We start from the raw sequence: 123,044 nt of genomic DNA on the forward strand, positions 1-123,044 counted from the left end.
GTCCCTCTGGAAGTACAAATAGGACATCTGACGTGCGGAAGGGAGCCGTCCGAGAGACGTACCGTCGAAGGGCCCTCACCACATCAAGAGTGTGCAGAGCCTTTTCAATGCGATGGACTGGTACCGGACAGAACGAAGGCAGAATAATCTCCTCTTTGAGGTGGAAAGAAGAAACGACCTTGGGCAGAAAAGCAGGAGAAGTCCTCAAGACTGCCTTGTCAGAGTGAAAAATTAGAAACGGAGGTCGGCAGGAGAGTCCCGCTAGCTCCGAAACACGTCTGATGGATGTAATAGCCCCTAGGAAAACTACCTTCCAGGAGAGGAAGGTCAGGGAAACGTCCTGTAGCGGTTCGAAGGGGGTCTCCTGAAGAGCTCCGAGGACTAAATTAAGATCCCATTTTGTAGGGAGGCGCCACATGGGAAACTCCCTGAAAAAAAGTCTTCACCAGCAATCTATTGGCAATCTTTCATTGGAACAGGACTGACAATGCCAAAACCTGACCCTTGAGAGAGCTAAGTGCAAGACCCGACTCTAGTCCAGATTGGAGAAAGTCCAATATGGCAGGAATGGAAAATACCAGAGGAGATTGCCCTTGTGAGTCGCACCATGTGAAGAAGATTCGCCAGGTACGGTGGTAACTGCGCATGGACACAGGTTTCCTAGCCTTGATCATGGTGGAAGACACCTTGGGAGTGAAACCCGCTTGGCCTAGAATCCAGGATTCAACGGCCAGGCCGTCAAAGACAGGGCCCCTGAGTTATGGTGGTAAATCGGGCCCTGTGAGAGAAGATCTACGTGATCTGGAAGACGCCAGGGGACGTCGGCGACCAGCTGAACCAGTTCCACGTACCATGCTCGGCGCGGCCAGTCCGGCGCCACAAGAATCACTGGTACCTCCTCTGCCCTGATCTTCTTGATGACCCTCGGTAGCAGGGGAAGAGCAGGACGGTATTGACGCCACGGCAGAACCAGGGCGTCTACTCCGATTGCCCGTGGGTCGAGGGACCGTGCGATGAACTGTGGAACTTTGTTGTTCAACCTGGAGGCCATGAGGTCCACATCCGGGGTCCCCCAGCGATGACAAATCTGCTGGAAAACCTCCGGGTGAAGGGACCACTCGCCCGAGGCGAGGCCCTGGCGGCTGAGGAAGTCCGCAGCCCAATTCTCCACACCTGGTATGTGAATCGCCGAGATGGGCGAATGGTTGGACTCGGCCCAACGAAGGATGTGAGACACCTCGAGCATAGCCGTCTTGCGGTGGGTTCCCCCTTGACGGTTGATGTACGCCACAGCTGTGGCGTTGTCGGACTGGATTCTGAAGGGGTGACCCGCCAGAAGATGGTGAAACCTGAACAACGCTAGCCTGATAGCTCGTATTTCCAGGAGATTGATGGAAAGGCGAGACTCTCGAGAGGACCACCGCCCTTGTGCTGTGTGATGGTTGAAAACCGCCCCCCAGCCCATGAGGCTGGCATCGGTGGTCACCACCGACCACCACACTAGGAGAAAAGATTTTCCCTGGTTTAGGGAGGACTTCAGCGTCCACCACCTGAGGGTCCTTCTGACCTGTTGGGACAGAGTGAAACGGCGGTCGAGGGAGGACGGGTTCCCGTTCCACGCCAACAGCAGCGCATGTTGTAGTGGACGGAGGTGAAATTGCGCGAATGGAACCGCTTCCATGGCTGCTACCATCTGCCTGAGAATGCGCATGCTGAAACGAATGGAGTGGGAGACTGGACGGGAAAGACTCTGAGCTCCCTGCTCAAAGGCCAAGGCCTTGTCTTGAGGGAGAATGACCAGACCACGAGAAGTGTCCAGTGTCATTCCAAGAAAGGAGATCCGTTGAGCCGGACTCGGAGAGGATTTTTCGAAGTTTATCTTCCAACCCAAGCGAGAAAGAGTATCCACCATGAGAACGACGGACTCTTCGCAGGCTGGGTAACATGGACCTTTTATCAGTAGGTAGTCCAGGTACGGGAGTACCACCACTCCCCTGGAATGAAGAATGGCCATGGCGGCCGCCATGACCTTCGTGAAACGGTGGCGAGGCCGAAAGGTAAGGCCACAAACTGGAAGTGTTCCCCACAAAATGCGAAGCGAAGGAACTGCTGATGAGGAGGAAAGATTGGGATGTGGAGGTAAGCATCCTTGATGTCTATCGATGTCAGGAACTCTCCTTTTTCCATGGATGCGACGACAGAGCGGAGGGATTCCATTCTGAAGTGCCGAATTTTGACAAATTTGTTCAGAAGTTTTAGGTCTAGAATCGGGCGCAGCGATCTGTCCTTCTTTGGGACCACAAATAGGTTCGAGTAGAACCCTGTGAACCTTTGGTCTTCGGGGACAGGAATGATGACTCCGTCCCTTTGTAGTGCCCGTATGGCCTGGAGAAAAGCTGTTGTCTTCAATTTGGGAGGACAAGACTGGAAGAAGCGTGGGGGGGGAATTCTATTTTGTATCCGGTAAACACCAGTTCCCTGACCCACTCGTCGGAGACGACCGAGAGCCAGGCTTGACGGAATGAAAGTAGACGACCTCCTGTTGCAAGGAGTCATTGAGTGGAGGATCTAAGGGATCTGGATCCCTTAGACCCAGTTACGGTTAGGTCTGTAAGAGACCTGGGGGCCTCGGTCACCGCGCGAACCTCGTCCTGATACGGAGAAGGATGTAGATGGCCAGTTGGTATTGTTACGAAAAGGCCGGAATAGAGATTGTTGTTGATACCGAAACGGCCGGGTAGGCTTTTGTTGGAGGAGAAATTAATTTTTTCCCCCGATGGCATCCGAGATTATTTGGTCTAATTTTTCTCCAAATAAACAACCAGCCTAGTAGGGCAGAGATGTCAAAGAGCGCTTGGAAGCAGAATCTGCTCGCCAATCTGAGCCACAGGGCTCTTCTAATGGAGATTGCATTTGCGGCTGCCTGTGCAGCGCAATTGGCTGCGTCTATTGAGGCGTTGACTACGAAGTCCCCAGCCTGGGCTATCTGGTTAGCCAGGTTGATCGCCTCTGGAGGAAGGTTGCTGTCTTGGATGGTCGTGGTAAGCACCTCAGCCCATGCGACCATAGCCTTAGCCACCCAAGAGGGAGCGAAAGATGGGGAGAGGCTCCTGTGGCCTCGAAGACGGAGCGAGCCAGGTAATCAATCTGACGGTCAGAGGGGTTCTTAACTGAGGAACCATCTGACAGGGATAGGATAGTTTTGGAAGCGAGATGTGATACAGCAGGGTCCACTGAGGGGGACTGCAGCCAGTCCTTGATTAGTTCCTGAGTAAAAGGGTATTTGGCCTCGATGGGCTTTTGACCCATGAAACGTTTGTCAAGACGGTCCCTGTGTTTTTGTACAATCTCCTTAAACTCAGGATGAGTGACAAAAACCTTTTGGACACGTTTAGTCTTTTTAAACAACACCACGTGTTCAGGCGTATATACAGATTCCTCGTCCACCTTCAGGGTTTTGTTGACCGCTTCAATGAGAGAATCGAGTGTCTCTGGGAAGTGGAGGAATCCTGAACGTAGGAATCGGACTCATATTCAGAGTCGTTTAGGTTCTCTGGAGAAGGGGACCGGGAAGCTGAACTCGCAGACGCTGAAAAACCAACTAGTCTGTGGTCAGGGGATGGAACATGGGTACGTTTTCTGGAGCCCCAAGTAGTTAGTGACAGAGTACACCCCCTTCTGGTGGACGGATCTGTACCGTCGCCCTAGTCCTCCGTGGTCTGACTTGAAGGGGGGCCCCGGAGGGAGTCAATTGCCCTGACTAGGGAAGCCACAGATCGTGACAGAGAAGCTGCCCACTCAGGGGGGCTAGGCTCTACAGGGTCGGCGGCATCAGAAGGCGGCTGCACAGAGGCCGGGACACAAACCGCACATAACGGGGTACTGTGAGCTCGGGGCAGGGCCGTATTGCAAGTGGCACATGAAGTGAAAAACACTGTGCTTCTTGTTACCCTATTTAGTCTCCTTGGATTTAGGCATAGTGTCTTTAGAGACAGAGCAGGGCAGTATGTGCAAAGAAAGGGTTAAGCTTTCTTGAAGCAGCGTACCCACGGTCCTGTGCCTGTGTCCCCAGGGAGGAATGTAGCCGTGGCGGTTCCGGTCAGCGTGAGCCACCTTGCAGGAAGATGTGGCAATATCGCCCCCGAGATCTGCAGGGCGCCTCTCGTCCCAAACAAGAAGCGCCAATATAAGGGGCGGGGTTACGGCCGTGGGCAGATCTGCTCACTGCGGCCTACTCCGGCTTAAAAGCTGGGGACTAAATTTCTGGGCCTGCTCGGCGATGCGCGGCGGCGGACGCGACTGAGTGCCGCTGACCCCCGACGCCTCTCCCCAGGGACCCGGACCGCACCTCTGCCACAAGGATAGGAGCACAGGGTATATACTCACAGCCTCCGGTTGTGCAGGTCCTCCTGTCCCTGTGAGAGTGCACGCTCAATCCATGCACCCATGGGGGATGGAGAGGCCTCTGATGTTCTTTTTCCTTTCAAGGGGGGGGGGGCTTTCTGTGCAACGTCATTAGGTGTGGGCCTTGTCTGACGGGCCCTGGAGAGGTACATTAGAGCCAGGCTCTATGTGCTCGCCGTCTTGCGGGGGGGGGGGGGGAGGAGGGTAAGATCGGGACCAAGGTGCCCCGGTAAAATTTGGCGTGCTCTAGACGTCGCAGGAGAGGGACGAGGAGGTATACTTGCCGTGCTCGCCTGTTGTTGGTTCGGGGGACAGCGGACCCTATAAAAAAAAGGAATCCGTCGACCCCTTCACTCCGTTGGATAAAAAATAAAGACTTATAGAAAATTAAAATAAGAAAGTTGGGGTCTGAAACCAGACCCAAGTGCCTCCTACAGACACTAAGCAAGAACTGGTTGAATTGCAGCCAGTGAAGGGGTGTATACTGCAGAGGAGTTCATCTTTCTCTTAACTTAGTGTCCTCCTAGTGGCAGCAGCATAACACCCATGGTCCTGTGTCCCCCAATGAGGCGTAGGAGAAAAAACACACTTGCAGTTTGAAAACAATGCTGTGCTGGAATAAAAAAACAGATAAGGCCAAGTTCTGGCCCTTGTGGAAGCTAAGCGCCGAACCCGAATCAAGGCCAGTCTGGAGAAATTCCAAAATGGAGGGAAAGGGGAGACACGAGGACAACATCCGTGGACCCTGCAACAAAGGTTTCAGGTGCGGTGATAGATGCGAGCTGACGCAGGCTTCCGAGCGCTAATCATGGTGGGAATCACCTGTTGAGAGAACCTAGCTTGAGCTAGAACCGAGGCTTCAATGGCCAAGCCGTTAAACACAGGGCTCCCAAGTTCTGATGGCAAATCGGACTTTGGTAGAGGGGATCTCAATGATCCGGCAGTTGCTAGGAGACGACGACAATAATCTGCCCTAACTCTGCATACCACACCAGGCATGACTGTCCAGGGCGACTAGGACTATTGGAACCCCCTCTGCCTTGAGCTTCCTGATGACCGTCGGGAGTGAAGGAAAAAAAAAAAAAAAAAAACGGGGGAACCACGTACGGAAAACAAATCTGATGCCACGGAGTAACCAGTGCGTCCACCCAAGTCTTTGGATTGCAAGGTCAAACAATGAAATTAGATGCCTTGGCATTCACTCTTGAAGCCAACAGATCCACATCCGGAGTCCTCCGGAAATTACTGTTCCTCCCTGCCCATCGGGAAATGTGGGCTACCTCACAAATGGCCGCCCTGCTGCGGTTACCCCTTTAATGATTGCTATATACCACAGCCGTGGCGATATGCGATTGAATTCGGATGGCTGACCAGCCAGGGGATAAGGAACTGCTGCAGGGCCAGCTGGATCGCTCGAATTTCCAGGACATTGATTGGGAGGCTCGACTCCCGAGTAGATCTGCGTCCCTGAGCGGTGTGACGACGAAAGACCGCTCTCCAGCTAAAGAGACTTGCGTCGGTAGATGCCACTGGCCATTGAGCTGGGAGAAAGGATATTCCCTGCATGGAACCGCCGCGGATGACTGGGTTTCAGCGCCGAGGAAGATGTGCGCACTCTACTGTTCTGCTGCAGGTCAGGTATTGCAGTGTGGACGGTGCAGGGGAAAAAAAAACCTCCATCCACCATCCCTGTTAGGCTACGTTAACATTTGCATTGTTGGGGGCAGCGTTGTCGACGCAACGCACAACGCAGAGTTTTGTGACGCATGCGTTCTAATTTTACCTTAAATTTGACACGGAAAAACTGCATCATGTAGCGTCGCCTGAGCCCTGACTGTTGCGCCCAAATGACGCATGCGTCACAAAACACTAGACAACGCATACCGGCGCATGTCCATGCGCCCATGTTAGATAGGGGCGCATGACGCATGCGTCGGCGACGCTGCGCCCAACAATGCAAATGTGAACGTTACCTTAGGGAGGTGGAGAGGAACCGTCTGCCTCCTTCCATCATCCGTTTTCACAATGGTGATGCAGTATGAGCTGCTCTGTACATCCACGGAATACAAGCCCCCGGGTGCACAGGGCCAGATGTCCGGCTATATGCCAGGCTGCAGAAGAGGATACATGGAGACGATACTCTATGTCCTTGTCTGTTGATGGTGTGGAGAGATCGGTGCCCTTAAAAAGGGACCAGTCGCCCCTAAAATCAGCTCAGGCATGGAATCCCACGTTGCAGGAGAGGATACGGAGAGGCGACACTTCACGTGCTCGCCTGTTGATGGTTCGGGGAGATCGGAGCCTTAAAAGGTTCCGTCGCCCCTTCTTGCGAAGAAAAAGGGCAAAAATTGAAACATAAAATAAAAAGTATGGTCTGAATAGCAGAGCTGTCCGTGTGCCTCCTACAGACACTAAGCATGAACTGGATCTCTGGGAGCCAGCAGGAGGGTGTAAACTGCAGGGGAGGAGAGAACTTTGTAATACTTAGTGGCAGCAGCATACACCACGGTCTGTGTCCCCCATTGAGGCAAAGGAGAAAAAAAAATCCCGCATTTTGATTTTTTTTTTGCCTTTCCTCATTACGCAGTTTACCCATCAGATTAATTTACTTTATATTTTAAATAGATGAATTTTTTTTATAACCACAGCGATATCTTGTGTATTTTTTTTTTTTTTTTCAATAGGGCAAAAGGGTTTTGGGGGTAGGGATGATTTGAACTAGGTTTTTTTCATTTTTTTTTTAATTTAGACTTGAAGCCGCAATCATCTGTGATCTTCATAGCAGCGAGTCATGATGATCTATGAATGTTAACCACAAGCCGGTGTTCACCGAAGACTCACTGACAGTCACGGGGGTCTTCTGCTGATCCCCACCACCCCAGCTATCATGACAAGCCATTGGCACCCCATGATCACTTGACAGGATGTGGAAGGGCAGATTTAGTAATGCGCTTCTGGCCACCGTGTGTGAAATCCAGCTGTTGATCACAAGTTAAGAGGTGCGGGCAGAGCACCTCTCCACCCACAGCTGTTTAAATCAGCCAAGTGCAGGGAAACATGCGGGCTCAGCACCAGAGCCTGCAAAAAGGACAAACTTTGATGTAAATATGTCAAAAAGGTTGTCCACTAGTAGGACAACACCTTCTAACTAAATGTTTGGCCCTAATAAAATAAAACCTATATTCACCTTCCGTGCCGGCTCCGCTCCCAGTGTGACGGAGCTGTGATGCGGTGTTGTGACGCAATGCCTGGTTCGCAGGCAGCGCAGGAGACACCGTCTCCACCTTCAGACAATCTGAACATTAAGTGCAAGTACTGGCTGCAGCCGATATAGGGCTTCTTCATGTTCATTTCGACAGGATGCGGAGTCAGTGACGCCAGTGCAAATTGGGCGCCGGGCATCACAAGACCACGGCACAGGCCCAACACTGCGAGTGCAGGCACCACAGGAACAGGGACGGCACAGGGGTTTAATATAGGTTTATTTCTTTTATCTCGGCTGTACATTTAGTTTAAGAAGGGGTGGTACTAGTAGTGGACAACCCCTCTAAAGCCACCGCTCTCTATACACCGGGAGGGGACTGAACCCACGCTGCCATTACCGGAACCTGAATGCTACCAAGAGGAATAAAGTTAATTTCCTCCAGTGCCGGGCAGGATCAGAACACTTAACCTTCAGTTACGGGGGTTAAGGGTTTGTTTTTTTTCCAGGCAACAGGTTCTCTTTAACAACACTTTCAGATTACAAGAAAGCCGCGTGTCCACAACGACTCCCATCATTACAGCTCCGGAGGAATCACCTGCTGCTGGTCCCATGTCATCCACCTCCATAAGACAGAGCTGCAAATCACTGACAACCTATCGACACAAAGGGCCCTAAAGCTGGAGACCAAGCAGTTGTCCGAACGTGGCGGTCAGGGAGGACTGGCACGTTCTGACTTCCAGGGTAACTACTTTTACCAGGCGACGCAGCTGACATCTTGTTATTCTCAGTCTATTCCTGGACAAACCCTTTAAAATTTTTGCAGCCGGAGGCTTTCACTATCCCCAAAATTTTAACATCGTGTACAAGGTTTTTATTTTTGATTTGATCCAATACAGTACCTCCTTTTGTCTCTCCTGTGTTGGAAGGAGAGCAGGTTGTTACTCTGTACAAACCAAATATCTGATTATGTTTTTCTCAAAGAACTCTCCTCTCCCGACATACAGAACTCAAAGAATCTCTCTTAATAGTGTTTTGTGTTTTATTATACGACAACGCGTTCTGTATTAAAAAGGATGGAGGTAGGGTGTCTGTCCTGGATGACACCCCTCCGGGCCCCCTTGGGCAGCGCGAGGGGATTAGAGCAAATAAAATTAAAAGACAAAAGAAAAAAAAACAAAGTATTTCCTTCTGAAACCAGGATACAATTTGTCCTGTGCACAGGGTGAGTTTCTGGCCTTTGGGGTATTTGGTACAACCCTGAACACCCCACCTGGATGGACGGGGTGGACCCCATTTTATCAAGCAGCAGCACCATAAGATCTGCCCTCGGGCTAGTGCGGTCACAGTGACGCCTTGCGGGATCAGGATTCCTGTGGCCTTCCCCTTTGTTAATTGTTCCTGGGGTGGGGGTTCAGCTCTGCTGAGTCGTCTCCCTGGATGTCGATTTGGTGAACAGGTCCGGTTGCTGTTCCCCGGGTCGTCTGCTCTTAGGTGGGAATGTATGGGGTGGGCGGACGCTTTGTCCTCCTGACCAGAGGAGGGGGGATTGTTATTGCTGAGCCATCTGCTGTAAGAGAGATTTGAGAAATATTAAAAAATTCCACCAAATATTTAAAGAGTACTACCCAAAATTACTAAAGAAAAAAAGTGCAGATTTACTCACACGTACCTGCTGGGGTTGAGGTTCGCCGCTCCTGCTCGCCAGTCGACTCAAAATGTTGCGCTCTGACATTTGTAACCGGACGGCCACAGGAGGGATTCGGGCAATGGTGGCTGGAAGTCGGGTGACGTCGGCTTTCATATCGCTCAATAATTCTTCCAACTGTTTAAGTACTGAGGCGGATAGAAGAGAATATACAGGAGGTGTCAGGAGAAGAATGGATGAAGCGCTCGTCATGGGGCATTGCACTGCGTGTGCAGACGGCTCCTACCTTTGTGTAACACAGCGTTGGCCGGCTTGTTCCCTGCCATAGACTCTTTAGATAAGTGCTGGTGACTTTCGGCCAAACACTCCACCTCTGCAAATCGAGTATTCAGAGCCATAGACGGGTGCGAGGGGTCTTCAGACATGTTCAGGTAAGCGGCTCGTCTCAGTTGCTCTTCTATGACAAGCGCCTGCTCTAGAAGCTGTATGGAAAAATGGAAGATAATCAATAATGCGCACGATTATATTCTACAAGACCGCACCACCCCATCCATGAGCCGGGTCTGGTATCGTACTGCACTATGTCAGACATCAGTTACCCAGTATGCTGTCCCCATATAGAAAGGCTCAAAATAATAATAAATAATAATAATAATTTTATTTATATAGCGCCAACATATTCCGCAGCGCTTTACAACTTATAGAGGGGACTTATACAGACAATAGACATTACAGCATAACAGAAATCACAGTTCAAAACAGATACCAGGAGGAATGAGGGCCCTGCTCGCAAGCTTACAATCTATGAGGAAAAGGGGAGACACGAGAGGTGGATGGTAACAATTGCTTTAGTTATTTGGACCAGCCATAGTGTAAGGCTCGGGTGTTCATGTAAAGCTGCATGAACCAGTTAACTGCCTAAGTATGTAACAGTACAGACACAGAGGCTATTAACTGCATAAAGTGTATGAGAACATGATGGAGGAACGTGATTATGTTGTTGTTTTTTTATTAATAGGCCACACAGGGATAATTAGGTTAATGCGTTGAGGCGGTAGGCCAATCTGAACAAATGAGTTTTTAGGGCACGCTTAAAACTGTGGGGATTGGGGATTAATTGTATTAACCTAGGTAGTGCATTCCAAAGAATCGGCGCCGCACGTGTAAAGTCTTGGAGACGGGAGTGGGAGGTTCTGATTATTGAGGATGCTAACCTGAGGTCATTAGCAGAGCGGAGGGCACGGGTAGGTTGGTAGACTGAGACCAGAGAGGAGATGTAGGGTGGTGCTGAGCCATGGAGTGCTTTGTGGATGAGGGTAGTAGTTTTGTACTGGATTCTGGATTGGATGGGTAGCCAGTGTAATGACTGGCACAAGGTAGAGGCATCGGTGTAACGGTTGGCGAGGAATATGATCCTGGCAGCAGCATTCAGGACAGATTGGAGCGGGGAGAGTCTGGTAAAAGGTAGGCCAATTAGTAGAGAGTTACAATAGTCCAGACGAGAATGAATAAGTGAGACAGTAAGAGTTTTTGCAGAGTCGAAAGTAAGAAAAGGGCGAATTCTGGAAATGTTTTTGAGATGCAGATAAGAAGAGCGAGCCAGTGATCGGATGTGGGGGGGTGAATGAAAGCTCGGAATCAAGGATGACTCCAAGGCAGCGGGCATGTTGCTTTGGAGTAATGGTGGAACCGCACACAGAGATGGCAATGTCGGGCAAAGGTAGGTTTGTAGAGGGAGAGAACACGAGGAGTTCAGTTTTTGACAGGTTCAGTTTCAGATAGAGGGAGGACATGATGTTAGAGACAGCGGTAAGACAATCACTGGTGTTTTCTAAAAAGGTCGGCGTGATAACAGGAGAAGAGGTATATAATTGGGTGTCGTCAGCATAGAGATGGTACTGGAAACCAAATCTACTGATTGTTTGTCCAATAGGGGCAGTATACAAAGAGAAGAGGAGGGGGCCTAGGACTGATCCTTGAGGAACCCCAACAGTAAGGGGAAGGTGAGAGGAGGAGGAACCAGCAAAACAAACAGTGAAGGATCGGCCAGAGAGATAGGAGGAGAACCAAGAGAGAACGGTGTCCTTGAGGCCGATGGAGCGGAGCATAGTGAGGAGGAGCTGATGATCCACAGTGTCGAATGCTGCGGAGAGATCCAAGAGAATTAGCATGGAATAGTGACCATTAGATTTAGCTGTTAGTAGGTCATTAGAGACTTTAGTGAGGGCAGTTTCAGTAGAGTGTAAAGAGCGGAAACCAGATTGAAGAGGGTCGAGAAGAGAATTATCTGAGAGATAGCGGGTAAGACGGGAGTGGACCAGGCGTTCCAAGAGTTTAGAGATGAAGGGAAGATTAGAGACAGGTCTATAATTAGCGGCACAATTTTGATCGAGGGAGGGCTTTTTAAGTAGTGGATGTATGATGGCATGCTTAAATGAGGAGGGAAAAATACCGGAAGTGAGGGAAAGGTTGAATATTTTTGTTAGGTGAGAGGTGACAGCCGGGGAAAGGGACTGGAGGAGATGCGACGGAATGGGGTCGCTGGTGCAAGTGGTCGGGCGAGAAGATGCAAGGAGCCTGCTTACTTCTTCTTCTGTAACTGGTTCAAAGTCAGAGAGTGAACTAGATGCAGTGGGGGAGGGAGGACAGTGCATGGTATGAAGAGATTGGGAGATGATTCACTGTCGAATGTGGTCAATTTTTTCTTTGAAGTAATTGGCCAGATCGTCAGCGCGGAGATCTGTGGTTGGGGCCTGCTCTCTTGGGTTGAGTAGGGACCGGAAAGTGTCAAAGAGACGTTTAGGGTTATTGGACAGCGAGGTGATGAGGGTGTTGAAATAGGTTTGTTTGGAGAGGTGAAGGGCAGAGTTGTATGTTTTTAACATGAACTTATAATGGATGAAATCTTCGGGCAGATTAGATTTTCTCCACAGACGTTCGGCGCACCTGGAGCACCGCTGCAGGAAACGTGTTTGCAGCGTGTGCCACGGTTGTCGCCGTCTGTGCCGAGTTGTTCTATGTATAGGAGGTGCAGCTTCATCCAGGGCACTTTGCAGGGTTTCATTGTAATGCTTCAGAGCAGAATTAGGACAAGAGATGGATGAGATTGGGGCCAATGAAGACTGCAAGTTCTTCATAAGTTTCTGGGTGTTAATGGCCTGTATGTTTCTATAAGTGTGGAAAGTGGGGGTGACCTGAGCGGGATGGCAGTTCTTGATAGAGAATGAAAGAAGGTTGTGGTCAGAGAGCGGGAGAGGGGAGTTTGTGAAATCATCCAGTGAGCAAAGCCGGGAGAAGACCAAATCAAGGGAGTTTCCATCATCATGTGTTGGAGAGTTAGTATGCTGCGAGAGGCCGAAAGAGGAGGTTAGAGATAAAAGGTGAGAGGCAGATGGGGAGAGGGGAGAAGCAATTGGGATATTGAAATCACCCATGATGAGGGTGGGGGTGTCATAAGAGAGAAAGTGTGGAAGCCAGGTGGCAAAATGATCCAGGAACTGGTGAGAGGGGCCGGGAGGACGATACACCACCGCCACTCGCATGGAGAAGGGGACGTAGAGTCTGACAGCATGGACCTCAAAGGAAGGGAATACAAATGAGGGTACTTGGGGGATAACTTGGAAGGTACATTTGGGTGAAAGGAGCAGACCAACGCCTCCACCTGCTCTGTTGTCTGATCTAATCTAACTTGGCCTGTGTATAATGTCCTCAGAGACCTCCGTAAAGGCAATGGTGCTGCACTAGTACCTTAAACCGTCTTGCCAGAAACTTGTTTTTGATCTCCAGGAAGTTTCCTCTGTTCACTTCACCCTTGAACGGTTCATTGAGGATGGCGTACCGCACGTCGTTCTGAATATCTTGCCAGCGGGCATAGCCATGGCTGAAAGAAGACGCTAAGGAAAGTGTCTGATACAAGAATATTACATACAACACAAACCTATCCTGCGAGGCTGGTGTGGTGGGGCCCAAACTAGTCGGTCCACAAACTAATCCAACCCATGTAAATGCAGCCGTATTATTCTAAGTTTGCTCTCAACCAAAGGATACTTTATGATGCCAGACAGCAGCCAGTAGTCATGCCGCCGGTGCCAGATCTCATATGTTTTCTTCGTAACGGTTGCTGCTCGCTCTTCATTCTGCCACAATGAGTGTAGTTCTGGGGGAAGAGACAAGAGAAAGATTGATTTCCAGGTGGAATACACTGACAGTTTAGGGCATTGTTCACATTGGTGTCATGGCTTTCCATTTAAAGGAGCCATGATTGAAATTTGCCTAACGAGTATCAGCTCAGCCTTTCCCCTGACATACCATTATATCGCACTGCCCCCCTCTCCCTGTGAAGGCCCATTTCCCACCCACCACACTCTTTGTACCTAGGAAACCCCCCACTCTCTTCTGTACCTGTGAAGCCCCCCATCTGCCATCCTATCTCTGCACCTGTACAGCCTCCATAACATCCCCTCTCTGGGAACCTGTGACGGCCTAATCTCCCCCTCTCTCTGTACCTGCGATGCCCTCATTTGCCCCATCTCTGGGTACCTGCGGCGCCCCCATCTACCCCCCTCTGGATACCTGTGAAGCCCACCCATCTGCCCCTCTCTCTGTACCTGTAAAGCCCACCCATCTGCCCCTATCTCTGTACTTGTGAAGCCCCCCTCTCTCTGCCCCTGTGATGCCTCCGTAATATCCCCCTCTCTGGGTACCTGTGAAGCCCCCATCTGCAATGTTAAACATGAATCTCTGCTTGGTGGCCGCAGCCTTTTTCTTGATCTCCTCTGTGGTGTCTTTGGGCGTCTCTCCGTTCTGTAATGTGACCGGCTGGACGTCGTCTATAAAGGAAGAAGATAAAAGTAGTATGAGACAATCGTCCCCATACTCGGCCACCAGCTAAGAGGAGAAGTCGTGCTAACCCTTCTTATCATCCACAGTAATAACATCATCATTGGCTTTCTCAGGCTCTGGCTTCGGCTCTGGCTTTGGCTCTGACTTCGGTTCTAGCTTCAGCTCAGGCTTCGGCTCAGGCTTCAACTCAGGCTTCGGCCCAGTCACCTCCATGGGCTCAGCGGCAGGCGGCTTCTCCTGTTTCTCAGGCTCTTCTGCCTTTACCTCCATAGGGGTGGTCTCTGGCTGAGTGCGGGGCTCTGCCGCAGGCTGTGAGCTCTGGAGAATAAGATCAACAGAAATTTACAATTAAAAAAGTAACCAGTTTATGATGTTTTCAATAATCTCATAATGCAGCCGCCGGCTGATGCTCACCTCATTGTTCTCTTCAGGTGGTTTGGATTCTGGTTGTGCATTTTCCTCTTTTACAGGCGCCTCTTCGCTTTTTACACCTTCTTCTGCAGAGAGAAATAGATTAACACAAGTCATCCCCCATAAAAAAAACCCCTAACAAATGTTTAGCTGTCCTGTCGAGCCTTTAAGGGAGTGCGCCTTTCTGTGTGCAGCCCTCCTAAACAGACAGGGTTAATGTACGTCCAGCCATTGGTCTCCATATCATAGAAATGACATAAGGAGCTTGGTTACATGGCCAGACAACAGGAATGTTGTGTTATCTCTAAGGTCGGTCAGGTTTATGTTACCCATTGTCCAGTGCTGACCGCTACCACATCACCACGTGATCAATGAACTCGCGTCTGCATATATGTGCCCAGACCTGTGCACCACGGGCGGGTATCGTACACATAACATGACAGTGACATGCAGACTCGAGCGACGCTGGACATCTCCTCCTCCTCCCCCCCCCCATCTTTTGAGGTAGATGCCAAGATAGAAAGGACACCCCACTCATCGTACCGTTTGCTACAGCTGGGGCTGGGGTATTGGGCTGTGTATCCCCCGGCGTGGATGGGGTGGGAGTTTTCGGAGATGGAGAATCTACTGGGGAGGTCTTCTTGTTCTCTTCTTGTTCAGCGAGCTCTGGCATACTCCAGCGTCCGTTCACGTGCTCAAACTCTTGAACCTGGTGGAGACAATGCACATTTGTAAACCCAAATTACACCAGTATTTGTAATCTGGCGTCAGGTTGTTGGTGTAGATCCCAACAGCCGATATTACTGTATAGCCTACAGGCGACCCCCTCTATGTCCCGTTCCATAATCTCACATTACAGAGCAGCATGAACAATCATACCTTCTTTCGAATGAGAGACATGACTCCGATTCTCGTTAGCACGTGCTGGCGAGAGAGCCCTTCTCTGGGGACTCCATCTGCAAAAGTTTCTGCTCCATCTGCACCCGGCTCACAGAGATGGCGCATAAACAAGGAGACGTATGCTCTAGAGAATGAAGGGGAGGACAATGTGAGAAGACCAGCACAAACAACACTGCCAGAACAGATAGGGGAAATAAATGAAAAAACAAATAACAAAAACACAAATCTTACTTAAATTCTTTTTCAGATTTTCCACGCAGGTCTCTGACGAGCCATTGGGTGGTGAAGGCATCCTGCGGTGGCATGCCATAACGCATGATGGCATTCAGGAAAGCCTTGCGTTGACGGGCATTGAAACCCAACACCTGGGGAGACAAAAATAAAACACACTTTTACTGGTGCACTACAACACCAATAGCTTATCCACCCTGGTGTCCAACTGCATCTAACATGAAAAATTAAGCAACTTTGCAAATGTTCCGAATCAGAAATTGTTTTGTGTCCACAGCTCCTAGCAAGACTATCTGCAAGCAAACCCCGCAAGTAGGATCCTCCAGTCGTACGCCATCACCTTTTCCTTCAGGATAACCTTAGCAGTAGAAGGGGTGCAGACAAAATGGTAGTAGACTGCTAGAGAGGGTTTTAAGTCTGATATCAGACTAGTGGGGATCCAACTCCCAAAAGTGGCTAGACATACACCATGCACAGAGATGGAGCTGCATAGCTCTGTACACCGTGTAAAGGGCGCTCTCTAGTACGGCAGCTCAGATCACATTGCAGTAGAGGAGATCTGAAGCGTTTATCAAACGTGGCAAATGTCATTAAGAACATCCACACCAGTGCGATGACACCGCACACGTTACACGTCTTACCTCGATGTTGCCTCCAACACGAGCCAGCAGAGGTGGTAATGGTTTATCTTTATCATTCCTCAACCCTTTCCTGTTGGGTCGACGAGCAGCTGAAAAAATAAAAATAAAAAAAAAATGATGAAACATTAACATAAGTACTAGCAAAGACACTGAGGGTGAGGACATAACCATAGAAAAATCACAGCGTCTCACCTTCTGACCGCTCATCAAAGTCTTCATCTCCTTCCTCGGAAGCCACGGAATAATCAGACTGGTTATCCGACTGATCATCCTGCCAATCTGAAAGTGGGCAGAAGGAAAGGTTTAAGATAGAGAAAGCTACAAAAGCATCACCTTGTATATCGGGACACGTGGAAGGGACTCACCTCTGTCCTCCTGGCTGCCGTCATTATAGTTGACCTGTTTCCGGATTCGTTTTCCTTTGCCCAGATTACGAGCCAAGTCTTCCTGCTGCTGCTCATAATGGTGTCTGAGGAGTTTCTCCCAGTAATCTGGATCCACGCTCTCTTCCTGTTTGATAATTTCGCGAACAACTTCTTCTTCATCCTAGAAAAAGGAAACCCACAGACACTTGGATTAGCCCTAAACCTTCAAGCAATTACAGCTGCAGAAATACAGGCACATGGTTTATTTCTACTAGTAGAACGAGCATTAAATCCATGTTCACATCTGTGTTGTAAGCATTGCTACATGCAGCACTACTTTTCCTGTAAACCACGCCACACCCCCCCAAAAAAACACAAACCGCCTGCACTGGAACCAGACAGCCCCACTTATAAGCTAATGGAGCCCATAGGGCATCACTGGTGTTAGATCTGCGATGGCCTCAGCATTATAACCCAAGAGTGCACACCCCTCCTAAATTATCCAAATTGTGAAAAGTAAGTGGCACAATCTATGCCGGGTTCACTCACTCCCATCTCTTCTTCGCGAACCACATATTGCGCCACTTTAAAGGAGCTCAGATACTCGTTCATTCCTTGAATCTCTGTGTCTTCAATCTCATCTTGGTTCCTGTCCAGCAATCGGGCTATGGCTTTATCATCGTAGTGAATGACGCTGATGTCGTCACCTTCCTTGTTTTCTCCTGTGGTGATAAACCATAAGAGTCATGCAGCAATGGCATGAGAAGTAGTACATTACCAATTTCTGCCAATTCTGAAAGACCCTCTACCTTCTGTTGCTTCATCTTTGAAAAGTTCTTCTGTTCCAAACTTCAGGATGTCATCCAGTTCCTGCTTGGACATTGAACCCGTCTTGGAGCCAAGACCTGGCCTCACCACCAAATGGGTAAGCATCATCTTTTTCTTTGCTACCTGAGTTATCCTTTCCTCCACAGAAGCTCTAGTTACAAATCTATAAATCATCACCTTCTTATTCTGTCCAATACGATGGGCTCTGCTGAAAGCCTATTGGGCAAGGGGAAAAAAAATAAATAACCACTATCAGAAAGTGCACAAGAATGCAAGACCAAGGCAAACGACACTTTCCCTGCACTTACCTGAATATCATTGTGAGGGTTCCAGTCTGAATCGTAAATGACGACGGTGTCGGCTGTGGCAAGATTAATTCCCAAACCTCCAGCTCGAGTTGACAGAAGGAAACAGAACTGCTGAGCACCCGGCGCTGGAACACAAGAAGGGAAAAGTGTTAACTCGATACAACAATCTCCTGGATCTGAAGGGTAAAACTGAAAATATTAGTATCAGCTTGAATACCAAAAATGGTGAACCAGGGCTGAGATATTGAAGGACATATCCCGTAGTGATAGCTGTGGGCAACTTTTACAACTTCGTTTGTTTCATCTAATTTTGACTTTGCCATTTATTTCTAATTAAAATACTTTGCCTTTTTAAGAATAATTACTAAAGAAGCGATAGAAAATAAAAGCCATTACTGAGCCTAGTGGCACTGCCCGATTTGATCGTACAAGCCGCTCAGAGCTGCTGAGCTGTTATTGGCTGCAGTCCTGTCGATGGACCTGGGGAGGGTGGATAAAGAAGTTTTATTTTATTTTTATTTTTATAAAAACTTAAAAGCTATGGGACAGGGGTTTTCTAGAAAAAAAAAATGCTGCATGTGTAATTCTAAGACAACCCCCTTTAAGGCTGGGATAAAGGTTAATGTGCAAATAAATGAATTCTCCATTACACAAAATGTACCGTTAAAGCGATCTATGGCTTCTTGACGCATATTTCCAGTGATTCCTCCATCTATTCTCTCATACTTATAACCCTCATGTTCAAGGAAGTCTTCCAGCAAGTCCAACATCTTGGTCATCTGAAGCGAGAAAATAGGTCAGTACAGCTGCGATACTGGGCTCTCAACCAGCAGAAAAATTGACTATTAAAAGAATCATCAGCTGATAAGGGAATTTGAGTTACAACTTGCGGTGCATATTTGCAACATGTGAGAGAATCAGAGGCTCTTAAAAGACAAGTGAATAGAAGGATGGCCTTTGGAAGCAAAAAAGTAAAGCAGGATCTTGCTTATTTCTCAGTTTCATAAGTCAAACAAAAATCCAGAAGACTGATCTCTAACCTGGGAGAAAATAAGTACTCTGTGCCCGTCATCCTTTAGTTTTCTTAACATCTTCTGCATAAGTAGCAACTTTCCAGCTCCCTTGATCAGGGCGCTGCCATCATACATCCCATTGGGCATCTTGGGAGCCTCCTAAAGAACACACATAAGAAATGTATATTTAAATAAAAAAAAAAAAATGGAGAAAAAAAAAGTAATATTGCATATAAGTGTATATTAAGCTTGTGTCCTCTTTACCATGGCAGCCACTGGGAAGAGGTACGGATGGTTGCAGCATTTTTTCAGGTCCATCACTACGTTCAGTAAAGATACTTGATTACCGCCTCCTCGAGTATTAAGAGCCTCAAAATTTCTAGTAAGGATGAACTTGTAATATTTTCTGAAAAGAGAAGAGCGGATGAGTACAGAGAGTTGACCGGATGAAGAGAGAAAATAAGAGCGGGACATTGTCCATCACTCACTTCTGCATGGGGCTGAGCTCGACACGAACAATGAGCTCAGTCTTGGAAGGCATGTTCTTAAAGACATCAGCCTTCAATCTTCTCAACATGTGAGGTCCCAACATGTCATGTAGCTTCTTGATTTGATCTTCCTTCGCAATATCTGCAAATTCTTCCAGGAAACCTTCCAGGTTACTGCACGGAAGGGACACATTTATATGAAAAGCAGAAACGTAAACCTTTTACATAGAATACAGGTGCAAATATAAGAAAATTTATTACAGTCCAATATGTAATAGGACTACGTACTTAAACCGCTCTGGTGTTAGGAAGTTCAGTAAATGGAACAATTCTTCAAGGTTGTTCTGTAATGGGGTTCCTGTCAGGAGCAGCTTGTGCTGAAGGCTGTATCCATTAAGAACCCTGAAAAACTAAAAAAAAAAAAAAAAAAAAAAAAAAAAAAAGATATATAAATATATATTAATATACTAGCCATTGCAAAAGTGTACAGCTCAACACCTAGTGAGGGTCAGGGAAAGTTTTCCTACCTTGGACTGATTATTTTTCAGACGATGAGCTTCATCTACTACCAAGCAGGCCCAATCAATGGAGCCCAGAACAGCATTGTCAATGGTGATCAGCTCATATGACGTTAGCAAAACGTGGAACTTCACAGACGCCTCTTTCTATATCAGGAGGTAATAAAGTAACATGGGATAAGATGAATAATCACAAAATGAAAACAGTTTAAATCCCCCTAAAAAAAAAAAAAACAAACAAACAAACAAAAAAAAACAACACAGAAACCAACCTTCATGCGCGATGCCTTCTTGCCGCCCCGTATTGCATTGTTCTCGAACGAGAACTCGTTTTCTCGGATAACGGCGCGGCTGTCCTTATCTCCTACATATGTGACTACGTACATATCAGGTGCCCACATTTCAAACTCTCGCTCCCAGTTAATGATGGTGGAAAGTGGAGCACTGACCAAAAACGGACCTTTTGAGTGACCCTAAAAAAGATAATACAACCATAAAAGATAATACAACCATATGATAAATGCCAGCTATTTCCAAGATCTTACTAAAAGATTATATAACATGTCTTTCTGAATTTTCAGATACTCACCTCCTTATACAGAGAGTACAGGAAAACTGCTGTCTGGACAGTCTTTCCCAGGCCCATTTCATCTGCTAAGATGGTGTCTGTGCCTTGTGCCCATGAAAAACGCAACCAATTCAGACCTTCCAACTGGTAGGGGTGAAGGGTACCTCCAGTAGTATCCAAGTAATCAGGCTGGCGGTCATATTTTACTGTAGGCTGAGAGACACAAGGCTGTAAGAATCATTGCAGAAAACACTACGCATCTCCAGAAAGCGGATACAAAACATTAGGCAACTTACATCGACCACTGGAGTGTCGGGTGGTCTCTCAAGTTTTTTAAGTCTGATTTTCTTCAATTTTTTCCCAAGGCGGCCATCATCGCCACACATCAGCTCCCTGTACACATTACATAAAAAGTTTTAGCTGTGCTAAAAGTTATAAAAGAGGTTGTGTCAGGCCACACAGATGTCAACTAGCCAGAACGGACAGCTCTGCAGTAATTTACAATCCCCTTGCTGTTAGTTCGGCACATGTCCGCTTACCTGTGATTCCAGTACGCTTGCTTGTACGTGTCATAATCTTGAACATCTGAATCTTCCAATTCCCAGGAGGCCTGGTCATACGCAAGGTCTCTCCACTTGATCAAATAATGGATGTTCTGCTTCTTGTCCACACTGAGAGGAGAGTAGAAGGGATTTGGTTAACACTAATTAAATTTGCAGAAAAGCGATAATCGATAACAATTGCCAAGACACCAGTCTTAATGGCCTCCCCACACATTAGACTAAGGCTGACAAACAAAACCACAGATATCAGCCGACATGCTAATGTGTATCGGTGCTTCCTGAATCTTCCCCAAAACGTGTGCAAAACCCAGAACAGTATGAGGACATCCAATAAGACGGCAAACGTTTTATCAGCATCACCTGCTCTCCCGAAGATTACAGCACTTTCCTCTACACATGAACCCTTCTATGTGGCATCCCCGCCTAGCTTACCTGTGATTCAGGATTCTGTGAATCATCATCCATTCTGGTTTGATACCATAACGATAAAATTTCTCCTCCATTTCTAAATATTTGGGATCTTTGTTTTTCCTTTTGCGGCTTTTTTCTTCTTCGTCTACACCATACTCGCCGGGGGGAGGTTCGTCCATGTCATTCTTTCTCTGGTAGTTCCTAAACATCACCTGGCAGTGCATATCCAGCTGTTCCAAAAAAAATAAATAAATAAATAACAAATGAAGGTGAACTATGACGTCTTTGCAGCATATGATAACCTTTGCATAAATTCACGTACCTGCAGTTCTGACACCCAGGAACAGTGCAGGTAAGACATGCCTTGCCACTTGACGAAAAACTCCCGCTCCGCACGTCCTTCCAGAGGTTTGGGTGGAGGAACGCTGGTATCCGCGTTGGCTGATTTCAGCACTGATGTGGGAGGCGGTGGCTGCCCCCATTTCCATATCAATATTTTTTGGATTTTACCTTTCAGCTGAGGACACTACAGAGGGGAAGGAAATTAATTTTTTTTTTAAATATAAAATATATATATATATATATATATATATATATATATATATATATATATATATATATATATATATATATATATATATATATATATATATATATATTAGTGAGAGGTAGATAGATAGAGATACACACCCTACATCACCTCCCTTGTCTCAGTCTGCCACCCTACCCGTGCCCTCCATTCTGCCAATGACCAAAGATTAACATTCTCAATAATCTGAACCTCCCACTCCCATCTCCAAGACTTCTAGCGAGCTGCGCCAATTCTCTAGAATGCACTACCCAGAACAATTCAATTCCCAGTTTTAAGAATGGTCTTAAAACTTATTTTTTCCAGACTGGCCTACCGCTTCAACATATTTATCTAACAATCCCTTACCCAATTCACCTGTCCTCACTAGTGATGAGCGAGTGTTCTCGTTGCTCGAGATTTCCCCGAGCACGCTCAGGTGTCCTCCAAGTATTTGTAAGTGCTCGGAGATTTAGTTTTCATCACCGCAGCTGAATAATTTACAGCTACTAGCCAGCTTGATTACATGTGGGAATTCCCTAGCAACCCCCAAATGTACTTATGCTGGCTAACGGCTGTAAATCATTCAGCTGCCAAGAAGAAAACTAAATCTCCGAGCACTAAAAAATACCCGGACACCTGAGCGTGCTCGGGGAAAGCACGAGCAACGAGTACACTCGCTCATCACTAGTCCTCACACCTTTTATGCATTTAATAGCCCTGTGTCTGCACTGTACACATACTGGTTGGTTACCAGTTCATGCAGCATTACGTGAACACCCCATTACATTGATGGTTGGACCGTACAATACAAACAATTGTTACCATCCACCTTTTGTGTCTCCCCTATTTCCTCACAGATTGTAAGTTTGTGAGCAGGGCCCTCATTCCTCTTTTATCCGATGTGATTGTTATGCTGTAATGTCTTTTACTGTCTGTACAAGTCCCCTCTAAAACGTAAAGCGCTGAGGAATACATTGGCGCTATAGAAATAAAATTACTATTATTACAAGAAAGCCGCAAACACTGTGCAGAAGACAAGCAGACTAAGGACATGGCTTACTGCGACCATGTCCTGTGCTCCGATAAGACCAAGATAAAAACTTATTTGGCTCAGATGGTGTCAAGTGTGTGGCGGCAACTGGGTGAGAAGTACAAAGACAAGCGAGTCCTGCCTACAGTCAAGCACAGGGAACATCTCCAAGACCACCACTGCCTTGCTAAAGAAACTGAGTGTAAAGGTGCTGGACTGGTCAAGCATGTCTTCAGACCTAAACCCTATTGAGCATCTGTGGGGCATCCTCAAACAGAAGATGGAGGAACGAAAGGTCTCCAACATCCACCAGCTCCACAACATAATCATGGAGAAGTGAAGAGGATTCCAGTGGCGACCTGTGAAGCTCTAGCAACCTCCATGTCCTAGAGCAGTGTTCCCCAAGTCCAGTCCTCAAGAGCCACCAACAGGTCATGTTTTCAGGATTTCCTTGGTATTGCTCAGGTGATAATTGCATCACCTGGACAGGCAAGCATTCAATGACCTGTGCAATACTAAGGAAATCCTCAAAACATGACCTGTTGGTGGCTCTTGATGACTGGAGTTGGGGAACACTGTCTTAGAGTTAAGGCAGAAAATAAGGGTGGCAAAATATTCACACTTTGGGCACAATCTGGCTATTTTCACTTAGTGGTGTACTCACTTTTGTTGCCAGTGGTTTAGACATTAATAGCGGTTTGTTGCATACCAAAAGTTATACAAGTACAAGCCTTACACTGACTACATTACATAGTTTCAGTGTCATATCTTCAGTATTGTCCCGAGAAAATGATCGGCAATTAGCAAGATAACCCCTATAAAAGGAGTGGTTCTGCAGGGGGTGACCACAGACCATTTCTCTGTTTTCATTCTTTTTGGTAGGTACAGTAGCATGAGGCGGTGTCTATAACCCACAGAAGTTGCAGCTCATCCAGGCTGGCACATCAATGTGAGCTGTTAGTCAACAATGTCCAGATCATAAAGCAGATACCAGGTGACAGGCCAGTACATCAGGAGACGTGGAGGGGGCCATAGGAGGGCAACAACCCAGCAGCAGGACCGCCATCTCTTTCTTTGTCTAAGGAGGAACAGTGCCAGAGTCCTGCAAAATGACCTCCGACAGACCACTAACATCCATGTGTCTGCTCAAACTGTCAGAAAGACTCCATGAGGGTGGTATGAGGGGCCGGACGTCCACATTTGGCATTGTGCTTAAAGCCCAACACTGTGCAGGGTGACTGGCATTTGCCATAGAACACCAAGATTGGCAGATTCGACATTGGCACCCTGTGCTCTTTGCGGATGAGAGCAGGTTCACATTGAGCACATGTGACAAACTTGAGTGTGAAAGCTCTGTAGAGAACGTTACCTGCAAAATCCTCCAGCATAACCAGTTTGGCAGTGGGTGACTAATGGTGTAGGGAGGCATTTCTTTAGGAGGGCCATACATCCCTCCTTGTGCTAGCAAGAGGTATCCTGCCATTAAGTATACTGATAGGGATTCTAGATTGTGAGCCCCAATGGGGACAGTGACAATAATATTTGTAAAGCGCAGTGGAATTAATGACGCTATATAAATGAGTAAAATAAAATAGGTAACCGGATGAGACCCTCAGACCCATTGTGAGACCATATACAGGTGCAGTGGGCCCTGGGTTTCTTCTGATGCATGTCAGCAGTTCCTGCATGATGAAGGCACTGATATCATGGACTGACCTGGCCGTACTCCAGGCCTGAATCCAATCGAGCACATCATGTCTCATTACATCCAGTACTGCCACGTTGCACCACAGACTACCCAGGAGTTGACTAATGTTTTAATCCACGTCTGTGAGGAGATCCCTCAGAAGAACATCCATTGCCTCATCAGGACCATGCATTTTGATTTTCCACTTTGATTTTGAGTACCTTTCCAAATCCAGACGTCCAAGGGATATTATTTTGATTTACATTGAGAATTTTTATGTTTTATTGGTCTCACCATATTCCACTAAGTAATGAATAAAGATTTGCAACAGGAATATTTCATTCAGTGATATCTAGGATGTGGTATTTTCGTGTTCCCTTATTTTTTTGAGCAGTGTGTATACACACACACAAAAACCTGTCCAATTGGATCACACAAAGTGAATTTATGTACTTACTGTGCATCTAGGGCACAACCACTCTCCATTAGGTATCTCTGGTAGCGGTGGATTTAGACAGTGAATGTGGTAGGAAGAAGGGCAGGCATCACAACACAGGAGCTCTCCTCCATCCTTACAAACACGGCAAAACTCCATGTGGTGATCTTCTTCCTCCGGGTCACCCACAGTCTCATCTAAATCATCATCAATCTCCGAATTGTCTTCTTTAGCTTCCCATTGTACTCCTTCCTTCTCCTGTAATATAAAGATCAATTGAAAACAGCAGTGACGAAGACCCCAAACATGGCATTGTACATGCAGCGTCACTTACGCAGTGAGGACAGCTCCATTTGCCCTCAGGTGCTTTGTCCATGTCTGGATCCAAGCAAACCATGTGGTAAGCGCGTGGGCACGTGTCGCATAAGATTATCTCTCCTCCTTGTTGGCAAACCTCACAGTAGTCCTGGTGGTCTGTCTCGTAGCCATCAATGACACCTGTTGTGCCATCGTCTGCCAAGATTAGAACTCATCATTCAAAAAAAATAAAATAATTGTACCTATATAATACAGGCACCAAAGTCTGTACAATTTATATTTACCTTTCTTTTTCTTCTTTACCACTTTAATTTTCTTACGGCTTCGGCTGCTCTTGCTGGTCGACCCATCAGATACAGACATGCTATTCATGCTGCCTTCGTCATAATCTGAGTCCACATCAAGGTCCTCCTCCTCACTCTGGAGAGAAATGTAAGACGGAGGAATGAAGTCAAAACTGAATAGAACCATTAAAAAAAAAAAAAAAAAAAAAAAAGCCCACAAACTCCTAAATCCTAGTTTATATATTACTCACAGAAGAGCGCTTGCGTTTGGAGCCAAAACCCCCCAGCTTGATCTTCAGAGGAGCCACTTTCTTGGCTTTGTTTTTTTTATTTTCTGGTGGACGGACAATCTTTGGTTTCTTTCTTGCATTGGGTCCTTAAAAGTAAAGAAAAGAGAACTGTAGAGTTTTCTCAAATCCAAGTGAACTGTTAAAGTCTGGAGTTAAAGGAATTGTCTCGACACAACCAGTTTAATACAACAACCACTGCAGACCCCCACCTTCTCCCTGGAAAAAGCTTATTTTGTCAAAGAAGTAGTGCAGTTAGATTTTTTTCTGCACCGGCCGATACATCGAAATAAAATGTGTGGCCATTTAAATGAACGAACGAAGAATAAATGGGTCTGACAGAACTTCTCCTTAAATATATGGAAATCTAAGCAGAGGATAAACCCCCTAGGAGGTCATAGGTCTTCATATGGTATAAGGGTTGCAGAAACTTAACAGTCCCTTTAATTCTGCCTCCACGTTCTTGCATTCCAGTTCCAACAACAACAAGTATTCACCTTTTCCTTCCTTGGTCTTTGCTTTGCGCAGTGGAACCTCAACAGGTGGTGGTGGTGCAACAGGCTCTGTGGAAGCGACCATGCTTTCCACCACGGCTACGGCAGCGGCGGCAGCAGCAGCGACAGATGCTCCGGAACTTCCCTTCAATGGATTGTTGGTACTGAACTCTCTCCACTTTGCTCCGAGGACCATCATCATCTTAGAGACAGCAATTTTGGGATTCTTGGCAGCAATAAGTGGCCTAAACGGAAGGAAACAAAATGGAATCACCAAAAGGACAAACGTTAAAAGGATCCCCGCCTTTGGCATCAAATTAAGAAAGTACCATGGTCCTGTGTCCCCCAATGAGGCGACAGAGTAAGTACAAACCTGACGAACTGACTGAAAGCTTTATAATTGGTAAGTGTTCTGTAATCATCCTCTGTGAACACGTGATCGATGTCCTCCATGCCCCAGTCTTCCAGAAGCTGACCCGAAGACTTGGGTTCCTAGTAACAAACAAATATAAATCTTAAAACGCAAGCCACTCGCAGCAAGCGGGACTACAATAATTATTGCAAAAAAAATTAACCACAGGTCTGTTTCCTTTATGAAGGCAATTCAGCAGCAGGACCTGCAGTAATCAGACGAGCGCAGAAAAAGTGGGGCGGCCATGTTTGTGAATTTAGAAGGGTGCAAATCTCTCTAGAGGAATTTACAGTGTGGACCGAGGATGTCCCAAATGACATTGTATTCTTCAATGTTGGGAGAAGAGGACTTATTGTGAGACGACCTAAGGGTACGTAGTAATCCTGCCTTGCGTGGACACTAGGGCTTGGTACTTAATGTGGTGCGTCCCTGGGGTAAACATCTCCAGAGTCGCACCTTCGAATCATCGTCATCATCGTCTTCCTCTTCGCGCTTCGGCTTGGCTTTCTTTTCTTTCTTCTGCGTCAGCTTTTTCTTCTTTTTCTTCCCGGGAGTGTAATCGCTGCCTTCGCTGTCGGATCGAACGATGCCTCCGTCGTCCTCTCCAAAGTCATTGCCTTCACCAGAGCTGTCATCTAGTTCCTGGAATAATAGTAATAAAAAAAGAAGTCAGGAAACGTCTCTAAAGCATCTGCCTGGATACTGGGCACTCACAGAGCTGGACTTGGCATCCCATACCCACGGCCTGCCCACGCACTTTTGCTTAAGATTAGGGAGAAATCTGCTCTGTCTTGCTGTTTTTTGCTCACCTCCTTCTTCTGTCTCTTCCCTTTAGGAGTTTTGGTCTCCCGTGGCTTTTTAGGTTTCTTCTTCTTCTTGACTTTGGGAGTTTCCACCTCGGATAGGTCTTCATCCAGGTCATCATCGTCTGTAAGGGAATAATGCAGTGTTTAACAGATTAGACATTTTTTTATATAAGTTTGCCATGGGGAGGGTTTTAGGACATTGAGACAGAGCGATCCAGTAATCACATAGCTGAAATTGTCTGGATAATCAAAGGATCACCTCAATGTAAGAGAAGGGGGAGGGGGAGTGGGTGAACAAGATGAGGTGGGGGTGGGGCACGACGACATTATGAAGTAGCATTATGCACAGAATATATCCCGGCGTTGGCAGAGAACCCGATCTGCAGCTTGTGCTGTAATTGGACACGCAGGACGCTGGTTGGGGGCATTTCCTTGCAGCTCCGCAGCCATTTTGTTCATGTGATTTACTAGCTTGGGCTGCGTCGACCTGGCAGGAATCACCAGTGCGGATGGCAGAGCTGCACTATGCAATTTTTTTTTTTTTTGCAGGGCACAAAGAAAATCCCTGCTGTGTACGGCGGGAGCGGCGACCATATGCAATGGTATACGTGCACCACAGATACAGATCGCAGGACAAATATGGGTTACTTCTCGTAGAGAGATTAGGAAGATTAATCCTGCCACATCCTGACGTCGTCTCAACCTGCAGACATCACTGCTCAAGGCCACACACAGCGCGGTGGGCACAAGCCCCTCCGATCCACGACAACGGTCAGCGATCACATTATCCACCACAAATCGCTCAAGGTACAATTTATACTGAAAGATCACGGTGAAGGAGTTTTCCTAGGGACGCTCGTCATACAGCATCGTGCAGTGTGAACAGGCCGCTGGTCGCTCCATGATTGACGAAAACGCTTGTTCGCCGGGTGAAATTTTTTATCCTTGTTTATAAATCATCGTTCTTGCTGGCAGAGTCTTCTGCTACCGAGAATAACTGCGGCTTGTGCACACAATCATCTTTCACATATCCCTCAGCGCGGACCGCCTGTCTAAACAGACGCAAATATTTACTACAGAGACGTTTATTTACTCATTAGCAGAAATGTAGTAAGGCTATGTTCACACTTTGCGGTTTTTGCTGCGGATCCTCAGCGGTTTTGACGCTGCGGATCCGCAGCAGTTTTCCATGCAGGGTACAGTACAATGTTACCCTATGGAAAACAAAAACCGCTGTGCCCACATTGCGGAAAATCCCGGAAAAAAAACGCGCGGAATTGCTGCGGAAAAAAAGGAGCATGTCACTTCTTTCTGCGGATTCCGCAGCGGTTTTCAACATGCACCAATAGGAAAGTGCTGTTGAAAACCTGCAGAGGAATCTGCAGGAAAATCCGCAGTGAAAACCGCAGCGGTTTTGCACTGTGGTTTTTCCAAATCCGCTGCGGAAAAATCCGCACCAAAATCCGCAAAGTGTGAACAAGCCCTAATTGGACCCTTACATGTATCTTACACAAGCAAAGCAGTAGTTCGCCATTACTTACATGACCGGCCATCAAAACTAACAAATTATTCTCCAACGAGCATTCCATGAAGCCCCCATGTGGCACTATGGGGGGTGGGGAAAGACAACCAGCGCGATGTGGTGCCATTATGGTCAACAAACGTCAGAAGACGCCAAGTGTCCTCAGTAAAGCACCAGAGACAAAGAACAACAACTTTAGGTGCTATGCTAAATCATTCACTTGGGCAGGTCCATGATGCGACTAGATGTGAACCACCTTCATTCATGGAGGCCATAACCAGTCACACAAGAGGCCATGTAAGGGCAGGCACACTTCAGGGTCAGCATTGGGCAATGAAGACATGGGTGGTCCCAAAGCCATGACTGGCACCCACTACTATGGGGGACAGCAAGCCTGTAATACCCATGTAAACCTCTTCCCTCTGCCCCCCCACCCACCAACATACATGATCCAGCAGGAAAAGTGCCGAGCCACTGCACAACCCCTCTCGCAGATCATCCACGTTCCCAGTTGAGGGGGTGCCCCCATAAATATTAGATCCTCTAGGCTTCAGTCATGGTGGCCTTCATTTTATGGGATAATACTTTGATATTTTGGTGGAATTTCTGCAACAGAGGCATCAACCCAGATGTGAACAGCCCCTTAGTGGGGTGACAGCCGCTACACGTAGAGATGCAGTTACTGACCTACTCTGTGTATACCTGACTATACGGTCTTACACATGTACCTGCCTCAGCCTACAGCCCTGGAACCTCACAGCGGACACACAAGCACAAGTCACATTGCAGGAGCGACATATGGAGCGGCCGTCGTCACATGTGACAGCCCTAGGTCACCGATCAGTTGCTGGGTAGGAGAACAAAAGCCCGGGAAAGGCAGGAACTGTGGCTCACATGTGGGAGGGGGGCTGAGCGTGGCATGAGCGAGGAGGAGGAGGAGGAGGAGGCAGCACGGACAGATACCGGAGAGCAGCATGGGGACGAGGCGCAGCAGGGGACGAGGAGCAGCAGGGGACGAGGAGCAGCAGGGGACGAGGCGCTGATCCAGGCCTGTGGCCTAGGGTCCCTTATGGAGAGGAGAAGTAAAAAAGCACATGCAGAGGGGAGGTGGGGGCTTCCCGTGTCTGACAGCCCCCTCCCGCCCACGCTGCACATGCAGCTCTGCAGGGGGAGGGGTGGGGGGGGTGAGCTTTTGTTTCTTTAGGACAGGACAGTTAATGGCTGCTTTACTTTCTGACTTTGACAAGATGGCAGCACCCCAATCATCCAAGCTGTGCCTCCTAGTGGCCGGGGGGCTCAGGACGGCCAGCCATAGTCTCAGTGACACCACTACATCACCTGGCACTGCACGCATACGCCTCTGTCGGCCAGTAGAGAAAATATATTTTTATTACGCGCCCAAATGTATGAAGAATCTCGCGGTGTGACTGTACACAGGAAGACGCTACAGCTATAGGTTGATGGAATATTCCACAATGTAGGAGTCAAGCGGCCACCTCATGATTTGAACAGGGACAAACATTTAGGGTCTCGCTTACGGTCGTACCAATATCCATATCTTTTATTCAAAAGTCAGCATGTCAGTTTACCAGTCTGAAAGCGGCCCAAATACTGACATCACAGAGGCGCTCAGTACAGATAACATAGGAGGCATTAAAGTGAGATGAAGTGCACAACAAGCAAAGAAAGCCGAGCAGAAATCTGCCTGCGAGAATGGGGACGGCATAAAGGACCACACACTACTACTAAATGATGCCCCCGGTCTGGTCGCAGCCTCAGGAGAGACCCTCACTTGTATCAAGCCCTGATGTCTCATCTGTGCCGGAGAGACCTCCGCCTGGATGAGACCTCCGCCTGGATGAGACCTCCGCCTGGATGAGACCTCCGCCTGGATGAGACCTCCGCCTGGATGAGACCTCCGCCTGGATGAGACACGCAGGACGTGTATGGGAATATTGTATGCGACATCCAATGATACAAGATACCACAGAGGATGTTAATAGTGTGAACAGGACAACATATGACGAGGAGGAGCAGATGAGAAGTGGCCGGCCTGTGGGGTCTTAGGCTAGGTTCACATCGCGTTAGTGCCATCTGTTTAACGGAAGCAACAACGCTGATGCACAAAATCATTTTTTTCTGCGTTGGCACGCGTTAGCAATAGGGGCCTATGCACAGTGAACGCGTCAGTTCGCTGTGCGTTAGACCTAAATGTACCCGAAAACGCGGTAGACTGCATTCGAGGGTGCGTCACAAAGTAACCCATCATCGCCATCATGTCAATTTTGCATTATGATAATGGAAGTCTATGGGAGCGTTAACTGGTCCATTACATTGCTTTAGTGCCGCTATATAACAGATCCGTAAAACACAATGTGAACCTAGCCTTACGTATCTCTAGCTCTGCAGATGAGGACCACACAAGAACAGGTAACTATCCGGCTGATGGCAGGAGCACTCGCAGCATCGCTTGTATGCTCATTTTCTTTAGAGCGTATATGACGTACTCTCCACAAGCTAATAAAATGGAAACAGAGCCCAACCAGGAGGAACAAGGGTGTCCTCCCCAAAAAGGACGGTCACTTCTTTTCCATAGGAAATAAGACAGACACTTCACACCTTGTCAGTCAATACAACAATGGACACGTGAGCTGCCATACAATATTCAAAGCCATTGACCGCACTTGTGGCCATTCTTTACACCCCTCATATCCATTCACCGTCACCTGAGGGCAATAAGCTGATGCTGGCATGTCCGGTGGGCACTTGTCTCCTGAGCACAAAAGGATCAGCCATGTTGAAATGCAATAGCCCGATCCTTCTTCCACTTCCCCCACCGGCAGGGCAAAGCTAGCTGAACCTTATGCAAATTATCTTTAATTGTTCAGTCAATCACTGTATTGATTATCCAGTACTCCATCATAATATGGTGATGAGCGAACGTGCTCGGATAAGATGTCTTCCAAGCATGCTGGTGTGCTAACCGAGTGTATTCGGCGTGCTCGGAAAATATGTTTGAGTTCCCGCGCTGCTCGACAGCCACAACACATGCGGGGATTGCCTAACAAACGTCCTGTCAAACAGCCGCGGGGACGCGAACATATTTTTCAAGCACGCCGAATACACTCGGTTAGCACCCGAGCATGCTCATAACACCTTATCCGAGCACGTTCACTTATCACTGATAGTTAGTGCTCCTCACCAGTTTTATCTTTCTAAACTGGACGCCCCATCACATCTAGCAATAACCTCATGGGCATTTAAAGGGCTACTCCACAATGATCTGATATCACTGTCACGGAAGAAGTGAGCGAGATGAGCAGCCCTGGATACATCCGGATCAGATCTCTGAACACATTTACCTGCGGAAAACTTTCTGCACATTTCCTCTACAGCCACAAATTAAATCTCCAGTAACATACTAACATGCATAATCCTATAGGGTGCAGTCGTGAACAGAACATATCTAAGGGAGGACATAGGCCCTTTGCTACAAGCTGCGGTCCACCCTGGAGCCATGAATGATGTATAAGAAAACCAGACCAAGGCTGTGCTCAGGTGCTTTACAATTTATCTGCACCGTGCGAACGCAGCCTATGGAGGTGTGGATCAGGAATAATGCAGAATATATCCAATGTGTCACTTTCCAACAGTTTTTAACCAAATAAAATAGGATTTTCCAAGGTGATTGATGAATCAGCAACCAGATGGAAACCTGCGACGGATCCAGACTACCCCTCTACCATAAGTCACGTACAATCTACACATAATGCCGATGAGGCGACAACTAGGGAAACAAAATGACCCAAATGTCCATTTGTGAAAATCTTTGCTCAGTAATCAGCCGTATACTTATTTCTTTACTATGTTCTGGAGAAAAAAAAAAAACAGAAGCAACTCACTGACTGCTGTCAGCCAATGTGAACACTGAGAAGTAAACTTGTACAGGCTTAACATACAATCCTTCTCACAGGTGACAATGGTTTGTTGTAATGGTTTCCAGTCCAGACAAATCCTCCATGAACCAAAGCAGGGATCAAGCAGCTTGGCCAGCAGCAGCAGTCAGGGCATGCTGGGTGTTGTAGTTTCACATCAGCTGGAGTACCAACAGAACTAGCTTAAACACTAAAACTACCAGAACGTTAGAGAGATGTAATTCTGGTGTGTTTAAAGGAATTTGAGACTGGATAGAATTGTGAGAAACCTTTACAATTTTATCTACCTGTCAATTCTGATCTCATCTAGTAAGAAAAATAAATATATATAAAAAATAAATAAATAAAAAAAAAAAATCACATTTGAGTAACTGAAAAAAAAAAAAATTAAAAGGATTTGCAGGACTCTGCGGTCACACAGTTCTCCCGTGGCGCAGAGCCTGCGGTCACACAGTTCTCCCGTGGCGCAGAGCCTGCGGTCACACAGTTCTCCCGTGGCGCAGAGCCTGCGGTCACACAGTTCTCCCGTGGCGCAGAGCCGGCGGTCACACAGTTCTCCCGTGGCGCAGAGCCGGCGGTCACACAGTTCTCCCGTGGCGCAGAGCCGGCGGTCACACAGTTCTCCCGTGGCGCAGAGCCGGCGGTCACACAGTTCTCCCGTGGCGCAGAGCCGGCGGTCACACAGTTCTCCCGTGGCGCAGAGCCGGCGGTCACACAGTTCTCCCGTGGCGCAGAGCCGGCGGTCACACAGTTCTCCCGTGGCGCAGAGCCGGCGGTCACACAGTTCTCCCGTGGCGCAGAGCCGGCGGTCACACAGTTCTCCCGTGGCGCAGAGCCGGCGGTCACACAGTTCTCCCGTGGCGCAGAGCCGGCGGTCACGCAGAGCCGGGGGTCACGCAGAGCCGGGGTCACGCAGAGCCGGGGTCACGCAGAGCCGGGGTCACGCTTGCAAATTCAATGCGAGAAACTTGCGCATCAATTCCCGGCACTGCCACCGGCACTCAGGACCGGAGCGTGCGGCTGTACAGAAATCCATGCAGCCGCAAGCTATGGTCCCGAGTGACGGGAATTGATGCACGAGTTTCTCGCACTGAACTCACAAGTGTGACCCCGGGCTTAGGATGTATGTAAGATGCTCTCACTCACTGACATGACGCAGGGATCTTGGCGATATATTTAAGCACAGTACACTAGAAAGATGCTGAACCTTTTTTTTTCTTTTTACATTAAGGATCATCTCTTACCTTGATGGTGGCTATTCAGCATGACCTCAATTTCACAGTCACTACCTGGCGAGGAGGGTCCCATTCCAGAAGCCATATTGTTAACGGGGCCACGAGGCGGAAGTTAATATCCAAGGAATGTCGGGGCGGCCGCTTGCTGGCGCAGGAGAGGAGGCTGCAATGGGGGATTAGAGCAAAAAAACAAAATCAACGTTTATGTATATGAAAACAGATAACAGAGCAAAAAAGCATATAAGCCCATCATCCATCCTGACCAGTGGTCTCCAACCAAGACATGACGGGAGTCGTGGTTGTCCAGCTGTTGCAGAACTACAATTCCCATCATGCCTCGATAACCTTAGCCTAGCAGGGTATGATGGGAGATGTAGTATTGGGGGGGGGGGTCACAATCACTACTGCTGCGTCTCCTATCTCCACCATTGCCGGTGTCCTACAACCGCCAGGTGACCAGATACATAAATACTGTCCATCAGATGCAAAACCGAGCACACGACGTAAACGACCCGTCCGCCGCCGTCCGCCAGTCATCTATGTCTACGCTGAGCACTGCTACATCCAGGCGCAGGCTAAAGTTCAAAGCCGCTTTAACACTGCTGCCAGTGGCTAGCAGGCGAAATGCAGCTTCCGCTCCGGACGACGAGCCCTTTGTCAGGCCCGGCTGCTGGGGGTTGTAGTCCTCTGGTAAGAGCTGCATACTGGGGAGGGAGGAGGAAGAAGAAGGGAGGAGGAGCGGCCGGCAGGGGAGAAGAAGGTGCTGGGGTGATGATAATGACCCTAGGGTGAAAAGAAAGGAGGAGGGGGAGGAAGGGGTGCCGGCAAAACAATGACCACAATGCAACTACTACACCCCCCAGGAGGATCCGAAGGGCAGAGTGGGGTCTATACACAGAGGCTGGGCAGCTACACGGGCATACATGGGCTATAGCGCTCCTGTCTGGCGGTAACGCTGCGTGTGTACACGGACATGCCCGGTGTAGCCGCAGCTCCCTCTCCCGGGCGCCTCTGCTCCCTCTCCCCCGGTGTAGCCGCAGCTCCCTCTCCCCGGCTCCCTCTCCCCCGGGCGCCTCTGCTCCCTCTCCCCCGGGCGCCTCTGCTCCCTCTCCCCCGGGCGCCCCGGCTCCCTCTCCCCCGGGCGCCCCGGCTCCCTCTCCCCCGGGCGCCCCGGCTCCCTCTCCCCCGGGCGCCCCGGCTCCCTCTCCCCCGGGCGCCCCGGCTCCCTCTCCCCCGGGCGCCCCGGCTCCCTCTCCCCCGGGCGCCCCGGCTCCCTCTCCCCCGGGCGCCTCTGCTCCCTCTCCCCCGGGCGCCTCTGCTCCCTCTCCCCCGGGCGCCCCGGCTCCCTCTCCCCCGGGCGCCCCGGCTCCCTCTCCCCCGGGCGCCCCGGCTCCCTCTCCCCCGGGCGCCCCGGCTCCCTCTCCCCCGGGCGCCCCGGTTCCCTCTCCCCCGGGAGCCTCTGCTCCCTCTCCCGGCCGGGCGCCCCTGCTCTCCGCACACGCAGGACCCCGGGTCCCCGCACACAATAGGTGGTCGCAGGCCGGCGTCCTCGCAGCCCCCTCCGCTCTTCGCCCTCTCCCGGTCCCCGGCCTGCTCCCCGCCTCCCTCGCTCACCCGGGCCGGTACACGCACTGTCCAGACGCCTCCACGTTCCCTCCTGCTCGGTACACACTCCCGCTCCTCTCTCCTGTACACCGGCAGTGATGGTGGAGACCACACCCCTTCCCTCGTCCCGCCCCGTTACCATGACCACCAGCGTGTTGCCCTAGAGATGGGCCGGCCTGACATCCCATAATAAACCTGAGGGAGTCTGACATCCCATAATGCCCTCCTCCTCCACCACTGACCCCCCCTTTTTTTTCCACCAGCCATCCCATAATCATCATCATTACACACCAGCAAAAGTGTGACATCCCATAATAGTCCTAAAGCCTGGACATCCCATAATAAGTCTCCTCACAGTAGAGAAAGAGAGATTGACATCCCATAATAGTGCAGCGCACAGTGACATCCCATAATAACTTTAGGCAAAGCCTGGCATCCCATAATAAGTGTGAGGGAGAGAGAGAACATGACATCCCATAATAGGGCCTCCTGACAGCAGCCCATAATCAAGTATGAGAATGACAGGACCTCAGAGTGCCAGGTGCCATGGTGACAGCAGGGGCACACATCACCTGAGGGCCACCTCCTGCCATGTTATATGGCGGCCACCCAGCTGTCCCAGAATCCTGAGCAGTCGCCTCTCGGTCACCAATCAGAACAGCTGTTTGGGAGCCCTCACGGCGGCCATGTTAGTCCTCACCCAGCTTTTCCGCAGTGAATTTTTTGCGCAATCTGACAGGAATATATCGCGATACTCCCTGCTGTATAATAAAATATATCGTGATAATTCACAACCGTTCATCCACCGCGATATCAAACGTTTATTACGGCCATTTTTACGCTTAGTGCAGGGTCCCTATCCAACCATGACACCCCCGCCTTTGTTGTGGATCGATCTTAAATCACTATTAAACCCTATGGGGGTCAAAGTTCTGTGAACTATTGGGAGGGGGAATTATAGCAGTACCACAGGCAACAAATAATTATGATAAAATAAAAATGTTCGCTCACACGGGGGGTCTCCTCTGTCAGTAATGACCACCCCTTTCATATTGTTGTGGTAAACAAAATCTTAAAAACGTGTTTGAGGTGAATGAACCCTATGTATTGTGTACGGGGCAGGCGGACATCTTGGATGTCCACTTTATAGGTACATAGGCCTCAGTGCGCTGCGGGATGATGTCAAGGCCGTAACAGAGGTGGTCTGGTCCCCAAACTAGACAAACAGTGAAGTGGCGGACCACCGCTCTCCGTTGTCCCTTGTGTACACCTCTGCTTGCTGCCAGTGAATGGAAATGGTCTTGTTTTCATCCAGACGGCCTAAATCCTGTCCTGGCCTAGAGTTTACCTCACAGATACATTGCAGGAAAATATAAGAAATAAGAGCGGGGCAGAACATATTAGGATATATGGACATCATGGGGGGACGTCACTGCTCAGAGCCCCCGCTATTAACCAGAGAGCGGAGCCACCGGGCCGTGGTGTATTGGGGGCTACTGGGGCACGGCACGTTAGCCTGAGACCCTTGCACCAGTCCAGAAATTATACCTGCCCTTTGACCCTCTAGATTTTTTCTCCTTTTTTTCTGAAATCTGACATATTCTAAAAAAAATTTTTAAAAATTGTTTTACTCTAGACCTAATCCTTACCCCAGTCATAACCTTAGCCCAAGCCCTAATCTTAGTAGTAGCCCTAACCCTAACCTTAACGCTAGCCCTGAGGTCAGCCTAAACCCTGATCCTAGCCCCAGCACTAACACTAGCCCCAACCTCAATTAAAGGCCTTAACAGAGGTGGTCCCTTGTCTAGCCCCCCTACTAGACAAACAGTGATATGGCAGACCCCCGGGCTCTGTGCTTCCCCTGCATATACCATAAATCCCCAGCCCTAACCCTACTCCAAACCTTAGCACCAGACTTAACACTATCTGTAACCTTAGCCTCAATCTTAATCCTAGTACCAGTCCTATCCCTCGCCTTAACCCAAGCACTAACTCTATCCCCAACTCTAACCCAAGGCCTACCCTAAACCCTAGCCCCTGCCCGAATCTTATTCCCATCCCTAAAACTAACCCTAACTTTAGCCTCAGCCCTATTGCTAGCTCCAGCCCAAACTCTAGCCACAGCCCTAAGCTTACCTCCAGCACTAACCTTACCACTAGCCCTAACCTTTGCAGTTGCCCCACAAGGCCTAACCCTAGCCCCAATCCTAACCTTAGCCGTAGTCTTAACTCTAGCCCTAACTTTAACCTCTGTCCTAATCCTAGCCTAAACCATAGCCTTAACCCAAGCACTAACCCTAGCCCCAACTCTAAACCAAGCCTTAACCTCAACCCTAGCCCCTGCCCTAATCTTTTTCCCAGCCCTAAATCCAACCCTAACTTTAGCCTTAGCTCTATTGCTAGCTCTAGCTCAAATCATATCCCAAATTCTAGCCACAGCCCTAAGTTTATCTCAAGCACTAACCTTATCACTGGCCCTAACACTAGCCTTAACTCTAGCCCCAACCCAAACCATAGCCACAGCCTTAACACTAGCCATAACCTTAGCTTCAGTTCTAACCCTAGCTCTAAACCTAACCCTAGCTCTGAACCTAACCCTAGATCTAAACCCTAACTCTAAACCTAACCCTAGCTCTAAACCTAAACCTAGATCTAAACCCTAACTCTAAACCTAACCCAAGCTCCTCTAAACCCTAGCTCTAAACCTAACCTTAGCTCTAAACCCTAACTCAAAACTTAACCCTATCGCTAAACCCTAGCTCTAAACCTAACTCTAGATCTAAACCCTAACTCTAAACCTAACGCTAGATCTAAACCCTAACTCTAAACCTTACCCTAGCTCTAAACCTAACCCTAGATCTAAACCCTATCTCTAAACCTAACCCTAGCTCTAAACCTAACCCTAGATCTAAACCCTAACTCTAAACCTAACCCTAGATCTAAACCCTAGCTCTAAACCTAACCCTAGATCTAAACCCTAGCTCTAAACCCTAGCTCTAAACCTCACCTTAGATATAAACCCTAACTCTAAACCCTAGCTCTAAACCTAACTCTAGATCTAAACCCTAACTCTAAACCTAACGCTAGATCTAAACCCTAACTCTAAACCTTACCCTAGCTCTAAACCTAACCCTAGATCTAAACCCTAACTCTAAACCTAACCCTAGCTCTAAACCTAACCCTAGATCTAAACCCTAACTCTAAACCTAACCCTAGATCTAAACCTAACCCTAGATCTAAACCCTAATTCTAAACCTAACCCTAGATCTAAACCCTAGCTCTAAACCTAACTCTAGATCTAAACCCTAACTCTAAACCTAACGCTAGATCTAAACTCTAACTCTAAACCTTACCCTAGCTCTAAACCTAACCCTAGATCTAAACCCTAACTCTAAACCTAACCCTAGCTCTAAACCTAACCCTAGATCTAAACCCTAGCTCTAAACCTAACCCTAGATCTAAACCCTAGCTCTAAACCTAACCCTAGATCTAAACCCTATATCTAAACCTAACCCTAGCTCTAAACCTAACCCTAGATCTAATCCCTAACTCTAAACCTAACCCTAGATCTAAACCCTAGCTCTAAACCTAACTCTAGATCTAAACCCTAACTCTAAACCTAACGCTAGATCTAAATCCTAACTCTAAACCTTACCCTAGCTCTAATCCTAACCCCAGATCTAAACCCTAACTCTAAACCTAACCCTAGCTCTAAACCTAACCCTAGATCTAAACCCTAGCTCTAAACCTAACCCTAGATCTAAACCCTAGCTCTAAACCTAACCCTAGATCTAAACCCTATATCTAAACCTAACCCTAGCTCTAAACCTAACCCTAGATCTAATCCCTAACTCTAAACCTAACCCTAGATCTAAACCCTAGCTCTAAACCTAACTCTAGATCTAAACCCTAACTCTAAACCTAACCCTAGATCTAAACCCTAGCTCTAAACCTAACCCCAGATCTAAACCCTAACTCTAAACCTAACCCTAGCTCTAAACCTAACCCTAGATCTAAACCCTAGCTCTAAACCTAGCCCTAGATCTAAACCCTATCTCTAAACCTAACGCTAGCTCTAAACCTAACCCGAGATCTAAACCCTAACTCTAAACCTAACCCTAGATCTAAACCCTAGCTCTAAACCTAACTCTAGATCTAAACCCTAACTCTAAACCTAACGCTAGATCTAAACCCTAACTCTAAACCTAACCCTTGTTCTAAACCTAACCCTAGCTCTAAACCTAACCCTTGTTCTAAACCTAACCCTAGTTAGGACAGGAAAATATGTCAAAACATATTACAGTTACAGAACACACTTTAAAAATAAATTGTCTCTCATCTCACTAAATTACAAGTAAGAGGAAAGGTGGAGAGCTGCAGGAGAGTACAGCGCAGTGCGCATGTCTTGCTCAGCCTCTGTATGGCTGCCTATGCAGAGTGCAGCAGCTGGTTACAAATTCATCTCTGCTGCACTCTGCATAGGAAGTGGCAGCAGCAACCAAGATGAAAAACTTGCTACTGTTTACTTAGCACATATAGCTGCCATGGTGCCTCCAAGATGTACCCAAAAACTGATTAATGGGACACGTATTGACCTAATCCCCCATAATGTCTATTGGAATATTCTGCCACTTTCTCTTATACTGTGTCCCATTTCTTCCCTTTGTATGATCTCTGCCTGCTGTCAGTGAATGGACACATCCACTTCCCCAGCAGAGCTGACCCCTCTCCCTCCTGTCCTGATGGTTTCCTACAATGTATCAGGGCAGGTACAATGTATCTGTGACTCCAGACTGGATACAATTGTTGCACACTTTCAGCTGTGAGAAGTATCAGGTCAGGGAAAGCTTTTAACCCCTGGAAGTCTGAGAAGAAAGTTTCCATTCACCGACAGCAAGAAGAGGTCATGAGAATGATGTGAAAGGAAACTTATATTAGAAAGTTGCAGCATTAGAATATTTGGCATCACTGGCACCAAGAACAGAGCTACTGTCATTATGGGCTGTCGGGAGAACCTATTATGGGATGTCATGTTCGCTCTCCCTCACACCACACTTATTATGTCAGACTTCCCCAGCATTATGGGATGCCAGCGTGCACTATTATGGGCTGTCGATCTCTCTCGCGCTGTCTGGCTCATTATGGGATGTCGCTCTATTGCTCACCTTCTGGTTCATTATGGGATGTCTGTGTGGAGACTATTATGGGATGTGCGTTTCCCCTCATGTTATTACTGTGGGCTGCAAGGAGAGGATTATTATGGGATGTCTGCATAATGATTATGGGATAGCTGGTGGAAGCGGGGGCAGTATGCAGATGATCTTTGAATAATGCACAGGGGTCAACCAAATGTCCGCAGCAGCTCCTTGCTCTGGCTAAAAGACCCCTCAATTACCTCGATAAACCAGCATATGGATAGGTTACCAAAAGCAGATGACCCCTTAACATCATTTTGTGAGAGGGACCTACGTGGCGAAGGGTATGTACCCCTGCAGTGGACATCCATTAGCTCACTAATTGATTTGACCTTTGTTTAACCCTATGAGAGAGGACCCTGCCCATAAGAGCTGACACCCTACAGGAGAGAGACCCCTGTGCTTAGGAGCTGACACTCTACAGGAGAGAGGACCCTGCCCATAAGAGCTGACACCCTACAGGAGAGAGGACCCTGCTCATAAGAGCTGACACCCTGTAGAAGAGAGACTCCTGTGCGTAGGAGCTGACGCTCTACAGGAGAGAGGACCCTGCTCATACGAGCTGACACCCTGTAGAAGAGAGACCCCTGTGCTTAGGAGCTGACGCTCTACAGGAGAGAGGACCCTGCTCATAAGAGCTGACACCCTGTAGAAGAGAGACCCCTGTGCGTAGGAGCTGACGCTCTACAGGAGAGAGGACCCTGCTCATAAGAGCTGACACCCTGTAGAAGAGAGACCCCTGTGCTTAGGAGCTGACGCTCTACAGGAGAGAGGACCCTGCTCATAAGAGCTGACACCCTGCAGAAGAGAGACCCCTGTGCGTAGGAGCTGACGCTCTACAGGAGAGAGGACCCTGCGCATAAGAGCTGACACCCTACAGGAGAGAGACCCCTGTGCATAGGAGCTGACACTCTACAGGAGAGAGGACCCTGCCCATAAGAGCTGACACCCTACAGGAGAGAGACCCCTGTGCGTAGGAGCTGACGCTCTACAGGAGAGAGGACCCTGCTCATAAGAGCTGACACCCTGTAGAAGAGAGACCCCTGTGCGTAGGAGCTGACGCTCTACAGGAGAGAGGACCCTGCACATAAGAGCTGACACCCTGCAGAAGAGAGACCCCTGTGCTTAGGAGCTGACGCTCTACAGGAGAGAGGACCCTGCTCATAAGAGCTGACACTCTACAGGAGAGAAGACCCTGCCCATAAGAGCTGACACTCTACAGGAGAGAGGACCCTGTGCGTAGAAGCTGACGCTCTACAGGAGAGAGGACCCTGCTCATAAGAGCTGACACCCTGTAGAAGAGAGACCCCTGTGCGTAGGAGCTGACGCTCTACGGGAGAGAAAGGACTCTGCCCATAAGAGCTGACACCCTGTAGAAGAGAGACCCGTGTGCATAGGAGCTGACGCTCTACAGGAGAGAGGACCCTGCCCATAAGAGCTGACACCCTGTAGAAGAGAGACCCCTGTGCGTAGGAGCTGACGCTCTACAGGAGAGAGGACCCTGCTCATAAGAGCTGACACCCTGTAGAAGAGAGACCCCTGTGCTTAGGAGCTGACGCTCTACAGGAGAGAGGACCCTGCTCATAAGAGCTGACACCCTGCAGAAGAGAGACCCCTGTGCTTAGGAGCTGACGCTCTACAGGAGAGAGGATCCTGCCCATAAGAGCTGACACCCTACAGGAGAGAGACCCCTGTGCTTAGGAGCTGACACTCTACAGGAGAGAGGACCCTGCTCATAAGAGCTGACGCTCTACAGGAGAGAAAACCCTGCCCATAAGAGCTGACACCCTACAGGAGAAAGGACCCTGTGCACAGGAGCTGACACTCTACAGGAGAGAGGACCCTGCACATAAGAGCTGACACCCTGCAGAAGAGAGACCCCTGTGCTTAGGAGCTGACGCTCTACAGGAGAGAGGACCCTGCCCATAAGAGCTGACACCCTGCACAAGAGAGACCCCTGTGCGAAGGAGCTGACGCTCTACAGGAGAGAGGACCCTGCCCATAAGAGCTGACACCCTGTAGAAGAGAGACCCCTGTGCGTAGGAGCTGACGCTCTACAGGAGAGGACCCTGCTCATAAGAGCTGACACTCTACAGGAGAGAAAGGACTCTGCACAATAGAGCTGACACCCTACAGGAGAGAAGACCCTGCCCATAAGAGCTGACACCCTACAGGAGAGAGGACCCTGTGCACAGGAGCTGACACCCTGCAGAAGAGAGACCACTGTGCATAGGAGCTGACAATCTACAGGAGAGAGGGCCCTGCCCATAAGAGCTGACACCCTGCAGAAGAGAGACCCCTGTGCGTAGGAGCTGACAATCTACAGGAGAGAGGGCCCTGCCCATAAGAGCTGACACCCTGCAGAAGAGAGACCCCTGTGCGTAGGAGCTAACGCTCTACAGGAGAGAGGACCCTGCCCATAAGAGCTGACACTCTGCAGAAGAGAGACCCCTGTGCTTAGGAGCTGACGCTCTACAGGAGAGAAGACCCTGCCCAGCAGAGCTGACGCTCTGCAGAAGAGAGACCCCTGTGCTTAGGAGCTGACGCTCTACAGGAGAGAGGACCCTGCCCATAAGAGCTGACACCCTACAGAAGAGAAGAAACCCCTGTGCGTAGGAGCGAACGCTCTAGAAGGAGAAAGATTACTCTGCCCGTAAGAGCTGACACCGTACAGAAGAGAAGCCCTTGTGCATAGGAGCTGACGATCTACAGGAAAGACGACCCTGCCCATAAAACCTTCCCTCTACAGGAGAGTGGACCCTGCCCATAAAAACTGACACTCTACAGGAGAGAGGACCCCAGTGACCATAACAGCTGACACTCTACAGAAAAGAGCTTACACTTTACAAGAGAGAGGACAGTGCCTACAAAAGCTGACACTCTACAAGAGAGAGGTCTCTGACCATAAGAGCTGACACTCTACAAGAAATTGGACCCTGCCCATAAGAGCTGTCACTCTGCAGGAGAGTGGACGCTGTCCATAAGAGCTGACACTCTACAAGAGAGAGGACCCCACTGACCATAAGAGCTGACACTCTACAAGAGAGAGGACCCTACTGACCATAAGAGCTGACACCCTACAGGAGAGAGGACCCTGCCCATAAAAGCGGACACCCTACACTAAAGAGGACCCTGCCCATACGAGCTACACTCTACACTAAAGAGGAGCTTGCCCATACGAGCTGACACTACAGGAGAGAGGACCCTATCCATAAGAGCGGACACCCTACAGGAGAGAGGACCCCACTGCCCATACAAGTTAGCGCTCTAAATAATTGGTGGAGTAACACAATAGGTACACAGCATTATTTCGGCCTAGGGGACTGCCTGCCTTTGTTGGTAGAATGACACGTGTGATAAGGGAGGATGGCTGGCACATGGAGATGGATGATGATGCCGCAGTATGGAGAGCTTTATAGACTAGAAGATGAGTTAATTACTCCATTCATTGCATCTGACCATTGCCCCAGTGGACATATAATCCCTTCTCATGATAACTTTTTGATCCTTGGGGGTTCGGCCACAGTGGACCAGCAAAAGTCCCAAAACTCGCGCTCAGCTTTGCCTATTTTTGAATGAAGCAAAGGTTCCATTGTCCCCTTCTTGTCTAATATTGGATTCTTGCTGCTCCACAATTCGGGGTCTTTGCTGGATCTGTCGTTTTATAATGCGCCAAATGTTTTCTATTGGTGTCAGGTACGGACTGCAGGCGGCCAGATCATCCCCCCAAACTCTTCTCCTGCGACAGCTACACCATGATGTTGTGATAGAGGCAGCATGTGGTTTACCATTGTCTTGCTGAAATATACACGTCCTTCCCTGAAATAGACATCGTCTGGATGGAGCAGTTCTATCATCTCTATATAAGCCTCAGCATTGTTGGCAAATTTCATGTGTGCACTGGCCCTGCTATAGCCACTAATGTCCCCCATGCATCAGAGATGCAGAACTGTGCACTGATAACAAGCTGGATGGTCCCTATCCTTGATAACAAGCTGGATGATCCCGCTCTTTGATAACAAACTGGATGGTCTCTCTCCTTGATAACAAGCTGGATTATCCCTCTCATTGATAACAAACTGGATGGTCTGTCTCCTTGATAACAAGCTGGATAATTTATTTCCTTGATAACAAACTGGATGGTCCCTCTACTTGTTAACAAGCTGGATGATCCCTTTCCTTGATAAGAAGCTGGATGGTCTGTCTCCTTGATAACAAGCTGGATGATCCCACTCCTTGATAACAAACTGGATGGTCACTCTCCTTGATAACAAGCTGGATTATCCCTTTCCTTGATAACAAGCTGGTTGATCCCTCTCCTTGATAACAAGCTGGATGGTCCCTCTCCTTGATAACAAGATGGATGGTCCTTCTCCTCCTGAGTCCGCAAGACACAACGTCTGTGGTTTTCATAAAGAATTTGACATTTTGACTCCTCTGATCACAGAACACTTTTGCATTTTGCCTCTGTCCATTATAGAGGAGCTTCAGCCCAGAGAAGACAGCAGCGTTTTCTGGATTGTGCTGATATTTGGCTTCTTTACATGATAAAGTTGTAACTTGCATATGTAGATTGCACAGAGAGCTGTGTTTACAGACAATGATTTATGGAAGTTTTCTGGAGCCCATGCAGTGATTTGCATGACCAAATCAGGTGTGTATTTAAAGGGGTTGTCCACCACGTGGACAACCCCTTCATGATCAAAATGTTTGGCCCCATAAAATAATAAAGCCTTTACTCATCTCCTGTGTCAGCGCTATTCCCGTGGTGTCAGCACTCGCAGTCCAGGTTGTTGTGACACGTAATGCCACCAGTCAGCGCCGGCATCACTGTCTCCACCTTTGGACAAATCAAACATGAAACTGAAGCCGGCTGCAGCTTATTTCAGTGCCGGCGTCACCTGTCACAGCAACAGCAAGAGATCCCCAAGAGACAGAGTGCAGACACCGTGGGAACAGCTTCAGAAAGGGAGGTATCTGCTTTATTATTTTATGGGGGCCAAGAAGTATGGGGTATGAGAAGAAGTTGTCCAAGTGGTGGACAACTTCTTTAGTGCAATGAGACCTGAGTGTCCACAGATCACGAATCATTGACCATCGGCCTTGTCCCTTTGTGCACATGGATTTCTCCAGAATCTCTGAATCTTTTGATGACATTATGTCCGATAGATAGTGGATATTGAAAGCCTTTGCAATTTTCAGTTGAAGAACATTTTTCTGAAATTATTGCAGTTCACAGATTGATGACCTCCGACCATCTTTGCTTCTGTGAGACTCTGCCTCTCTACCATTCTCTTTTCATACAGTCGTCATTTAGTTATAAATTGACCCTATGGCTGTTTTTCCTTAGTATCACTTACTTTTCCAGCCTTTTGTTAACCCTGACCCAACGTTTTTTGTGATTTGTTGTCACCATCATTTTTTAAATGCGCAATTTTTTTTATGAAATGGAGACATGTCCAACGTTCACCTTCTGATCTGCTCTATGTTCTGTTGTGAATAAAATATGGTGATAAGAGATTCACACATTTTTGCATTCTTGTTTTCTTTTCCATTGCACAGTGTTCCAATTTTATTTTAATTAGGGCTATATTACTAAAGTAAACGTTGTTACCTGAAATTTAGTGAGCAGATGAATTCATATTGTGGAATTATTGTGATCAATGTGATTCACACATTCAAGAATGTGAACACGACAGAATGTTCCACAAAATATCTTTAGTGCAGTTTACATGTCAATCAACGGAGGCAGCCAATCAAAAGAGGAATGGTAGAAAACACTTCACTGTTCACTATTGGACCTCCTAAGCTGTCACTCAAACCCTCCTCCTGTCTGTGGGGGAATTACATAAATGATTGTACAATTCCTCCTGCAGAGGCCGCTTCCTGTAAAAAAGCAAGTGACGTGAGCGAGTCAGTCCAAATGTGACACATAAGATATGGGCAGTTACTCAAGTTCTGCTATTACCAGTTATCTGTTTTCCATCTTCATACAGAGGTGACTGCAGCCGTGCAAAGTGTAGGCTCTGCAATTCCTATTGGAGAATTGCATGTATAGCAATTCCATAATGCACTTAATATGAGTGCCAGAGATGGTGTCCCCCCATTAGAGTATAAACTACACATCCCCATTAACAAAACCAGCCACAGTGCCCCTGTAAGAAAGAAAATTACAGTGCACTCATAACAATGCCCTTATTCCAAAGCTATGGCGCCCTCATTACAGTACCTATATTCTGCAGTCAATGACAGTGCCCTCATAACAGTGCCCTTATCCCATGACCAGAATGCACTCATTACAGTACAATTATTCCACTCACAGCAACAGTGCCCCATAACAGTACCTATATTCTGCAGCCAGTGACAGTGCCCTCGTAACAGTGCCCTTATCCCATGACTAGAGTTACCAGTGCAATTCTACACCCAGCAACAGTGCCCCATATATTCTGCAGCCAATGACAGTGCCGTCATAACAGTGCCCTTATCCAATGACCAGAATGCACTCATTACAGTGCAATTATTCCACTCACAGCAACAGTGCCCCATAACAGTTCCTATATTCTGCAGCCAGTGACAGTGCCCTTGTAACAGTGCCCTTATCCCATGACCAGAGAGCACTCATAGCAGTGCAATTATTCCACCACTCCCCGCAACAGTGCCCCATAACAGTACCTATATTCTGCAGTCAATGGCAGTGCACTCATAACAGTGCCCTTATCCCATGACCAGAGTTCACTCATAACAGTGCAGTTATTCCACTCACAGCAACAGTGCCCCCATAACAGTACCTATATTTTGCAGCCAGTGACAGTGCCCTCGCAACAGTGCCTAAATCCCAGTTATAGTGCGCTCATAACAGTACCTATATTCTGCAGCCAATGGCCTAACAGTGCCCACATTCCATATTTAGTAATCATACTTCTATACCACTGTGCATTTTTAACAGTGCCTTTATTTCGCAGCCCATCTCAGTGCCCTCTTAGCAGTGTTGTTATTTTACAACCAGTCGCAGTGCCCCCATAACAGTGCCCATGCTCCATATTTAGCCTCAGTTCCCCCATAACAGTGCCCTTATTCCACAGTATGCCACATTTCTCTTATAACAGTGCCCCAATTCCATATTTAGCCACAGTGCCCTCCTAAACAGTGCCTATATTAAGCAACCAATGACTTTGCCATCATGACAGTGGCCTTATTCCACAGCCGGCCACATTGCTCTCATTCCATATTAGGCTCAGCGCCCTCACAACAGTGACGTTATTCCACAGCCAGTTCTCCTACTCCCATGTCCTGTAGGGGGCAGCACTGGGGAGGTCCACATTGTGGAGGTGTGCTCTGACTGATCAGTTTTGCCAGTATAATGGCGAGTGATTTTTGGGACAGTGTCATACTCGGCCATGTGTATCATATCCGTCATGCCCACTGATTCTGGGACTTTTGCCAGCTCTGAATAGTATGTCTTTCCCATTTCAAAACTAAAACCATAGTCCTCAACTAATTTAGAAATGATGTCACCAATAGCACCAAATCCCTAGTAAAACCCCATGAAAGTTTCTATCCGGGTGGGGGAGGGGGACAATTATCATTACTGAGGAGGGTGACGCATTTCCCTTCCCCCACCACTGTTCTGGGTAAACTTCCTGTTGTAAAGGTGTCGTATGGGCGGGAACAGTTCCTTATATCAAGGAGGAATCTGGATAAAATACCATTGCAGAAAAAACAAACAGTACTTGTATGTATCCGATGCATATACAGTCCACAGTTCCCAATGACGAGACAGGGATGATAATGTAATGCAGAGGCTGCAAAAGAAAGTTTGGTCCGTAGCCATCTTACCCACTTTGGAAATGCGTTCCTGTCTGGATCATAGGACCAGGGCTGTCCTTAAAGGGTTAATCCCATCTTCATGTATGGCTTTTGTCAGATAGAGTTTGTAAAAACAAGCACTTTTGTAATTTACTGCGTGTTAAAATTTTCAGCCGTTCTTGAGATATTAACACTTTTGTTTACAGCTCGTTGCCTAGGTGACCGACCGCCGCTGGTGTCTGTCTTGTAATCACTGGCCTGAATCTGGATTAGAAGGTAACAGCGGGCTCCAGCGATCCTGGCCAGCTTCAAGACAGTCCTACAAGCTCAATAGAAAAGTGCACATAAGTACTGTGCATGTTCTGCTGTCTGGCAGTGGTGGTCGGTCTCCAAGGCAATGAGTTGTAAACAAAAGAAACGTCTTGATATCTCAAGAACGGCAAAAATGTTAAAAAGCAGTAAATTGCAAAATTATTTGTATTTACAAGCACTATCCAACAATGCACATTTATGAAGATGGAGATAACCCCTTCACCCCCCGAGCTTGTTTTCAATGGAACCCAGTGTTTTCTTGTGACATATTGTTCTTCATGATAGTGGTAAAATGTGTTCGATAGAACTTGCAATTATTAGTGAAAATATCGGAACTTTGGCAAAAATTTTAAAAATTTCGCAATTTTCAAACTTAATTTTTATGCCCTTAAAATCAGATAGTTATACCACACAAAATAGTTAATAAATAACATTTCCCACATGTCTACTTTACATCAGCACAATTTTTGAAACATAATTTTTTTGTTAGGACGTTATAAGGGTTAAAAGCTGATCAGCGATTTGCAATTTTTCCAACAAATTTTACACAACTATTTTTTTAGGGGCCACATCATATTTGAAGTGACTTTGGGGGGCCTATTTGACAGAAAATAACGAAAAGTGAATTATTCTAAAAACTGCACTCCTCAAGGTTCTCAAAACCACATTCAAGAAGTTTATTAACCCTTCAGGTGCTTCGCAGAAATTAATAACGTGGAAGGAAAAAAATAAAAATGTAACTTTTTTCCACAAAAGCGTTACTCTATCCACATTTTTTTATTTCACAAGGGTAACAGAAGAAAATAGATCCCAAAATTTGATGTACAATTTCTCCTGAGTATGCCGATACCCTATATGTGGGGGAAAACTACTGTGTGGGCGCATGGCAGAGCTCGGAATCGAAGGAGCACCATTTGACTTTTTGAGCTAAAAAAATGTCTGGAATTGAGAGCGGACGCCATGTCGCACTTGGAGAGACCCTGATGTGCCTAAACAGTGGAAACCTCCGCAAGTCACCCTATTTTGAAAACTAGACCCCTCAAAGAATTTATCTAAATGTGTAGGTGCTTCACAGACGTTTATAACATAGAGCCATGAAAATAAAAAAAATCCCATTTTTCCCACAAAAATTTTCTTCCAGCTCCAAATTTTCACAAGGGGTAACAGTGGAAAATGGAACCCAAAATTTGTTGTGCAATTTCTCCTGAGTACACCAATACCCCTTATGTAGTCGAAAACTACTTTTGAGGCATAGTACAGAGCTCAGAAGGGAAAAAGCGCAATATTGGAGTTCAGATTTTGCTGGACTGATTTGAGGGTACCATGTCACATTGGCAGAGCCTCTGAGGTGCCAGAACAGCAGAACCCCCAATAAGTGACCCCTTTTTACAAACTATATCCCCCAATGAATTCATCTAGTGGTGCAGTGATCATATTAACACCACATGTGCCTTGCAGAATTTTATACCACTGAGCGGTGAAGAAAGAAAAAATTACATTTTTACCACTAAAATGTTATTTTAGCCTCAAGTTTTTAGTTTTTCTAAGGGCTGATAGGAAAAAATGGATCTCTCAGTTTGTTGTGCAGTTTCTCCTGAGTGCGCCAATACCAGCATACCCTGCACAGTACAAAGCTCAGAAAGGAAGGAGCGGACATATTATAGTGCAGATTTTACTGTTATGGTTTGCTGGTGCCAGGATCCAATGGGAGAACCCCTGGAGGTGCCAGGACAGCAGAACCCCCCATAAGTGACGCCATTTCACAAACTACCCCCCTCAATGAATTCATTTAGGGGTGCAGTGGTCATATCGACACCATGGGTGTGTCACAGAATTTTATACCATTGGGCAGTGAAGAAAACATAATTACATTTTTACCACAAAAATGTTGATTTAGCCCCAGATTTTACATTTTCACAGGAGGAAATGAGTAAAACTGCCACCAAAATTTGTCACACAATTTTTGCTGAACGTAGAAATACCCCATATGTGGCTGTACAGTGCTGCTTAGCTACATGGCGAGACTCGGGAGGGACGGAGCGCTATTTGCCTCTTGGAGAGCAGATTTTCCTAGAATAGTTGCGGATGCCATATACAGTCATGTCCAAAAGTATTGACACCCCTGCAATTCTGTCAGATAATTCTCAGTTTCTTCCTGAAAATGATTGCAAACACAAATTCTTTGTTATTATCTTCATTTAATTTGTCTTAAATTAAAAAACACAAAAAGAATTGTCCTAAAGCCAAATTCGATATGATTCCACACCAAACATAAAAAAGGGGGTGGACAAAAGTATTGGCACTGTTCGAAAAATCATGTGATGCTTCTCTAATTAGTGTAATTAACAGCCCCTGTAACTTACCTGTGGCACCTAACAGGTGTTGGCAATAACTAAATCACACTTGCAGCCAGTTGACTTGGACTAAAGTTGACTCAACCTCTGTCCTGTGTCCTTGTGTGTACCACACTGAGCATGGAGAAAAGAAAGAAGACCAAAGAACTGTCTGAGGACTTGAGAAACCAAATTGTGAGGAAGCATGAGCAATCTCAAGGCTACAAGTCCATCTCCAAAGACCTGAATGTTCCTGTGTCTACTGTGCGCAGTGTCATCAAGAAGTTTAAAGCCCATGGCACTGTGGCTAACCTCCCTAGATGTGGACGGAAAAGAAAAATTGACAAGAGATTTCAACGCAAGATTGTGCGGATGTTGGATAAAGAACCTCGACTAACATCCAAACAAGTTCAAGCTGCCCTGCAGACTGAGGGTACAACAGTGTCAACCCGTACTATCCATCGGCGTCTGAATGAAAAGGGACTGTATGGTAGGAGACCCAGGAAGACCCCACTTCTTACCCCGAGACATAATAAAGCCAGGCTGAAGTTTGCCAAAAGTTACCTGAAAAAGCCTAAAACGTTTTGGAAGAATGTTCTCTGGTCAGATGAGACAAAAGTAGAGCTTTTTGGGCAAAGGCATCAACATAGAGTTTACAGGAGAAAAAAAGAGGCATTCAAAGAAAAGAACACGGTCCCTACAGTCAAACATGGCGGAGGTTCCCTGATGTTTTGGGGTTGCTTTTCTGCCTCTGGCACTGGACTTTATGACCGTGTGCATGGCATTATGAAGTCTGAAGACTACCAACAAATTTTGCAGCATAATGTAGGGCCCAGTGTGAGAAAGCTGGGTCTCCCTCAGAGGTCATGGGTCTTCCAGCAGGAAAATGACCCAAAACACACTTCAAAAAGCACTAGAAAATGGTTTGAGAGAAAGCACTGTAGACTTCTAAGGTGGCCAGCAATGAGTCCAGACCTGAATCCCATAGAGCACCTGTGGAGAGATCTAAAAATGGCAGTTTGGAGAAGGCACCCTTCAAATATCAGGGACCTGGAGCAGTTTGCCAAAGAAGAATGGTCTAAAATTCCAGCAGAGCATTGTAAGAAACTCATTGATGGTTACCGGAAGCGGTTGCTCGCAGTTATTTTGGCTAAAGGTTGTGCAACCAAGTATTAGGCTGAGGGTGCCAATACTTTTGTCTGGACCATTTTTGGAGTTTTGTGTGAAATGATCAATGTTTTGCTTTTTTCTTCATTCTCTTTTGTGTTTTTTTCATTTAAGACAAATTAAATGAAGATAATAATACCAAAGAATTTGTGTTTGCAATCATTTTCAGGAAGAAACTGAGTATTATCTGACAGAATTGCAGGGGTGTCAATACTTTTGGCCATGACTGTACAAAGCCCCTAAGTGCTAGAAAAGCAGAATATCCATCTCAAGTGACAACATTTTGAAAATTATACCCCTTTGGGAATTTATCTACAGGTGTAGTGATGATTTGACTCCATGGGTGTTTTCCAGAAACTAGCAGCAGTGGATGTTGTGGAGTGAAAATTGCAAACTGCTATTGTAGTGCCATACAGTACGTTGTAGTGACCAGTACGTTGTAGTGACCAGTACGTTGTAGTGACCAGTACGTTGTAGTCACCAGTATGTTGTAGTGCTCAGCTCATGCTTCTGGAGATATGCACCTGGAAATCAAAAGGGTTCTCATCGCTACAGAAATGTGAAACATGTGGACCCTAAATGTTGTTTAGGTACACTGTGGGGCTCTGAACGGAGGGGAGCATTTACATTGGAGAATGCATAATTTGCCCCCAATTTTTTTTTTTTTTTTTGGGGGGGGGCGTTTTTCCAGAACCTTTACACTACCAGTCACGTGGAAGCCCCCTATATTTCCATTAACAGATGACGGACCTGAGTGGGGTCTTGCTTTTTTTGTGGACTGAGTTGAAGCTTTTATAGGGAAAATTTAACATAATATTTTGGATCACATTTATCCTGCGCTCCACGCTGAGCACTTACATCGATGCTTACATCTAAATATCCGCCTGATCGGTCCATTCATGTAATGTCCATTCAGGGGGGTTAAACGGTCGTGAGCAGTGTGAGCAGATGTGACCTTCACTTAACGCTCGGTGGCGATCATGCTGTGCGTGGGCGATTACCATGATGTATATATACTGCGTTGGTTGGAGCATCCTTCCCTTCAATGACGTATATAAACTGCATTGGTCAAGAAGTCCATCCCTTCCATGATGTATATATACTTCAAATGCCGTGAAGGGGTTTTCCAGACATCCACCCTCCGCCCCAGCACTGCTGCTCAATTTCTACCGAATCAGAACCAATGACGCCATGACCGCCCTTCACTTTCCTCCTGACTATGCTACCTAATATAAGAATATACCATTAGCTTTAATGAACAGGTCTGGGAAAATCTTAATTACCGTCCAATTTTTTGCATTTTTGCCTCTCCACTTTTCATCCGCTGTAATTTTTTTTTCTTTTTTGTTTTCACTAGGGTAGCTTCATGGGGCATGATTTTATGTGTATTACTTTACCGAACTGTTTGCGGGTTCATATAAATTATGGAAAATATATTAAACAATTGAATTAAACGAGCATATTGATTTATAGTAAATATCTAAATATCATCATTTTCTTTATTGTATTTATATTGACTATTTTTCTAAATCACTTATCGAATTAATCAAGTTATAATAATAATAGTTATTCAATAGTTATCAAGTTATTATAATAATTATTATTGTCTTGTGAATACATAATATATGCAGTTTTTTTTACATAAAGCATATACAATAAAAATATTTTTTTGTTTCTTTTTTTAACAAATATTCACCTTTTTTCATTGTTTTGGAGAGGCTTTTTTATTTTTTTCTATTACATTTTATATAGAATTATATTTCTTATATAACGTGTCTCACAAGAGGATATCAAAGATCACTGGAGACATTGACTTTTTATTTGTTTTTGTTCAGGTATTCACAACGATAATCGGCCAATTATCTGCCAGAGTAAATATGCCGATACTCACCCCGTGAACAAGCAATATGACCATTACTAGCGCATCCGGAGGAAATATCACGATAATCTACCAAGGATCAAGGATTCACTCTATATTTGTACGGCTCGCTTGTGTATAGGTTATGGAGCGCCCGCTAGGACCGTGGGGTACTCGGGCCGGGTCCGGCGGTACTTAAAGGGGATGTGTCACGGCAGCAATGACCTGGTCCGTGGCCCTGGGCGTCCAATAAAAGGTGAAATAAAGGAAATAAAGTTTATGGGATAAATGTTCGTGATGCCACCTGTGGTACTCGGCAAATGTGAGATGTTGCCGATGCTGCTTGGAGAGACTGCTGGGGCGGATGGTGATGCAGCAGAGTTGGTACAGCTCCCCACAGGTAGAGCTTTAGTCCCAGGGCACTTAGGTGAAATTGTGAGATGATGGATGTTGTAGTAGCTGTGGTGCAGGGTGGATGTGCAGTAAATAAATGTAAGGACAGAGCGGGGTGCAGTTTCCAATGCTTTACTCACAGTTCTTATTTGCCCCCCAGCCGGGGTGCTGTGTCCTTCAGGTTTGTGGTCCAGCCAGCTCTCAAGCAATTTGGGTGCACTTTCCAGAACCCTCTTTCATATGTCCTTTCCTGGCCGTCTTTCTGCGCTGGCTTCACCTCTCCTGCCCTGCGCCTGCCACAGTGTCCCAAGCCAGCAGCCGCGGATCTTGTCGGGCGGTGTGCACTGAATCCCCCTGTATCATATGTTGCTACTTTTTCAGCGAATGTGTGCAGATGTGGCTGTGGCACATACAGATACCACAGCCTCCGGTTATCTAGCTGAGTCCTTAGTTTCTCCACTAGAATGGGGTCGGTCCCCTGACTGCGACCTGGTCCCTCCACCTGACGATGGTCAGCGTGAATGCGAGCCCCACAGGTGGACTTCTCACTACCCGTGCCTTTAGGACCCCTTCCTTCTCTTCTTTCTTTAGCTTCACTTTCCTTCTGCTCCCTCTCTCTGGGAACTCCTTTCTGTCTGTTTCAGTCTTTCTGTCTGACAGGAGCTGCAGACCCTCACGTCTGCTCAGCTCCACTCTTCTCACCAACTAACTCACTTTCTAGATCTTTCCTGACTCTTGCTCACTAAGCTTCTCCCTTACTCTACCTACCCCACCACTCCTCCGACACCTTTTCCTATCCAGACTGGGATGAGGCCTTCCTCCCTTAGGGTGCACCCAGGTGCCCTGACTGAATTGTCTAGTGTTGGATGCAGGTGTAGGGTTCTGTGTAGTGCACCCTCCTTACCTGAGAGCAGAATACCACACCTCTGGGTGAGGTGCAGTACTCTGTGGCGACTGGGCTCTCAGGCACACCACAGTAACATCCCACAGGGAGATCTGTGTCTGACTTCACATTGGATCGGGTCCTGTGCGCCACGTCCTGTAGCTGCTCCCGCATGTGGGGCACTATGACGCAGCACGCCGCCTAACTTTTAAAGCTATGAAAGATGGACATATTCATTGGCGGCCATGACAATTTTTATTTTACCCTAAGCCACTTCCCTAGATTCATCCAGTTCTTTATATGTGCCTACACTGAAATATTTCTCCAAGTGAAACCTCCCACAAACAGTAGGATGTCCCTACAGCTCAACACATATACAGCACCCTCACCGCCACCAATACAGTATGATGCCCCCACAGTCCCCCAACCAAATAGTATAATGCTCCACACAATCTCCCCCACAATAGGATGTCCCTACAGCCTACCACACACAGTAAAATGTCCTCACAGCTCCCGATACACAGTATGATGACCCCACAGTCCCCAAACCAAAATGTATAATGCCCACCACAATCTCCCCCACAATAGGAGGCCCCACAGCCTACCACACATAGTAAAATGTCCTCACAGCTCCCGATACACAGTATGATGACCCCACAGCTCCCTTTACATAGTACAACACCCTCCCAGGCACCAACACTGTATGATGACCCCCACAGTCCCCCAACCAAAATGTATAATGCCCAACACAATCTCCCCCAAAATAGGATGCCCCCACAGCCTACCACACACAGTAAAATGTCCTCACAGCTCCCGCTACACAGTATGATGACCCCACAGCTCCCTCTACATAGTACAACAACCTCCCAGGCACCAACACCATATGATGACCCCCACAGTCCCCCAACCAAAATGTATAATGCCCAACACAATCTCCCCCACAATAGGATGCCCCCACAGCCTACCACACATAGTAAAATGTCCTCACAGCTCCCGATACACAGTATGATGACCCCACAGCTCCCTCTACATAGTACAACACCCTCCCAGGCACCAACACCATATGATGACCCCCACAGTCCCCCAACCAAAATGTATAATACCCAACACAATCTCCCCCACAATAGGATGCCCCCACAGCCTACCACATACAGTAAAATGTCCTTACAGCTTCCCATACACAGTATGATGCCCCCACAGCTCCCCATACACAATATGACACCCTCACAGCTGCTGACACAGAATGACACCCCCCAACCAAATAGTAGGATGCCTTATGCAATATGATGCCTCCCCAGCCTACAACACACCATAAGATGTACTCTCCACAGTACAATCCCTTCACAAAGTATGATGCTTCTACAGCAGCCCCAAACAGTATGATGTCTCCATACAGTATAATTCCCCCACATACAAAATGATAGCCCCCAGATTCCACCATGCAGTATGATATCCCCTCAGTGTCCAACTTGCAGCATGATGCCCCTACAAAGACATCCCACTTGATGGCGTCTCCTGCTCCTCTGGTCTCTGCCTCCAGCCACGTGACTTGAAGGCCGTTGTACTATAGGTCTTTCGGTATGTACTCGTAATGAAACAGTGGAGCAAGGAGCAGTCAGCTCTCTCCTCCATTATTATATAAAACTTTATCTGTGTCCTGAGGACGTACTGCCGACCTCCCAGAACCGCTCCCCATTTCTTATCACCACCAAAACTAATTGCCTTACCAGGAAGGAAAAGTCTTTGAATAATCAAAATAGACATGTTATCGATATGAAAATGATGAAAAAAATTGAAAGTAAAATATTCAAAACATCTGGATTTATTCAGTCTGGAGTCAGAGCCATGTGCAAAAATCCTGGCACTTCCATCCTCGACTGCTATCAGGGAGAAAGGTTCTGCGGCTGAATGCACTTGGACAAACCATCAAGATCCGCTGCTGGCGGCTCCTGTGCTTCACTGACCAATGACGTCTCAGATGTGCTCGATGGAGGACAAGTCCGGAGAAGCTGCAGCCATAGGAGCACGTCTAGGCCGCGCAGGCTGCTCACAGTAGCACAAGTGACATGCGGTCTGGAAATATTCTCTTGTTGAAAAATGGCTCCTGAGACAGTCACTTCAAGGCATTGCACATATGGTCTCCAGACCAATCTCCATGGCTGAAGACTCATGGCTGAAGAGGACAGACCTCCATTCCAATCTCCATTACTATTTTGCTCTGCATCGTGACAGACTTTGAGAGTGGTGGTGTGAGGTCAATGGCGTCACGCCTGTAGCTGGTTGTCCGGCCCAATATCGTGTAGACAGTGCGTGTCATATGTGAGGACATCTAATCTCACGTGCAGAGTACAGAATGAATCACTACGCGCCATTCTTCAAACATGGCGATGCCATGAAGAGGCCTTCATGAGGGAATATCACATCTGTCCAATCCTGAGATTATGGTTTGGGGTGGCATAATGTATGGTAGTCGGATCCTTCTAGTCTCCATTCCAGGTGCAGCAACAGCTCAGCTTTACATTGATTTGGCTGTGGAACCAGTGGTGCGGCCATTTCTCCAAAGTGTAACAGGAACCATTTTCAAAACAATAACACCTTAGGGTTAGGGTTAGTGTTAACCCTAACCCTAAGCCACATTTTGCTCGTGTTACTGTGAGCAGCCTGCGTGGCCTGCTCCCATGACTGCAGCGTCTCCAGACTTGTCTCCCATTGAGCACACAGGTGACGTCAATGATCAGTGATGGCACAGGAGCTGCCAGCAGTGAATGTTGATGATTTTAATGCCTAAGTACGTTCAGCGTGGCCGAACCTACCATTAATAACCTCACTAACAGCAGTTGAGGGTGGAAGTCCTGGGATTTCTGTACATGACTCAGACTCCATGACTTTTCCTTCTTGGTGTTGCAATTTCAATGTTGAAGATTGTAAATTTGTGCTTACATATAGTGCTGAAATAATGGCAATATATTACCGCCCAAGTAACAACTCCAATTTGTTGATCCATTCAAGATCTGGAAATCATCCTGGCACCTGGCGGCTCTTGTTGGGCTCCGAAGCGGCTCCTTACCCCCCTCCTGAGCCCAGCTGCATCTGGTAAGTTCTGTGGGGGTTGTGTTCACACTGGGTAATTGTTCTTTGTGGGGGCTGCGTGACTGTGAAGGGTGCATCACCTAACCCTGCAGTAAGGGGGTCTAGGCCAGATAGACCTCTGGAGGGGCTGGCCGGGGCAGGTAAGCAGAGCCGATCCGGGGTCAGCGCTCATTACATCGGTTACCTTCTTATTAAAGCTCAACCTAAGATCCTGTGGACTGCGGCTTTCCAGGCAGCCTACAGACGCTTGCACCAATGTGTAAAGATGTTCGGTTGCTGCTCTTTCATGTCGCCTCACGTTAGCTCTAACGTGCGCGCTCTTCTTCCTCGTCTGTGTGAAGCCCCCACAGCATATGTGGCTTTGGCACGAAGCCTGACCTCATTTTTTTTTTTCCTTTGTTGCTTGCGATCGGGTGCTAAATGCGCACATGCACATAGGACGGGTGTGTCTAGCCTGTATTGTGAGCAGGGCCGCGCAAATCGGGTGGGGTCACAATGACTCACAGACGATTATAGGTGGCTCCACCAAAAATATATAAATTCCCCAATTATTATTTTTTTTATTATATCCAAACGTTAAACTCTGAAGGTTTCTAAAAAAAAGTTAATTCCACCAACGTCGTCTCATCCTTTAGGCCAAATTCACTCTGAGTTCTATTATATTTCCTACTAATTTTGATTATGATCATGTCTTATGCTCCAATCACATCCAGAGCTGCGTACACCAATCTGCCGGTTGACCAGAAAGCAGTTTAGCTCCACCCCCACTCACAGACATGTGACCTAACAGCTTAGCTTTCATTGGGTAATAATTTCATAGGAAACCAGCAGAGGTCTGGATGCAGCTCTGGCTGTGAATGGAGTATGAGCTATGATATAAGGAAACCAGTACAAAAAAAGTAAAAGCATGGATGAAAAATAAAAACTATTTTTTTCTTCCAGGTTCTGACCCGTCACGTCATATTCATTCACTGAAACGGTTTCATAAATCAAAACTACGAGCGAATAGAAGAAACTTTTGTAATATGCGTTATCAGAGTAGTTCTGCTTCTTTTTCCACTCGTGAGACATTTTTTCTCTCGCTTATTCTGAAAATACAGCTCAAAGCTATCCTCCTCAAACCAAGACAGACCGATAATTCACTGAGGGATCAGATCACAAGTGCAGCAATGGGAGGAAGAGGCTGAGGAAGACTCAGGCAGATCATGCTTTCTAGTAAGTTGTTTACCACACATCAGAGCTGGATTCACAGCTGTACTGCTCAGTGCTTCTATATAGATATAGAAATGGCCAGGAATAGTGTTATTTCTCATATACACACATAGGAAACGTCAAAATCCAATCTCTAGTAAGATACCTAATTTAGATGCAGACAGAGAGGATAACTGCTCCATAGCAAGGACAAAATTGTAGTTTCTTTTTGCAGTTGCCCCACACTACCACTCTCTAAATTTGAGACATCATTTGCTGCTGTCTTCATTCCATTTTCATGACTCCGACCCAATCCTACCTGAAATGGGTCTTTTTTCTTTAGGGGTCCTCAAATCATCCATATAGGCTACCTCTATGGTGAGAACACCTAACCAACTTTATTGGGACACATCTAGTTTTTAGTAAACAAACAGACTTTTCCAATTACTATAGATATGTAGTTTTTTATTTATTGGTGTAAGTACTTCTGTTCTCGTGAATCCAGCGTGGTTTTTCCTGCGTTCCTGCACCTCTCTGCTCCAGAGATATGGCCCCCTTTCCCTTGTAGGTCAATCTAGTCTTGTTACAAAGTGAGAGTGGTCCTCATAAACACACTCACAGAGAAGAGTTGAAGATTCCACCTACTTGACTAACAAGACTAGATTTATATGGAGGAAAGAAGTGGCCATATCTCAGAAGCGGAGAGAAGACTGTGGAAAGGCAGCTGGAATGTTGGAAACTGCAGGCAGGCAAGAGACGTCCAGAAGACTGTGGAAAGGCAGCTGGAATGTTGGAAACTGCAGGCAGACAAGAGACGTCCAGAAGACTGTGACAAGGCATCTGGAATGTTGGAAACTGCAGGCAGACAAGAGACGTCCAGAAGACTGTGGAAAGGCAGCTGGAATGTTGGAAACTGCAGGCAGGCAAGAGACATCCAGAAGACTGTGGAAAGGCAGCTGGAATGTTGGAAACTGCAGGCAGACAAGAGACGTCCAGAAGACTGTGACAAGGCAGCTGGAATGTTGGAAACTGCAGGCAGACAAGAGACGTCCAGGAGACAGTAAACAAGAAGCTGAGACGCTTGAATCCGCAGGCAGGAAACGTACAGGAGACCACAGACAGGCAGCTCAGCAGGTCAAAGTGAATAGGGAAACTCAAAGTCTTAGAAATACTGAAGTCTTAATACCAAGACACAGGTGTGGGTGTTTGTGGGCCTTAAATATAGGCCAATGCAGATAATCACACGGGAGCACGCTGGGCCATCTTCAAAGCCCGACACAGAGCTAAGCAGAGTTCAGCAGACCTGAGTGAGGGGAGCAAAGCATAGATCTGGGACAGGTGTGTAACAGTTTGTACATAACGTGTGACCTCTGAGGCCAGGTGACTGGTGGATGGACATTGTCACTTTCGCTACCAATTGGGACTACCATAGTGGCGGCCTGGAATGATTAGAGCTTGTACCCAGAAAATCCTCTACGTATCAAACCCATGAAGGCATAACATAAATGACTTGTCCAACGAAGGAGATCAATCACTTAGAGCCACAGGTATCCCCACTAGAGTTGAGCAAAAACATTTGCAAGTCCCTGGTCCAGCAGCCATGTTGATAGTCCACTGACTCCTTGAGAACCTCCTCCTTCCTGCTGGAATCACTGGCTCCTGGTAAGACATTGTTATGGTGCGCTGCACGAATGACCCAATACCTACTAACCAGCAGAGGTGTTAGAGATGGCAGCAGGAAGGAGGACTCTCGTCTGGTGGCCACGGACTGCCTATGTGGCTGATGGAACAGGTTCTGAAACTTATTTTTCTGATTTATAATCTCTATGGATCGTCTCGTTCCTCCTCACGGCACGACCCTTGGGGGCTGACGACACCCACCACATATGACGTCCAGTCGCTTCTACCAGCTCCATAGACATTGCGCGACCACTGCTCTGTTCCAGTCACCTGGCTTCAGTGATTGATGGAGGGTCCGAACAATCAGACCTCTATCACCTATTCTGTGGATTGGCGATACGTGGCCTAGAAGGAATAACATCTGTAGCGTTTGGATTTATTCACACATCGATATGGTTATGGCTACACTAAGATTGCGGCGTCACATTGTAACACTGTAATGAGTGCCCATGGCTTTACAGGCTAAAGCATCTGCAACAAAGTCACAAATGTTTACAAACATGTTGGATTCTCTGTTGCACTTTGCTCAGACTTAGGCCGCATGTGTTTCGCAACCAAAAACATTTGTGCAACTTTTCTGCAACGTTTAAGTTCGTTAAAGCTTTCATTTTACTGTATAATCAGCCAAGTCGCCTGCAACGTTATGACGCAGTTTACAGCAAGGTAACGACAGGAAGGCAAACACTTGGAAACATCGGCAATTCTGTGATGTAGTTGCGCTCAGTCGCAGGTTGCAATGCAACAGCAATAATTAGATGCGATATTGCAACAATAAAGTCTCAATGTCTGGTGACAAATGTCATCGTGTAGCTCCAACCCAAGGAAAATGCGACAGATAATAGATAATGGCCGGCGGAGGTCGTCTGCGTCCCCAGGCGCTCACGTCACTTTTTTCTCCATGTATGCGGCATATATGTATATATTGGTGTTTCTTCCTCCCCGTATATAGCATTAATGATCATGTGACGCGTGAGCGACACAAAGGATGTCCCAGCATGCTTTGCAGCTGGATCTTGAAGATTAGTGAGGCTTTTCCTGCGTCGTCTCCTGTGGCCTCCGGGTAGACGCCCTCTGCAGACACATTTACATATTTCCCAGCTGTCCCTCCATGGACATAAATCATCTCTTTCCGCCCATGATCTCATTTTGTAGTTGTTACTCGCAGGAGATCTGCGGATTGGTGTCCGGATCCGTCCTGTCCGTTGTCAGTTGTCAGGGTGCAGTTGACAGACGCCATTGAAAGTTTGCACAGACGCCGCTGGCAGCAAGTTATCTTCCTTAGGGTTTATCGGCACGTGCAAATTGGTTTTGGGTTTGCGGAACAGGACGGTATTTTTTTTTTCTGTGATTCTCCAATTTTTATCCTTTTATGGTCCATTTTTCACATAAAAAAATAAAAAATGGAACTTGATATTCCGGAACATCTACAAGCGCCTGATCCAGGAAAAACGGACAGTAGGCGGGCAACAAATCCGGATGTCTGAATAAGGTCAAAGGGCATTGAAATTCAACATGGTCGATTCTTTGTTATATAGTTAATAAGATGGTCAGCCGATGCTGCCGAATTTGGTGGGCAAAAATCTCTTTAAGCCCCTGTTGTACACATACATCATGGTGCAATGGAGTGTATGGAGCGGGCTCAGGAGCTGAACTCGCTCCATACTGGAGAGGAGCCGACTGTGCTGTACAGCCAGCACCTGCCCCTAATGTCAGCAATCCCCGCTGTCAATCACGGACGGTGGCACTTAGATTGTTCCTCACTGTTTAATCGCCCATCTGGACCCCCCTAGAAGTGATCACGGGGTGCTGATGTATTGCCAAAAGCCCACCCATCAATGCCATCTTGGTCATCGTATGAAAACTGGACACAGATTGAGTGCCATTGGCTTTTTAGTGATATATTGCAATACTGATGTATTACCGTATATAGAACAAGCAGACGTACGAGTTGTCTAAAAGAAATATACAGGGAAAATAAAATAAAAACAATTTTTTTTTAAATAAAAGTATCCAATAAAAATGAAAATCCCAACGCTGCTCCTGTGACCTATCCAAATTGGGTCTGCTAAAGTCAGATGTATGAAAATCCAAAATAAATTGTAAATTAAATCAATTAATTGATAAATACTACAAGGAGAGAAAAAAAACAAAAACCAAAATTTGGAATTAAAAAAAAGGGAGAGGAAAAACAAAAAAATTGATCAAAACTTTGAATGTATCAGTAAGCTCTGACTCGGGTTAATCGATGGAAAAGTAAGAAAAAAAAAACCGACTGGTGTCACACAATGGCAACGCACACCTGATACTTCGTTGGTGGATGAGTTGTTTGAACTTTGTTATCATTTCGCCCTTTTTTTGTAATGAAAACCGGCTCTCGAAGTGGAGAAATCCTGCTGGAAACTAAGAAAGAAGAGCTGCAGTGTAAAGCATGCGGGATGGAAGTTTCTTGCAAAACTGTGTCTGACTTCACTTCCAACTTAGATTACGGTAGTGCAGTCACAGATCATAGCGGAGCACCGATGGAGCCGAGCTAAAAACAAGCAGTCACGATAATATCGGACGGTCTCCTCGGGTCCATGTGCGCCCGTCCTAGGACTTCATCTGACTTCATTATAGGCTTCTGTAACTTGTCAAAATCTCCCCCCAAAATTTGCCTTTACTATTAAAAAAAAGTAATAAACAGTGCTTACTTTAATGTTATTATAGAAAGCAATAGCTTTTTTTTTTTTTTTGGTGGAGGACAGACGGGGAGGAGGGCGGTAATTTTATCTAAAATTGATGATAAAGTGTAACATGTCTAATTATCTATCCAATTATCCCTCAATCCCGGCTATCCATCCCACCATGTTATCCATCCCAGCTATCCATCCCAGCTGTCCATCCATCCCTCCATCCAAGTTTATTCATCCATCCCAGCTATCTATCCATCCCTCCACCCTAGCTACCCACCCATCCAGCCATCCCTCCATCCCAGTTACTCATCCATCCATCCCGGCTATTCATTCATTCATCCATCCCAGCTATCCCTCCATCCAAGCTATCCATCCATCCCTCCACTACAGCTACCCATCTATCTGTCCCAGCTATCCCTCCATCCAGGGGTGTAATGTAACTACAACAGGTGCAGGGGTTGCAATCGCACCCGGGCCCTGGAGCCTAGGGGGCCCTAAAAGTCCCTTTGGCCAATAGAAAAAGACTACTGTATTGCTATTAAAGATTCAAAATATTTGGGGGCCCCGTTGGGGCTTTCACATCGGGGTCCATGAGTTTCAAGTGACGCCACTGCCCCGAACCTAACGGAGCATCTAATCCTCCATCATCATATTATTGCTAATCTATAGTGTGACATTTACAAAGGACATCACCGCCATCTGCTGTCCACACTCAGGTATTACATCCTAGCTAAAGAGAAGACTCTAATAATCCATATGAATCCCTGTTTATACAATTATTTATACAAATACATTACAGGTAAAAATAAAACTAGAACAGCTAGAACCTTTCATGTCCTCACAGAGGCATATAATATCATAGGAGGTAGATGAGAACAAAGTAAAACAGCTCCATAAGAAAACATGATGAAAAAGGGCAGGTTACAGTAATATATGCATACGTTACGCTCCGGGGCTCCGCTGCATGGGCGCATTACATATATGTATATGGCAGCACATAGGAGACGTGTATGACGTGATTACATAGGCAGATACTGGCATCGTTGCCTGCAAGTGTCTAATCTGTACATTATGTAAGAACAACCCCAAAAGTGATACCGTGTGCCCCCCAGTGTCAGTATGTGATTGTGCTCAGTGTCAGTAAGCCCCCTATAGTGGACTGGTGCAGCAAGTAGCATATAGCGCCATATTGTTATAGGACGTGCATAGACTGTAGTGACGTTTCAACATTCCCCCTCCCACCCAAAACGCTGTCCCCCCTCTTCATATATACCATGTAGCCCTTTGTTCTGCACCTCTGTCATCTGGAAGTCCTCACCCCTCGTACGGTGAAAGCGACATAACGTCTCACAGAGCGGAAATGGTTAAAATGAGCCACATGCTCAGCCCAATCGCTGCGCCCACAATGCACTCAATATGGACACTTAAAGGGGTTGTCTAACAACATATCTCCGAGGCACAGGATAGGTGATAAATCATGGGAATGGAGGTCTTAAAGTCCCGTGTGAATGGAGCCGTACTGAGCATGTGCAAGCGCTGCTCCATTATTTCTACCACACATGCTCTCTACCGCTCCACTCGCACAGAGGACTTTAGGACTTCCATTCTCAGGATCAGTGGGGGTCTCATAGGCCGGGCCCCCAGCAATCATGCATCTACCATCTTTCCTGTGGATAGGCGTTAAACAACATAAGTTATGGGACAACCCCTTTAATATGAATAATTAGATCCATAAGCAGAGGACCTGCTTGCTGATGGTTTCTGGTTGGAAACAAACTGTACAGAATAAAAAAAACCCATTATGCTGAATATTTACTATATGGTCAATGGTAATTAAAGGAGCACTCCGGGTAATAGTGATGCCTTGGGTTATGTCTATTGCAGGAGCTGAGGGGCTGGAGCGGAGATCTTCTTTCTTCATGCTCCTCAGCCGTGCGCTGGGCAATAAACGGTACGGGGGTCTTTTGAAGGTGGAGCTCCACTTTAAGATTAACTACAGTCTAAACTACAAAAACGCAGGGTCTTTAATACTGATAAATCTCCTGGAGCCGGTTTCACATAAGCCCCAGTGCAGACACATTTTTGCACCAATATTGAGACCAAGGGTCTGAACCAAACCAACATCTTCATAGGGACTTCTGATGCTTCCTGTTGGAGTCATTAAAGGGTTATTGCAGATCAAGAGCGCACCGCTCCGCTACCCTCCACTGACTGCTCTGCACAGATCGTGCGCTCCTCTGCCTCCCACCGACTGCTTTGCACACAGCGTGCGCTCCTCTACCCTCCACTGACTGCTCTGCACACAGCGTGCGCTCCTCTACCCTCCACTGACTGCTCTGCACAGAGCGTGCACTCCTCTGTCTCCCACCGACTGCTCTGCACACAGCATGCGCTCCTCTGCCTTCCACCGACTGCTCTGCACACAGCATGCGCTCCTCTACCCTCCACCGACTGCTCTGCACACAGTGTGCGCTCCTCTGTCTCCCACCGACTGCTCTGCACACAGCGTGCACTCCTCTGCCTCCCAATGACTGCTCTGCACACAGCGTGCGCTCCTCTGCCTTCCACCGACTGCTCTGCACACAGCGTGCACTCCTCTGCCTTCCACCGACTGCTCTGCACACAGCGTGCACTCCTCTGCCTCCCAATGACTGCTCTGCACGCAGCGTGCACTCCTCTGCCTTTCACTGACCACTCTGCACACAGCGTGCACTCCTCTGCCTCCCAATGACTGCTCTGCACACAGCGTGCACTCCTCTGCCTTCCACTGACTGTTCTGCACACAGCGTGCGCTCCTCTGCCTCCCAATGACTGCTCTGCACGCAGCGTGCTCTCCTCTGCCTTCCACTGACTGCTCTGCACGCAGCGTGCACTCCTCTGCCTCCCAATGACTGCTCTGCACGCAGCGTGCGCTCCTCTGCCTCCCAATGACTGCTCTGCACGCAGCGTGCACTCCTCTGCCTTCCACTGACTGTTCTGCACACAGCGTGCGCTCCTCTGCCTCCCAATGACTGCTCTGCACACAGCGTGCACTCATCTGCCTTCCACTGACTGCTCTGCACGCAGCGTGCGCTCCTCTGCCTCCCAATGACTGCTCTGCACACAGCGTGCACTCCTCTGCCTTCCACTGACTGTTCTGCACACAGCGTGCGCTCCTCTGCCTCCCAATGACTGCTCTGCACGCAGCGTGCTCTCCTCTGCCTTCCACTGACTGCTCTGCACGCAGCGTGCACTCCTCTGCCTCCCAATGACTGCTCTGCACGCAGCGTGCGCTCCTCTGCTTCCCGACTGACTGCTCTGCACACAGCGTGCACTCCTCTGTCTCCCACCGACTGCTCTGCACACAGCATGCGCTCCTCTGCCTTCCACCGACTGCTCTGCACACAGCGTGCGTTCCTCTACCCTCCACCGACTGCTCTGCACACAGTGTGCGCTCCTCTGTCTCCCACCGACTGCTCTGCACACAGCGTGCACTCCTCTGCCTCCCAATGACTGCTCTGCACACAGCGTGCGCTCCTCTGCCTTCCACCGACTGCTCTGCACACAGCGTGCACTCCTCTGCCTTCCACCGACTGCTCTGCACACAGCGTGCACTCCTCTGCCTCCCAATGACTGCTCTGCACGCAGCGTGCACTCCTCTGCCTTTCACTGACCACTCTGCACACAGCGTGCACTCCTCTGCCTCCCAATGACTGCTCTGCACACAGCGTGCACTCCTCTGCCTTCCACTGACTGTTCTGCACACAGCGTGCGCTCCTCTGCCTCCCAATGACTGCTCTGCACGCAGCGTGCTCTCCTCTGCCTTCCACTGACTGCTCTGCACGCAGCGTGCACTCCTCTGCCTCCCAATGACTGCTCTGCACGCAGCGTGCGCTCCTCTGCCTCCCAATGACTGCTCTGCACGCAGCGTGCACTCCTCTGCCTTCCACTGACTGTTCTGCACACAGCGTGCGCTCCTCTGCCTCCCAATGACTGCTCTGCACACAGCGTGCACTCATCTGCCTTCCACTGACTGCTCTGCACGCAGCGTGCGCTCCTCTGCCTCCCAATGACTGCTCTGCACGCAGCGTGCACTCCTCTGCCTTCCACTGACTCTTCTGCACACAGCGTGCTCTCCTCTGCCTTCCACTGACTGCTCTGCACACCGCGTGCGCTCCTGAGATGATTGACAGTTTAGCTCAGTGGCGTGGCCCTAATAGGGGGGCAAAAACGTGCTTATGTGAAACCGGTGTCCGTGTGATCACCTGCAGACACTTCTGGCCACTTCTTTGATCCTTTACTCATTTCGGATTGTGGGCTCTCGGCCTTCTCTTCTGCAGTCTCAGATTTCGAGACTATTGATCGTATCCGGGTCGGGATCCCCCTTTCTTAGCTTAGCTCTCCAGAGCAGCCACTTTTCTCTCTCTCTTTCTTAACAATAGATAAATTAAGTCCTCAATCTTCAGACATTTGGTAAAGTCCTTCATGTTCCTGTCCGGAGATCCCAGTATCCGAGTTTTCCTTTCGATTTCGGCCTCATATCTCAGATTCCTCAATCATCTTTCTTCTCTCTTTGCCATTGGAATGGGCGATCCGAACGTGTGGAAATTTGTGTCGCTCCTCTTTCTTCTCGGACTCTTTGTTGGACGCCTTATCAATGTCAAAGCTTTTGATCTCGGTGGTCACCGTGCTCTTGGAGGATTTTCCATTCTTACTGAAGTCCTTGCTAGCCCTGACCATTTGGCTTATCGTGTTGCGGAAACCTTCAGTACTGAAGTAGTAGACCAGAGGGTCCAGGGCGCAGTTGGTACTGGCTAGAAGAACGGTGACGGTAAGGATCTTCTTCAGGATGGGTCTGAGGTTCCAAAAGTCAGGGACAAGTTCGGCTCGGAGAAGCCCATAGGCCACAAGGGTTGCGTTATAGGGGACAAAGCAAAAAAGGAAGATGCTGAGGTTAAGGATGAGCAGTCGGATTGTTCTCCTGTGCCTATTTCTTCCCCCTTCTGATGCCCGGCATAGCTCCCAGAAGACATGGCAGGAGCCGTAGAGAACTGCCCCAAGGGGCAAAAGGAACCCGATGACTTCCGCAATGAAGAGCAAAGGCATCAGGTAGGTGCTCCAGCTGCTTAGTCCCTCAAAACAGCGGTGTATCACCTCCTCTCCATCCCGGCAGTCTCTAGAGTCATGCACAAGAGCCGCCGGTACCGACCCGCTCACGATGATCAACCAGACGCACAAGCAAGTCAGACGGGCGACTTTGCGCCGGCGAAGATGACGGAAACGTAGAGGGTGAACGATGGCCAAGTATCGGTCCACATTGATGCAGAAGAGGAACAGGCAGCTGCCGTACATGTTGATGTGGAAGATGGATCCGGAGAGTCGGCAGAGGAACTTGCCAAACGGCCAGTGGTTATTGGCATAATAATAAATCCGTAAGGGCAGCGAGAGCGAGAAGAGGAGATCACTGAGGGCCAGGTTACAGAGGAAGGTGCTGACAACGGTGAGGGGTCGCAGCCAGCGCAGGAACACCACCAGAGAGACGCCATTCAGTATGACCCCGAGGGGCATTAAGAGGCTGTATCCCACCAGGAGCACCATCCGGGACCGCGGAGGGGTATGTGCATCGCAGCTGTCCAAATCCGAGTGATTCATCACTGGAGACGCCTGAGGAGACAGAGACCGAATAAATGAGACATCCAACAGAAAGTGAAAAGCAATGTAAATATAATGGAGTCACCAATGGTGCCCCTCTAACCATGCCTGCCGGACCACCCTTATATTACCAGCCACACTGGCCATACAATATAGCAGGGCCAATTATACCTCCTCCACTAACAGGAGGTTACATATAACCGGCCAATCAGAAGGTGACCGCATGTTATGTCCACATGTGGATCCTGTGTATAGAGGTGTTATCAGTCATTGTACAGAAGGAGGAGGTGGTGAGCTGGGGGAGGGGGCGGAGGAAGAGGAGGTGGTGATCTGGGGGTGGAGGAGGAGGAGAAGGGAGAGGTGGTGAGCTAGGGGAGGAGGAGGAGAGCTGTGGCATCACCTATTGTAAATGGCGGATCAGAAGAGAAGTAAATGGTGGATCAAAGGAGGAGGAAGAGAGCTGTGACATCACCTATTGTAAATGGTGAAGAGGAGGAAAAGGAAGAGAGCAGTGACATCACATACAGAGCAGGAGTAGGTGAGCTGTGACATCACCTATTGTAAATGGATCGCAGGAGATTTGCGACATCACCTATGGTGGAGAGGAAGAAGAGGAGGAGAGCTGTGACATCACCTATGATGGCAAAAAGGAGGAGGAGAGCTGTGACCACCTATGTAGGAGGAGGTGAGCTGTGACATCAACTATTGTGAATGGTGGATCCTGTGTTATCTACTGTATATAGAGGTGTTATCAGTCATTATACAGGAGGAGGAGAGCTGTGACATCATCTATGGAGGAGGAGTAGGTGAGCTGTGAACACCAATTTAAAATAGTCGATCGGAGGAGGAGTAGGTGAGCTGTGACATCACTTATTGTAAATGGTGGAGAGGAAGAAGAGGAGAACTGTGACATCACCTATTGTAAATGGTGGATTGGAGGAGAACTGTGAGATTACCTATGGAGGAGGAGGTGAGCTGTGACATCACCTATTGCAAATGTTGGATTGGAGGAGCAGTAGGTGAGCTGTGACATCACCTATTGTAAATGGATCGGAGGAGAGTTGTGACATCACCTATGGTGGAGAAAAGGAGGAGGAGAAATGTGACATCACCTATGGTGGAGAGGAAAAGTAGGTGAGCTGTGACCACCTATGTAGGAGGAGGTGAGCTGTGACATCACCTAGTGTGAATGGTGGATCCTGTGTCATCTACTGTATATAGAGGTGTTATCAGTCATTGTACAGGAGGAGGAGGTGAGCTGTGACATCACCTATTGTGACTGGTGGATCCTGTGTTATCTACTGTACATAGAGGTGTTATCAGTCATTGTAATCCTGTCCTTGATGAGATGGCTAAAAAGCCTTCTGTACAAAATAGGAAATGTATTTCAGCTTTATATTCAGCGTAATGAATTGAATTTTAATATATAGTGATTAGGAAAATTGAAAAAAAAATGCACAGGATGCAGTGGACACATGTAGTTAAGATGGCGGCGACTCTCAGCCTGCCAATACATGGAGGGGGTGGTTGCTTGGTATATTAATACACAATTATGCATTAATATACCAAGCAACCACCCCATCCATGGCTTGGCAGGCTGAGAGTCGTTGTCTCATCGGTATTTTTGCGCCTGTGTTGCCGCCATCTTAACTACATGGGTCCACTGCATCCTGATAGTGCATTTGTTTGGAGGCAGCATGGTGGTTAGCACTGCAGCCTTGCAGCGCTGGGGTCCTGGGTTGAAATCCCACCAAGGACAACATCTGCAAGGGGTTTGTATGTTCTCCCCGTGTTTGCGTGGGTTTCCTCCGGGTTCTCCGGTTTCCTCCCACATTCCAAAGGCATACTGGTAGGGAATTTAGATTGTGAGCCCCATTGGGCACAGCGATGATAATGTGTGCAAACTGTAAAGCGCTGCGGAATATGTTAGTGCTATATAAATAAAAAATGTATATTATTATTATAAGAAATATTATAAGAGGCCTGGGCAGGTAAACATCGCTGCCTTTTTTTACTGCTGTTTTTTGAATTTTTGGAGGATTTTTAAGTCCTTTTTTTGTGGTTTTGATGTTTAGTATTTTGTAAAGACACATTCCCTCTAATACACCGACTGAACGCCCACATAGCATACAAAAGACTCTAGTCACCCATGACACACGGTAGGTGAGTGTGAAGAAAGCCCCTGTTCCTTCCACGTCACCAATCCGTGACGTCACTACACAGGCACAGCTCTCCGGCGCCCCCTTTGTCTCTCAGGTCAGTAAGGGAACTGCACCTAGAGCAAATGGCCGCCGGAATGACTGCCCTGTTACCCACACTGGGTATTCTAAGATTCGCAATCAGAGTAAAAGGATCAGCCCAAAATTAATTTATGATTTAATTGCCTTAAGGGCGCACTAGGTAATTACAAGAAATATACAATCACAATATATCAAGAGTTACAGTCAGAGTACAATATAACAACAATGATACAAGGCTTAAGGTATAAAGCTGGAGGTCACTTTACCAGGTTAGAGGTCGCTTGTGGAAGCCGGGGGGCGCAGCGTTCCGCAGGTCCAAAACTTTAGTTGCCGGGCAGCCCCCAGAAAGCGTGTGCTTGCCCCCTCTGGCTGGCGTATGCCCTGTTTCTTAGCTGGTCATCTTCTGAGTGTCACCCGCTCTCCACATGTTCCAGCTCTTAACCCTGCCGTGTCCCTCCCCCTGTAGCTGGGTGGGCTTAGCAATCTCCACCCCTCTGCCTCCCTGCGATATTTGTTCCAATATCTAATAAATGGGATAACTTCTCTCAGGATGATCGGATCAGCACACGGGCAGTACCAGCGCCTGTGGTTTGTTCTGCCGGTCGTACTGGGATCAAACCTGGACCCATTCGGTCCCTGTGGGAGGCTGATCTCTATATCTCGGGTTTCAGACCTCCCACGGATACAGGAGTCGCACCATTAGATGCACCATTTCTTTAGGACGAGGGGAATATTTTTTATGAGCCGCTACCTCGGACGATGCGTCCATAATTCACGATTCCATGTCAGAGACGGTTCGGCTGGACGACCATACTAGATGTGTATCCAGTGGCCCCTTGACATGCGTGGTTTAATTAAGCCCTTGAGCATTTCCAAGCCCCCTGCTGGTGTGGCTTCCTAACTGAGCTTTGAAGTACCTTCTGCAATCTCCTCTGAGCTCAGCCGATTACCATACTAATAGGCACTATGTTCATTAGAAAAGGTGGGGGCCAGGAGCACTCCTCTCTGCAGACCTGTGACCAGGAGGCAAAAATGGAGTCACGCCAATCTCTGTTAGTATGCCCGTCCAAGATGGCGGCTGTTCCCTCATCACACCTCCCTGCTTTAGAGGGCGCTAGGGGGCATCACATTCCTGTGTTCCCCCGTGCGCCCTTCCGCACTTTCTCCTTGCCGGGACAACCCATCAGCATTACCATGGTCTCTGCCCCCTCCTCTGTCTCTCTCCGAGGCTGTCTCTGCCTCCTCCTCTGTCTCTCTGAGGCAGTCTCTGCCTCCTCCTCTGTCTCTCTCTGAGGCTGTCTCTGCCCCCTCCTCTCTCTCTGAGGCTGTCCCTGCCCCCTCCTCTCTGTCTCTGAAGCTGTCCCTGCCTCCTCCTGTCTCGCCCTGAGGCCGTCTCTGCCTCATTCTCTCCTTCCCTGAGGCAGTCTCTGCCTCCTCCTCTGTCTCTCTCTGAGGCTGTCTCTGCCCCCTCCTCTCTCTCTAAGGCTGCCTCGGCCTTCTCTCTCTTTCGGAGGCTGTCTCTGCCTCCTCCTCGGTCACTCCATGAGGCTGTCTCTGCCCCCTCCTCTCTGTCTCTGAAGCTGTCCCTGCCTCCTCCTCTGTCCCTCTCTGAGGCTGTCTCTGCCTCTCCCTCTCTCTTTCTGAGGCTGTCCCTGCCTCCTCCTCTGTCTCTCTCTGAGGCTGTCTCTGCCTCCTTCTCTCTTTCCCTGAGGCTGTCCCTGCCTCCTCTGTCCCTCTCTGAGGCTGTCTCTGCCTCTCCCTCTCTCTTTCTGAGGCTGTCCCTGCCTCCTCCTCTGTCTCTCTCTGAGGCTGTCTCTGCCTCCTCCTCTCTGTCTCTGAGGCTGTCCCTGCCTCCTCCTCTGTCCCTCTCTGAGGCTGTCTCTGCCTCCTTCTCTCTTTCCCTGAGGCTGTCCCTGCCTCCTCCTCTGTCCCTCTCTGAGGCTGTCTCTGCCTCTCCCTCTCTCTTTCTGAGGCTGTCCCTGCCTCCTCCTCTGTCTCTCTCTGAGGCTGTCTCTGCCTCTTCCTCTCTGTCTCTGAGGCTGTCCCTGCCTCCTCCTCTGTCCCTCTCTGAGGCTGTCTCTGCCTCCTTCTCTCTTTCCCTGAGGCTGTCCCTGCCTCCTCCTCTGTCCCTCTCTGAGGCTGTCTCTGCCTCTCCCTCTCTCTTTCTGAGGCTGTCCCTGCCTCCTCCTCTGTCTCTCTCTGAGGCTGTCTCTGCCTCCTCCTCTCTGTCTCTGAGGCTGTCCCTGCCTCCTCCTCTGTCCCTCTCTGAGGCTGTCTCTGCCTCTCCCTCTCTCTCTGAGGCTGTCTCTGCCTCCTTCTCTCTTTCCCTGAGGCAGTCTCTGCCTCCTCCTCTGTCTCTCTCTGAGGCTGTTTCTGCCCCCTCCTCCCCCTTTCTGAGCGGATAGGGTACCCCTAACTGTCGGTCCCTGGGCCACGCCTCCGGTGAACCCTGCTGGACCGTTACCTGGAACAGCCATCCCTGGTCCCAGACCACCCGCTCGCGGTCTGACTCCCCAGGAGGCTGTGCCGCCTGCTCCTTGAGAGCTTTCAGGCTAGCATCAGCTTCCAACGCTGCCTGAAATCCCTGACTCGATGTGGCGAGAATGGACGACACTGCCACATCCGCTGTCAGCTCCCCGGGATCTGTCTCCTGGCCGCTGTCTGACTCGGCCGCCACTTGGTCAGAGAGGGGGAAGCCGTCGGACCTCTGCAAGGCTCCTTGGGCTCCGGCGCTCCCACTCCTGGTGACAGCGGCCACGACCGCTGTGCCCATGGGTAGCGCCTGCTTCCCCCCGGCTCCTGACCAAGTCGCCGGGTCAGGCAGACTTCCCTGCCCTCCTGACATCCCGGGTGTGGGGAACTCCTGCCCTGGGGTCTTACCTGGTGGCTCCTCTCCTGGGACGCCTCCTCCCCCCATGGCCTGTTCCTCTTCCTGCAGGGGCCCTAGACTCAGCAGGCTGGATTCACTTAGGGGCCCTACACTGCCCATAGCAGCCCCTCCCTCCACCTCTGTGCTTTCCCCTACAGTCTCCTCACCTGTCCTCCCTGTGAGCCCTGTGTGTGTGGTGTCAGTGTATGGATTACCCTCAGGTTTCAATCCCTCCTCCACTGTTGGAGGCACATTCAACACATCAACATTCACAGTAGAGTCATGACATTCTTGGGGAGCCGAACTTGGGGGTTCAGTGGCCACATACTGAGACACTATCCGCCCCAAATCGGTCCCAAGTAATACATTGGCAGGAATATTTGACGTTACTCCCACCTCCCGCACTCCCCTCCCGGCGCCCCAGTCCAAAAACACCTTGGCGACAGGCAGCGCTGGTTCCACGCCTCCAATTCCGGAGACGGAAAGGGTTTTTCCCGGTACCAAGTCTTGAGGGGACACCACCTCAGGACGTACCAGGGTTCGTTCAGCGCCTGTGTCCCGCAGTCCCATGACCGCTGTGCGGCCGATAGTGACGGGTTGGTAATTGTCCAGGGACCTCCCACCACCCCCTCCCACACATAAAACAGTGGACGGTTCCAGGGACAGGGATGGGGCCTTAAGACGCTGGGGACATGCAGACTTGAAGTGTCCCAGCTGGTTGCAGTGATGACAACGTCTGGGTTCTGCGCCTGGCCTGGAGAGGGCAGCAGGGGGGTACACCCCTTGCACTCTGGGGGCTGGGGAAACAGGGGCAGGATTGGGCTTACCCCCTCTCCAGGTGCTGCTGGCAGGCTTCTTCGGCTCAGGCGCCCTGTTATTGGCATACTCATCTGCCAGGGCGGCTGTAGCAGAAGCCCCCTTTGGTTTCCGGTCACGGAGGAACTGCTGGAGGTCCTCTGGGCAGTTCCACAAGAACTGCTCCGTGACGAACAGTTCCTGGACCTCCTGGCGGGTGGTGAGCGCTAGACCCGAGGTCCAGTGCTCTGCAGCTCTCAGCAACGCCCGCATGTGGTCGGTCCAGGTGTCCTTTGGGCCCCGCTGCAGGCTCCGGAACTTCTTGCGGTAGGACTCCGGGGCGAGGTTGTAGTGCTGGATCAGGGCCCGCTTGATGCTGCTGTAGTCCTGCTCCGCCCCGGCAGGTAAGTCCCCCAAAACTTCCAGGGACTTACCCCTCAAACGGGGGGTCAGGTATCTTGCCCACTGATCCGGGGCCAGATGGTGTTGAAGGCAGGTCCTTTCAAAGGCCAGCAAGAAGGAATCCAGGTCTCCATCCTTCTCAAGCAGAGGGAAGTCCTCGGCCCGGACTTTGGAAACCCTGGACTCTGGTGGTGCTGGGGCGTCCAGCGGGAGCCCGTGTTGAGCCATCTCCAGTCGGTGCTGGCGCTCCGCTGCTCTCTCTGCCGCCGCTTGCTCCGCTGCCCACTCTGCAGCTTTCTCTGCCCGCTCCGCTGCCTCACGGCGTTCTGCACGCTCGGCCTCCGCTTGCTCCGCTGCCCGCTCTGCAGCTTTCTCTGCCCGCTCCGCTGCCTCACGGCGTTCTGCACGCTCGGCCTCCGCTGCTTTCTCTGCAGCTGCCATGAGTCTCATATAGGCGTCTTCATTACCCGCCTCGAGACGTGCCACTGCCGCTGCAACAAGGGTCGCTGATGTGGACAGGCTGGGGCGGGTAGGTGGTGGGTAGTCCCTTGCCGGACTAAGCACAGGTGGCTGGCTCCTTGGGGAGTCTGGGCTGAGCTCCCCCTCACCTTGAACAGTACCATCCACCACCACCTCCTCCTCGACCATAGCACTGGCCTGCGCCCTCACTGCACTCCTGGTGCCCTCTGCCATCTTTGGAACCTCTGGTTACTGACACAGCTGTAACCCTGACCTTGCACACAACTTATTATATTTACACTCTGACCGTCTAGTGCTGGGCTGACCTTAAGACCCCAGCAGCGAAAGTTACCACTGGTAGTCTTTAGTGTCTGGGAGTAGGGGTCCCACGCACACTATTACTCTGATCCCACGTACGCTGCCACCACTGTGAAGAAAGCCCCTGTTCCTTCCACGTCACCAATCCGTGACGTCACTACACAGGCACAGCTCTCCGGCGCCCCCTTTGTCTCTCAGGTCAGTAAGGGAACTGCACCTAGAGCAAATGGCCGCCGGAATGACTGCCCTGTTACCCACACTGGGTATTCTAAGATTCGCAATCAGAGTAAAAGGATCAGCCCAAAATTAATTTATGATTTAATTGCCTTAAGGGCGCACTAGGTAATTACAAGAAATATACAATCACAATATATCAAGAGTTACAGTCAGAGTACAATATAACAACAATGATACAAGGCTTAAGGTATAAAGCTGGAGGTCACTTTACCAGGTTAGAGGTCGCTTGTGGAAGCCGGGGGGCGCAGCGTTCCGCAGGTCCAAAACTTTAGTTGCCGGGCAGCCCCCAGAAAGCGTGTGCTTGCCCCCTCTGGCTGGCGTATGCCCTGTTTCTTAGCTGGTCATCTTCTGAGTGTCACCCGCTCTCCACATGTTCCAGCTCTTAACCCTGCCGTGTCCCTCCCCCTGTAGCTGGGTGGGCTTAGCAATCTCCACCCCTCTGCCTCCCTGCGATATTTGTTCCAATATCTAATAAATGGGATAACTTCTCTCAGGATGATCGGATCAGCACACGGGCAGTACCAGCGCCTGTGGTTTGTTCTGCCGGTCGTACTGGGATCAAACCTGGACCCATTCGGTCCCTGTGGGAGGCTGATCTCTATATCTCGGGTTTCAGACCTCCCACGGATACAGGAGTCGCACCATTAGATGCACCATTTCTTTAGGACGAGGGGAATATTTTTTATGAGCCGCTACCTCGGACGATGCGTCCATAATTCACGATTCCATGTCAGAGACGGTTCGGCTGGACGACCATACTAGATGTGTATCCAGTGGCCCCTTGACATGCGTGGTTTAATTAAGCCCTTGAGCATTTCCAAGCCCCCTGCTGGTGTGGCTTCCTAACTGAGCTTTGAAGTACCTTCTGCAATCTCCTCTGAGCTCAGCCGATTACCATACTAATAGGCACTATGTTCATTAGAAAAGGTGGGGGCCAGGAGCACTCCTCTCTGCAGACCTGTGACCAGGAGACAAAACGGAGTCACGCCAATCTCTGTTAGTATGCCCGTCCAAGATGGCGGCTGTTCCCTCATCACAGTGAGGCCCTCTGCAGCTTTTGCATTGGGGCAGTTACAGAAATATTGCAGTATGAAAGAATGTAAAAAGCCCAGTGATGCCTTTCCTAGAAGAATATACTCCAGAGCTGCATTCATAATTCTGCCGGCGGTTACTGGAAACTCAATATTCCTGTCATTAAAAACAGCCAGAGTGCAAACCAAGCAATATGACCAAGATTATGATTTATATAGAATACAAAAAACCAACTGAACCAGCAGGGGGTGTCCGAAGATTTCAGCTCTGAAGCCTCCAGAATTGCATTCTGGCAGATAATCTGCATTTCTCCATTATTAGAAGTGTCCCTTTACTATTTAAAGCTGGAAGGTCGTCCTGGAAATCTCTTTTCCTTATTATAAGTGAGATACAAGTGGCGTTTGTCCTGATACAATCCATCAGGCGCTGGGGACAGTCACTTCCCTTCTCCTCCGGAGCAGACATCCAACATGCGGCGACATCTGCGGCAATCACACATCCGGTGTTTACACCACAATCGTCGCGGTACAGGATAACAATAAGCCCCATCCCCTTACCTGAGGCGCCGCGCTCGGGACGTGGGGGTCGTGTTTGCTGATGGAAACGAATAACACAAATATCCTGGAATCCAAGATGTAAACTCTGCAGCATTATGGGACGAGCGAGTCTGTAAAATAGTGCGAAGCGTCAGGGAGGCTGATAAGGGGCCGAGGCGGCTCGCCCGAGTACGTGGGAGGTCACTGGGAGCGACTGGTTCACGTGTAATTTCCAGTCTTCGTCTGCTTAAGTTATGGAACTTTTTTCTTACTATTTTTTACCACTATTTCCATAGTGCGGAGCCTCAAAGAAATGGCGAGCAAAACCCCAAAACGGCTCAGAACGGTCACATCCTCCTATATATTCAGTATACACACGCATCTCTATCATTTTGCAGAATTCGCTTCCAAAATTTCATAAGTCAGAGATGGCGGCCTCTGGGCAGCGCCTAAGGGTCAGGATGACGAAGGATCTTGGAGATGTTACATTTGGAAACTTCCTTCTATTCAATGGAAGCTTTGAGGAGCCCTGGGGAAGAACACTTTATAGGGCGCCCCTTCTCTTGGTTAAAAGGGAAGAATGAAAAAATAATAATATTTTTTTACTAACGGTATTAGATCTACAAGAAGGAGCGTTTTCAAAAAGTACAAAAACACCAATAATAGTTCCATACAGTACACCAATAATACCGTCATATGCTGGGTCCAGGAGTAGTTTTCAAAACAAGCATTGGATACTTAATATAAAAGGGCCCATATATCTTAAGACCCTTCATATGTTTGACTGACCGTTATCAAACACGTACAAAACCCAAGAAAAAAACATAAATACAACAAGCATATACCCTTCAGTAAGTAAACAGTAATCGTACATGTAAATAACAAAGTTCTTAATAATCGCTATTTTGATAAAAAAGCATAAAAGCCATCCCACCACGACAAGGTGCACCCAATCGGGATATTCCTAGTCTGTCTCTAGGTTTAATACCTTATCTTGTGTCAAACAACGTTAATGTGAATAAGGGCCGAGCAGGACAGGGGCACGACGGACACCGATCCATGGGGAAGCTACACGGATGAAATACAGGACCTGGTCCTGCTCGGCCTTTATTCACATTGAGGTCCTTTGATACAAGAGACAGGTTAGGACCATCCCGGTGGGTGCACCTTGTCACGGAGGGATGGCTTTTATGATCAAAATAGGGGAGTTAAAGTTATGTTGTGATTTCCATGTACTAACGCTTCTTACTTGCTGTAGGATATAGGCTCATTGCTTTTTTGTTGGGTTTTGTCTATGAAATGCACGTATACCAGCTTATCGTCCGGCTCATTTCTTTGGTTTTGCCATCTCCCACGTACACAGGGAACTCAACCCGGGCCGAACACCATTATGGGGGAGCCACTTCCAAACTACTGCAGAAGCAACTTATCTGTCTGAGAACAAAAAGATTGGCTGCAAGAAATCCAATATGTCGGATCCATCTCTCCATATAAAACAAAAACAATTTTAATGTAAAAAAACCCCAAACAATTAACTTGTGTAGTGAGATCCCCGCTACCACAGATTGATAAGCAAGTTATGTTCTGCGGTTAATATGTTTTTGTTTTTTAGGACATTCCTCAATTTGCTATTTTTTTTTTTATTTCCTCTTCACAGTTTGTCTAATCCTGGAGATCATATCACATCTTGTGAATCACTTTCGTTAACGGCCACATGAAGCCCCACGCGGTGGTAGAGATTTCTGGAAGCCAAATCTGAGCCTGAAAAGATAAAAACCTAGAGTTTGGCAAGAGGAAGCCAGCACGCAAGACAGCCCGCCGGTGAAAGGGCGCCAGGACGCAAGACAGCCCGCCGGCGAGAGGGCGCCAGCACGTAAGACAGCCCGCAGGAGATAAGGCGCCAGCACGCAAGACAGCCCGCCGGTGAGAAGGCGCCAGGACGCAAGACAGCCCGCCGGCGAGAGGGCGCCAGCACGTAAGACAGCCCGCAGGAGATAAGGCGCCAGCACGCAAGACAGCCCGCCGGTGAGAAGGCGCCAGCACGCAAGACAGCCCGCTGGCGAGAAGGCGTCAGGACGCAAGACAGCCCGCCGGCGAGAGGGCGCCAGCACGTAAGACAGCCCGCAGGAGATAAGGCGCCAGCACGCAAGACAGCCCGCCGGTGAGAAGGCGCCAGCACGCAAGACAGCCCGCTGGCGAGAAGGCGTCAGGACGCAAGACAGCCCGCCGGCGAGAGGGCGCCAGCACGTAAGACAGCCCGCAGGAGATAAGGCGCCAGCACGCAAGACAGCCCGCCGGTGAGAAGGCGCCAGCACGCAAGACAGCCCACTGGCGAGAAGGCGCCAGCACGCAAGACAGCCCACTGGCAAGAAGGCGTCAGGACGCAAGACAGCCCGCCGGCGAGAGGGCGCCAGCACGTAAGACAGCCCGCAGGAGATAAGGCGCCAGCACGCAAGACAGCCCGCTGGAGATAAGGCGCCAGCACGCAAGACAGCCCGCCGGTGAGAGGGCGCCAGCACGCAAGAAAGACCACCAGCGAGAGGGAGCCAGCACGCAAGACAGTCCGCCGGTGAGAGGGCACCAGCACGCAAGACAGCCCGCCGGCGAGAGGGCACCAGCACGCAAGACAGTCCGCCGGTGAGAGGGCACCAGCACGCAAGACAGCCCGCCGGCGAGAGGGCACCAGCACGCAAGACAGCCCGCCGGTGAGAGGGCGCCAGCACGCAAGACAGCCCACTGGCGAGAGGGTGACAGCACGCAAAAGACAGTCCGCCGGTGAGAGGGCGCCGGCACGCAAGACAGCCCGCCAGTAAGAGGGCGCCAGCACGCAAAACAGCCCGCCGGCGAGAGAGCGCCAGCACGCAAGAAAGACCGCCGGCGAGAGGGCGCCAGCAACAAAGTCCACCAGTAAGAATAGTACAATATGCTGATGATATATTGGGGGAACACCAGGTCGCCAGGCTGCTATTAGACGGGCCAATTTCTTGATCCATGTGCCGCTCACAGGTTATTAACAAAAGCTGAAAACGCAAATCCCGTCTGTCATTCATGGATCAGAGTTCACTAGTTTTTGCAGAAATGTGGATGCTTACTTTTACATCAGCCATAAGTAGTGACATCCATCACTGTGTCATACAGGTCCCTTCATTACTGAGGATATCTGGGCCTTCCTGGCTACAGTGCATGTGTCAATCAATTAATTGCATTGCAGACTGTTGTAACATGGAGGGGAGACGCCTGTCTGCCGAATAGCAGACCGCACGCAGTGCATCAACCAGACTACGTTAAAGGGACACCTCCAGCATATACCCTTCAGTAAGTAAACAGTAATTGTACATGTAAATAACAAAGTTCTTAATAATCGCTATTTTGATAAAAAAGCATAAAAGCCATCCCACCACAACAAGGTGCACCCAATCGGGATGGTCCTAGCCTGTCTCTAGGTTTAATACCTTATCTTGTGTCAAACAACGTTAATGTGAATAAGGGCCGAGCAGGACAGGGGCCCGACGGTCACCGATCCATGGGGAAGCTACACGGATGAAATACAGGACCTGGTCCTGCTCGGCCTTTATTCACATTGAGGTCGTTTGATACAAGACACAGGTTAGGACCATCCCGATGGGTGCACCTTGTCACGGTGGGATGGCTTTTATGATCAAAATAGCTTTAACTCCCCTATGTTGTGATTTCCATGTACTAACGCCGTTTACTTGCTGTAGGGTATAGGCTCATTGTTTTTTTTCTTGGGTTTTGTCTATGAAATGCACGTATACCAGCTTATCGTCCGGCTCATTTCTTTGGTTTTGCCATCTCCCACGTACACAGGGAACTCAACCCGGGCCGAACACCATTATGGGGGAGCCACTTCCAAACTACTGCAGAAGCAACTTATCTGTCTGAGAACAAAAAGATTGGCTGCAAGAAATCCAATATGTCGGATTCATCTCTCCATATAAAACAAAAACAATTTTAATGTAAAAAAACCCCCAAACAATTCACTTGTGTAGTGACATCCCCGCCACCACAGATTGATGAGCAAGTTATGTTCTGCGGTTAATATGTTTTTGTTTTTTAGGACATTCCTCAACTTGCTATTTTTTTTTTTATTTCCTCTTCACAGTTTGTCTAATCTTGGAGATCATATCACATCTTGTGAATCACTTTCGTTAACGGCCACATGAAGCCCCACGCGGTGGTAGAGATTTCTGGAAGCCAAATCTGAGCCTGAAAAAATAAAAACCTAGAGTTTGGCAAGAGGAAGCCAGCACGCAAGACAGCCCGCCGGCGAAAGGGTGCCAGCACGCAAGACAGCCCGCCGGCGAGAGGGCACCAGCACGCAAGAAAGACCACCAGCGAGAGGGCGCCAGCACGCAAGAAAGACCACCAGCGAGAGGGCGCCAGCACGCAAGACAGTCCGCCGGTGAAAGGGCGCCAGGACGCAAGACAGCCCGCCGGCGAGAGGGCGCCAGCACGTAAGACAGCCCGCAGGAGATAAGGCGCCAGCACGCAAGACAGCCCGCCGGTGAGAAGGCGCCAGCACGCAAGACAGCCCACTGGCGAGAAGGCGTCAGGACGCAAGACAGCCCGCCGGCGAGAGGGCGCCAGCACGTAAGACAGCCCGCAGGAGATAAGGCGCCAGCACGCAAGACAGCCCGCCGGTGAGAGGGCGCCAGCACGCAAGACAGCCCACTGGCGAGAAGGCGCCAGCACGCAAGACAGCCCGCTGGTGAGAAGGCGTCAGGACGCAAGACAGCCCGCCGGCGAGAGGGCGCCAGCACGTAAGACAGCCTGCAGGAGATAAGGCGCCAGCACGCAAGACAGCCCGCCGGTGAGAAGGCGCCAGCACGCAAGACAGCCCACTGGCGAGAAGGCGCCAGCACGCAAGACAGCCCGCTGGAGATAAGGCGCCAGCACGCAAGACAGCCTGCCGGTGAGAGGGCGCCAGCACGCAAGAAAGACCACCAACGAGAGGGAGCCAGCACGCAAGACAGTCCGCTGGTGAGAGAGCGCCAGCACGCAAGAAAGACCGCCGGCGAGAGGGCGCCAGCACGCAAGAAAGACCACCAACGAGAGGGCGCCAGCACGCAAAACAGCCCGCCGGCGAGAGAGCGCCAGCACGCAAGAAAGACCGCCGGCGAGAGGGCGCCAGCAACAAAGTCCACCAGTAAGAATATAGTCCATGAGCCAAGAACCAAATTTGACGATATCGGTACCAAGCGGAGTGACTAATTCTCTTTGGTATTTTTAGGTAGATGCATGTCTGTAGTTTATTTTTTGATATGATAGCCCTTACATATACGTAGCTTATTAACCCCTTCAGCCCTAGGCCTATTTGTACCCAAGTGCCTAAGCCAATCTGACCTGTGCCACTTCATGGGCTAATAACTTTGGAACGCTTTCACCTATCCAAGCCATTCTGAGATTGTTTTCTCGTGACATATTGTACTTCACGTCAGTGCTAAATGGGAGTCAATATATTTTACCTTTCTATATAAAAAAATGCTAAATATTCGGAAATTTTGGAAAAATCGGCAATTTTTTAACTTTGAAATTCTCTGCTTTTTACAAAAATACTGATACCCCCCATAATAGTTATTAATTTACACTCCCCACATGTTTACTTCATATTGGCATCATTTTGAAAATGAAACCTTATTGTTTTACGACGTAATAGGGCTTATAGTTTTATGCGCAATTTTTCACATTTACAGCAAAACCCACTTTTCAAAGGACCAAGTCACTTCTGAAGTCACTTTAAGGGGCTTACATAACAGAAACCACCCATAAATTACCCCATTTTGCAAACTACACCCCTCAAGCTGTTCAAAACTCATTTTTAAAAACTGTTAACCCTTTAGGTGTTCCACAGGAATTTTAGCATGAGCCAAGAACCAAATATGACGATATCGGTACCACCCGGAGTGACTAGATGTAGTATTTGTAACAAAATTTAATCCAAGTTATGTAAATACACACTGAACATGTCATGTGCATATATATATATATATATATATATATATATATATATATATATATATATATATATATGTTACTCCATAATATCTTCAACATCGGACTCTGAATCTGACTGTTGTTCTACTGGCTCGTCTTCAGTACCCTTGTTCTGGCATGTCTGTAATCTGCACATGTCTGTGCACTTCAGGCCATTGCTGAGGCAAGTACACTGAGGAAGTTCACATGACCGCACACACTTGCAGGACAGTAGCTGTATAATAGCTTCTGGTGCTGGTGCCCCTTGCATCCACTTGACAACAAGCTTTCCGTCGTTATCTATCATCCAACCGCAGTCTGTTGGGTTTGCAACCCATGGCTGGCTCTGCAGACTTCTCCTCCAGATCGCAGCCTGGTAGTTTGCACGCAGTGCATGCATGAAAAGGCAGTCCTGGCAAGGAGGGAGTTGACTTGACTCTACCACTCCACGTCTGGCACAGAACAGCTGATAACGGAGCCTGTTTACCTCAGTTGTTTGGGTAGTTGGCAGGTACATGTGGCAGGTGATTTCCTGTAACTTCTCAAAAAGTTCGGTAGACACTTCCCATGAACGACCAACTTCCTGAAAGGCATCCTGGTATGTCTTGTTCATCTTCAACTGCTTGAGTGTCGTCATCTTCCCACAGCCAGCGAATGCACTGACGGTGTCACAGCCTGTAAATGCATGCATACCAATCAATGAATCACATACGCTGCCTCCCAATGTTCGGCTCAGAGTGGTGATATCCAGGAATCTTGTCCGGTTCTGTGTACCGCATTTCTGGAACAGGTGGGATGGGATTTTGTGGCACATGCCCAGACACAGGACCATGACATCAGTATCCTCCGAAGTGATGATGACCGACTTGTAACCAGATTCTGCTGCATGAAGAGCATGGAGAAGGAGGCGTGTGTCTGCTTCTTCTTGATTTGACTTAAGGTCAGCAGCCTCTTCCCACTGTTCTTTGGTGATCTTAAAGCAGAGCTGCTCACATGTGACATACAGCTCCTTCTCCTCAAGCTTCTCCCTGTGGTGTTTCGCCTTCCATTCTTCTACCAGAAACTTTATGAGACTTGCCTTGTTGGAGGAACTACTTAGAAGCTTTTTCCACTGCTGGATGTTGTGCCCATGTTGAATGTTCTTGAAATGGATCCCTGTGCCTTCATATCTGTTGACTCTTTCTGTATCTTTGATGGATGTCTCCTTGTAGACGTCAAAGACAATATCAATGCGCTTGCTCTTAGCACCCTCATGGATAGCGCGACTCATTGCTGTGCCTGCTAGCTGGCCAAATGTTGCATTGTTTCCCTTCAGTTTCTGAACCAGGCTCATCCCATCAATGATGGTTGCAGAGGGCTCGGGGATCACTTCTGCAGGACGAGCATTCCTCTCCAACTCCCTTGCGAGGGCAGCCTTGTTGGTCTTGCGGATAGACCCATCACCATTGGCAAGTGCCCATGGCAATGGACCCAGGGGATGAGTCAAGACATCACTCATTTGTAGCTTTCTGTTCTCAGCTACAAGTATCATCTGGCCAAATAGGTTTCTGTCAGCCTTCAAAATTACCTCCTTGCCAAGACCTTGTCTGCGTGTCTTCATTTGGATGTTAGAGAACGTTTTAAGTTTGTTCTTCGTCATCTTGTCATGAAACAATGTAGTTGGCTTATCGGTACCCAAACGCTCATCCTTGAATGTTTGATATGCATCCTCTCCTATACTGTATGCCCCTTGAAGGTCTTTGGCTACATCTGGTGGTGCTACAGTCGCTGTTGACAAACTGATAAGTTCACCATTATGCTCTTTGTTGAAGGGGTTCACCCAACCTGTCTCCAGCAGTTGAACGAAAGATTGGACATCGGCTTCATCTCTTCTAATCCTAGACACCTGTAGGTCTGAATGGCTGAAGTCAGTATATTGTTGGCCTACCAGGGCCCTCAGCTGCCTCAAGTACATACTGCGGTACTCTGATGTCAGGTAGAACCTGGAAACAGCTCCAACTTTGAGGCTGAAGCCTTTTGTGCCCCCTGGTGTCTGGGTGTCTTTGTTGATTGTCTCTTCAATGGTCTGGTCCACAGGAATTCGTCCAAAAGGATTCTTGCTACCGATCTGGACCGAAAAGCCACCTTGCATGAAGTATTCATGGACCTCTGGGTGTTCTATGGGCAGCCGAGACATTGTGGCATAGTAATAGGTTAGGTATCGGGCATAGTTGACCTTGTCATAGGCAAAACACCATGGTATCATCTGTCGGATTGCTCCTAGGTGAAGCATCCAGTTGCCTTCTCTTGAAGCTCGAACCAGGGCCAGCATGGTCTCGACCATGTCCAAGTATGACATCCAGAATGCTGAGAGTTGTTCATTTCTGAGGGTCTCAAGATAAACTTGAAAGAGCTTCAGGGTAAGTGTGCAAGATTCATTATCCAAGAGCTTTTCGAAGGATCCCTGCGACACACTGATGCGAAAGTTTGTGATGTTCTTCAGTGTTTCATCCAGATGGTGAAGGTCCCTTGCATGGTTTTCTTCTAGCCATGGAAGGAAGTTTTTCCATGCAAGCAGAGGGAGATAGGAGCTCTGCAGAGAAGACCGGAGAGTCCTGTTCAGCACAGAACGTGTATGTGTCAGTGTGTGTGCGTGTGTTGGGGCACCTCAGGGTGTCTTCAAATGTGACATAGCCCCCTAGATTTCTTCCAGTAAAATTTGCACTCCAAAAGTCATTTGGCGCTCCTTCCCTTCCGAGGCCTGCCGTTCCCCAATACTGCAGTGTACGACAACATATCGGGTGTTGTTGTGTTCGGGAGAGATTGGTGAACAAATAGTGGGGTGCATTTTTTGCTGGTACACCTCTTAAAAATAAAAAAATGAGCCTAAAATGACACCTTCATGTAAAAAATGCACTTTTTCCATTTTCTCAACCAAGTGTTTCCAACTACTGTGAAACACTGGTTGGGTCAAAGTGGTCACTATACCCCCTAAAAGATTCCTTGGGGGTGTAGTTTCCAAAATAGGGTCACTTTTTGGGGTTTCCACTGTGGGTGTACCTCAGGCAGCCTTCAAATGTGACATGGCCCCCTAGATTTCTTCCAGTGAATCCGCCACCCAAAAACCACATAGCGCTCCTTCCGTGTTGAGCTGTGCTGTGTGCCCATACTTTAGTTTACGAGTACATGTGGGGTGTTTCTATAAACTGCAGAATTAGGGTAACCAAGTTTGGGTTTGCCGTTAACCCTTGCTAGGTTGCAGGTAAAATTGGATTACAATGTAATATCTGGAAAAAAAATGAAATTTTGAAATTTCGCCTTCATTCTGCTAAAATTCCTGTGGAACACCTAAAGGGTTAACAGTTTTTAAAAATGAGTTTTGAACAGCTTGAGGGGTGTAGTTTGCAAAATGGGGTAATTTATGGGTGGTTTCTGTTATGTAAGCCCCTTAAAGTGACTTCAGAAGTGACTTGGTCCTTTGAAAAGTGGGTTTTGCTGTAAATGTGAAAAATTGCGCATAAAACTATAAGCCCTATTACGTCGTAAAACAATAAGGTTTCATTTTCAAAATGATGCCAATATGAAGTAAACATGTGGGGAGTGTAAATTAATAACTATTATGGGGGGTATCAGTATTTTTGTAAAAAGCAGAGAATTTCAAAGTTAAAAAATTGCCGATTTTTCCAAAATTTCCGAATATTTAGCATTTTTTTATATAGAAAGGTAAAATATATTGACTCCCATTTAGCACTGACGTGAAGTACAATATGTCACGAGAAAACAATCTCAGAATGGCTTGGATAGGTGAAAGCGTTCCAAAGTTATTAGCCCATGAAGTGGCACAGGTCAGATTGGCTTAGGCACTTGGGTACAAATAGGCCTAGGGCTGAAGGGGTTAATAAGCTACGTATATGTAAGGGCTATCATATCAAAAAATAAACTACAGACATGCATCTACCTAAAAATACCAAAGAAAATTAGTCACTCCGGGTGGTACCGATATCTGGCCCGGCTCATGGACTAATAGTACAATATGCTGATGATATATTGGGGGAACACCAGGTCGACAAGCTGCTATTAGACGGGCCAATTTCTTGATCCATGTGCCGCTCACAGGTTATTAACAAAAGCTGAAAACGCAAATCCTGTCTGTCATTCATGGACCAGAGTTCACTAGATTTTGCAGAAATGTGGATGCTTACTTTTACATCAGCCATAAGTAGTGACATCCATCACTGTGTCATACAGGTCCCTTCATTACTGAGGATATCTGGGCCTTCCCGGCTACAGTGCATGTGTCAATCAATTAATTGCATTGCAGACTGTTGTAACATGGAGGGGAGACGCCTGTCTGCCGAATAGCAGACCGCACGCAGTGCATCAACCAGACTACGTTAAAGGGACACCTCCATCATTAAAGTAAATTAATAGTGTGGTTGGGGGAAGGGTGGGACTCAATCAGAAGAACCTCCATTACTTATTAGGAGCAGGGGGTAGCCGCAATGAGCATCTCCTTCTCTGGGAGACTGGGCTCATCCCTGCATTATGAGAAGCTAGCTACATCCTCCATCCCTCGTCTGACGCTGACATGATTGACTGGCAGGGATTGCCGAGAGAGGGTGATGGGAAGATCTCTGGGTGACCAAGTGGCAGAGAAGAGAACCCTACGACCGCCAATATGGCTGAACACGCTCACTGTCATTTTCTGGTAGTGGTTGGTGGGGTGGAGCAGGCTGCCTGTAAGGATTTATTAGTGATGTCATGCTTTCCTCTTTGACTGGAGATTACATCATAATCTGAATGATTAAAGCAGAGGAAATGGAGAGTAAAACCGCACATGGTGATCGGACCTAGTAGTATATTCAGAATAAGCTGTTCCGTGTCTACATTAAGGACAACCTCACAGTCATGGCCAAAAGTGTTGGCACCCTTGAAATTGTTCCAGAAAATGAAGTATTTTTTTTCCATAAAATTATTGCAATTACACATGTTTATTTCACGTGTGTGTGTGTGTGTGTGTGTGTGTGTGTGTGTGTGTGTGTGTGTGTGTGTGTGTGTGTGTGTGTGTGTATATATATATTTGTACAAAAAAAACAAAAAGAAAACACAACGGAAAAAAAGGTTAATTGGAAATAATTTCACACAAACCCCCTAAAATGGGCTGGATGAAATTGTAGATAAACAACTTTGTTTCAAGCATGTGATGCTCGATCAAACTCACCTGTGACAAGTAACAGGTGTGGGCAATATGAAAAATCACACCGGAAACCAGATAAAAAGGGGAGCTGAATCAATCTTTGCATTATGTGTATACTAAGTGTTGAGAACAGAAAGAAGAGAACTGTTTGAGGACTAGATAACCTTAATTGTTGAACAATATTAATACTCTAAGGTTACAAGTCCATCTCCAGAGATCTTGATGTTCCTTTGTCCACAACATAATCAAGAAGTTTACAACCCATGGCACTGTAGCTAATCTCCCTGTACGTGGACGGCAGAGAATAATTGATGAAATGTTGCAACACAGAATAGTTCGGATGGCGGATAAGCAGACCCAATCAGGTTCCAAAGAAATCCAAGCTGTCCTGCAGGCTCAGGGTGCATCAGTGTCAGCGTGAACTATCCATCAACATTAGACTAAAATGAAACGCTATGGCATTAAACCCAGGAGGGCCCCACTGCTGACACAGAGAAATAATAAAAAAAAAAAATCTAGGCTGCAGTTTGCCAAAATGTATGTCAGTAAGCCAAAATTCTTCTGGGAAAGCATCTTGTGGACTGATGGACCAAGATAGAGATTTTTTGTAAAGCACATCATTCTACTGTTTACTGAAAACAGAATTAGGCCTACAAAGAAACAAACACAGTACCTACAGTCAAACATGATGGAGATTCACAGATGTTTTGGGGTTATTTTGCTTCCTCTGGTACTGGGTGTCTTGACTGTGTGCAAGACATAATGAAACCTAAAAAGATTACCAACGGATTTTGGGTGGCAATGTAGTGCCCAGTGTCAGAAAGATGAATTTGCATCCTATGTCATGGATCCTCCAGCAGGACAATGACCCCAAAAATACTTCAAGAAGCCCCAAGAAATGGATGGAAAACACAGCGCTAGAGAGTTTTGAAGTGGCAGCGATGAGTCCAGATCTAAATCCCATTGATCACCTGTGGAGAGATCTTAAAATTGCTGTTGGGAGAAGGCGCCTTCCCATATGAGAGACCTGGAGCAGTTTGCAAGAGGAGAGCGGCTCAAAATTCCAGTTGAGAGGTGCAAGAAGTAATTGATTGCAGTTATTTATTCCAAAAGGGCGTGCAACCAAATATTAAGTTGAGTGTGCCAACAATTTTGCCCATTTTTGGAGTTGTGTGAAATTATGTCCACTTTGCCTTTTTTCTCTGTTTTTTTTGTGCTGTTCCAACACACAAAGAAAATGTAAATGCATTAATTTTATGAGAGAAACACTTCATTTACTGTAACAATTTCAAGGGTGCCAATACCTTCGGCCATGACTGTATTACTGGCCATTATATGACTTGTATTTTGCATTTTTCTACTAGTTTTCTCTTTGCCAGTGTTATCTATAAGTTCCAGTTGTCTCTGAGCTAGTGGGTTAAAACTAGCTATTATGCTGTCTCCTATGCACAGCACACACAGACATGAGGGATTCCTGCTCCACTGTCTCTCTATGGTACATGCTCAGAAGTAGCAGCAGCATGGAGTACAATGTACAGTAGTACTGAGCAGGGTAGCTGTGAATCCTGCTCTGGGGGTGAAATAAAGCAGTTACTAAAAAGCAGAAGAACATATGTATATCTCTGCCTCTCTCTGTTAGTTGTAATCCATCTTATCTTGAGTAGGATGGATTTTAGCAGTTCTTGAGAGTGAATGATGAGTTTAGGAGGCAGAGGAAGGAGAAATGACTTCTAAGTGGAGAAAAATATATTCCTGTTACAAGATAAAATATAAGAAATTTTAATCACCTATTTCCTACTCTTCGGCACACGGTGGTTATATCACGGTGACTCGCACGTGAACCGTTAATCGTACACAGGAAGATGTGGGCAGATAAAATTCTACCCAGATCGTGGAACGACGCGAGACATGAGCCCGCATATTTCCTGCACCACCCTTATGTACAGTTCTGGTACACCACCATAGACATCCTGTCATCTCCTGTCCGTCGGGGACACGAGAGGGAGTCTATCACCTAATGTTTAAAGTTGTGTTAGAAACAGTTTTTCTTTTTTTTTTTTCCTTCAGACTGATACATTAATAGGCTAACACCTCCTGTCGCTCGGATCTGTGCTGTGTACACCAGAGGCTGGGCAAGCGGTGACCTCATGGTCACATTCAATATGGCATCAGGTAACCCCCACACTTACAGCTTGGGCTGTATTCACTTAGGTTATTAATGGTCATCTTAGGAATTTTGGGCCGTGCTTGAATGCACTTGGGCAAATCATCAAGATCCGCAGCTGGCAGCTCCTGTGTATGCACTTGGGCAAATCATCAAGATCTGCAGCTGGCAGCTCCTGTGTATGCACTTGGGCAAATCATCAAGATCTGCAGCTGGCAGCTCCTGTGTAATCAGCGACCAATGGCGTCCTCAATGGAAACAAGTCTGGAGAGGCTGCAGCCACGGGAGCACATTAGGCCACAGTAGCACCAGAAACATGCAGCCTGGAGCTGTTGAGTTCAAAAAAGGCTCGTGGGACACTTTGGAGAAATGGCCACACCACTGGTTCCACCAACAAATCAATGTAACGCCGAACTGTTAGTGCTCCCAGAATGGAGACTCGAGGGAGATGGCTCTGGGAGGAGGACCAGGGTGACATTGCCCCTATGGCACCCGGACCATTTTCCGGTTATCACTGCATCTAGGGCTGAAGCAGGAATCATCGCTGAAGAGGTCAGACCTCTAAAAGATCCAAAAGGCACAAATCATTTGCAGAGTTTGTTGCAACGAAAAATTCACTAATTGATAGATGTTCATGCAAGTGAAAAAAATCTGGCAGAAAGGCAATCAAGAATTAGACCCGTAGTTCTGCATTAGAGCTGTATACACCAAAATGGTCACTTTTATTTTTTCTGTAAAAGGAGTGTGGTTTTACTTCTTATTTTATTTGCATTGGAGAAATAACACTTGCAATTGCATAAGTGACCCCATCCTTTAGGGTTTCTTTTGGATCACATTTTGGCGCTTTGTAATATATATTACACGGTTATAGGAAGTTTCGCCCCCAGGTACATTTCGCCCCGCACATTTCACCCCCAGGTACATTTCGCCCCGCACATTTCACCCCCAGGAAGATTCGCCCCCGCATATTTCGCCCCAGCATTTCGCCCCTGGATGTTTCTGTTCGGGGATGAAATGAGCGGGGGCGAAACATACTGAGGGTCAAATGCTGGGCATGAAATGTGGGGGGCGAAATGTACCCGGGGGCAAAACATCCAAATCCCATATTACACTGTGAAGTAATAATGATAGGCTTTTTTTTTTTCTGAATAAAGAATGTAGTTTTGACTCATGAGATGGAGATTTTGGGGTTTCCCCGATAGTGAAGTATCAGGAAAGTTTATCAGCTCGATGGTAAACCATTTCCTCGGTGGTCGGATCTTCACTGCCGAAGACGATTGTGATGAGTTTAGAATATCCGATCCTTGTATAATCTGCTTGTTAATGACTCATAGGACCCATGTGGGGGCTAAGGCAGGGGGCGATGCCCATCATTCCTTCCGTTAGGTCATGGATTTTATCAGTGGGTTCTGATATCAATAGGATGTGCAAGAGGAGAATAAAGCCACCGGTGGAAAAATAGGTACAGAGAGACAATAAAAGCTCTAAAGAGAGGTATTACAGGAGAGGCCATCATATTAAAAGGGATGTTTTGATCTAAGAAATGTTTCTGTTAAATGGATTAGCAGAACAGGTTTCACTGTGCCAAAAAGAAGTTGATGAACGGAGCTGCCGGTCGCCCATGCGTCCTGCTGCACTTGGCCATCTTCATCAGTGCCATAGACATGGGTGAAGCAGAGGCGAGCATGCTCAGTCCCATTGACAATGAATGGAGCAGAGGTTACGCACGCGCACCTTCATTCCATTCAGCACACATATTCTCAGGGTTCTGGAGTTGTATTTTTGAGTCCCCTTGTGATCAGAAAGTTGTCCTCTATCCTGAGCTTAGAGTCCCTTTAAAAGGATCTCAAGTTATCGTCTATTAAGAGGATCAACCCTCCTAAGCCGTCTCTATGAGCATGTAGGTCATAGGAAGCTGAATAAAACGATACCTTGATATCTGCCATCCGATGTTTTATGCCAGAGAAATCCAAGTTTTTTTTAATATGTAAATGAGCTGTTAAGATCTATGGGCCGGACATAGATCTCCCAGACAATCCGTCTCCACAGCTTATGTTAAATGAAAGCGGGCGTTACCAGTATGAGATATGTAATGACTGACAGTCTGCTCTCCTGAGCTACATGTCTCAAGGATAGAAACAATGATTGTTTTCCTCCCACTGACAGCAAGCAGAAATCTAAATAATGAAGAGCAATTGTAACGTGAAGTATATTAGAAAGCTCCAAAATGTTTAGGTTTTATTTAAAAATTCTCCTTTAAAAAGACGCTTGATATGCAGAAGAGAAGAAGATACAAAGTATCAGAAAGTTATAGAACTTTTTACTATAGAACTTTGTGCTACCTAAACAGTCTGGGGCAGATAACTCTATATGTGTAGGTCTCAGGGAGGGTTAATAAGGATCAGACAGTTAGGCTCATTAGGTGAAGTGGATCCTTGAAGCTCAAGGTCTGGGTGGGGTCATAGACCGTGTGCATAGGTGCAACAGGTAGTTGAGACATACAGGAAACAGGTAGCAGAGGCACTGGAAGCCGCAGGCATACCGGAGACGCCATAGAGACCGCAAACAGCAGAGATACTGGAAGCCAAAGGCAGTTGGGAGACATCAGATAGATGGTGGATGTATTGGAAGCTGCAGGCGGACAGGAGCTGTCCTGTAAGATGCAGGAAGACAAGCATTAGAATCCATAGAATACCAGGAACACGGAGAGGTACTGGAAGCTGCAGGCGGACAGGAGCTGTCCTGGAAGACGCAAGAGGACAAGCATTAGAATTCCTAGAATACCAGGAACAGGTAGGAGGGGTACTGGAAGCTGCAGGCAGACAGGAGACGTGCTGGAAACACAGGTGGACAAGTAGCAGAGCTCCTGAAAAGACCAGGAACAGGTAGCTGACAGAACTCTGGAGTAACTAGAAGGTCTGAATACCAAGACAGAGGTGTATGTCTTAGTGGGTCTTATATAGGACCAGGCAGATGATCACATGGGATCACACTGGGTCGTCTGCAAAATCTATCGTGGAGCACAACAGAGTTCATTGGACTGGAGTGAGGGGAGCACAACCCAGATCTGGGACAGGTGAGTAAACACATACATGCTGTGCGTTAACATGCTCAGTCCTTTGTTCTGCTGAGCGATAAGCAGCTGCCAGAGGCATCTGGCAGCTGCTTATCGCCCCTTCCCTTATTGAATAAACATGCAGATCGGGGGAGGTCGGGGATGAGACAGCCGGTCGTTGTATATTATATAACAAGGACAGGTTGTGACAGGCGGCATACCACATGTGCAACCCGTGCAGCAGTGGGCGAGGGGGGCGCTACTAACTAAAAGGGGTAATCCCATATTGGACATTTATGGACTGATTGTGTCATAGATATTCTGTAGACGTAGGTCCCATCGCTGGAGAACGGGCCCCCCCCATGGCCACCTGAGCGCACATGATCGATATATAGATACTGGTCAGAGGAAATTGACCTGCGGCGCGGATTTTAGTTGCTGTCGTGGAACTTTACATTTTGCAATATGAAGGTGAAGTTTGCAGGAAAAGAAATCTGCATTTGTGAACATAACCTAAAACAAATGAATGACGTCGCCTCCCATAAACTATTCATGCAGAATTCTGAAAGACCTTTTTACAGCAGTCTGACCTCATGAAGGGGTCACAACCTAATTTACAGCACGGTGTGAGGTCCTTCAGTTACACCTGGTAATCTCATGGTGGACCCTACTGTTTACTGGGAGTCTGTGGAGATACTCAGACGCTTTGATCTGAAAACGGAGTAAACTGTGGGAATTTATTGATGATACATTCCAAACCGATCTGCAACCAAAGCCAGGACCCTCCATCTTTAGAATCCCATAAATGCAATACCCTTTATTAAATGTAGCACTAAATGAGCAGGAATGCTGATATTTGTAGTCTCCCACATAGTCACAGATAAAAATTGATGGCGTTTATAAACAGTGGAATCCTAACACCCCCCCTCCCCGACCATTATTTCTACTTTTGCTAAAATCAGTCAATTAAAATTATATATATAGATAGATAGATAGATAGATAATATTTTTTTTTATATACATGTACTCTAGCTCTATCCCTGACCTCTTGTTAGGGTTAGAATAAAGGGTAAAAAATGTAAAAGCAGCTCTTAGTAATGAATGGAGACAGAGCTCAGCAGTTGAGGAGTTTGTCCTCTGCATAGGCAGCAAGCAAGAATGAAAAATGAAAAGTTCGGGGTCCTTGTGGGTTTACAAATCATATCGACGTGCATTGGATACAATGTGGCCACACAGGGTGACTGATCCCGAGAGACATTTCGGAGAACCTACGGTATATAGACGATTAATCTCCGACACAATTCTATTTTTATGAGTCAAAAATGGCGGATGATGCGGTAATCGCGGATGCTAATTATACCGAACGCCCGTCATTAAGCGAATTTATAGGCCAATTTGCAGAAGTCATTGTGTCTCTGGGATCCAGGATTCCAATCACGTGATCCGGGAGGAGGATCGGATAAATGGGCTCAATCCAAAGGAAATGAATTGGAAAAAGTTTTCAAAAAAGTTACTCTTTACAGTTTCCTAAAAGTGACCAAACTTTTTCATAACTTACAGAAGTTGTCGGGGACCGTCCGAGGCGTAAATAGGTGTCAGATAATAGCAGCTACAGGTGCAGTCCTATAAGCAGCGACATTTGCAATGTGACTGCAGCCATTGGGTCGCCCAAGTCTTAAAGAGACAGGTGCACTCACCTGGCTGACTGTATACATGATTTCAGCTCTGAAGGCTTCCCATTCCGCTGTATCTGGACTCAGGCTCTGGGCTGGGGGTTTGTGATGTTGTCTTCTTGCATGCTGCAGAGCCTTCTCAGCTTCCTATCTCCGCACACACCTTTGAGCTTTGTACTCTCTCTGCATAGAGAGATTTGTCCTCCAGCAGCTGAGAGCAGGGAGTGGCGGCAGCCTCCTCACACTGGAGGGTGGTGCAGGGGTCACATGGCTGCACTCACTCACAGGGTATGGCCCCTTTAAGAAAAAAAAAAGTTATTGTCTAGTCTTCCCATTCTGTTTTCTTCTGTCTCTGGGAAAGTTGGGTGATAATTAGTATGGCCACAATGGTTTATTAAAGCTAAGTTTTGTACTAGCCTTTTCAGAGTTTATATACATCAGGGTGGTGGAGTAGGCAGAATTACACAGATGGACACTCAGGAGTCTGGGAAAGCTGGATGACATGTCCACTATTACACAGTCACTCAGGAGTCTGAGAAAGCTGGGTGACAACATGTCTACTATTACACAGACACTCAGGAGTCTTGGAAAGCTGGGTGACAACATGTCTACTATTACTCAGACACTCAAGAGTCTGAGAAAGCTGGGTGACAACATGTCTACTATTACTACTATTACACAGACACTCAGTAGTCTGGGAAAGATGAGTGACAACATGCCCACTATTACACAGTCACTCAGGAGTCTGAGAAAGCTGGATGACAACATGTCTACTATTACACACTCAGGACTCTGGGAAAGCTGAGTGACAACATATCTACTATTACACAGACACTCAGGAGTCTGGGAAAGCTGGATGACATGTCCACTATTACACAGTCACTCAGGAGTCTGAGAAAGCTGGGTGACAACTTGTCTACTATTACACAGACACTCAGGAGTCTGAGAAAGCTGGGTGACAACATGTCTACTATTACTCAGACACTCAGGAGTCTGAGAAAGCTGGGTGACAACATGTCTACTATTACACAGACACTCAGGAGTCTGGGAAAGCTGAGTGACAACTTGTCTACTATTACACAGACACTCAGGAGTCTGAGAAAGCTGGGTGACAACATGTCTACTATTACACACTCAGGAGTGTGGAAAAGCTGAGTGACAACATGTCTACTATTACACAGACACTCAGGAGTCTGGGAATGCTGGATGACATGTCCACTATTACACAGTCACTCAGGAGTCTGAGAAAGCTGAGTGACAACATGTCCACTATTACACAGACACTCAGGAGTCTAGGAAAGCCGGGTGACACGTCCACTATATTACATATCCGATGGGATAGCATTATCAGGCTTCTTATATAGAGCAAGGAGAATACATTGCTGCATAATTACACACATTTACCATTCAGGGGTCTGGGAAAGCTGAGTGACAATTAATAAGTCCAATAATATATTTACAGTATGAGTTATTAGCTTTGCCAGACTCGTTATATTGTGAGAGGAAGATGTATTGCTATATAATTAGATATATTTGACATTCTGGGTTTGAGAAAGCTGGGTGACAACCTATATTTCCACTATTACATATCAAGCATGTTATATATTTTAAATAAATTAAGTAAATTTATCATTCAGGAGTCTGGGAAAGCTGGATAACACCCAACCATAACAGATCTAAAAGATACGCTCACTATTACAGATCTTGCAGCCGCTGTGTCATTATATATTGATATTGGTTAACAGAATTGCCATTCAGGAATAGGGGAAAGCTGGGTGACATCTAATATGTCAGTCTTTACATATATCCAACAGGAGTTATCTGCTTTCTGAGACTCCATATACAGGGAATGGAGGCTGTGTTACTAAATAGCTAGATGAGCCTTCCGTTCAGGAGTCTGGAAAAGCTGGGTGACAACCAATATGTCCACTATAACAAATCTAATGGGTCTTATCTAATAAACACATTGATTTAGGAAAAAAGGATAATTCATTACTTTATAAACATGGAAATTTACCATTCAGGAGTCTGGGAAAGCTGGGTCACAACCGATATGTTCATCATATAAGACGTAAGTTGTCTACTAGCTTTTTTGAGACATTTGCAGGCTAGAGGATCATGTACGGCTACACAACCAGACACATTTGTCAGTCAGAAGTCTAGGAAAGCTGAGTGACATCCCCCATGGGAGGTGTGCTGATGGCGACATTGGTTGTCACCCAGTTTTTAGGCAGCGCCTTCACATTAACCTTACATAAAAGCACAAGGTCAAGTCCCGGAGCTGTATTTATAATTCTGCCTTGTGGTGTAAACTGTGCACATCCGGCCAGGAGCAAACACTCAGCTTTACATGTAAACTGCAGGAGGGGAGACTGTGACTCAATGCCGGCTGGCAAAGGGTTAAGCTGGCACTGGGTGGAAGAGGACCTTCAAGATCAGACATGTCCTATGTGATGGTGCTGGAGGAGGAGGAAGAGGAGGAGGAGATGAGGACACAAGGATGTCCTGGAAGTTTTCTTCCCTTTGTACGTTTTCCTGCTACCAGTAATAAATGTGCACCTATCAGCCATAACATTAAAACCACTGATTATCTGGTGACAATGGCGTCTGTCATCACAAGTGGGATACATGGGCAAGGGTAAGGATCGGAGCGGCCAGGACCCGAGGGGTAGCTGGGGGTCCAGAACTGGGGGTCACAGGAGAACCGGGACACATCATGTTTTCCACCTGGCCCAGACCGACATGAAGGATTAGATACACGGCTCAGCAGGCAGTATCACACAGGATAGGATTAGATACACGGCTCAGCAGGCAGTATCACACAGGATAGGATTAGATACACGGCTCAGCAGGCAGTATCACACAGTATAGGATTAGATACACGGCTCAGCAGACAGTATCACACAGGATAGGATTAGATACACAGCTCAGCAGTCAGTATCACACAGTATAGGATTAGATACACGGCTCAGCAGGCAGTATCACACAGGATAGGATTAGATACACGGCTCAGCAGACAGTATCACACAGGATAGGATTAGATAAACGGCTCAGCAGACAGTATCACACAGGATAGGATTAGATACACAGCTCAGCAGATAGTATCACACAGGATAGGATTAGATACACAGCTCAGCAGATAGTATCACACAGGATAGGATTAGATACACGGCCCAGCAGGCAGTATCACACAGGATAGGATTAGATACACAGCTCAGCAGTCAGTATCACACAGGATAGGATTAGATACACATCTCAGCAGACAGTATCACACAGGAGAGGATGAGATACACGGCTCAGCAGACAGTATCACACAGGATAGGATTAGATACACGGCTCAGCAGATAGTATCACACAGGATAGGATTAGATACACGGCTCAGCAGGCAGTATCACACAGGATAGGATTAGATACACAGCTCAGCAGTCAGTATCACACAGGATAGGATTAGATACACGGCTCAGCAGTCAGTATCACACAGGATAGGATTAGATACACGGCTCAGCAGGCAGTATCACACAGGATAGGATTAGATAAACGGCTCAGCAGACAGTATCACACAGGATAGGATTAGATACACAGCTCAGCAGATAGTATCACACAGGATAGGATTAGATACACGGCTCAGCAGGCAGTATCACACAGGATAGGATTAGATACATAGCTCAGCAGTCAATATCACACAGGATAGGATTAGATACACGGCTCAGCAGACAGTATCACACAGGATAGGATTAGATACACGGCTCAGCAGACAGTATCACACAGGATAAGATTAGATACACGGCTCAGCATACAGTATCACACTGGATAGGATTAGATACACGGCTCAGTAGACAGTATCACACTGGATAGGATTAGATACACGGCTCAGCAGTTAGTATCACACAGGATAGGATTAGAAACACAGCTCAGCAGACAGTATCACTCAGGATAGGATTAGATACACCGCTCAGCAGTCAGTATCACTCAGGATAGACTTATTTTTGTTTCTTTATACGTTGCCCCCATCCTCGCCGCTCTCACTTGTTCTCTCACCATCATTGCTCGGTTTATACACTGAGGATGAGCAGGTGATGGATAACGAGCAGCAGAATCCCCCATATCTCCAGTAGAGGTGAAGATCTGTGCACACCCTCGGGGGAGCAGGGCTGAGGGTCTGGGATGGTGCCGTCACGTTAGGACGGCACCACCCACTGGATCCTGTCATGTGACACATCAGAAATTTATAAAGCTTTGTTCACACGCAGCATTGTTGCTGCGTTTTTTTTTTCAGCAGCCAATAGCTGCTCTCTTTACATTAAAACTGCTGTGTTCAAAACACTTGCTTTTTGTCATGTTCGTTTAACACCCCAGGTAACCGGTTGTTAGAGTAGCATTGCTTTCCTCACGGGGAGAGTGATGTCACGCTTGGAAGCGAGGAAGGATCCCTTTATCAGGTATCACAAACGCGCAACATGTTCTTACTCCAGGCCAGAAGGGGGAGCTCTGATCCAGCTTGTGGGTGGCTCTCCTATATATATTCTGGCTGGATGTAGAGTTAGTCAGTCTGTCTCAGAGAGAGGCAGGAAGACAGAGGGGCCTTGCAGCCACGTGAGGTGCTGCAGCTTCTGGAAAGGAAAGAAAGGAAGGGATCAGTTTGTAGTGAGCGTGAAAGGAGGAAGGAGCAAAGGAGAGTGAAGAGCTGAAGAGAGAAGCTGCGACTGAGCTTCCTCCACGCTGAGCGCAGATACCAGTAGCCTGAAGACCGAGGTTGAGGGGGTAACTTCATGCCCCACAGCAGAAACTGGCGGACAGCTGGATTTCAAGTCACCTGTCCAGCATTAACACCCGAGGACACAGTAGCAGATAGAGCAGAGTCATCCTGAGAGACCCTGTAAAAAGGCTCGAGTTACTTGTTATACGGGTAGTGTCCTACCTAAAGGGGGATAGGGAGATAACGTGAGGACCTTGTGTGAGGCCTAAGGCAGCAAGGAACTACAACACAGCACTAGAAGGAAGGCTTCCAACCCCCACCTGGTTAGGTGGGATTCCTGAGTCGCTTCCAAGCCGGCCGGACCACCACCAGCACCTGTGATCTGGTACTCTGGACTGTGGCTGTCTTAAACCAAGTAAATAGACTGCAACCCTGTGTCCTCTGTTTCTTTCTACACCACCTACTGTCTGTCCCTACTACACCGGGAGCCCTCGGGACCCAGCTTCACCTGTGGGAAGACATACCATCCCAGCTGCCATAACACAACCCCAGTGGACCCCTTTAAGCAGCGTCAGTCATCCCTGACCGAATACCACAGGTGGCGTCACAAACTTTTATTATTTCACAAACCCCTTTAAAGACCTTTCCTTTAACATGGGCGCCCAGGGCCACGGATCGGGTCACCGCCACCATGACACATCCCTTTAAGTACCGGACCAGGTACAGAGTACCCCACGGCCCTGGCGGGCGTTCCATTCGTATCAGTTTTTGCATCATTTTTTGGGTGTTCTATGTCTTCAGTGCATGTTTAATAAAGTTTGTTTTATTCACCAAAAAGGCAGCGAACAGCCCATAGCAACCAATCACAGTGCAGCTTTCTTTTCTTATAGTGCTCCTGAAAAATGAAAGCAGCTCTGTGATTGGTTGCTATGGGCTACAAAAACAGTATTATTTTTTGACAGATAAAGAACGTAAGGTCCTACATGAGGTGTGACAATATGGCGACGTGAGAATTATTTTTTTTTGTACAATGGTCTGAAATTTCTCGAGCCATTTAAAAAAAAAAAAAAGAAAAAGCATACCATATATATAATGCTGCAAATTTGGTATGATTGGACTGATCAGGAGATTTATATTGTCAGGTAATTTTCACCACACAATGAATGCTATAAAAACAAAACCCAAGAAACAATTGCGGGAATTGCAGTGTTTTTTTCACCAGTTCCTCCACTTGGAATTATTTTTTTTTTAATCTTTTTTAAAGTACATTATATGGTAAAATGAATGGCGTCATTCAAAACTAAATCTCATTCTGCAACCAAAAAAAAAAAGTCCTCATACGGCCACGTGGATGGAAAAATAAAAATGTCATGGCTCTTGGAAAAGGAGAGGAAAAAAAAACAAAACAAAGCTCGAAAATGAAAAATCGCCCAGTTGGAAAGGGTTAAATCTTTGTTGGAGGGGGGCAGCTTGGCACAAGGATTCTCATTTTGTGCTCAAAATGTGGCGATACATGACAAATCTGGAGAATACACCTACTGATCCGCAACAGGAAGGTGTCTGTGTAAAAAAACCAAAAAACATACATGGCTAATTTCTACGAGGAACAGCGCCCCTCTTGACTAGAGGCTGTGTCTGGTATTACCACTCAGTACTATTAAGGTGAAGTTTGCAATACCAGACAGGGCCGACTGAGATGAGTGATTCTTGAAGGAAGCGGCCATATTTTTCTAATCTCATACAATTTACGATGAGCAAATTGATTAAAAAAAATCTCTCCTGCCTTCTGGAATCCACAGGGCCTTTTCTGAACAGGAGCCCAGCCGCGATGTAATGCCACAAACATGACCTTGTGAAGGGCCTTGCAGCGGACTCCCATCCGGCAGCCACTGGGCCAACGTCCAGCAAATCGATCAGCTCATCTCTATGTGCAGCTCCTTTAGTTGTGTCATGCTTTGTGGCGGCCATTTTATCTGACCTCAGTTGTCGGTCCTAGGAGAATAGTGTTGCTGCTATGATGAAGTACCACAAAGATCATTGTACAGTTTATAATATATTTATTAATCTCCGCATTTATCAGCCGTATCCATATGTCTCCATATAGTTACACTCCATTACTTGATGTGTTATGGTGGTCGAGGTCTGGCACTTCTGTGCTGTTCTCGGTGTCTTTCCTCTTATGAAGCAAATCAGACACAACTGTGAGTCGTGGACTCTTCCCCTTCATATCAACTGACACCGGCGACTTATATTTCCTTGTTTTATTGTTTCTTTCTATTCCTTTTTTATATTCATCTTCCACCACGTCAAGGACGGTTTTGGATAGGCCTTGGGAGCCTTCTATGGTCTCGGGAGGAGGCTGCTTGCTCCTGCGGATGGGTTGCTGGTTACAGACAGTGAAGCTAAACTCCAGCAGCTTGTCAGTGAGGGCACGGAGATGAGACGACATCGCCACCACATCAGTTATATCTAAGACAGGTTGTTCCTGTGTAACGTGGAAGGTTGGAGCTGCAAGAATATAATTATCATAATACTTGCTCCTATGTACAAGAATATAACTACTATAATACTGCTCCCTATGTACAAGAATATAACTACTATAATACTGCTCCTATGTACAAGAATATAACTACTATAATACTGCTCCTATGTACAAGAATATAACTACTATAATACTGCTCCTATGTACAAGAATATAACTACTATAATACTGCTCCTATGTACAAGAATATAACCATTATAATACTGCTCCTATGTACAAGAATATAACTACTATAATACTGCTCCTATGTACAAGAATATAACTACTATAATACTGCTCCTATGTACAAGAATATAACTACTATAATACTGCTCCTATGTACAAGAATATAACTACTATAATACTGCCCCTATGTACAAGAATATAACTACTATAATACTGCTCCTATGTACAAGAATATAACTACTATAATACCGCTCCTATGTACAAGAATATAACTACTATAATACCGCTCCTATGTACAAGAATATAACTACTATAATACTGCTCATATGTACAAGAATATAACTACTATAATACTGCTCCTATGTAAAAGAATATAACTACTATAATACTGCTCCTATGTACAAGAATATAACTACGATAATACTGCTCCTATGTACAAGAATATAACTACTATAATACTGCCCCTATGTACAAGAATATAACTACTATAATACTGCCCCTATGTACAAGAATATAACTACTATAATACTGCTCCTATGTACAAGAATATAACTACTATAATACTGCCCCCTATGTATAAGAATGTAACTACTATAATACTGCTTCTATGTACAAATATATAACTACTATAATACTGCCTCCTATGTACAAGAATATATCTACTATAATACTGCCTCTATGTACAAGAATATAACTACTATAATACTGCCCCTATGTACAAGAATATAACTACTATAATACTGCTCCTATGTACAAGAATATAACTACTATAATACTGCCCCCTATGTATAAGAATGTAACTACTATAATACTGCTCCTACGTACAAGAATATAACTACTATAATACTGCCTCTATGTACAAGAATATAACTACTATAATACTGCTCCTATGTACAAATATATAACTACTATAATATTGCCTCCTATGTACAAGAATATATCTACTATAATACTGCCTCTATGTACAAGAATATAACTACTATAATACTGCTCCTATGTACAAGAATATAACTACTATAATACTGCTCCTATGTACAAGAATATAACTACTATAATACTGCCTCTATGTACAAGAATATAACTACTATAATACTGCCTCTATGTACAAGAATATAACTACTATAATACTGCTCCTATGTACAAGAATATAACTACTATAATACTGCCCCTATGTACAGGAATATAACTACTATAATACTGCCCCTATGTACAGGAATATAACTACTATAATACTGCTCCTATGTACAAATATATAACTACTATAATATTGCCTCCTATGTACAAGAATATATCTACTATAATACTGCCTCTATGTACAAGAATATAACTACTATAATACTGCTCCTATGTACAAGAATATAACTACTATAATACTGCTCCTATGTACAAGAATATAACTACTATAATACTGCCTCTATGTACAAGAATATAACTACTATAATACTGCCTCTATGTACAAGAATATAACTACTATAATACTGCTCCTATGTACAAGAATATAACTACTATAATACTGCCCCTATGTACAGGAATATAACTACTATAATACTGCCCCTATGTACAGGAATATAACTACTATAATACTGCTCCTATGTACAAGAATATAACTACTCTAATACTGTCCCCTATGTACAAGAATATAACTACTATAATACTGCTCCTATGTACAAGAATATAACTACTATAATACTGCTCCTATGTACAAGAATATAACTACTATAATACTGTCCCTATGTACAAGAATATAACTACTATGATACTGCTCCTATGTACAAGAATATAACTACTATAATACTGCCCCTATGTACAAGAATATAACTACTATAATACTGCTCCTATGTACAAGAATATAACTACTATAATACTGCCCCCTATGTATAAGAATGTAACTACTATAATACTGCTCCTATGTACAAATATATAACTACTATAATACTGCCTCCTATGTACAAGAATATATCTACTATAATACTGCCTCTATGTACAAGAATATAACTACTATAATACTGCCCCTATGTACAAGAATATAACTACTATAATACTGCCTCTATGTACGAGAATATAACTACTATAATACTGCTCCTATGTACAAGAATATAACTACTATAATACTGCCCCCTATGTATAAGAATGTAACTACTATAATACTGCTCCTACGTACAAGAATATAACTACTATAATACTGCCTCTATGTACAAGAATATAACTACTATAATACTGCTCCTATGTACAAATATATAACTACTATAATATTGCCTCCTATGTACAAGAATATATCTACTATAATACTGCCTCTATGTACAAGAATATAACTACTATAATACTGCTCCTATGTACAAGAATATAACTACTATAATACTGCTCCTATGTACAAGAATATAACTACTATAATACTGCCTCTATGTACAAGAATATAACTACTATAATACTGCCTCTATGTACAAGAATATAACTACTATAATACTGCTCCTATGTACAAGAATATAACTACTATAATACTGCCCCTATGTACAGGAATATAACTACTATAATACTGCTCCTATGTACAAGAATATAACTACTATAATACTGCTCCTATGTACAAGAATATAACTACTATAATACTGTCCCTATGTACAAGAATATAACTACTATAATACTGTCCCTATGTACAAGAATATAACTACTATAATACTGCTCCTATGTACAAGAATATAACTACTATAATACTGCTCCTATGTACAAGAATATAACTACTATAATACTGCTCCTATGTACAAGAATATAACTACTATAATACTGCTCCTATGTACAAGAATATAACTACTATAATACTGTCCCTATGTACAAGAATATAACTACTATAATACTGCCCCTATGTACAAGAATATAACTACTATATTTTTTATGCCAGAACACTGTGCGGTCATCTTACTATATAGGGGGGCTGTGAGGAGATATAATATTGTATGGGTGACTGTGAAGGGTCATCATACTGTATGGGAGGTTGTGAGGGGATATCATACTATGTGGGGGGCTGTGAGGAAACCGTATACAGTGAAGTGACATCATGCTGTCTGGGGGGATGTGGAGGCATCATACTGAATGAGGCTATGAAAGGGTATAACAGTGGGTGAGGTGCACTATTTACAGTATAGCATAAAAGTGAGTACACCCTCACATTTTTGTAAATATTTTATATCTTTTCATGAGAAAACACTGAAGTTATGATTATGACACTTTGATACAATGTACAGTAGTCAGTGTGCAGCTTGTATAACAGCGGAAATTTGTGCCCTCTAAATAACTCAACACACAGTCATTAATGTCTAAACAGCTTGCAACAAAAGTGAGTACACCCCTAAATGAAAATGGCCAAATTGTGTCCAAAGTGTAAACTGTTTATGTGGCCACCATTATTTTCAAGCACTGTCTTAACTCTCTTGGACATGGAGGTCACTAGAGCTTCACAGGTCGTCACTGGAATCCTCTTCACTTCTCCATGATGATGTTGCGGAGGTGGTGGGTGTTGGTGACCTTGCGCTCCTTCACCTTCTGTTTAAGAATTCCCCACAGATGTCAAAAGGGTTTAGGTCTGGAGACATGCTTGGCCAGTCCAGCACCTTTACCCTTTGTTTTTTTTTTAGCAAGGCAGTGGTGGTCTTGGAAGTGAGTTTGGGGTCATTATCATGCTGTAATACTGCCCTGTGGAACAGTTTTCAAAGTGAGGAGATCATGCTCTGATTCAGTATGTCACAGTACATGTTGGTATTCATGGTTCCCTCAATGAGCTGTAGCTCTGCACCACCTACAGCACTCATGCAACCCCAAACCATGACATTCCACCACCATGCTTGACTGTAGGCAGGACTCACTTGTCTTTGTACTCCTCACCTTGTTGCCGCCACACACACTTGACACCATCTGAGCCAAATAACTTTATCTTGCTCTCATCAGTGCACAAGACATGGTTCTAGTAATCCATGTCCTTAGTCGTCTGATAGTCTTCAGAAAACTGCGGGCTTTCTTGTGCATCATCTTTCGAAGAGTCTTCCTCATGGGATGGCAGCCATGCTGATCAATGTGATGCAGTGTGCGGTGGCTTATGGTCTGAGCACTGACAGGTGGACCCAACCCCTGTAACCTCTGCTGGCAGAAATCATACATACATCTATTCTGACTTCTGGGTATTACGCTGAGCATGCACATTCAACTTCTTTGGTCATCCGTGGCAAGGCCAGATCTACGTGAATCCTGTCTTGTCAAACCGCTGTGTGGTTTTGGCCAACGGGCTTCATCTCGGTGTCAGGGTTTTGGCAATCTTCTTATAACCTTGGCCATCTTTATTTAGAGCAACAATTCTTTTTTTTTCTGATCCTAGGAGAGTTCTTTGCCATGAGGAGCCATGTTGAACTTCTAGTGACCAGTGTGAGAGCGATATCACCCAATGTAGCACCCCTGCGCCCCATTCACACCTGAGACCTCGTAACATTAATGAGTCACATAACACCGGGGAGAGAAAATGGCTAATTGGGCACAATTTGGCCACTATCACTTAGGGGTGAACTCACTTTTGATGTCACGGTTTAGACATTAATGGCTGTTTGTTGAGTTATTTAGAGGGCACTAAATTTACACTATTATACAAGCTGCACACTGACTACTGTACATTGCATCAAACTGTCAGATCTTCAGTGTTGTCCCATGGAAAGAGATAATAAAATATTTACAAGAATGTGAGGGGTGTACTCACTTTTGTGACATACTGTATGGCTATATGCCGTAATACATGTCCCTTTTCCTGTGTTTAAATGTTGTGAAATGTGTGTTTCTGCAAATGCGCTTATGTGCTGTGACCCAACTTATTCCACCGATATGCCGTTTTCTTTTTTTTTTTTGCATGTGGGAGGGCCAGATATGGACCCTTGCTATGGGGCCCCATGATTTCCGTGTACGCCCCTGACAATTATTGACTAATTGTTTGGAGAATTTATGTGTCCAACGAAAGTGGTGAAAGACAAAAGATCTTTCCTTTAACAATGGAATAGAAAATATTCAAGGTTCGTGGTGATGTCCTCGTCATACCGGGTATGGTTGGAAATGCCTGTTCAGACAATTACTGGCCGAGGTGGAGACCGTGTCTGTGTGGACACTTCAGGCCATCTCCACAGAGTGACGGGAGAGGACTTGTTGGGATCAGGGAGGGCGAGCGTCATTTCTATTATTTTTCAACTGGTCTGAACCCTTTTAGGAATATTTCCACTTGCTAGAGATCCCCTTTAAACTAACCCAGGTCACTATGTGGCCATTCATGTGCAGTCACCTGGAATCAGCATGCCCCTGTTGATTCCTGGAGGTCTGAGCAATTCTGCTGGGAAACTAGTTTGATCTAGAAGTTCGTTTGAACATGGAATTCTCTGCAGGAGAAGGAAAACATTCTCAGAAGATGGAATATCAGAAATGACTACCGATGTCTATATGGGACCGCTTTTGTCTAAACTCTCCTAAGTTAGAATAGCTTGATCTGCAAACCTGGGTTAGAGGTCCGTGTCCCACTTCCTTTAAGCAGAACTGGAATGGGGGTCCATGTCCCTTACTTTTATATAGAACTGGACTGGTGGTCCGTCTTTGCCACCCTTATATAGAACTGAGGTGGTGGTCCATCTCTCCTACCTTTATGCAGAACTGGACTGGTGGTCCGCTCTCCTACCCTTTATGCAGAACTAGACTGCTCATCTGTGTCCTGTACCTTTTTATAGTTAACTGGACTGGTGGTCCGTATTCTCTATCCTTATATAGAACTTGACAGGTGGCCTATCTCTCCTTCCTTTATGTAGACTTGAACTGGTGGTCCATCTCCTCAAACTTTATCTAGAACTTGACTGGTGATTCGTGTCCCTTCCTTTATGTAGACCTGAACTGGTGGTCTGTCTGCCTTACCTATATGTAGATCTGGACTGGCAATCAGTTTCCCTTTTCTTTATGTAGAACTGGTCTGGTGGTCCATGTCCTTTCTTTTATGTACTGGTGGTCCATCTACCATTCCTTTTATGTAGACCTGACCTGGTGGTCTGTGTCCCTTACCTTTATGCAGCATTAGACTGGTGGTTTATCTCCCTTACCTTTACATAACCTTGTACTGGTGGTCCATGTCCCTTCCTTTTATGTAACCTTGGACTGGTGGTTCGTCTCCCCTTCCTTTATGTAGACCTGCCCTGGTGGTCTGTGTCTCTCACCTTTTATATAGCCTTGTACAGGTGGTTCGTCTCCCTTACCTTTATGTAGCTTTGGACGGGTGGTTCGTCTCCCTTACCTTTATGTATCCTTGTACTGATGGTTTGTCTCCCTTACCTTTATGTAGCCTTGGACGGGTGGTTCATCTCCCTTACCTTTATGTAGCCTTGGACTGGTGGTTCATCACCCTTACCTTTTATGTAGCCTTGGACTGGTGGTTCGTCTCCCTTACCTTTATGTAGCCTTGGCCTGGTGGTTCGTCTCCCTTACCTTTATGTATCCTTGGACTGGTGGTTCATCTCCCTTACCTTTATGTAGCCTTGTACTAATGGTTGGTCTCCCTTACCTTTATGTAGCCTTGTATTGATGGGTTGGTCTCCCTTACCTTTATGTAGCCTTGGACTGGCAGTTCATCTCCCTTACCTTTATGTAGCCTTGGACTGGTGGTTGGTCTCCCTTACATTTACCGTATGTATCCTTGGACTGATGGTTCGTCTCCCTTATCTTTATCTAGCCTTGTACTGATGGTTGGTCTCCCTTACCTTTATCTAGCCTTGGACGGGTGGTTCATCTCCCTTACCTTTATGTAGCCTTGTACTGGTGGTTGGTCTCCCTTACCTTTATGTAGCCTTGGACGGGTGGTTCATCTCCCTTACCTTTATGTAGCCTTGGACAGGTGGTTCATCTCCCTTACCTTTATGTAGCCTTGTACTGGTGGTTGGTCTCCCTTACCTTTATGTAGCCTTGTACTGATGGTTGGTCTCCCTTCCCTTTATGTAGCCTTGTACTGATGGTTGGTCTCCCTTACCTTTATGTAGACTTGTACTGATGGTTGGTCTCCTTTAGGCTAGGTTCCCATTGCGTTAATGGGATAGCGCTAACGGACAGCGTTGCACGGCGAAATTAACGCCGTGCACCGCGTCCGTTAGCGCTCCCATTGCCGGCAATGTTAGAGCGCATTGCTAGCGCGTGTCATTTTCGGCACGCGCTAGCGATGTGCCGGTCTTTTGTAGCGCGCCTCGGACGCTGCTTGCAGCGTCCGCGGCGCGCCAGAGGTCCGTTCCCCGCTCTCGCAGATCGGGGATCTGCGAGAGCGGGGACGTTAACGCGACCCCTGAACGCGGCCCCGAAAAAGACATTGCGTTAGCGCAATCCGCTAGCGCTCGCGCTAAACGGATTGCACTAACGCAATCTGAACCTAGCTTTACCTTTATGTAGCCTTGTACTGATGGTTGGTCTCCCTTACCTTTATGTTGCCTTGTACTGATGGTTGGTCTCCCTTACCTTTATGTAGCCTTGTACTGATGGTTGGTCTCCCTTACCTTTATGTAGCCTTGTACAGATGGTTGGTCTCCCTTACCTTTATGTAGCCTTGTACTGATGGTTGGTCTCCCTTACCTTTATCTAGCCTTGTACAGATGGTTGGTCTCCCTTACCTTTATGTAGCCTTGTACTGATGGTTGGTCTCCCTTACCTTTATCTAGCCTTGTACAGATGGTTGGTCTCCCTTACCTTTATGTAGCCTTGTACTGATAGTTGGTCTCCCTTACCTTTATGTTGCCTTGTACTGATGGTTGTCTCCTTTACCTTTATCTAGCCTTGTACAGATGGTTGGTCTCCCTTACCTTTATCTAGCCTTGTACTGATGGTTGGTCTCCCTTACCTTTATCTAGCCTTGTACTGATGGTTGGTCTCCCTTACCTTTATGTAGCCTTGGACTGATGGTTGGTCTCCCTTACCTTTATCTAGCCTTGTACTGATGGTTGGTCTCCCTTACCTTTATCTAGCCTTGTACAGATGGTTGGTCTCCCTTACCTTTACGTAGCCTTGGACTGATAGTTGGTCTCCCTTACCTTTATGTAGCCTTGTACTGATGGTTGGTCTCCCTTACCTTTATGTAGCCTTGTACTGATGGTTGGTCTCCCTTACCTTTATCTAGCCTTGTACAGATGGTTGGTCTCCCTTACCTTTATCTAGCCTTGTACTGATGGTTGGTCTCCCTTACCTTTATCTAGCCTTGTACTGATGGTTGGTCTCCCTTACCTTTATCTAGCCTTGTACTGATGGTTGGTCTCCCTTACCTTTATGTAGCCTTGTACTGATGGTTGGTCTCCCTTACCTTTATCTAGCCTTGTACTGATGGTTGGTCTCCCTTACCTTTATCTAGCCTTGTACAGATGGTTGGTCTCCCTTACCTTTATGTAGCCTTGTACTGATGGTTGGTCTCCCTTACCTTTATCTAGCCTTGTACAGATGGTTGGTCTCCCTTACCTTTATGTAGCCTTGTACTGATGGTTGGTCTCCCTTACCTTTATGTAACCTTGTACTGGTGGTTGGTCTCCCTTACCTTTATGTAGCCTTGTACTGATGGTTGGTCTCCCTTACCTTTATGTAGCCTTGTACTGATGGTTGGTCTCCGTTACCTTTATGTAGCCTTGTACTGATGGTTGGTCTCCCTTACCTTTATGTAGCCTTGTACTGATGGTTGGTCTCCCTTACCTTTATGTAGCCTTGTACTGATGGTTGGTCTCCCTTACCTTTATGTAACCTTGTACTGGTGGTTGGTCTCCCTTACCTTTTATGTAGCCTTGTACTGATGGTTGGTCTCCCTTACCTTTATGTAGCCTTGTACTGATGGTTGGTCTCCCTTACCTTTATCTAGCCTTGGACTGGTGGTTGGTCTCCCTTACCCTTATCTAGCCTTGTACTGATGGTTGGTCTCCCGTACCTTTATCTAGCCTTGTACTGATGGTTGGTCTCCCTTACCTTTATGTAGCCTTGTACTGATGGTTGGTCTCCCTTACCTTTATGTAGCCTTGGACTGGTTGTTTGTCTCACTTACCTTTATGTAGAACTGGTTCTCTGTGCAGCGGAACATTGCAAATTGACAGAAGGTGTTGAAACGAGGGAAAAGGCGCAATTGTGTACATATCGGTCCTGCAACATTAAGGGCAGTGTCACCGTGTGCTACATGTTCTCGATTGCGGCTCTAGGAACTCGCAGTCCATGCACAATATTCATAATCACCTTTGGGAATTAGTCCGTGGTTCTCGACCAAGTCATAACCATGAACTTGAGGATCATCACATCCGGCGACATGGCGGATATCGCAGAGATGCTTGGCTCTGCTATACGGCTGGATGAGCTTTATAAAATGCTCATACTCTTTATCAGACAGAGGAGAACCAGGCTTCACTGGGTAGGTGCCATTTACCACACTGCATGTCAAAATCGCTTGAATCCACCAGAAGGTGACGAAGGCTGTATAGAAGACACGTGGATACATCGACATATACGTTACCATTGATCTAAGTGAACATTGATGTGGATGGCGATTTGAATCTGCACAAAGTCCCTATGACAAGTCTGAAAGTTCATGCCAGAAAGTGTTGTCACCGGAACAATGGAGATGTGCCAGTGGGTGCGGAGAATGACATTGCATTCATGATGTCTCCATATGGGAAGAAGTTAGAAATGTATTCCGCATTGTTAATCAGCGTGACAAAACATTTACATATAGACAACATTACATGGGGTCCTCACTCAGACCCATCCCAATTTGACGCACTGATCACCTAAATGCATGGCAATTCATTTTAATATTGCTACATATAAAGTCCAAGACCATCATGGCATATATAAAATAATGGCAGTCTTGGAGTATAGAGGGCCATTACTGTCACTGGCAGACGCTTTTTGGGCAGCTAAGTTATGGCCAAAACAAATTCAAGCTGCTAATTAACGAGCAATGTGGCTAAAAGTTATTAATCTGAAAGTCCAAAAGACCTAACGACTATACAAAAAGTTATTATCCCTCTGAGTATGCCTGTAGCCACCACTAGGGGGAGCTTATTGAACACAGATTTATCAATGAGTGCCATGGGAGCTAATCCATATGTGTGAGCTCCCCCTAGTGGTGGCTGACAGTAGTCAGAATTTTATCACTTAATTCTATTGCTTTGTGGGAAATAAAGTGTAGGATTTGGAGCTCTGTATCAGAAAAGCACCGTTGTGACCCCTATATAGATATATTTTGAAACTATAATTAGGCCTAAATTTAAGAGCCTAGGTTAACATTATCATTACCGTTCTGAAAAGGAAAAGTCATCTTATCACCAAGTATCGGTATGTCCGCTGTATGTACAGGAGCCCGGAACGGTGACATCACAAAGAACTCTACAGAGATTCCAAGAAAAAGAGGCCTTGTTGTACTGCAGCCAATCAGAACGCAGGTTTAGTGTTCTAATCCATGCTGGAAATAAACCGCGCTCTCTGATTGGCTGCTTTGAGAAAAATTACTTTTGCTAAGACCTTTTAATGCTGCTTGAGGTATAACTGCCAACATTTACATAATCATTTGTAAGACATTAGTTCACCTCCAACGCCCACAAAACACCCAGAAATCGGGATTTTAGGATTTGTCTTCGTTCCACTCTTTATTTGAGTCATTTTTACTGGACAATCTGGTGAAAAACAGGGAGAGTCGCGAGGTGGTCCTGAGCGCCAGTGACTGAAATAGCGCCCCCTAGAGGAGTCATAAGGGATTTACAATAGATACTGCATACAAGTCTGAGCTGCGAGGGTCCGGTAAATAATAATTACTCCCATATACTAGTGTTCAGATAAAACCTCTATAAACTGCCCAAATAATACTCAGGATACAACTAATACTTGCTTAAAGGGGTTGTCCAGGACTTTTTTTTTTTACTATGGGACTAAGAACTAACTACCTGCCTGTTGTACCCGGCACCGGCTCAGAGAGGTCAAGGGAAAACTGCAAGATGGATGCTCCATGTCAAATGAGCAGCTCTTCTTCTTCTGGGCTGGTCTGTCAGAGGTCAGCATGAGTTCCCACATCATGCTGATTGACCGCTGGCTCCCCGCAGTTAGGAAGCAGGGAGCCAGCTGTCAATCAGCATGACATCGGCAGTCACGCCCCATCAACATAGCAGAGTGGAAGAGGAGCCACTGCTCTGTCAAAGTGACATCAATGAAAGCCACAAAATCAATGGTAGGAGCGGGCACAACAGGCAGGGAGTAAGCAACTGCCTGCACATTGTAGAAAAAAATAGGCCCAGTTAACCCCTTTAAAAGCCCACATAATGCTGCCATATAGTACCCAAATAATTCTCAGCATACAAATAATACCCCTTTAAAAATCCACATAATGCTGCCATATAGTGCCCAAATAACTCAGTATACAAGTAATACACCTTTAAAAACCCACATAATGCTGCCATATAGTGCCCAAATAATACTCAGTATGCAAATAATACACTTTTAAAAAGCCCACATAATGCTGCCATATAGTGCCCAAATAATACTCAGTATGCAAATAATACACTTTTAAAAAGCCCACATAATGCTGCCATATAGTGCCCAAATAATACTCAGTATACAAGTAATACACCTTTAAAAACTCACATAATGCTGCCATATAGTGCCCAAATAATGCTTCTTCAATAAGCCCACATCATGTCGTCATACAGCTCCTATGTAATACTGCGATTTCATTCCTATAAGAATAAGTTATATAGTCACACAGTACGCGTCACGTGTAGTTTTCCCCTGTGGCGCCCCCTAGTATACAAGGTTCCCTAGGCAGCTGCGTAGTTTTCCTCCCCATAAACCATCCGTAAAGAAACTAAATTGTGCTGTTGATGTATTTAGTTCACAGAGACGTGTTTAGACTGTAACAAACCATCAGCTGTAAGAATTATAACGTTTGGGAAATAGAATGTTTCTATTGACAGACAACAAGCATGCTTAGGTAACAATGTGATCAGATTGTATAGGCCACTGTCACGGCGCGGGCCTCGGCGCTCTCACTGGGTCCCTCATCATTTTCATAAACTTTGACGAGCAGTATTACATTAATGTATAACATTTGGATGAGCCGCAACTTATTTTTCTACACTTATGTTATTTCTAAAAGTTGTAAAACATTCTATGTACAATGTGTAACAAGTGACAGATCAGAGAAACCCTGTGTCCTGTGTCATCACCTCCGTCTTATCTCACAGGGAGGAAAAAGTCTACAGCTTATCTCCCCACAGCTCAGTGTTCATCTCAGACCAGAAATCCCCACATTGTACAATGTCATTATCACTTTCCACTTCTACCACTCAACTGGTGTTTCCAGTAATAACAACAGTGACTGAACAGAGTCATAATGAGGCCGACCCAGAAAATCGGGGATTTTCTCTGCAATATACATAAAATCTGCTACTTTACTACTGACCCCTCCAAAAGTATAACTGCTACAATAATAATATAATACTGCCCCTATGTACAAGAATATAACTACTATAATACTGCTCCTATGTACAAGAACATAACTACTATAATACTGCCCCTATGTACAAGAATATAACCGCTATAATACTGCCCCTATATACAAGAATATAACTGCTATAATACTGCCCCTATGTACAAGAATATAACTGCTATAATACTGCCCCTATGTACAAGAATATAACTACTATAATACTGCTCCTATGTACAAGAATATAACTACTATAATACTGCCCCTATGTACAAGAATATAACCGCTATAATACTGCCCCTATATACAAGAATATAACTGCTATAATACTGCCCCTATGTACAAGAATATAACTGCTATAATACTGCCCCTATGTACAAGAATATAACTACTATAATACTGCCCCATGTACAAGAATATAACTACTATAATACTGCCCCTATGTACAAGAATATAACTACTATAATACTGCCCTTATGTACAAGAATAAAACTACTATAATACTGCTCCTATGTACAAGAATATAACTACTATAATGCTGCTCCCTATGTACAAGAATATAACTACTATAATACTGCCCCTATGTACAAGAACATAACTACTATAATACTGCCCCTAGTACAACAATATAACTACTATAATACTGCCCCTATGTACAAGAATATAACTACTATAATACTGCCCCTATGTACAAGAATATAACTACTATAATACTGCCCCTATGTACAGGAATATAACTACTATAATACTGCCCTTATGTACAGGAATATAACCACTATGATACTGCCTCTATGTACAAGAATATAACTACTATAATACTGCTCCTATGTGCAAGAATATAACTACTATAATACTGCTCCTATGTGCAAGAATATAACTACTATAATACTACTCCTATGTAAAAGAATATAACTACAATAATACTGCTCCTATGTACAAGAATATAACTACTATAATACTGCCCCTATGTACAAGAATATAACTACTATAATACTGCCCCTGTGTACAGGAATATGACTACTATAATACTGCTCCTGTGTACAAGAATATAACTACTATAATACTGCCCCTATGTACAAGAATATAACTACTATAATACTGCCCCTGTGTACAAGAATATAACCACTATAATACTGCCCCTATGTACAAGAATATAACTACAATAATACTGCCCCTGTGTACAAGAATATAACTACTATAATACTGCTCCTATGTACAAGAATATAACTACTATAATACTGCTCCTATGTACAAGAATATAACTACTATAATACAGCTCCTATGTACAAGAATATAACTACTATAATACTGCCTCTATGTACAAGAATATAACTACTATAATACTGCTCCTATGTACAAGAATATAACTACTATAATACTGCCCATATGTACAAGAATATAACTACTATAATACTGCCCCTATGTACAGGAATATAACTACTATAATACTGCTCCTATGTACAAGAATATAACTACTATAATACTGCCCCCTATGTACAAGAATATAACTACTATAATACTGCCCCTATGTACAGGAATATAACTACTATAATACTGCTCCTATGTACAAGAATATAACTACTATAATACTGCCTCTATGTACAAGAATATAACTACTATAATACTGCTCCTATGTGCAAGAATATAACTACTATAATACTGCTCCTATGTACAAGAATATAACTACTATAATACTGCTTCTATGTACAAGAATATAACTACTATAATACTGCCCCTATGTACAAGAATATAACTACTATAATACTGCCCCTGTGTACAGGAATATAACTACTATAATACTGCCCCTATGTACAAGAATATAACTACTATAATACTGCCCCTGTGTACAAGAATATAACTACTATAATACTGCCCCTGTGTACAAGAATATAACTACTATAATACTGCTCCTGTGTACAAGAATATAACTACTATAATACTGCCCCTATGTACAAGAATATAACTACTATAATACTGCCCCTGTGTACAAGAATATAACTACTATAATACTGCCCCTGTGTACAAGAATATAACTACTATAATACTGCTCCTGTGTACAAGAATATAACTACTATAATACTGCTCCTATGTACAAGAATATAACTACTATAATACTGCTCCTATGTACAAGAATATAGCTACTATAATACTGCTCCTATGTACAAGAATATAACTACTATAATACTGCCCCTATGTACAAGAATATAACTACTATAATACTGCTCCTATGTACAAGAATATAACTACTATAATACTGCCTCTATGTACAAGAATATAACTACTATAATACTGCCTCTATGTACAAGGATATAACTACTATAATACTGCCTCTATGTACAAGAATATAACTACTATAATACTGCCTCTATGTACAAGAATATAACTACTATAATACTGCTCCTATGTACAAGAATATAACTACTATAATACTGCCCCTATGTACAAGAATATAACTACTATAATACTGCTCCTATGTACAAGAATATAACTACTATAATACTGCCCCTATGTACAAGAATATAACTACTATAATACTGCTCCTATGTATAAGAATATAACTACTATTAGGGAAAGTTCACACAGGGCGTTCTTGCTGCTGTTTTTCTACAGCAAAACCTGATAATAATAATAATCTTTATTTTTATATAGCGCTAACATATTCTGCAGCACTTTACAGGTTGCACACATTATCATCGCTGTTCCCGTTGGGGCTCACAATCTAAATTTCCTATCAGTATGTCTTGGCAGGAAAGAAGCTGCGTCAAAAACGCAGGTTTAGGTGCGTATTTGGTGCGTTTTTTTTTTCTCTTTGTCCATGCTAATGTCCTTGAATTTTCAGCACCAAAAACGCAGCAAATGGGGGGCGTGGCTATGTAGCTGAAGAAGCAGGAAGCACCTAAGGAGAGCTCCAAGTATCCTGACCTGATTTTGCCATAAAATAATGAATATAGCTGAGCGAAAATAAGCCAAACCTGAGCCCCATATAATAGAGAGCCCTGTGGACCTCCCGGGAGACCGCTGCGGAGATTCGTGGAGCCAGGAGCAGCGGGAGCTGAAGCGGGCAGGAGGCCCCCCACGTGTAACGGCGGCCATCTCTGGAGCGCACGCCGGGAGATACAGAGCGTGGCGCTGCTTCCGACTGGAGCCCCGGACCCTCTGCCGTCTTGGAAGCGGCGGTAACCGACCTCGCTGGTGAGAGCAGCGAGATACCTGCACGCGAGAGAGAGGAGGGTATACGGAGCGCGGCGCTGTTCCTTGCCGGGGCTGGGTCCCTCTCTCATTCCGGAGGGGGCGGCGGTGGACGGTACCGGTGGATGCGGTGAGGTACCTGCATGCAGGAGCTGTGGGGGCTGGCGCTCCGGACGGCTGCAGTGATAACCTGAGGCGGCGGGAGCTACGAAGACAGAAACACCAGGAAAGCCCACGTGCAGCGACGGCCATCTTGGGCGCGCGCGCTCTGGAATACAGGACGCGGCGCCATCATTCTCTGCTGGGACCAGACTTTTCTTTTGCTGGAGCTAACGGAGACAGGACCGCAGTGGTAAGAACGTGGACCGGTGTGCAGAGACTGGGAGACCTGAGGGGGATAGCGGTGCACGCGGGGAGCAGTGCCCATTAATATAGCGCGCTCCCTGACAGCAGAGGGAGCGGTGCCTTTCAAACCTGCGGTGCTGTTTGGGGGATAATTAAACTTTCAAACATTAGAGGGGTGGTGCGGTGAGCGCCCTGAAATATTGGGCCCTGTGCCCCCCCTGTCATACAGCCGCCTCATTGACAGCACCATAATATTGGGAGTTAACCCCTTCACCGCTGTTCCCCCCTATACTCATAAACTGAGTGCCTGGCCAGCCATATTGGACCTCAGTAATCACCCAGACAACTACCCTGTGATTCTCATTATTTGTCAAGTTTACGGAGACTTGGAACACAGTCCAGCACTATATATATAGGACCTGGGGTCAGAGTTCGATCCATTTAACATCATAACATTAGAGCACAGCTTATCTACAATTACTTTTGCGATTGTTCTGTGGGATCCCCCCTTGCGTATACCCGCCATGCAGCATCCTAGAGGAGCGACAGCGGCTGAAAAGCTTAAAAAATATGCCAAAGATGACTCTCATGATAATGTACGCAACCTTAGAAACAACCCTACATCATCTCAACGCAGGGGTCGCCCCTCTGATAGTACTGGGGAAGGGGAGGAGGAAGAATTGACCATTAAACAGGCATCGGAGCAGTTGATGCAGGCCATCTCCCTCACTAGATCATCTCTTACTGAGAAAATAGAGGATGTACATACGGAGGTGGGCCGTCTGCGGCATGACATGCAAACTATGAGGGGACGTATTTCTGAGGTTGAAACAAGGGTATCCCACATAGAAGACACTATCACTCCAATGGAGGCTAAACTGGCTAAAGCTACTGGATCCGTAAATGCGTGGAAGCAAAAGGCAGATGATTTGGAAAATAGGCTACGTCGCAATAATATCTGAATTATAGGCCTTCCGGAGCGGTCGGAGGGTCAGCGACCTGAACAGTTCTTAGAGGAATGGCTTAAATCTTCATTGGGGGATGAATTCTCCTCAACATTTTCGGTAGAGAGGGCCCATAGGGTACCAACGAGGCCTCTGCCTCCTGGGGCCCCGCCGCGACCTCTCCTGGCACGCCTCCTTAATTGCAGAGACAGGGATGCCATCCTCCGCTTGGCGCGGCAGAAGGGCCTTATCAAATTCAATAATGCCACCATATCAATTTTTCCAGATTTTTCTATGGAACTTCAAAAGCAGCGGGCGCGATTTATGGATGTTAAGAAACAACTCAGGGATAAGAACATCGTCTACTCTATGCTCTATCCAGCCCGGCTCCGTGTCGTCCACAATGGCTCTTCTTTATTCTTCACGGACCCAGCGGAGGCAATTGAATGGATGCGGTCTCACGGGGGCCCGAACGTAAAAGATCCCTAACCTGGACTCCTTGATCAAAGGCAACACACCTAGAGCTTTCTGTAGGGGTGCGGGAAAAAAGTCAACAATACCGGACACTGTATCCAGTGAGGGTATCCCCTTTTCAATCTGACTGTGGGAGAATGGAAATACTCTCCCCTACTGTTCAAGTTCTCTTGTTTCTTTTGGTTTTATGTACCAGTTTTGATTGTTTATTAAGTAAGACTGCCGCTGATACTAACTCTTTGCCCTGTATGATACTGCTGGAATGCACCCGAATAATAATGTTATGCATTAACTTTTTCTTTAAAAGTAAATATGGGGGCTGAAATTATATGTATGACATGGAATATACGAGGTATCAAAACCCCTAGAAAGAAAATTAAGGTATTTTCTCAGATAAAAAGGTGCCATCCCCACATTGTAGCACTAATAGAAACACACTTAACAAGAGATACGGCTAGATGTGTGCAAAAACCATGGGTACAATGGGCCTTACATGCCTTTCACACCAGTTATTCCAGAGGGGTTTCTTTACTGATACACAAGGAGGTCAGATGGGAGGCCAAGGAGGCGAGACGTGATCCCGAGGGTCGCTTTGTCTTTGTGCATGCATTCATCAACTCGCGAGAGTATGTATTGTTATGTATCTATAATCCCCCCCCTGCCAACATGTCAATTCTTCGTATGGCTCTAGGCTTCTCCTTAAAATATCCGGAAGCAAATGTTATCTGCATGGGAGACTTTAACTTAGTTATGGATCAATCTATGGACAGATTGAGACTAGATGACGTAGCATCAGGAGACACTTTGCCTCAACCCCCTTCTCAATTGGCACAGTTTATGGATGGTAGTGGATGGCTGGATTTGTGGAGAATGGGTCATCCAGGGGTCAAAGGGTACACTTGCCACTCATCTACTAGACAGTCACTATCTCGGATAGACTATATATTTGGATCGAGTGGATTGGCATTATGGATGGATAGTGTTGAACATGGTAGTCGGGGGATCTCAGATCACAGTCCAATTATTCTTAAACTTAAATTTGGACAATCCAATAATAATAGTAAGTCCTGGAAATTGAACCCCTTCT

General features: G+C 46.7%; 2 protein-coding genes and 1 non-coding gene across 9 annotated transcripts; all 3 read right to left on the reverse strand.

Moving 5' to 3' along the window:
- Positions 1-8,634: 8,634 nt before the first annotated feature.
- CHD4 (chromodomain helicase DNA binding protein 4) lies at positions 8,635-36,125 on the reverse strand. Of its 7 annotated transcripts, none has more exons than XM_077258231.1 (39): positions 35,973-36,125; positions 34,368-34,521; positions 27,670-27,788; positions 27,317-27,502; positions 26,822-26,940; positions 26,452-26,693; positions 25,919-26,043; positions 25,668-25,803; positions 25,400-25,578; positions 25,087-25,323; positions 21,664-21,867; positions 21,363-21,571; positions 20,907-21,038; positions 20,664-20,760; positions 20,389-20,580; positions 20,072-20,272; positions 19,809-19,946; positions 19,570-19,691; positions 19,282-19,455; positions 19,058-19,199; positions 18,821-18,952; positions 18,442-18,559; positions 17,781-17,905; positions 17,454-17,688; positions 17,194-17,366; positions 16,645-16,825; positions 16,472-16,558; positions 16,280-16,368; positions 15,639-15,772; positions 15,387-15,531; positions 15,051-15,216; positions 14,511-14,593; positions 14,165-14,414; positions 13,958-14,083; positions 13,302-13,410; positions 13,002-13,134; positions 9,541-9,736; positions 9,279-9,442; positions 8,635-9,176 (listed from the first exon to the last, which is right to left on the reverse strand). In XM_077258231.1, exons 2-39 carry the CDS (start codon positions 34,441-34,443, stop codon positions 9,159-9,161), a joined length of 5,694 nt encoding a protein of 1,897 aa, XP_077114346.1. In that variant the 5' UTR covers positions 34,444-34,521; positions 35,973-36,125; the 3' UTR covers positions 8,635-9,158. The 7 variants fall into 7 exon arrangements, with proteins under 7 accessions (XP_077114346.1, XP_077114347.1, XP_077114345.1 ...); XM_077258232.1 differs by having other exon boundaries at positions 9,273-9,442; positions 25,400-25,563; positions 35,973-36,109; XM_077258230.1 differs by having other exon boundaries at positions 9,273-9,442; positions 35,973-36,109.
- On the reverse strand, positions 14,657-14,792 carry LOC143770869 (small Cajal body-specific RNA 11). Its single transcript, XR_013214777.1, has one exon.
- A 29,169-nt stretch (positions 36,126-65,294) lies between the features above and the next one.
- Positions 65,295-97,421, reverse strand: LPAR5 (lysophosphatidic acid receptor 5). The gene is made up of 2 exons (XM_077258233.1): positions 97,149-97,421; positions 65,295-70,186 (listed from the first exon to the last, which is right to left on the reverse strand). The coding sequence occupies exons 1-2, from the start codon at positions 97,164-97,166 to the stop codon at positions 69,059-69,061; spliced, it is 1,146 nt and encodes a 381-aa protein (XP_077114348.1). The 5' UTR covers positions 97,167-97,421; the 3' UTR covers positions 65,295-69,058.
- Between the last annotated feature and the right edge of the window lie 25,623 nt (positions 97,422-123,044).

The sequence above is a fragment of the Ranitomeya variabilis genome, chromosome 4 (genome assembly GCF_051348905.1).
Source record: "Ranitomeya variabilis isolate aRanVar5 chromosome 4, aRanVar5.hap1, whole genome shotgun sequence".
Classification (NCBI taxonomy): domain Eukaryota; kingdom Metazoa; phylum Chordata; class Amphibia; order Anura; family Dendrobatidae; genus Ranitomeya; species Ranitomeya variabilis.

What these genes read in the sequence shown, in the direction of transcription:
- CHD4 (XM_077258226.1), bottom strand. Translation starts at nt 34,443, where the DNA reads ATGGCTTCTGGAATGGGACCCTCCTCGCCAGGTAGTGACTGTGAAATT. An exon ending in TCTTCCCAGTGGCTGCCATG is followed by an intron (nt 18,953 to 19,057) that starts GTAAAGAGGACA and finishes TGTGTTCTTTAG; the next exon opens with GAGGCTCCCAAGATGCCCAA. An exon ending in TGTCTCTCATTCGAAAGAAG is followed by an intron (nt 15,217 to 15,386) that starts GTATGATTGTTC and finishes TGTCTCCACCAG; the next exon opens with GTTCAAGAGTTTGAGCACGT.